At 40.5% G+C, this 126,422-nt stretch overlaps 1 protein-coding gene and 1 non-coding gene across 2 annotated transcripts; one reads left to right on the plus strand and one right to left on the minus strand.

Annotated features, from left to right (window-relative positions):
- The first annotated feature begins 12,096 nt into the window (after positions 1 to 12,096).
- LOC126456940 (uncharacterized) lies at positions 12,097 to 72,096 on the plus strand. The gene is made up of 3 exons (XM_050092878.1): positions 12,097 to 12,231; positions 56,226 to 56,350; positions 71,636 to 72,096. The coding sequence occupies exons 2-3, from the start codon at positions 56,237 to 56,239 to the stop codon at positions 71,846 to 71,848; spliced, it is 327 nt and encodes a 108-aa protein (XP_049948835.1). The 5' UTR covers positions 12,097 to 12,231; positions 56,226 to 56,236; the 3' UTR covers positions 71,849 to 72,096.
- On the minus strand, positions 53,210 to 53,283 carry Trnar-ccg (transfer RNA arginine (anticodon CCG)). Its single transcript has one exon. It is a non-coding gene; the product is annotated as a tRNA-Arg (tRNA).
- Positions 72,097 to 126,422: the final 54,326 nt, after the last annotated feature.

Genomic DNA, 126,422 nt, shown 5'->3' on the forward strand with positions numbered 1-126,422 from the left:
AGTATTTGCCTTCTGGCTGAATTTGCTGTTTTAATTAAGCCAAAAATAGCGAATATCACAAGTCCCAGAAGAGGTACCATGCAGCCACCGCAGTCGGGCTAGTCTCTAGCACAGAAGTCGTCATAATGTCTTCGGTTTACAGTCCTGACGCAATTTCTGTGTCGCATCATCAATGAAAATATGCTACAGTAAACCGACTCAGTGCATTAGATGAATGCTACTGGACTCCCAGAAGAGGGCCACTGTGCTGACGGAAGCCTGTTAGTCTCCTTGAGTGCGGTCGTTATGGAGCGTCCACTATTTAATGGCGACGGAAGTTCTGTAATGCATAATCAATGGACGGATGTAACGGTTACAGAAAAAATAATGTGTTTCATCGGATACAAACAATAGGAGTCGTAGGAGAGGTGCTATGGGGCGACTGCAATCTGGTTAGTCTCTAGGAGAGATGTCGCCATAAGGTCTGCGGTTTTAAATCCCGATGAAATTTCTGTGTCGCATCGTCAATGAGATGGTGCGAAGTTTACAGTAAATACGCTGCAGTGCATCTAGTAGTGGCTACAGGACGCCCAGTAGAGGTCCCATGAGCTGATGCAGCACTGTTAGTCTCCTCGACAGAAGTCGTCATGGAGCCTGTTGTGTTTAAACGGAATGCGAATTCTGTAACGCATCGTCAATGGGAGGGTGCGACGGTTACAGAAAACAGGCAGTGTTGAATCCGATACAGACTACTGGGAACCCAGGATAGGTGCCATGTTCCGACCGCAGCCGGAGAGAAGTCGGCAAGAGGTCTGCAGTCTTCAATAGCACCGCAATTTCTGTGTTGCATCTCCAATGGGAAGGTGAGAGGGTTACAGTAAACAGGCTGCTGTACATCAGATTCAAGCAACTGGACTCCCAGAAGAGGTTGCATGTGCCGACGGCACTCCTGTTAGTTTCCTTAAGAGAAGTCGTCATGGAGCCTGTATTATTTAATCGCGAAACAAATTCTGTAACGCATAGTCAATGGCAGGCTGCAAGTTTTAGAGTAAACAGGCTGTGGTGCATCGGATAGTGGCTACTGGACACGGAGAAGAGGTCCAATGAGCCAACAACAGTCCTGTTAGTCTCCTCGAGAGTAGTCATCATGGAGCTTTGTAGTATGTAATCACGTCCCAAATTCTGTAACGCATAGTCAACGAAGGGGTTTGAGGGGGTAAACAGACTGCAGTGCATGGGATAGTGGCTACCAGACTTCCAGAAGAGGATTCATGACCTGATTGAGCCCTGATGGTCTCCTCGAGAGAAGCCGTCACGGAGACTTTAGTATTTCATCGAAACGCAAATTCTGTAACTCATCGTGAATGTGAGGATGCGACGGTTATAGAAAACGGGCAGTGGTCCATAGGATACAAATAACTGGAGTAGCAGGAGAGGTTCCATGAGCACGCGGCTGATCTATTAGTCTATTCGGGACAAGTCGTCACAGAGCCTGTAGTATTTAACCGCGACGCAAATTCCGTAACGCAATGTCAATGGGAGCATGCGACGATTACAGAAAATAGGCAGTGGTGCATCGGATACTAACCACTGGAGTCCCAGAAGAGGTTATAAAAGCCCACGGCAGCTCTGTTAGTCTCATCGAGCGTTACGGAGCCTGTAGTATTTAACCGCAACGCAAATTCTGTAACACATCGTCAGCGGGAGGGTGTGACAGTTACAGAAAACAGGCAATGGTGCTTCGGATACAAACTACTGGAGCCCCACAAACGCGCTAGAGAAGTCGGCATGAGGCCTGTTGTTCTCAATCTCGACGCAATTTATGTGTCACCATCTATGGGACGGTGCGGGGGTTACAGAAGACAGACTACGGTGCATCGGATAGTGGTTACTGGACTCAGAAATAAGGTTCCATGCACTGACGGCAGACCTCTTAGTCTCCTCGATAGAACCCATGATGGTGCCTGTGGTATTTAAATGTGAAGCAAATTCTGTAACGGGTCGACAATGTCATGGTGTGACGTATACAGAAAAAAGGCTGTGGTGCGTCGGATAATAACTACTGGAATCGCAGAAAAGAGTCCATGAGACAACGGCAGCTCTGTTAGTCTCATCAGAAGAAATCATTACGGAACCTGTAGTTTTTAACCGTGATGCGAAATCTGTAGTGCATCGTCAATTCGAGGGTGTGACAGTTACGGAAAACAGGCAGTGGTGCATCAGATACAAACTACTCCCAGAAGTGGTTGCATGAGCCGACTCCAGCTTTCTTAGTCTCCTCGGGAGAAGTTGTGATGGAGATTTAATAGCGACCCAAATCGTATAACGCATCGGCAATGGGAGGGTGCTACGGTTACAGGAAACAGGCAGTGGTGCATCAGATACATAATACTGGAGTGTCAGGAGAGCTGCCATTCGACTACCACAGACTTGCTAGTCTCTTGGAGACAAGGCAGCATGAGGCCTCCAGATTTCAATCGCGACGAAATTTCTCTGTCACAGTTCCAATGGGAAGGAGCGAGGCAGACAGGAAACATTCCAGCTTCTGGGCTCCCAGAAGAGATTAAATGAGCCAATGGCAACTTTGTTAGTCTCCTCGAGAGAAGTAGTTATGGAGATGGTAATATTTAATAGCGACGCAAATTGTATAACGCATCGGCAATGGGAGAGTGCGACGGTACACAAAACAGGCAGTGGTGCATCGGATACAAACTACCAGACTCCCAGAAGAGCTTCCAAGCAACGACGGCTACCAGGCTGGTCTCTTCTCTAGAAGTCGGCATGATGCTTGCAGCTTTCAATCGAGACGTAATTTCTGCGTCGCATCGTCGATGGGAATGTGCATGTGTTACAGTCAACAGACTGCGGTGCATCGGATAGTGGCTACTGGACTCCCATAAGAGGTACCATCAGCTGACGGCAGACTTGTTAGTCTCCACGAGAGAAGTCGTCGTGGACACTGTACTACTTCATGCGACACAAAGACTGTAACGTATCGTCAATCGAAGGGTGTGACATTTACAGAAAACAGGCAGTGGTGCATCGGATATAAAGTACTGGACTCTCAGAAAAGGTTCCATTGGTCCACCGCAATTTGGCTAGACTCTTGCAGAGCAGTCGACCTGAGCCCTGCAGTACTCATTTGCGACATAATTTCTGTTTAACATCGTCAATGGCAGTGTGTGAGGGTTACAGTAAACAGACTGCGGTGCATCGGATATTGGGTACTGAACTCCCAGAGGAGGTTCTACGTGCCGAAGGAAGCCCTGTTTGTCTCCTCGAGGGAATTCGTTAGGGAAACTGTAGTAATTAACCGTGTCGCAAATACTGTAATGCATCGTCAATGGGAGAGTGCGACAGTTACAGAAAACATGCAGTGATGCATCGGATACAAACTTCAGTACTCCCAGGAGAGGTTTCATGCGTAGACAGCAACTGTTCTAGTCTCTTGGACAGAATTCAGTATGAGACCTGCAGTTCTCAATCACGAACAATTTCTGTGTCACACCGTCAATGGGAGCACGTGAAGGTTACAGTAAACACGTTGCAGTACACTGGATAGAAACTACTGGACTCCCACAAGAGGTTCCATGAGACGGCAGCAGCCCTGTTAGTCTCCTTGAGAGAAGTCGTCCTGGGGTCTATAGTATTCAACGGCGACACAAATTCTGTAACGCATCATTAATGGGAGGGTGCGATGGTTACAGAAAACAGGGAGTGATGCATAGATACAAACTACTGGATTCCCAGAATAGGTCCCATGAGCTGGGGTGTTGCAGTTACAGAAAAGGGTCAGTTTTGTACCAGATAAAAAGTATTGGACTCACAGAAAAGGTTCCATGCGGCGGCCGCAATCGGTCTAGTCCCTTGCAGAGAAGTCGGCATGAGGCCTGCAGTTCTCAATAGCGACGCAATTTCTGTGTCGCATCGTCAGTGGGAGTGTGTGAGGGTTACAGTAAACAGACTACGGTGCATCGGTTATTGGGTACTCGACTCCCAGAAGAGGTTCTATGTGCCGACAGAACCCCTGTTACTCTCCTCGATGGAATTCGTCAGAAAGCCTGTATTATTTAACCGCGACGCAAATTCTGTAACGCATTGTCAATGGGAGGATACGACAGTTACAGAAAACATGCAGTGGTGCGTCGGATACAACCTACTTGAGTCCCAGAAGAGGTTCCATGAGCCAATGGCAGCTCTGTTGGTCCCCTCACGAGAAGACGTCATGGAGCTTGTAGTATTTAGCCGCGAGGCGCATTCTGTAACGCATTGTCTATGGGAGAGTGCGATGGTAAATGTAAATCGCCAGTGGTGCATCACTTTCAAGCTACTGGTCTTCCAAGTGAGTATCCATGCTATGACATTAGTTGCTCGCTCCAGGCAAATGCCGGGATGGTTCCTTTGAAAGGGCACGGCCGACTTCCTTCCCCGTCCTTCCCTAATCCAATGAGACCGATGACCTCGCTGTCTGGTCTCCTTCCCCAAACAACCCAACCCCCAACATTAGTGGCGCCAATATCACAGATGAACACTAGCACAAATAATCTGACAAAAACCTCGACGCTTATGCAATAGCCCACCTCCCGCCTATTGCAGAGACAATTCTCTTGGGCAGAAGTTGAAATGGTGCCTCTACCATGCAATAGCTACGCAGTTTCTGTCTCGCATCATTAATGTGAGGCTCCAAAGGTTACAGTAAACAAGCAACCGTCCGTTGGTTATAAGCTGCTGGACTCCCAAGATATGTTTCATGCGTTGACCATAGCTGCGCCCTAATCATGGATGTACACTAGCAGAATGACTCCGACAATGTCCTCGAGCTTAAGTAACAGCCTAGCAGCACCTGCCTAACGGCGACACAACTCCTGAGGGCAGCATTAGTCTCTAGGAGAGAAGTTGGCATGGAGCCTGTAGTATGCAGTCGCAAAGGAATTTCTGTGCCGCATCGTCAATGTGAGGGTGCATTGGATAGAAGCTACTGGAATCCCATGAGAGATTGCAAGCAATGACCGTAGCCGTGTCGAATCATGTACACTAGCAGAATGACTCCGACAATGTCCTCGAGACTTATGCAATAGCCCAGCACCTGCATGATAGTGAGGAAATTTCTGAAGGCGAAATTAGTCTCTTGGAGATAAGTCAGCATGATGTTGCAGTATGCAATCTCGAAACAGTTTCTGTGTTGCATCGTCAATGGGAGGGTGCAAGAGTTACAGTAAATGGGCAGCGGCGCATCAATTACTTCCTATTGGACTCCCAGGACTGGATGCAAGCAGTGATCGTAGCCGCGCCAGTATCATAGATGTACACCGGCAAACTGACTCTGACAATGTACTCAAGGCTTATGCAATAGCCCAGCACCCGCCTAATGGGGAGACAACTCCTGAGTGTGGCATTAGTCTCTTGGAGAAAAGTCGGAATGGAGTCTGTAGTATGCAATCGCTGAGCAATTTCTGTACCTCATCGTCAATCTGAGGGTGCGAGAGTTACAGTACATGGGCAGTGTTGCATCGGATACAAGCTACTGAGCTCCCAGGATAGGTTGCGTACGGTGACCGTAGCCACGCCAGTATCATAGCTGTACACTGGCGGACTGATTCTACTAATGTCGTAGACGCTTATACAATTGCCCAGCATCCACCTAATGACGAGACAACTCCTGAGGGCGCCATAGTCTCTTGGAGAGAAGTCGGCATGGAGACTGCAGTATGCAATCGAGAGACAATATCTGTGTTGCATTGTCGATGTGAGGGTGCGGGGTTACAGTAAACTTGCAACTGTGCAGCGGTTGAAAGTTACTGGACGCCCAAGAGAGGTTCCAAGCGGTGTCTGTAGCCGTGCCAGCATCGTAGATGTACACAAGCAGAATTTCAACAATGTCCTCGTAATGTTTGGACAACATGGTAATGGATGAACAGCGATTAATATAAATTAACTTAGTATTAAGAAAACAGTCTTAATTGCGTTTTTATTTACTTAGTGCCGACCGGTTTCAGTCCATCGCAGGGACCATCTTCAGGGCGAACATACTATCAAATTACGATATATATCTTAGACAAGACTAATGATAACTATCTTAAAAGAGTGGATTACATAAAATATAACATTATATTTTACTAATGTCCTCGTGGCTTATGCAGTAGCGCAGAACCCGTCTAATGGCGAGACATTCCTGTCAGTCTCTTGGAGAAGCCGGCATGCAGTAGGCAATCACGAAACAATTTCTGTGTCGCTTCGTAAATTTGAACATGCATGGGTTACAGAAAACGGACAGCGCAGCATCGATTTAAAGCTACTGGACTCCCAGGAGAGGTTCCGTGCTGTGACCACAGCCGCACCACGATCATAGATGTACACTAGGGTAATTAATCGCACAATTTCCTCGAGACTTATGCAGTAGCCCAGCACCCGCCTAGTGGAGAGACAACTCCTGAGGGGGGCATCAGTCTCTTGGAGAGAAGTCGGCATGGAGCCTGCAGAATGCAACCACGTGTGAATTTCTGCGTCGCATCGTCAATGTGAGGGTGCGAGGGCTACTGTAAACCGGCAGCGGTGCATCGGTTAAAAGCTTCTGTACTCGCAGGACAGTTTCCATGCGGTGACAGTATCCGTGCCAGGATCATAGATGGTTATGGGGGCTTTGAAAATCGGATGTATGGCTGAATCGGTAGCATTTAGAATGAAAACTCAGCACAATTCATGGTTCGATGGTACAAATATTGTTTTGGTCTTCCTTTTTCAGTTCAGTTTGGAATACCAAAATCTTCTAAATGTAAAATTCTTCAAACATATGGTATAAACACAGATCTATTCATCATTTTAATGAGACATGCACGTCTTCTTCTTTTTAATAGCATACTGCACGCAAAATTATCATACCATTGCAATATGAACCTAACAGAGCAGAACTGATCTGGAGCTAAGTTGGGAGATATGTAGTGAGAAATAACAAATGATATTTAATCTACCAGACGTAATGGAATTAACGAACGAAGCTTTTGTCACACGTCACTGACGAACTCTGGCGGGACACAGAACGGCACATCAGAGGAAGTGGAGAAAATGTGGCACTTGGATGGCTTCGTGGATTCTCTTGGCGATCGACTCGTTATCAATGTAGCAGATGACAGTTCCATTACTGAAACGTATTTCTCAGATTTGGATACAAAACGCATCACCAGACTACTGAACCTATAAATAACATGTTTAGTAGCTTCAATATTTAACTATACGGTGAAATCCCTGAAATACGCTTTTGCGTCAGACATCACGCGAAGAAACATTACCTTGTGTATATGTTAGCAATTTCATCACTCTTTTTTTTTTTCAGTACAATACTACACTACTGGCCATTAAAACTGCTACACCACGAAGATGACGCGCTACAGACGCGAAATTTAACCGACAGGAAGAAGATGCTGTGATATGCAAATGATTAGCTTTTCACAGCATTCTCTCAAGGCTGGCGCCGGTGGCGACACCTACAACGTGCTGACATGAGGAGAGTTTCCAACCGATTTCTCATACATAAACAGCAGCTGACCGGCGTTTCCTGGTGAAACGTTGTTGTGATGCCTCGTGTAAGAGGATAAATACGTACCATCACGTTTCCGACTTTGATAAATGTCGGATTGCAGCCTATCGCGATTGCGGTTTATCGTATCGCGACATTGCTGCTCGCGTTGGTCGACATCCAATGACTGTTAGCGGAATATGGAATCGGTGGGTTCAGGAGGGTAATACGGAACGCCGTGCTGGATCCCAACGGCCTCGTATCACTAGCAGTTGAGATGACAGGCATCTTATCTGCATGGCTGTAACGGATCGTGCAGCCACGTCTCGATCCCTGAGTCAACAGATGGGGACGTTTGCAAGACAACAACCATCTGCAGGAACAGTTCGACGGCGTTTGCAGCAGCATGGACCATCAGCTCGGAGACCATGGCTGTGGTTACCCTTGACGCTGTATCACAGACAGGAGCGCCTGCGATGGTGTACTCAACGACGAACCTGGGTGGACGAATGGCAAAAGTCACATTTTCCGATGAATCCATGTTCAGTTTACAGCATCATGATGGTTGCAGTCGTGTTTGGCGACATCACAGTGAACGCACATTGGAAGCGTGTATTCGTCATCGCCATACCGGTGTATCAGCCGGCGTGATGGTATGGGTTGCCATTGGTTACACGTCTCGGTCACCTCTTGTTCGCATTGACGGCACTTTGAACAGTGGACGTTACATATCAGATGTGTTACGACCCGTGGCTCTACCCTTCATTCGATCCCAGTGAAACACTACATTTCAGCAGGATAATGGACGACCGCATGTTGCAAGTCCTGTCCGGGCCTCTCTGGATACAGAAAATGTTCGACTGCTCCCCTGCCCAGCACATTCTCCAGATCTCTCACCAATTGAAAACGTCTGGTCAATGGTGGCCGAGCAACTGGCTCGTCTCAATACGCCAGTCACTACTCTTGATAAACTGTGGTATCGTGTTAAAGCTGCATGGGCAGCTGTACCTGTACACGCCATCCAAGCTCTGTTTGACTCAATTCCCAGGCGTATCAAGGCCCTTTTACGGCCAGAGGTCGTTGTTCTGGGTACTGATTTCTCAGGATCTATGCACCCAAATTGCGGTAAAATGTAATCACATGTCAGTTGTGGTATAATATATTTGTCCAATGAATACCCATTTATCATTTGCATTTCTTCTTGGTGTAGCAATTTTAATAACCAGTAGTGTATATTAGCTGCATGTATTGTCAAAATTCAGTGACATTTGCTGTGAACCACCCATTGATACTTACAATTATTTCATTAGTTGATTTCTCAGTGAGATCATGGGTACTGTTTTTTATTCCAATACTTGTATCATCTGCAAATAAGACAAAATTTGAATTTTGTGACACTGCATATGGAAGGTCATTAATATATAATAGGAACAACAAGGGACCTAAAATAGAGCCCTGGGGCACCCCTTGTCTGATGGTTTCATATTTCGAATGACTTGGTATGTGGTAAGCCTGATACAGACACACACTGTTTTCTGTTGAAACGATAGGATGAGAACCATGGGCCTGCTACTCCTGTTATCCCATAATATTTTAACTTTTGTATGAGGATATCTGCTTAACACAATCAAAAGCTTTAGCCAGATCACAGAATATTCCAAGTGGAAATAACTTTTGATTTACTGATTCTAATATATCATCTATAAAAGTGGTATTTGACATGTGTGGCCCAAGATCCAGCCCCTATACCTTCATGAACCAGCTGTACCAATCTTCGCTTCCCAATCCTGTTTAGGTGTAGGCCATGCCCAGTGAAACTCCATCTGTTGATAGTCCCGATGGGCACCAGAGAAACATGACCAAAGTTGGCTGTCCTCAGAGCCATCCCTAACCACACACTGATTCGCCTCACAGTTCCATCAAGGTGTGGTCGATCATGATGCCAGAACAGCTCAACAAACGTTGGTGCCATGAGTCAGGAAGCTATCTTGTCCAGGTTACCACCTATGTCATATGCCCCATCCCTGTCCAAACTGTTTCGCACCCCACCCACTACCACTACATGGTCTTCTTTTGTAAAGTCCTTACATAAAGACCCTATATCACATGAATTAGCCCTGCATTTGGCTTGTAGGTACTGGTTGCCTGGTACATTGCCCCTAAACTTTCCTGTAACTGAGGGCCTACACCTCACTCATGGCTACAACCTAGCAGCAGCACTTTCTTCTACCTAACACTTTGTACATTCCTAGGCTTCTTGGCCTCGGTTGAAGTGTGCTGCACATTTCCTGCTCCTACCTGATGCTCTTCTCCACTTAACTCTGTCAGTGGTAGATACCTGTTTTTGGTGTCGATGATAAAACTGTCAGATCGCGTTCTCTTTCTTCCTATCCTCCTACCACCTGCCAGTTCCCAACCACCCTCCTCCCCCTTATCTCCCTTGATCCTTATCAGTTCCTTCCTTGCCTCCTCCAACTGTGCCTGAAGGGTACAGATTTTCCTTTCCTGTTCCCCAATCAAAATATTCCGACTGCATTCTCTGCAGTTCCAGGAGAGAGCCTCTTCTCCAAACATTCACCCCCCCCTGCATCCCCCTCCAGTGAAAATATTTCCTACAAGATTGGCAACAAATCCTTCTACTCACTAGGCTATAACAGCGCCCACATTTCCCACTCGTGGTCAGTTTCGAAAGAATAATTAAGTCTAAAGAATGTTTTAAATTTGTCAAGGACGCAAGATTGGCTGTGTGTAAACAAAAAACCGACTCAAAGGTCTTATGTGCCTTTGTTGTTGTTTTTGTGTTGATTTAGAGATACAATTACAGGAGACTCAGTTAGTAATTACTTTGCTTTTAGAGAATTTACGTTATCAAGCGTGTTTGTTCAGGTTTTTAAACATTTTATAACTCGGAAAATTTAGGCCTAGATCGCGTCTATCTAACTAGTAAACAATACGAAATGTATTAGTTAAATACGATTTAGAAACGTTTAATTAAACTTTTATTGCGACAATAGACACTGATGAAACTAGTAGCTGTCTGTTTTAAAAGAATTTTGCACTACCAAGAAAACTTGAATAGAATTTTTGTGTTTATGTCACGCAAAATTTCGGTTTATGTAGCGATTATCAGGACTTCAGACAACAGGAAGTTTTTTCAAGAACAAGCCTTGCTGGGACGCAAATATTCAGTTATGTTACAAGAACGGACACTACAACAAGTATACAAAACAAAGAAAATTTAAATTTGACACTATTAAGTCTTAAATAAGATCTTTTAGCGGACGGGGAAAATATCTGTAATCTCACCACCTTTAAGTGAAGAATCTAGGAATAAACTACAAACTCACAGGTTTAGAGTAATTAAAGCTGTCAGAGAGAAGTTCAATCAATAAGTCTTCTCGCGAGGCATAGTTCATTTGAATGGAATGAAGACTTAAGAACTGATTCATTTGGAACTGCCCTCCGTCTTGCATTTCACAGTCGTTCGCAGTGTATAATTGTAGATGTAGATCAGGTTGTAATGGAAGAAATAGCCGACACGACAAGAACATCGTATATTTCAGCCAAATCAGTCGTGCGCTCCTGAGGGATATGTATCGTTTTATTTCTTATGCTGGAATGTATTAAATACATAGTTATAACCATTTCAGCAAACTAATTTAACCACTGAAACACAAAATAATAGAAACAATCTGATTTTATCTTAAATTACAACTCTTGCATTCACAATAATTTAGGAATATTTGGTGACATAACTGAATGGAGAGACCGCTAAAATTTCGACAGGAACTGCAGAACAACGATTTCATAGCCTTCACTAGCCACTCAGCACTGACTGGAGCATGGATGTACTCCAAATCACTGTAGCTGCTAAACGACGGCTCGCAGAGGTTATGTTACGCGCGACTGTAAAAAACACACGCATAAAACGTGGCACTCTTCTCTCGCAGGTTCAGAGCGCGCTGGTTATCTCAGACCAAGTTTTCCCTTCTCCAGATACCCATCGATTCTCACGATGAGTCTTGTTTGTGTGCACTTAGTCCGCGACTGAACTTGCTGCAGAAACAGTGTGTTTAACGGCTCTCTGTAGCACTAAAAAAGACGAAACAGTCTTATTACTGCAATGTGTCAGTTTTAATTTCACATTACACGGACGTATATCTTATTTCTTTAAATAATAGTGGGAGAAAAGTAATAACTATCATAGTGTTTCCCAGGAGTTGTGAGTTAAATTATTGCATAGCTGTTGCATTTGTTAAGTGGTTGTATTTATACGGCGACAAACAAGGAAACGAGAAGCATGCAAAAAGCCCTGATGCAACAGTATACTGAGCGAACGTTTTTAGAATGCTAGAAAATGATCGAAAAAACTTTATTCTTCTAGAAAACAAAAAAAATCCATCCAACAGTTGTTGATGTCATCGCAAGTGCGTAATAAGGAAAGTTAGTGTGTCGCTGCCAGGCAATCGATAATGCATTGCAAAACATGAGCTATCGACGCCGGCGTGAGCGCGAGGAGAAGAGAAGAGAGATGACGGCGCGTCTTCCCCGCCGCAGCTCGCGCAGAAGCGACCAATGGCGCTCGCTTTCGCTGCCAAGTTGCGTCGAGGCCTTGTGCTTTTTTCCACGGAAGCGCACGTGCCATTGGCTCGTAGCTTCACTAGGCAGAGCTTATATAAAGACACGCAGAAATGTATACTGGTTCAGTCTTTATCACAGGTGTACTAGGTGAAGCTCTGGTGAGTAAGTTGCGACTTCTTCGGTAGTAAGTTACTGGCTTTAACTTGTTGGTCGCAGACGTAAGGTAGTATGTTCCAAGTGCGTAATTGCTTCACCATATTGTGAACCTACGTGACATTCCGGAGATTGTTTCTGTCATAACATAGATGACGAAGGGTATCGTTGATTCCAGCTGACTGATAATAAACGATTTTTCATCTGTGATTAATTATGGATGCCTGTGCCAGGGATCTAAAACAATTATTAAATAGTAAGACTGGTATATCTCTGAAATTCATGCTTTTTATTAACTTCAAAGTTCTCGAAATCGTTGGAATACTCTTAACTGGTGTGAAGTTATAAGCAGCAACCGCTTTTATCTCTCTCTGTTTGGGACAATATGTATCCTTCTTTCAGCACAGGTTACGATTGATCTTGTGCAATATATCTTTATCAACAGAGAAGATTACATTGTTGATTAGGTCCTTCTGACTTTCGACAAATTTACTATGAGTTTGGTAAAGACGGTCTTTAAAATAATACCAGGTGAAAACACGCTGAAGTCGTAACTTCAAGGGATATGGTAGGCCAGGAAATCAAACATCCTCCAACAATCCAAAGCTACTATACAGAATTTGTCTCTCATCGCCGAACTAATGCAGTTGCCCACTGTGTAGCTGAAAAAATTAGCTAGTTAAGATATTGGATACCGCTTCAACAACTGAGGTAATCTGCACCGTTAATCAAAATAAAGTTTCAGCTATTACATCCAGGTAGTAAATTTGGCGGTCATGCAGTACTCGATATTCTTGAGGCTTGAATCTTGACAATATGTGAAGGTGACCAGTCAGGGAAAACAAGTTTCGTTAGGAAGAGTTTATACCCTTCCAAACTTGAAATATCTCTTTGTCAAATAGCATACAGGGAAAATATCTCTGGAGTGAGCACTCCGTTCCACGCATTTCAACTGTGAATGTCACGTGACTTGAGATAACGCTATTTGTTTACACGTTCTGCAAAGTTCGAATTTCTAATATGACATGTCTTTACGTCGTTTTTACCATTTGCTTATTCGTAATAGATACAAAAAATTACTGATATTTGAGCATGTGGAACAAATAACATTTCCTTTGATGTGGCGAACACAGTATGTTTATCTTTCATGCATCCTTCGACATGTTGTGTTATTTTAGCTGTATTTTGAATAACAGTTTTAAACATGTTATTAAATGCGTAAAATGTGTATTATTGTTGACCAAGTCTTTGCCCATCTGCAACAGTCATTACTGATTGTTGATCTCAGTGTTGATACACATAATAGGCAACTGAAACCCATAGCTTAAAAATTTTCCATTCGTTTGACCCGATGAACGTCAAAGAGAATGTGTAGGAGTTAGACGTTCTTCCTTTTGATGTGTTTCTGATAGCTTAAATCTACTTCATCTGTGGTAGCGTTTATTGTTTTAAACTGGAATATACTTAACATATTTTGTTCTCTAACGTGAAGAAATAGTTCTGTGTTTTATTGTATATGGGCTCTACAATGCGTGCCTTAACAGGTATGAGCGCTTCTTCATCTTAGATACTGTGAAACAAATCTTAATCTACTGCAAGCTCTTTGCTTTCAACATTTTGCGAAGAGATAGTATCGACCAAAACAAGAAAAAATTGTCTAAAATGCATACCTTAAAGAGCTGTGAGCATCTCCTCAGTGGAAGAAACGTGTTTCACAGTAGCGAAGATGAACAGCTGCTGATAGCCCCCAACATATCCATGTTTTCTGGACATTTTTTGTTTTGTTCCGGACTAACACCTCTGAAAATGAAGTAAAGAGTTTGCAGTAGAAGAGGTTTGTTTCACAGTTTAGAAGATGAGGAAGTGCTCATAGCTGTTGAACTATCCTCTTTAGAGAACTTGTTCACTAGGCGTTTTTGCTTCGAATGATCGTCCCTGTAGTATCCTTGTCTACTGAGCATTCGTCCTGGGATACTATATTTGGGGCATATCTGGCTTTGTAGTACATTTATCAAGTTGTTTGATTCACATGTTGATTATTCTGTAATTTCGTGGGCGCTTGTACATCGACTGCTTTAAATAAATACGTCGAAGCAAAATTTCGAGCTACCCTGAAAAAAGAAGAAAAATAATAAATTGAAATAAAATAATGAGCAAGAGGGTGTTTTCTTTCGGGGCACATTAAAACGCACTGGCCTGCTATAATTTGAGTCGCATTGCAACAACGGCAAAAACGTACTAGAACAAGACGTATAAAATCTAAAAATAGTGACTGTTGCCACAGAAAGCTGAAAATTAGTACATATATGCTGTAGTACTTGTCGAAAAGAAGCTAAATGCTAGCAGTTTTTCCTCCTCAAAGCTAAGAGCTTAATCCAAGTGCGCCTGCGAAACGCCAACACCAAATCCACGGCTTATGTAAAGGCAATCTGTCTTACCACCTGTGTAATCAGATACTAAACCTACAGGGTGCTTTACAGATAAATCTTAGGCTTCCTGAAGTCATATGACTAGGGTGGCAATGTAACGTGACTACACAGAATATGTTCTGGGCATCTGAATGCACACTCCATAGATATTTCTACTCTATGGAAAATAGCTTGCATTTGGGACTACCCTGTGGTTTAACTGGTTGCTGCAACTGCATCCGATATGAGTATCGTATGATGGGTCCGTCATTCCTATAAGGCGTTTTGGACAGACTTCCTGAGTGAGAAAGGAAATACCATTCGTATGCATTCGACTGCTTCGTTGCTTGTTCTATGCTAATCGGTATGAGCCTTCATAACCGCAGTGTGTGTAGCAAATCGTACTGACTGTTCTTCTATTTCGAGTTCTGTAGCTACTTTGTACCTGTCATGGTACCCTGTGGGGCAGGTGCAAATTCACCTCTCCCCACCTTCTCCTCGCCAGTAAAACAGTCTTCGCAAAGCTAACTTCCATCCTGTATGCCAAAAAGCCAGGCGTATTAGTTCAGCGTTAAGTCTGAAAGTTGGCAGAACATGATACTGACTAGCAGCAAAAGTAGCGAGTCCATCCGGACTGTTTCGCTATTTGCCTCAAAAATAGTCTATCGATCCCCCCTATATCCCCCCCCCCTCCCCCCTCCCCCTTCTCTTCCTCCAGCCAAGATCATGGATACGCTCTTGCTACATATACGTCTGATATGACCACAGAACTTTGCCCACACATTCAAAAATTTCTTACCTAATACTGCTTGCAAAACTATATTCGTTTGGAACCTATTAAATCACCATACAAACGTGGCCACTTCATAAGACGTACCTGCTAGCTATAGCATACGTGACTCAAGTAGTATTGTTTGCCTGATATGTGTACATATTGTGCCGTTCGCTGTGTTATTCAGTGGTTTGGTATTTAACTAATTTGTAAGTGGAAATGATAATCTTATTTTATTACACTGAGTAATTACTAAATAATTTTTCTCCCGGATAAAGATTTGATCAAGTTGCTAAAGAACTCCTAGTTAACGTCGTGTTCAAGTGTTGTCTGTAAGTTGTGTAAGTGTCACTAAATCACAGTTATCTTCAGCAAAATGATCATTAAAACCACCGAATATCAGCCGCGCACAGCACTGACGTATGTTACCTCAAACAATATTCTTCGCAACACGTGCGTAATTAATTTCGGCTCCATACATCAGCTAGAAAAGTTTGTTATAACGTTCGTGCTATGAGCACTGTTTTTTAAGAACCAATCTGATTCGAATTATTTTCATTAAAATGAGTTCGGGACCACCGGTGCACATTTATTTTTACACATTTGTATCACCTTCGGCATTTATTCTGCAGAGTTACGTAATTTGAATTTGCCGCTGAGATAATTGTTAAGATGGCGGCAGACAATTGATAGAGACTTTCTATTGTTAGAGCAAATAAGTAAATATTTAAAATGGTTATTAAACGCTATAAAATCTACTTTCGTATTGTGCGCTATTTAGACTTCATCAAGCAAACATTTGATTTGTTTCTAAGGAAAACACAGACAAACACGCGATACAAATCGCTATCATCAATGGCTGCGCTCGTTGCAGCGGAAAGAAATAATTAACACAGATAATGCTTACTGAGAGAGGAATTAAAGTTACAAATCATTATTCACTCATATTTATAATAATAATGAACTCTATTTTCAAGTAATAATTAACAAATAATTACAATTTCTTAACAGACCTCAGTTTGATATGCGTCCGCAACTTAACAAAAGCCAACCAACAAAAGGTAAAAAAGAAGGAAGACAAACGCAGATCATAAAAGCAATTTACAATTATCATTGTCTTTGTATGATACACATCGATATGTCCAATTATATCATAGAATATTATATAAATAATTAATATTTATAAGTTTTCACTGTTTTTTCATACGTCGCATAGATAATGTTTATAACTGTTAGAGGCATAATTTCCTCTCGTCGCACTGTAGCCAAAAATTTATCTCGTGGATGTTACAATATTATTTTGCTGTCGGAAAACTAACGTTCAGATTATGCGAATTCTTTCTGTATTCACATTTTCAGTAGTTTTTTAAGATTATCTGGTAACGAGAGGAAGAAAAACCTGATGAATTAAATGTACAACGCTACTGGGAGCTTTGGGAATCCAGAGCCATCTGGAAATTTCAGCTGAAAGGAGAATATACGCGGACGGCGAAACGGTTTTTAAATTTCACGACAAATGACTCTGGGAACGCCTTCTGCTACTCAGTATCCATTAAATGGTGTGGCTTTTTTCGAACTCTTACTGAATTGATAACTTGGCCTGTATAGTGGGGAGGAGCGAGAGTTCGTTTTGCGAAGATCATAAGTTTTTTTTTCCCCAGAAGGGAGGGAGGGAGCGGGGGGTGGAGGTGGGACAACTGCCCACCTCTGCTGTTCATAGGGTGCGCCTATGTACACGTACACACACACACACACACACACACACACACACACACACACACTATTTTCCTGTGTTCTTGCATTGGATTGGCCACATGTCTTCTACATTTGGTTACTTATTAAGTTTAAAAACAAACACCATCCTAACAAGCCTTGAAAGCCCAACGGTACTGGGTACCGACCGGCCGCCGTGTCATCCTCAAAGTTAGGCGTCACCGGATGCGGATACGGAGCGGCATGTGGTCAGAACACCGCTCTCCCGACCGTCGTCCATTTTCGTGACTGGTGCGTACCGTGTTATTAGGTTCTAAAGTTTTCAAGCATCTTTTTTGGACACCATACATATATAGTTACATTTCTGGACGGAAGCTACTGCCGATAAAACAGAAATAGATGTTTAGATCGTTTCGGCGAGCCTGTTCCACAATGCAACAGATAATTCAAATTATCACATCAGAATCATTCAAGTAAAAAATCAACAGTATCATGTTAGTTAAAAGGTCTCTCTGTCTCCATGCGCTGTTGCGGTCCAAAGAGTGGTCGATAGGTGGAAGAGACAGTACTTACACTACAGGCCATTAAAATTGCTACACCACGAAGATGACGCGAAATTTAACCGACAGAAAGAAGATGCTGTGATATGCAAATGATTAGCTTTTCACAGCATTCACACAAGGTTGGCGCCGGTGGCGACACCTAAAACGTGCTGACATGAAAGTTTCCAACAGATTTCTCATATACAAACAGCAGTTGACAGGCGTTGCCTGGTGAAACGTTGTTGTGATGCCTCGTGTAAGAGGATAAATACGTACCATCACGTTTCCGACTTTGATAAATGTCGGATTGTAGCCTATCGCGATTGCGGTTTATCGTATCGCGACATTGCTGCTCGCGTTGGTCGAGATCCAATGACTATTGGCAGAATATGGAATCGGTGGGTTCAGGATGGTAATACGGAACGTCGTGCTGGATCCCAACGGCCTCGTATCACTAACAGTCGAGATGACAGGCATCTTATCCGCACGGCTGTAACGGATCGTGCAGCCACGTCTCGATCCCTGAGTCAACAGATGGGGACGTTTGCAAGACAACAACCATCTGCAGGAACAGTTCGACGGCGTTTGCAGCAGCATGGACCATCAGCTCGGAGACCATGGCTACGGTTACCCTTGACGCTACATCACAGACAAGAGCGCCTGTAATTGTGTACTCAACGACAAACCTGGGTGCACGAGTGGCAAAACGTCATTTTTTCGGATGATTCCACGTGCTGTGTACAGCATTATGATGGTGGCATCCATGTTTGGCGACATCGCGGTGAATGCACATTGGAAGCGTGTATTCGTCATCGCCATACTGGCGTATCACCCGGCGTGATGGTATGGGGTGCCATTGGTTACACGTCTCGGTCATCTCTTGTTCGCATTGACGGCACTTTGAACAGTGGACGTTACATTTGAAATGTGTTACGACCCGTGGCCCTACCCTTCATTCGATCCCTGCGAAACCCTACATTTCAGCAGCATAATGCACGACCGCATGTTGCAGGTTCTGTACGGGCCTTTCTGGATACAGAAAATGTTCGACTGCTGCCCTGCCCAGCACATTCTCCAGATCTCTCACCAATTGAAAACGTCTGGCCAATGGTGGCCGAGCAACTGGCTCGTCTCAATACACCAGTCACTACAGTTGATGAACTGTGGTATCATGTTGAAGCTGCATGGGCAGCTGTACCTCTACACGCCATCCAAGCTGTGTTTGACTCAATTCCCACGCGTATCAAGGCCGTCATTACGCCCAGAGGTGGTTGTTCAAAAATGGTTCAAATGGCTCTGAGCACTATGGGACTTAACTACCGAGGTCATCAGTCCCCTAGAACGTAGATCTACTTAAACCGAACTAACCTAAGGACATCACACACATCCATGCCCGAGGCAGGATTCGAACCTGCGACCGTAGCGGTCACGCGGTTCCAAACTGACGCGCTTATAACCGCACGGCCACACCGGCCGGCAGAGGTGGTTGTTCTGGGTACTGATTTGTCACGATCTATGCACACAAATTGCGTGAAAATTTAATGACATGTCAGTTCTAGTATAATATATTTGCCCAATGAATACCCGTTTATCATCTGCATTTCTTCTTGTTGTAGCAATTTTAATGGCCAGTAGTGTATTAAGGACGGCTGTAACGTGTGTATGATATATAGGCCTAAGGGAGGATTCTGTCCTGTACTTCTCCAGCAATCCTCAAAAACATTTATTTATCACATGCGAAAGAAACGTGATGTATCCTATCTGAAGGCAATCTGGCAGTAGATATAAAATAGTTCAGTGTTAAGACATCCCAGCAGCGTCGCGAGACTTGTCCTCCACTCAGATGTTGTAGCGGCCATAGTTGGGCTTTGCTCACACACGCGATCAATGAGCGTAAATTACACATTAGTCATAGCGCACACCACTTTGTGCTTGACTGTGATGCCGAACGGTACTTTTAACACATTGATGTCTTACGACCAGGAGAATGCTTAGTAAGTTACGACGTCGTAAGCTGACATTTAGTGATTAACTCCATCTGTTGTTGTTGCTAAGTGTTGCAGTTTCTACAGATCCGATGCTCGTTGCATCAGACGAGAGAAACATATTATAAAATGAAATTTTGCGCGGTTTGTGGCTGTTCTCTCTGTAAATTACTTGTTGTTCCACTGTGTATATTAACAAGTCGCATGAAAAGCTGTCGATGTTGTTAATCAATTGTAAAGTGGAAATTTCTTCATTACCCTGCATGCCCGTGTTTTTCCTCCTACCAGAAAACGGGAACTTTCGAGTCGTCCCAGTACAGCTCAGTTACTAACAGCAGTGTTTACGATAGGCTGCGTGAGGCGTTCGTTTCCAGGTGTACCTCATGTTTTTAATCTCTCAGAAAACTCCATAACTTTGAAAAGCGTGTAGGAACAACTCTTTGTGTACGAGTAAACCATGCTCCGCTATAGTTCTTGCTGATTGTGTTCCATAGCTTTCATGGATCGCGGAAATGACACAAAATACGTGAAGTCCAGTTTTTAACGATACGACCGGTTTAGGTCAGAGACCATTTTGCAGTAAAATTTTTTGTCAATAGCAGGAGTTATATACAGGGTGACAACTACTGAGCTACATGAAATAAAATTGTCATAACTTCTGAACGATTTGTTTGCATTCGGACGTTCAAACTGCACTGTTGGCCGTGGGGCATGACGGGAATTAGTATGCGCATAGCTTGGTTTAGCCCCCGTTCATTTAGATGGGGATTGGGTTCGTCAATAAGCGAAACTAGCGCAACTGGTGGACTGAGAATCCGCATTTCGCGATCGAGAATCTCTTCACCCTCAATGTGTGCAATGTCTGGTTACAGAATAATCGGTGCGATATTCCTTGATGGCACGGTGACTACCGAACGGTACGTGAAGGTTTTGAAAAGTAATTTCGTCCACAACAACACAAAACCCTGCGCTACATCGGAGGAAGGCAGCGGCAAACCACATTCGCAAGGACCTCGCCAAGAGCGGCGTTCATGAACCTGCTCCCCATCGCTCATGTCATTAGTATGGAACTACTTTGGCTTTTTATGTACGCAAAAACACTGCTTTTTCTTGTTTTCCAAATGTGTTTCGGCACCTCTGTGCTATCATCAGGATTTTGTTGATTGAAAAATGTAAGAAGTGAATATATTTTACGTTGTAACTAATCTAACAAAGTGAGAAAGTTTCTATTCGTTTTTCTTATTACCGTGATGTTACATTATACGGTTTTGTAGGACCATCTGTATGGTGCCCTGCAATCATTGCTTGTCATCTCCAAACCAAACGATGTAAATGTGATTTCTTTAGGACTCACTTTGTTAAATCAGTTACAACCTATAATATGTTCACTTTTTACAGTTTTCAGTAAACTAAACCCGCTGATGATGGCACAGATGTGACGAAACATGTTTGGGTAACAAGAAAAAACAGTGCTTTTGCATAAAAGGCGGAAGCTATATCCAATAATTAAACTGCAGACACGGAAAGAAAGACAAGAGCTGCAGATTCAAGAAGATAAAAATATATCTTTGTGAATATTTTGTAGCTTTGTTCCCCAATTCGTAGGATACATTTGTCTTAATTATATGAGTATGTAATTACACATCATTAAATCAAAACATTTACAGTTAAAGCATTTATTCACTCAACATGTTCATGGCCTATAAGTGCTCACTTCTAGACCAGCAACTTTTATTAAAAGAATTTATTACGTAAATTATTCTTATTATTATTATTTCAATGTTCTGGCACTCGACTTCTTGTCATTCGCCGCCTTTATTCCCAATACAATTTTGTCAAATCTGAATTACACTCACGTAATTTTCTACACTCTTATAAATGTTTGTTGTTCGTGATCGAACCAATCTTATGACAAAGAACAAATTCTGGAGACTGCAGTATGGAGATCATATGCAGGTGGGCTGCCAAAGAGCCGTGTCCAACAGTCAAGCAGAATATGAAACTTCCTCGCAGATCAAAACTGTGTAAAGGACCGACACTCGAACTCGGGACCTCTGCCTTTCGCGGGCAAGTGCTCTACCAACTGAGCTACCCAAGCGCGACTCACGACCCGTCCTCACAACTTTAATTCTTCTAGCAGAATATGTCTAGCCGGCTGGAGTGGCCGTGCGGTTCTGGGCGCTACAGTTTGGAGCCGAGCGACCACTACGGTCGCAGGTTCGAATCCTGCCTCGAGCATGGATGTGTGTGATGTCCTTAGGTTAGTTGGGTTTAATTAGTTCTAAGTTCTAGGCGACTAATGACCTCAGAAGTTAAGTCGCATAGTGCTCAGAACCATTTGAACCATTTTAGAATATGTCTTCAGCTTCTCTTCTCGGTCCATCAGACAGTACCGAGTCCCGTGCGTGTGAGGCATAAGAAGGTACCCTTCTTATGCTTCATTCGCACGGGATCTCGCTTGCTACTTGATAAATTTGCTGAATTTTTTACATGAATGGTACAACTCTCTCGTACGCAATCAAGGTATAATCTGATATTCACGTTTGTATGGGCCATATTAAGGCTAATTAATTTTATGAAGAATCCGTCTTAGTTTTTTTTTTTTGCTCCGGAAGATGGGATTTGAATCCTGAAACCTGGGTCTTGTGTTCGATTTTTTTGATCCAAATAAAGGATTTATCAACTGGAGCGGATTTATTCATCATGAAAAATTTAGCAACAGTTCAGAATAGCCCGCCAAAAGTTTACTACCGGCTCTCCATTAGTTTTTTTCCAGATCTTTCCCTCACGTGAAATTTTATTGGATCATTTTAATTCTTCTTGAAATATGTTGTTGGTTGGTTGGGGATAGGCAACCACACACTGAGGTCATCGGTCCCATCAGATTAGCGAAGGAAGTCGGCTGTGCCCTTTCAAGGGAACCATCTCAGCATTAAAAATGTGTTATTAATAAAGCGTTTCACTGCAAAATACGACATGTTAGTTTCCCCAATCTGTTTAATTTTTGGTCTTTTTTGGCCAGAAAATCTGAATTTTTATTACAATCTAAGTCACAGTGAAATGGTACCCACTGAACTACAGTTGTTTTGTTCTCCTGTCGTAGACGTTTAATTACTTATTGGGGCTCCTTTAACGTGAACGACTTTTTGGATCTTGTGTGCTGATAACTGCCGATATTACTGCTCCGGAATCACAAAATATAACTTCTTTGTAGACTGTGCGTACACAGCTGTTTAGCTGACTTGTTGCAGTTCTCATGGCTTCAATTTCACCTTCGAAGTGCAAACGGTACAGTCTTAAGGCTTGATAGAAAGAGAAAATTTTACTGCATATTCTTACGCTACCGTTTCCTTCTTTTTTCCGTTAATTAACCATTTGTGTAGACTGGAACCACTGAACTTCAGTGTATCTCAGATTTATTGTTTCCAGTGCTGTAACTCTCATCATTAATTTATCTGCTTCATTTTTTTTTTTTGTAATTAACCATTATGTCCAGCTGGTAATGAAACTAAATGGTTCAAATGGCTCTGAGCACTATGGGACTTAACATCTGATGTCATCAGTCCCCTAGAACTTAGAACTACTTAAACCAACTAACCTAAGGACATCACACACATCCATGCCCTAGGCAGGATTCGAACCTGCGACCATAGAGGTCGCGCGGTTCCAGACTAAAGCGCCTAGACCCGCTCGGCCACTACGGCCGGCAATTCATGAAGTGCCTAGGTCAATGAGAACTCCATTTTGCAACAGTATTCCTAACTTTTGTTGCGCAGTGTATATTTTTATTTATTTAATCTTATGGCTAGGGCCCCCCGTCGGGCAGACCACTCGCCAGGTGACGGCCTTTCAGTTTGACGCCACTTCGGCGACCTGCGCTCGATGAGGGTGATAGGATGATGATGAGGACAGCGCAACACCCAGTCCCTGGGCGGAGAAAATTCCCCGACCCAGCCGGGAATCGAACCCGGGCCCAGACGACTGACAATCCGTCACGCTGGCCATTCAGCTACCGGGGGCTGACAGCAGTGTATAATAATGACTTGCCACTCAATATTTGTGAATATGCAGAGGTGGTTCTTTTTGCTAATGATACAAGTATAGTAATCACACCCAACAAACAGGAACTAGCTGAGAAAATTGTAAATAATGTCTTTCATAAAATTATTAAGCGGTTCTCTGCAAATGGATTCTCATTAAATTTTGAGAAAACACGATATATACGGTTTTGTACAGCAAATGTCGTAATACCATTGATAACTATAAACTTTGAACAGAAGTCTGTTAGTAAGGCAGACTATTTAAAATTTCTGAGTGTGTGCACTAAACAGAAGTTGAATTGGAAGAAACACGTTGATGATCTGCTGAAACGTTTGAGTTCAGATACTTGCACTATTATGGCTATTGCAAAGTTTGGTGATACAAGTAAATTAGCCCACTATCCCAATTTTCTTTCACTTCTTTCATATGGCATCATGTTTTGGGGTAATTCATTATTAAGAGAAATAGTATTCATTGCACAAAAGCGTGTAATCATTATAATAGCTGGATTCACCTTGCACATATTGAAGCAGCTAAGAATACTCACAGTTCCTTCACAATACATATATTCACTTTTGAAATTTGTTATTAATAACCCATCCCAAATCAAAAATAATGGCAAAGTGCATAGCTGCAACACTAGAAGAAAGGATGATCTTCACTATCCTTGGTTAACTGTGACTTTGAACAGAAAATGGTGAATTATGCTGCCACAAAAGTCTTCGATCATTCATCAAATAGCGTTAAAGGTCTGACAGATAGCTAACCAGTATTTTAAAAATTATTCAGAGAATTTCTAAACGACTATTCCTTCTACTGAGTACATGAATTTTTAGATATGAAGTAGTAATTGTAAAAAACAAAATTATTATATCGTGTAAAGAAATCTTATGTTAAACTAACACGGTCCCCATCATTACGAAATGTCGTAGTCATGATCTATAGAACAAGTATTAATGTAATGTTCGTTAAAAAACTAGGACAGTAAAAAAATGCACAGTTTCAGAACACAGCAAACCTTGTACTACTTTAATGTTCGGGTGATTCCACATCTTTTTAATTTCTCCTAGATAATAACTCAATATAAAACACATATAGCCATATGTCTAAATGGTGTAATATTAATTTAATAAATGCTGGATAAAGCGGCGGTTCCAAACATTCAAATCATAGTTGACATCACAGTAAACAACTAAAGCCTTCTGTAGGTTTTCCACACAAAATATATGGCCCCTGTCAGTGCGTATTGATTTACACATCAATAGTAGTCAACGTGGTCCCTACCGCCCAGTAATGGGCGTTCTAGCTTTGATGGTGGGCGGCAGGGGTTTTAAAAACATTTTCACTAAGTTTTTCATAAGAATGTGACAAAGTATTTGGTAAGTAACTACAGTGAAGACCCAAGGAAACTGGTCCACCTCCCTAATGTACTTTTTGTCCCCTCCCCCCCCCCCCCCCCCCCGCAGAATTGCCGTAACACGACGTGGCATGGACTCGACTTATGTCTGAAGTAGTGCTAGAGGGAACTGACACCATGAATTCTGCAGAACTGTCCAAAACTCAGTAAGAGCACGAGAGGGTGGAGATCTCGTCTGCAAAGTACGTTGCAAGGCATTCCAGATATGCTCAGTAATATTCATGGACGTGTGGGGTGTCGCATTGTCCTCCTGAAATTGCCCAATGCACAATGGACATGAATGGATGCGGGTCATGAGGCAGGATGCTTACGTACTTGTCACCTCTCAGAGTCGTATGTAGATGTATGAGAGATCCTGTATCATTCCAACTACATATGCCCCACACCATTATAGAGCCTCCACCAGCATGAACAGTCCCCAGCTGACATACATGGTCCATGGATTCATGAGGATGTCTCCATACCCTACACGTCCATCCGCTCGATTCAATTTGAAACGAGACTGGTCCGACCAGGCAACATGTCTCCAGTCATCAACTGTGGAATGTCGGTGTTGACAGGCCAGGGGAGGCGTAAGGTTTTGTGTCGTGCAGTCATCAAGGGTACACAAGTGGGCCTTTGGCTCCAAAAGTCCACATCGATTGTGTTTCGCTGAATGGTTAGCATGCTAACACTTTTTGATGGCCCAGCATTGAAATGTGCATCAGTTTGCGGAAGGGTTGCACTTCTGTCACACTGAACGATGCTCTTCAGTCGTTGTTGGTCCCGTTCTTGCAGGATCTTTTTCCAGCCACATCGATGTCGGAGATTTGATGTTTTACCAGATTCCTGGTATTGACGGTACACTCGTGACATGGTCGTACGGGAAATTCCTAACTTCATCGCTACCACGGAGTTGGTGTGTCTCATCGCACTTGCGCCGACTATAACACCATGTCCAGACTCACATAAATCTTGATAACCTACCATTGCAGCAGCGGTAACCGATCTCGCTTCAGTGTATTGCTACATGCTTTCACTTCCTGTAACTCTGCTTTGTAAGTTTTATAAACTATTGTCACGGCCCTACTTATAAATCACCATTACTGTGGTAACGGTGAGCGTCTAGAAACTTTTACTAGCGACAGGTAAAAAAGATTGACTACCTGCGTTAAATATCAACAGGTGTGACAGAGGCGTACTTCACTTACGGCAAATGTTGGGCATGACTGCTGTATCCAGGGAAACTCGGTTTTCCGCTCAGTATACATGCTGGTGCACCCAAGCTCTTTTTTTGGTATTTCCTTCAACAGAACGATTCGCGCACTTAAACTAAAATCCATTTTGAACAATGAACATGTTACAGTATACGTCCATCGGTACACTAGGTACCCGTTTATTTTGGCGGGTGGGTGGCAAAAATTCGACAGTGGCCTCGCTTTCCTACAACTAGAGTACGTGTATAACAAAAGAGACAAGTGAGGTATTCTTTTACTACAGTGACGAGGCAGCTTTAACTGTCAACTTGCCTAGATGTCTCCCCCTCCTCTCCCCCCCCCCCCCTTCCATCAGGACTCAGTTCAAGGTCTACGACTTTGTCTTTGTCTTTGTCTTTGTGCAAACAGGCAATTAGCCTGGATTCTATGAGCTACAGATTTTTTTTTCCTTCCAAATATCGACTTCAGTCCACCTGCCTTCGATTCTTGAGAGCAATTCTAATCTTTTGAAAATACAAGAATTTTACGTTACAATGAAGAAATAGGTACCTTTTAGCATTTTAAAGCTAAAATAGGCGTTAACGTCGAAAAAGTCTGTTTCAGGCGTTATAAAATCAATACTTTTTTAGGTTAATTAGTTATGAAAGGGGTAAGTACATGTTTATTTGCAACAAGGAACTCAGAAAAAGAATAAGTTTTAACCTAAGGGTCCGCAATCTACTAATGAAGTACGTTCACCCCTTAGGTATCCAAATAATCTATGTTAAAAAATATTGATTTTAAATTATCAATCGTTGTGTATTTTCTGTCAGATTTAGTTCTGTGTTCAACACGGTCTCAGACTAGTGGTATCAGTTGAGCTAATTATATCGAAAATGGCAGTTTCAGAATCTTGCCTCCTGTTAGACACAACATCGTACAAGAGCTGCCACCACCTCAAGTGTTCATTTCCCGACTTTTGTTTCCTGATCTCAAAATAAGCCTCCTCCACAGTCTGTTTAATTTTGACATGATGATTTGGGAACCATGTACGTTTTCTCTCATGTTCACGTCTCACACTCTGGCTGTTATTGCTAGGTTTGTCTTACGAAGGGACTTCCGTGTATCTTGGCAGGCCAAGTACGTTTTACTGAACGCTGTACAACACTTCAAAGTGACACAGATACGTGACAGTATTCTTCAACACAGCAGAACGGTCGGAACAGCCTGCTATTTGAACGTCCTTATGGTTGGAAATCTACTTGTCCCTCTATGTTCTTTCAGCTTCCCAAAGAGGTGGAAATCGCAAGGTGTAGGATCTGGACACCCTGATCACCATCACACATGTCTGTGCGGCGATGGTCAAATTGTTGACACCATTTCACTACCGCTGGACGCGACATTGTATTTGGTCCACATATCGGTACTATCTCATTGTGAGCCTGTGTCAGTTTAGACGTTGCCCACAAGACTCGCACTGCCCCGCATACTTCAGCCTTGGGGTCCGTTACTAGCTGTCGCGCCATTTCATTCCCACAATCTGGTCCACCTGTTGTCCGTACTGCAGCACAACCACAGTCTAACATGGTCTTTTTTTCGCACTGCTGTCGGCTGTCAAGTGACACTTCTCAGTACGATTTCGGGTGAGTGCGAATGCTATGATTTATATTGATCTGTAACATAGTTTTACAATAGAGAGCGTATGAAGTGCCATAAAAATCGAAAGTAACTCAAAAACGACACTACGTTTCTCATTCTTCAGTTTCTTAAGGACCCTGGGAGGTATGAAACTGTAGATTACAGGACTGTTCCTCTACGATTCTTTTGTAACGTATGGATACTTATTGAAGAAAGTCATTCTCCTTTAATAACAAAAAATTGCCAGTAAACACTGGAAGACCCGACCTTTTACAGAAAGCAGGGAAGAACCCAGTTCCACAATTGTTGCTACATCTGAGCCACAAACGACAAGAATCTTCAACATATTCGCGTTTGAAGCAAAAGTAATCACATTTACAAAAGTATTCGTACGTCAGAAACTCGAATGAAGTCTAAGAATAAGCGAATCATTAGACTCCATATCAGAAAAAAAAAATATACATCAAGGGAAGTGCCTATCACAATAAAAAAAGAACGTACAGCAACAGAAATATATACTTCTTGTGCATTAAATATGTGTTTATATTCTCTTGCTATCAGTGAAGTAAGCTGTGGTTATTCACAAGTTCAAAGATGTTTCTTCACGAACAAGTTGTAGCCTACGTCACTGAATCACTGAAATTCGACTGTTTTTAGATTTATTTCACGATAATTCATGTCCCTTGGTAATTTAGTCGGCCACGGAACGCAAACATATAACAGTCTTTTTGTTAATTAATCATTAAAATAAGCCGCGCGGGATTAGCCGAGCAGTTAAAAGCGCTTCAGTCATGGACTGTGCGGCTGATCCCAGCGGAGGTTCGAGTCCTGCCTCGGGCATGGGTGTGTGTTTGTCCTTAGGATAATTTAGGTTAAGTAGTATGTAAGCTTAGGGACTGATGACCTCAGCTTTTAAGTCCCATAAGATTTCACACACATTTGAACATTAAAATAAATAAAATATACCTTATCCTTCGACTCATGTTACTGTCTACTTTCTCACCGCTTGGAGCGCTGGTGTTGCTCTAGCTGCCAAACGGTAATAACTTTCACACCATAGAATGTGTATTTGTTCAACTGTGGCAGAACTGTGTCTGCCGGAAACCCAGATCGTGTACACTCTTTTGACAGTTTCACTTACTTTCTACATTCCCTATGTATTAAAAGTCACGGCCCATTCCTTTGCCACGTCTCATCGACAATGAGTCTTTTTCTCTCTATCTACCAAGTGTCTGTAAAGTTGTAACCAAAGTAGAGAAAAAAGTCGCTAAGACAATCACACGGGCACAAAGAGAAGCTATTTCTGTCTCTTGGTCGATGTGAGTTTTCTGCATAACAGAATAGTTTCAACACAAGACTCTGGTTGAGCAGAATTCCAACCTACATGTGTCTGCGAAAAACTCTTAGTGCCAATTTTGCATTTGATGTCATATGGTTGACTCTTTCCACATGCGTGTGCGTGATCTAAGCCTATTCATTTGTATCTCTTAGTAAGCGGGGTCAGGTGACTTAACAATTTCGCAAAAAAGATATCTGATTTCTGTGTGGAAAAAAAAACAGAACTGCACCAATTAATATCACCTTCAACACGGACAGTTACCACTGAAGCGACACACACACACACCCACCCACACACACACACACACACACACACACACACACAGGAAAGAGAGAGAGAGGGAGAGAGAGAGAGCGAGAAAGAGAGAGAGGGAGTGAGGGAGGGAAGGATGAAGAGAGGGGGGGTAGGGGGAAGAGAGACTGAAAGACACACGCAGTGACGGAGTTATGCATACACGTGCGAGCCGAGGATGCATCATTTCAAGGGCACGAGTGTAATACGTAATTTCTGGTAGTTACTTCCGTGGCCATGAACGCCACTGTAATTAAACAGAGAAGCGCAACTAACGCTGCATCGCTAACAAACGCCATATACTGGAGTAGAAAGTGTTTCTAACTAGGATTGATAGCACACACACGTCTGAACAGGGCTCCTCAACACTAGAAGAAAATTACTGATCTGTTCCGTAATGATTGATTGCACAAGGCCGTAGGTTTTCTAATCCTGCAACTCTGTCTTGTGTATCAGTTGCTACATTCTTCCGTCGCCGTGACTAGCGAGTAATGGTTCAAATGGCTCTGAGCACTATGGGACTTTACATCTGTAGTCATCAGTCGCCTAGAACTTAGAACTACTTAAACCTAACCAAATTAAGGACATCACACACATCCATGCCCGAGGCAGGATTAGAACCTGCGACCGTAGCGGTCGCGCGGTTCCGGACTGAGCGCCTAGAACCGCTAGACCACCGCGGCCCGCACTAGCTAGTAGCACGCCTGATTGGCACACCAAGGAGCTGGGTTCAATACCAGGTGTCGCAAAGGAATTTCCGTGCAAAGGCGTCCAGGAATTGTGGTCGTTATGGAAAAATTTTTCTTGATATATTTCTTTTTCAGTAAGCGCATTTTTAACAGCCCTACAAACATCTGTGCCCTTAGTAGTTACTGTCAACGACAGTATCGGCATCAATTCTTGTTTGGTGTCATTTCCAACACAATATCGAACAACACAGCTAAACGGGCAGATTTAGTGACATCCGTACTTTCGTCGAGACAGCGAAATACAAGGAGAGCACTTCGTGACAAAGCAGTTTGACGCCAGCCACCAAACCTAAAATTTTCCCTAGTTTTTTTTCCAAAATTTCGATTTTAAAATTGCTACATTAAGCACAAAATAAACGTTATCAAAATGGTAGAAACAAATTCCTGCAACAGAACTTTATTATCCTGATCACTCAGTTTGTTGTCTTGGTTGCAATGAGCTAATCAGTTTCGTCAGAAACGATAGCAGTCAAAAGTTATTGCAACTATAAAATTTCGTACATCTGGCCACAGTGAAAATCTGATGAGGTAATAGCTGAATTCGGAAGAAAAGACCACGTCCAAATTAAAGAGTTATTTTTCCTCTTTTCAGTAAATTGTTTATATCAACTCAAACTTAATTATTTTATATTCCTCAGAACCTGCAGGATATAAAATGTAGACTGGCAATGGCAAAGAAAGCGTTTCTGAAGAATAGAAATTTGTTAACATCGAGTATAGATTTAAGTGTCAGGAAGTCGTTTCTGAAAGTATTTGTATGGAGTGTAGCCATGTATGGAAGTGAAACGTGGATGATAAATAGTTTAGATAAGAAGAGAATAGAAGCTTTCGAAATGTGGTGCTACAAAAGAATGCTGAAGATTAGACGGGTAGATCACATAACTAATGAGGAGGTATTGCACAGAATTGGGGAGAAGAGAAATTTGTGGCACAACTTGACTAGAAGGGATCGGTTGGTAGGACATAATCTGAGGCATCAAGGGATCACCAATTTAGTATTGGAGGGCAGCGTGGAGGGTAAAAATCGTAGAGGGAGACCAAGAGACGAATAAACTAACCAGATTCAGAAGGATGTAGGTTGCAGTAGCCACTGGGAGATGAAGGAGCTTGCACAGGATAGAGTAGCATGGAGAGCTGCATCAAACCAGTCTCTGGACTGAAGACCACAACAACAGAACCTGCAGGGTAATAAACATCATTTCATATACAGGGTGATTCATAAGGCATGTCACATAATTCGTGTGGTGATTCTAATGTTAAAATAAACCGAAAAAGTCCTATGGACTATGTCCGATTTCCGATCGCTACAGAACTGGAACGTGTTGAAGACTACACACATCCATGAATGATTATGAGGACAAATGTGAATATTACTTATCGAAATGCTGTGTATGCGCTGTGGTGGACAGAATAATGGTGGGGCAGATGACTGATCCATCCTGCAACAGGTGTTCAAAAAGTCCCCTGCCTAACTCAGTGCACTTGTCAAAGCATTGGAGGTTGTGTTGTGTTGGACATTGATCATCATCATGGTGGACTTTAATGCGGGCAACAGCATCGGTGATGTGAGCGATAAATCCTTCACGTGTATCCACCTTCGTAACGTACACATCCCCCTTTAACGAGCTCCATAAACATAAGACCAATCGCGTTAGGTCGGGTGATCTGGCAGGCATTTACTGGGTCCGCCACGGCCAATCCACCGTTGAGGAAATGTGTTATTCAGATACTGGGATATTTGTCTGGCACAGTAAATCGGAACCGCGCGACTGCTACGGTCGCAGGTTCGAATCCTGCCTCGGGCATGGATGTGTGTGATGTCCTTGGGTTAGTTAGGTTTAAGTAGTTCTAAGTTCTAGGGGACTGATGACCACAGATGTTAAGTCCCATAGTGCTCAGAGCCATTTTTTGAACAGTAAATCGGTGATCCATCATGTTGTAGGCACATCTGCCGTCGTTGCTCTAATGCCACATCTTCCAAAAGTGCAGGTAGGTCTCCTGTCAGGAAATGTGCATATGCTACAGCTGTCATGCAGTTTGCCGAGAACCCAGGCATACTAATGAGGAAGGCTCCTTAATTAATAGTTGCTAAATTTTACGTAGCTAAATTTTAACATACATGATGAATTCCATGGCCATAAACATGGGATTCCCACTGCATGGGTCTAAATTAGTACTTCAATAGATACTGGTCATGAGAAATAATATTCATGTAAAATATAAGGACAAAATCAACAGTCAATAAAAAATGGAACTTTCTGACCGAGAGAATTTGTGAACCAGTTCAGTAATATCTTGGAGACAGTCTTTATAAGGTCAAAAGCTCGCGCCGTTCTCAGTCAGTCTGCTTTTAGTCTTGCCCTAGTCTGTTCTAAGTCTGCTCTTAATTAAGTTTTTATCATTCTGTTCATTTCGCTCTTAGTCTTTGGCTGGTATAGCTAGCCTGTTTTTTAGCCCAGCATCCGAAATTGTTCATGCTGTCCCCAGTTCTTTTAATTCAGGCTGAGAGAACATGTTTTATAGTTATGAACAATAAATAGACAACGAAAAGTGTGTTACTATTTTTGTGACTATAGTAACAGTTCTGTGACTTTTTCTACTTGACTGTGCATGCAGCTCGTGGTCATGCGGTAGCGTTCTCGCTTCCCGCGCACGGGGTCCCGGGATCGATTCCCGGCAGGGTTAGGGATTTTTCTCTGGATCGTGATGACCGGGTGTTGTGTGTCTTTTATCATGATTTCATCCTCATTCACTCGAAAGTCGCTGTAGTGTTGTTCAAGAAATGGAGCGGCGGCCGAACCGCCCCGCCAGGGGTCTCCCGGCCACCAATGCCATACGCTATTTATTATTATTACGTAATTGTGTGTAAAGTAGCGTATGATCACCTCATCCGTACGGTGTTGTGGTCATTAATAAACTCTGTTGTCATTGCTTGTTACTGCATTTTGTTACTGTATTTTGTCCTACGCGATGTAACAGTGGATGAGACTGTGTTGTGATAATGTATCCGCACACTCTGTGACTTGCAGTAAGTGAGCACGAGCAAAAATCTGTCATCTAAAACTCCCAAGCCACTTAGGCTCCAATGCCCCATTCACGATGAACTTTCGTACTATAACTTCAAATGTAGACGAACAAATGGGTTGTTTCAATTATGTAGGCGTATCTAAATACATCATCCAACGCTGTGTCGAAAGCCCGTGGTCTAGTGGGTAGCATTACTGTCTCTCAAGAGCAGAGTCCTGGGTTCAATTCCAGGTCAGGTGGGAAATTTTCTTAGCTGAGGCACAGGCTGTTTGAGTTGTTCTAACAATTTTATCTCATCTTCATCGACGTACAAGCCGCCAAAGTGGCTTCAAATAGAAAGACTTGTAACAGTCGACACAATCCTGTGGTGTTTTGCGTACTGACAGAGTTATTCATTCGTTCTTTACACTTGAAACCAGTCATACTTTAGCTTCTCTGTCGATTGAAGCATGTAATCAATCATTCGTTCATTCAGCACTATTTACTGGTTTAAGTGACTGAGTCATCACCCAGTTATTCTTCTGAGTGAAAGCAAGCTGTAGTATTAACACTGGGCACTCGCAGGCATACATGAAGACATCTCAGTAGGTGCACCAAAGTTAAAATAAGCAATATACATTTTCGTTTAATTATGTACTGAAAGACTAGCTCTTCTTTTCACCGTTTAAAACTGATAAATAGCTTGTGCGCATTAAATAGTTTTAGGTGCAATTAATTAACACAAAATAAAGGAAGAAAGAAGCAAGCTTCACTGTGAATATGATATTGGGCAAGCTTAAAAGTTCTCTTGGGGTATGTGAACTAGAAAAGAACATTGCCAAATTTTTGTGACTGCATTCCGTTTTACTGAAACGGTGTGATCACTTCGAGTAATTAAAAAGCCAATATAATACTGCTGAGAGGGGCTTGTCCCGCTCGCTGTACGTCAGCGTCCTGCTGCTGCCAGGGCCAGGGCAACAGCCGATGCGGGGAGGTGGCACGGTGACCCATCGCTAACGCGCCACCTCCTCGCGCCGGCTGTTGCCCTGGCCCTGACAGCAGCACGAGGCGGCTAGGTGCGGCGGCGCCACGCGCCCGCCACCTTTTGCTGTCAGGGCCAGGGCAACAGCCGGCGCGAGGAGGTGGCGCGTTAGCGATGGGTCACCGTGCCACCTCCCCGCATCGGCTGTTGCCCTGGCCCTGGCAGCAGCAGGACGCTCGTATTTTTTGGTTTTTAATTACTCGAAGTGATCAATCACATCGTTTCACAAAAACGGAATGCAAACACGAAAAGTGTGTAACTATAGTAACCGTTTTGTGACTTTTCTACTTAGTTGTGTGTAAAGCAAACAAACTAACGACCTCCCTGGCAGTCTCAAACCCAGAAACTGAATGAAAACTTTGATGTAACTGATACATATCCGTGTCAGTCGGTAGTCTCACATCAACTCGAACCTAGGAGTTGAAAAAGACAGTGGTACTTACTTCACTTATATAAGTTGTAGTTTCATTGATCGATTCAACTGGAAAAAAAAACTGACTAAATGAAAAAACAGTCGACTGGCCAATCGGTTGCTGAAAACACCCAGTTGTGCCATCACTGTGACTGGAAGAGACTTAATGCAGGCTTCATAAGCATTAAGGAGCAGATCAGTGTGCTAATGACAGCTCTCCTGTTCTGTCGTCCAATGGCTCTCAATGCAGACGATGAAGGATAGTAGGAACATGTACTTGTACTGCAGCATCAAAGGCTGTTTCTTTTAGTTAAGTGTTATCTGTAATTAGAGAAATATAAGCTACTCTGTTGTTTGCTTTATGACTGTAGGTAACAGACAAACAGCTACTACATCTTTGTTATTTGCTCTGGATTGTTGGTAGTTTTCAGCTTAAGGGACAAAACGAAAGAAAGATTTGAATGGTACTGTCGGTTGGGGGGCCCTTAAGGGACTCTTCAGCCTCCTAACAGGAAAAGATTTTCATCGCCTACACTCATTGATCTCTTTCTCTGCAGTTTATAACAGTTGTTTCTTAAAGTGTGCCAGTTGAGTGTAGGCGACTGGAATGTGTGTGCGTGTAGTGTGATGTCGTGTTTGTTTTATATGATGATGAAAGAGGGTAAAGTGTAAAAACCCAGTGCAGGCAGATAATCAACTCCTCTGAAATAGCAGTCTAGATGGTTGCCAGGCTTAATGTCCCCCATCTGATGAATTACGATGAACAGTGATACAGTCCCTCACATTGTGTTTTACTTATTGGAATATAATCCATGAAACATGCAGGAAAAAAATTAGTTCCACCCTTGGCCACCTGGTACAAATCTGTCACACATGCTCATATTGTGCAGATGGTGTAAGTGGTGGTTAATAATAAAACCAATGTTACACTTTTCTCGCTTGTTTGACCTTATCTGACCGTGTCCTGTTCCTAATCCCTTACATAGGAAAACATTTTTATATGTCTTTCTTGCATTCACAGCATTAGATCTGCACCAGGTGGCCAATATTGGGACTAATTTTTTTCAGCATAAATCAGTTTGGCATTAATACATTAGAATATCTACCAAGTTTTGATTCCATACAATAATTACAGCCAACCTTGCATCTATGTGAATAGCTGTACTTCAATTATAACCACCGAGTATGCGCACATATTCAGTGCCTAAATGCACAAAGTAAGTCACAAATTGACTCAAAATGAAATGCATGAGAGACAGCATTAATCTGTGGTGGAAGTTCACATTTTAATTTAATCACACGGATACACTGAGGGTATGAGGGATGGCAAAAAACATCCTTACATGATATTATGCTTGTACCACTTGGGAGCACATTCGGAACCAATTTTTATATTCTACGGAATAATCACAGTCTCCAACTTTTCACAGAGGTATTACTTGTATGCTAATCTGGCACTAACTCTTGCAGAGATGTGTGCATGGTGACAGCTTACGAGGACTGTACTGTGTGATCTTCTACACGATGTTATGGTCACATATTGTTGTACTAGTGTGTGTGGTGAGAAGATGCTATTATGTTACGAGCAGAGGGCAAATTGAAGATTTTGGGGTGGAGTTGCTGTATCAAGATTGACATATGAACACATTGTAATTTCACAAAGTATGTAATGGTCTGAAAGATTAGTAGGTTAGCTTTTGTTAATTTGGTTGAGCTATTTGTTACAATAGCAATTTGGTTTACAGGACATGTAGTTGACTGATAAAGTGTAAAACTTCATGGAACCATTTTGTTTACCTACATTGGAAATAACCTATTTACGCATGCAGGTACCATCTTGAAATTTATCACAAATTATCCAATTTACTCAGTGTTGTCATTAATTCATAAAAAATTATGGCAACAAATGTACAGTGGTAAAAGCTGGAATTGAACACGTGCAATCGCTACATCTTCATCTACACGATTACTCTGTAGTTCACAATGAAGAGCCTGGCATCATGCCACTCTTGAATGTTGCACAGGAAAAATGAGCATTTAGATTTTTTTTGTGCAAGATCTGATTTCTCTATGTAGGTGGGTGCCAATAGAACATTTTGACAATCAGATGCAAAGGTAGGTGACCGAAATTTCATTGAAAGTTCTGCTGCAACGAAAAATGCCTTTGTTTTAATGGTTTCCCATTCAACTCACGTATCATGTCTGTGGCACTCTGTCTCCTATTTTGCGATAATACAAAATGAGCTGCCTTTTTTTTTTCTTTTCAACCTTTTCAGTGTTCTCTATCAGTCCCATCGGAGGTGGTTCCCACGCCTCACAGCAATCCTCCAGAAAAGAATGGACAAGTGTAGTTTACGCAGTCTCTTTAGTAGACCTGCTACATTTTCTAAGTGATCTGCCAAAAATCATGGTCTTTGATTTTCTTTCCCCACAACATTATCTATCTGATCATTGTAATTAAAGTTATTTGTAATTGTAATCTCTAAGTATTTAGTTGAATTTGCAGCCTTCAGATTAGTGTGATTTATTGTAGATTTCTTTTACTACTTGTGTGCATGACTTCACACTTTTAGGTATTTAGTCAATTGCCACTTTTTGTACTGTGTTTCAACAAAGTATATGTTCTAAAATCCTACTGCAAATTGACACGATATTGATATGGGTTTGTAATTTAGCAGACGGGCCTGACTGGAATACAACCTGGGCCATGTGCCTTGCCTCCCCTAAGTGGTGTAAGCTGCTTCGCTATTCCAAGGATCCACTTCTACGTAACTCATGTTGGCAGTTGTTCTTGATTTTAATTCTGGCCACAAGGGCTAACATAACAGTGAAAATAATCAATTATTGATAATATAATATAAATAGACAGATAAAAAAATCTAAGATTTAACGTTCACAAGCTTTTGGAGCCAGTGGCTCCTTCTGGGGGAAGAGTTGAAGAGGAAGGAACACGGGTGAAGGAAAAGGACTGGAGAGATTTAGGTAAAGGGGTACAGTTTAGAAAGGTCAGAAGGAAACACTTATTGTTGGGGCTGGCTGTCTGTGGGTTCTGTGTGATTTTTCTAAACTGCACCCCTTTCCCTAAACACCTCCATTTCTTTTCCTTCGCCCATCTTCTTTCCTCTTCAACTCTTCTGCCAGAAGAAGGAGCTGCTGGCTCTGAAAGCTTGTGAAAGTTAAATCCTATTTTGTGTGTGTTCCACTGCTTGATGAGTAGATTTTTTATCTGTCCATTTACATTTGACTTGAATTCTGGAATATTACCTTCATTGTCACTGATGAAGGCATTTGTTTAGTGTTTAGTCACTCTGCTTTAGTGGCACTGTCATCAGTGACACCACCAGTGTTATCACGCAGTGAAGGTACTGATTTCATCTTGCTGTCAATGTACAGTACTTTTTGTATGATCAGAATCTCTTAGGGTTTTCTGCAAGATTTCAAGACAAAGATTTATTGTGGAAACTATTGAAATCATCTTGCATTGAAGTCTGCATTAAATTTCAAACTTAAATAAAACTCCACTAATCTTGGGATTTTGCATTCTTTTTAATTTAGTAGGCCTTTTTCATTGCTTCTGTGGCAGTATTCTGACCTGTTTTGTGTACCACAGAGGTCATAACCATCATTTATTTATTTTTTTTGGTACATATCTCTTAATTGTTGTTGATATTATTTCTTTGAATTCAAACCATATTTGGTTTATTCTTACATAGCTGGATCAGAGGAAGTTGAGACTGCTCTTAAAAAGGTATCAAGCAAGTTTTTAAATGCTTTTTCAAACTGGTAATGTCCTTTAAAAGAAATAAACTTTAAGATTACACTGAACGAATGTCTGAACTGCAGGATGGATATAGGACTCAAGTTATCATGTAGCATGTTGTAACTTCAAGTGGTGTGCTTACTCTGTATTACTGCTAGCAAAAACATAATATGCATTGATTGGGCAATGTAACTCCCAATGCCGATAAAGAAATTCAGTCACTGCAAAAACACATTCAACCCCTTAGGCACTAAATCCCCTGTCCCTGTTCAAAACCATTAACTTTGGTCCCTGTGCACATAACAAATAAATTAAACTGTATTACTTCTAAAGCAGCAGTCGTGGAATGCAATATATTCTGGTCTCATAAAAAATTATAAATATGCTAACTACAGGCTCAGCAATGTGCAATGCTGGCGGTAATACTTTTAAATGCATATAAAATTCTTTTGGCTGTAAATGAGAACATTTATGAAAGATCCAACTTCTTTGATAAGATAAGATACTTTATTGTCACATAACATGTTTTTATACAATCAATCGATTGAGAACATTGGTGACATTGAAAATCATATGACCTGGACAGGCAGGCGGTACTGAGTGTTTTTTAGCAAAATTATATTACAAATTAAGTCTGGCTTTTCAAAAACAGCTAAAACTGAAGTTACATTGTGTAGAATAATATATCATATTTACCAATTGATCCACAAACAATGAGATTTGTACAGTAATTATTATCTATCATCACTAAACCAGCATAAATGCAAATCATCAAATTACATATAGATTTGCTAACAAATCACAGAAACATTACAAAAGTGAAATGCAGTTTATGTGCATTCTGGGGTTACTCAACAATTACAAATTATCAGCCAACTCATCTATACTAATCCACTGGCAAAAACAAATATCATAATTATTTAACATCTTTACCTTGCTTACATGGAGACTTCTGCTTCCATGTTCAACAATATTGACATACCTACATTAATCTAACACTTGGTGGTTTCACAGAACACACCACAAAAACTGCCTACTCCATCATCTTTCACTCACAGACAGCTACCTACCACTGTGCACCCAGCACTCTCTTACTCCAATACTACAATCTCAGACCAGAAGCAGCATCTTTGGCTCTGTGGTCATGCACAATCAGCGATCTGCATTATAAAGCCTATCAGAGACATACATCGTTTATCATATTCGGGCGCCACATACACATGTTCTAGTGTTTTCTTGATGACCAGAGACTGTGTGGTACTGGGGTGCAAGACTCACACGTCTCTTGTGGGTGATTTACATATTGTGTACAGCCAATATTCTTCTCAGAACAGATGGCTGCGTCAATCTTCACACTGATCTTCTCCAAAGATTTTGTGCTGGTTAGGGAAATGATGCTGAACTACTTCTCTACTTTTGAAATGATTCATTACTCTCAGAATACTTTTATATCAACTCTGCTATATTTTCTTCTTCACAATAATACAACTACACAAGTTTCACATGCTCTTCGAAGTCTCCTAAATCAACCTTGTCTGGAAAACATTAGTACTTAACATATACCATTACAGTCTCTTTTGGTTTTAATAACCTTTGTCAAAACAGTTCTTGCTCCTAACAAGTCAAACAACAAAGTATATGAGTCTCTAGATAAGATATATTTCATTTGTTCCCAACAGTCACTACTATTTCATTGCCAAAGAGTAGCCCTTGATTACTCCTTGAACTGGACATACAGCTTCCAAGGTGCGTGCAGCCACCACTTGTTAGCACCGATAGCCCACCACAGCTTCAGTCTTCTCGTAACACACGCCCATCCTGCACACACATAAAGTACAAAAATATTCAGAACAAGAAAGAGATGTAGCAATTTAAGTCACTTGGGGATGAAATCAGGAGGAAATGAAACGGCTATGGGAAAAATTGATGAAATCGTAAAAAAAAAAGTAGTTATTGGAAAAACAGATCTGGCAAAACGTTAAAAGCAAAGGGTCAACATTAAGAGTACAGTAGGATTTCTACAGAGGAGAGAACAGACAGGTGAAAAGAGTCCACTGATGGCCTCTAAAATGGGAAGAAGAGCCTGCTAACATGGTAAAAGAAGAAACAGTTATTGATTTGGAGGACACATGGGAAACATTATTAGAGCCAGAGTTTGACAAAGATATGCTAGAATGTTGACTAAATAAGGTAGAAGGGATTGAAAATATTCCTTCTCAATTTATTAAGCCATTGGGGGAAGAGGTAGCAAGATACAAAGTAGAGTCTAACAGCCTAGAGACACTGGCATCTCATCCGAACAAGACACAGCCAGAGCAAAAGCACCACAGGTGCAAAGACGCGAGCTGGTGCCAGAGCCATAGAGACTCGCCCCACGTGTGAATTCCACCAGGGCTTTGGCAGTGCCGAGGATGAAGATATCGATTTTGCCTTGACCAATTTCCAGCCAAATACGATCCATCAATGACTGGGTGACAACTGACAGAAGCCTAACCGGAAGATAGAACAGCAGCTCTTACCCACTTGGTTACAGATCGTAGTCCAGGGCTGACTTAGACAGCCAACGTCATTTAGTGGTCTCTTACAAGTGAACAGACAGTTGTAAGTCACATTTGTTACGTACTGTGAAGTTTATCTATGATTGTTTGCACTTAGTCATCAAGGGCCTTTTTCGTGTTATGTGTTGCAGACCTCATATTTCAACTAGTCACAAAGATAAGTAAACCTTTTTAACTCATTTGTGTGACTTTGTTACTAATTTGTTGGAGTGTCATAGAACCTTCATTCTCCTGACCGTGGGGCATAGCTGTGTAATAGTGGCAGGGAGAAAGTGTTTTAGCAGTGTACTGCACCAGAAGCTGTTTCACAAACCCACCAACTCAGCTTCAACAGCAGTTGCAACAAGGCCTTTACAAAACTGGTGACAAGGGTTTACAAAAGACATAACACCAGATGTTTGGAAGAATATCATCCACACAGTCCCAAAGACAGCCAAGTCAAATGAATGTGAGAACTATCACATAGTCAGATTGACAGCATGTGCATGATCAGAGAAATATACAGATGAATGGAAAAGAAAATTGAGTATCTGTTAGATGGCATTCAGCTTGGTTTTAGGGAAAAGTAAAGGCACTAGATAGGCAGCTCTGATAGTGTCACTGACAATAGAAGTAAGACTTCAGAAAATCAAGACGACTTCATTGAATTTTTTGATGCAGAAAAAGCATGTGACAATTTGAAGTGGTGCAACATGTTTGAATCCTCAGGAAAAAGGTAAATTCTATAGGGAGTGCTCTGACTAAAAGGGGCCTAAAGTGGGGATGTGGTGTTTCTCTTCTACTATTCAATGTATATATCAAAGAAGCAATGAAGGAAATAAAAGGAAAGCTCATGAGCAGGATTAAAATTCGGGGTAATAGATTATCTATGATAAGATTCACTGATGACTTTGCTGATCTCTGTGAAAGTGAAGAAGCAATACAGAACTTGGTGAATGCATCACACATTGGCTTTAATATGAGGAAGAAATATCTGAGAATGTATGTTTTAAGCACAGTACTGTATGAAAGTGAAGTATGGAAATGGAAAAACTGAAAAAGAATAGAATAAAGTTTTTGATATGTAGTGTTACATAATGTTGCTGAAAAGAAAGAGGATTGATATGTATTACTAAATGGCTAGGGCAGCCACCAGCCGGCCTGTGTGGCCGAGCGGTTCTAGGCACTACAGTCTGGAACCACGCGACCGCTACGGTCGCAGGTTCGAATCCTGCCTCGGGCATGGATGTGTGTGATGTCCTTAGGTCAGTAGGTTTAAGTAGTTCTAAGTTCTAGGGGACTGATGACCTCAGAAGTTAAGTCCCATAGTGCTCAGAGCCATTTTTTTGACAGCCATCAAGCCTTAGTTGCAGGTTGCCTATCCAACAGCTCCCAAAAGCAACAACAATTTGATTCTCAGTATTTCATATAATTATTGGTGTAATTTTAAATGCTTCGATGGTCTACTCTTTAGGAGAAATAATCTTATGTTAAAAGTTTAAAACAAGTAAGTCAAGTATTAACGTTGCAAACTGCATATAAGTCTTAAAAAAGTCAACTTCATGGCATGCAAATAGTCCTTGAGGTGATTATGTAGGCTTTCCCGGCATAATAAGTCTTGAAAGTCTCTTCGGGTTTGCTGCCAGATCCTAAAATCAACGTGACTCGATATTCCGGTGATCCAACTGGTCGCCATCTTCAGGAAAATACTGCTTCTGCTGATGAGTCTCACTGAGAACTGACGCCAGGTTGCAAATCGACGTCCTATATAGGCCACCGTTCAGTACATGGGGCATGTGCCGCCCATCACGGTTTTTGCCTTCCAAAACAGGTAGGTGGCGCTGCCCTTAGTGAAACACAAAAATAGTTCTTGACTTTATTCATCCAGTATTTGTGAATGAGAGTACTTTGCAAATTCTAGCAAACTTTACACATAATTTCAAACCTCTTCAAAGCAAACTGATACCTCCCCTACCCTCAGAAAATAATGAAAAGAAAAAAGAAAATTATCACTTACTACTTTTTGCTGTTCATGCAGTAAAACTTCAGCATCGGGCATGACATTTTAATTTATTTTTTCTTTACTATTAATTCTATTGACAACACATTTTGTAGAAAGTATCCATATGTACCACTGAATATATCCACAAAAGTATATCATTGTATGACATACTGGTACAGTTGAAAAGATATGACACCATAAACATTGAGATGCTTAACATCAAATATTAAATGTATTAACATACTGGGAAAGTAACCAGAAATTTGAAGCTTTTTTGCATGGGAATTTGATTACTTAAAAAACAGGGTGTGTGTGTGTGTGTGTGTGTGTGTGTGTGTGTGTGTGTGTGTGTGTGTGTGTGTGTGTCGAGGTGAGGGAGGGCTTAGTTGTAAGAAAAGGAATGAGGTTCTTCATGGAACGAGTGGAGGAATGAATGTATGGAAAACACAAGCTATAAGATGCGGTTGGATTACACAGAATGTGTTATGACATCAAGGAACTGCTTTTATGATACTAGAAGTAAAAAAACTAGAGGAAGAGATTGGCACAGAACATGAAATCTTCATTGACCACATCAACCTGCCAGAAGGCTGACGACAAAAAGGAAGCTGTAACATTGAATCACAGAGCATTTTGATGAATATTGTCTAAAAAACTGCTTTTACTTGAATTCATAATTTCTTGATGCTTACCAAATGATCATGTGATGAAAGCCATATGACATGGTAAATGTACAGAACATGAGAGATGCATATCTTTCTGTGCTATGAAGAACACATAATCATTATGAATATTACGCCATTGAGCATTGACTTCTGCGACACATTGCCAGGAGTGTTTTTAGAGGAAGAGTATAAACCTGCCTTGAGAACTATCCTGAGACATAACTCTGTTAAGAGACCTGTAATCATGACAATAACTGGTTCATAGTGCCTCTTGCATCACTCTCATTTTTCATCAACTGCCAGGCTTCAAAAGTGACGCTGGAACATGACTTAAAACTGGATTTGATTCATGTTACAATGTGCACATTCTTACAATATATAGAATTCAGTTCTGTAGTAGGAGGCATGTATCTCCACAGCTATTGATCCAAGAAGAACACCACAGAGTGTAAATTCTTCACCTTCTAGAAGAACAGACCTAAACCTATATCTAACTAGATTAAAGAGCCAACTACACTTCATAGCAGATGTTATTTCTTTCTTTGTTTCTCTACTGATCCATCATACCAAAGATAGAAAAAAAATGCAATGTGAAAGTTTTGTATGCTAAGGCACACTGCAAGTATTTTTAAAACATGTTAAAAATTACCACTATCATCGCCCACAAGGCAGCTGAAGAAACGTACACCCTTAGCAGAGCAGGAACAGCGCATACATAACACGATTGGCCTAGCTTTGGCTAGGTGGTGCCTCCATAACCAGATTATTCAACATAATTGAATTTGCAACATACTCATTATCTAGTTCCATGTGGACCTTGAAGGCAAGCTTAGATCAGTAAGTACAAAGGCATTTAAGCAGTCATTCTTCCCGCACTTAATATGTGAACAGAACAGAATGAAAATGTAAAATGTAGTACAATGGGAAGCACTCTTGGCCACGCACTTCACAGTAATTGCAGTGTATGGGTGTTGATGTATAAGTAAAGAACAATAGCTACCAGTTTCTTTTGAGGTATCGATGCTCTAACTATTAACAGTGAAGATAAAACTGAATTATATTTTCTTCACATATGTCTGCTAACGGAATCTGACTTCATGCTGGGTCCTGAGTTTCACAGTAATGTAGATCCAATTAACCTTCCAAATCTTCAAATATGAAATAGGAAGAACTCAGTGTACATCTCATTCTCCCGGTGACATACATGTGATTGTGTCATTTGCTGGGTAATTCCTACATCTGTATCACATCCACACTCTATAAAGCACTATGAGGTGCATGGCAAATCATAGGCATCTGCAGAAGTAGGGGGTTGTGGTGGGAGGGACGGTGAGGGGGCAGCATTTGCCCTCTCATCTGGTATCTGGAGTACAGAATTGTTATTCACTGCAGAATTCTTATACACTTTTAGAACTGAGGGGATACCCATCTCTTCTTTGGAATATAATTCGTGCTTTGTGTCACCAAACAAATTTAGTTCTTGTGGTATGACACATCTCAAACCTGAACAACTTATTTGTATAAAAAAAAATTTAGAGTTTTGGCCCCCCCCCCCCCCTGCCCCCAGACATATTTTTGCAGATGCCCCCATGGCAGAGGGCATTTTCCCACCGTATCAGTTATAAGGGCTTCTTGCTGTTCCATTCGTGTATGGAGCATGGGACGAATGACTGTTTAAATGCCTCTGTATGTGCTGTAATTAATCTAATCTTGCCCTCATATCCCTATGCCAGTCACACATAGAGGGTTGTAGTATATCCCTAGATTCATCATTTAAAACTGGTTCTTGAAACCTTATAAGCAGTCTTTTCTTGGAAGAGTTCGTGTCTATCTTCAAGTGTTTGCCAGTTCAGTTTCTTCAGCATCATTGTGACCATCTCCCATGGGTGAAGCAAACCTTTGACCATTCATGCTGCCCTTCTCTGTATACATCCAATGTCACCTGTTAAAACCTATTTGGTATGGGTCCCGTCAACCCCCCCCCCCCCCCCCCCCCTCCTCTGCCCATCCCACCCCAAATTTAAGCAGTATTCTAGGATGGGCCACACATGTGACTTGCAAACTATCTACTTTGTAGACTGATTGCATTTACCTAATATTCTAGCAATGAACGAAAATCTGCCACTTGCTTTACTTACAATAGGGTCTATGTAATTGTTCCATTTCATATCCCCATAAGTGTTATGTTGAGGTATTTGCATGAGTTTACCAATTCCAACTGTGACTTGTTGATACTGTAGTCACACGATACATCATTTCATTTTGTAAGGAGCACAATTTTAAATTTCCGAACATTTAAAGCGAGTTGTCAATCTTTGCACAACTTTGTAATCACATCAAGATCCAACCAAATATTTGGCAGTTTTTTTTTCAGATGGTTCTTCATTACAGATAATTGCATCATCAATGAATAGTCTGAGGTTATTATTATATTGTCTGTGATGTCATTTATATAATATGAACAAAAATGGTTCCAATACAGTTCCCTGGGGCACACATGAAGTTACTTTTACATCTGCTGATGACAATATGAACAGAAATGGTTCCAGTACAGTTCCCTGGGGGCACACATGAAGTTACTTTCGCATCTGCTGAAGACTTTCCATCCAAGATAACATGTTGTGTCCTCCCTTGCAAGAAATCCTCAATCTTTTCATAAAATTCTCTTTGTAGCTGATACAATCATACTCTTGATAATAAGAATAGATGCCATGCAGAGTCAAAAACATTTCAGACATTACAAAATACTGCATCTACCTGACTGCCTTGATCTGTGGTGTGTGAGAGTAGTGTGAGCTGAATTTCACATGACTGTTGATTTCAGAATCCATGCTGGTTGGCATGGAGGATGTCATTCTATCTAAGATATCTTCTTTAAAATGATGTTCACTTTTTTATAGTACTGGAAATTGTGGTTTGAGCAATGATAACTGAACCAATAAGAATTCGGAACATCAATACCTTTTTAGTACAATGAAACCATGTAGAGATACTTTTAGTGATGAGGAGAAGACTGTCTATTTTTAGTTAAGCAGTGTAGGGGAAGAAACACCTAAATATATTCACTATGCAAATCCAGTTATGTTTTTCAATCAGAATGCAAATTGCAAAAATAAAAGAAAGAATTACACAAAGAAAGTAATCTGTGCTTAAATGAAATTCAGAAAAATATGCAAGAGAAATGATTCGAAAGATTTAGAACTGCACTTGGAGGACAATGTACTGTTGTCAATGGAGATGTACAAGACTGGCTATTTAAACTGCATGTGAAATGGACATTTGTGATTACCAAGCTTCTTTGTGCTCATTAAGTAGATTCAAGAAATCATATAGAACAGGAAACTGAGAAGTTACAAAGTTAACTTTAAGTAAATGAGTACATGAGATTCCTTTAATCTTTAACTCTGTAGAGAAATTTGCAGCTGACATGAAGATGAAACTTGCTGTTTTACCTGCAACTGCTGACCTGTCAGCCCGAGGCTAATTAAAATCAAACATTTTTAAAAATAAAATTGATAATGTTATAATTGATGTATCAAAACCTGGAAAAATGGGAAATAATAGTTCTCAACATCTTACCAGCTGCAGGAAATAATTGATCGTTTTTATTGGACTTTTGGTCTGCTCACAACAATCCCTCCATCTTTCAGGAGAATGACACAGACATTATTGATGCAATATGGAGTCTACCAAAACAATTGCCTTGATTAGGAAATTCTTGGGATTTTTGAAAAAAAATATTTTTTTTGCCTTGAGGAGGAGAGAGGGACAACTCACTCAAAACCCAAAATGATGATATTTGAGCGGCCCACCTGTAGTGAGGGCGAGAGAAGACAAAGATGAAAGTTGGAGGAGGGGAAGTGATCAGAAAGAGTAGGAGGTCAAAAATAGCACACTGATAACCACTATACCACCTTCAGTCCAGATATTATAATAAAGTGAGCAGCAAAGTCAGATTAAGAGGAAAAGAAATGAATAGTTCAATTAAGAACAAGGGAAAAACAGTGAATGGAAAGGGGGGGGGGGGGGGGAGGATGGAGACAAAACATGGCCTATGTATTCTGTTGTCTCTGACGAAGGGCTCCTCAGAAAACTTAACAATGTGTGTGTCTCTCTTGTTTATGTGGCTATCAGCCTCTCAGGCCATAAACCATATAATGAGTTGTTGCATTAGCTCCCAGTAGTTATAAAATTACATTTCCCCTTTATCATAGTTAAAACAGAAAAAAAAACTTCAGCAGTTTACCTTCGATTTGGCCTCCCTTCCACAAACAGCATCATTCAATGAATTGTGGGTGAAGCCCAGTCAACAGGTACTTACATGCATTGAGTGAAAATAATAGTGGTATGTAATATACAAACCATATGAGTTAAGCCATTACTTGTAGTTTTTATGACATCATCTAACTATGTACTTCTTGTATTCTTAGCATTGAGAATAGCTAGCTTCTAGCTGAAATCTAGATGTGCACAATAAAATTTAAAAAGGATGACTGATTGCTGCAATCTATAATTTACAAGAAAAAAAATCTGCTGAAGGTGATTTATTTGCACTGTGCTTAGAGTAAAGTTGAGAATGTATCTTTCGCTCTGAATTAACCCCTCCCCATTGCCCATGGGCCATGCTATTGATGGGGTGGCTTAAATGCCTCAGTGACACAGGCAGCCACACTGTAGGTGCAACCAATATGGAGGAGTATCTGCTGAGAGGCCAGATAAAGATGTGGTTCCTGAAGAGGAGAAGCAGACTTTTGAGTAGTTGCAGGATCAACAGTCTGGATGACTGAGTGATCTGGCCATGTAACATCAACCAAAATGGCCTTGCTGTGCTTGTACAACAGTCAGCTAAAAGTAAAGGCTTGGTTAAATGATGATGGCATCCTCTTGGGTAAAATATTTTCAAGGTAAGATGGTCCCCTACTCAGGATAATGGCCTCATCAGGAGAAACAAAGCTGATGTCCTATGGATTGAAGTGTGAAATGTTAGATCTCTTAATTGGGCAGGTAGGTTAGAAAATTTTAAAAAAGATATGGATAGGCTGAAATTAGATATTGTTGTAACACACAACATAAAAACACATCATCACTTCTAGAACAAGTATAGCTTGTGATCACAAATATGAGGTTTAACAATGAGTACAATGTTCAGGGTGCCACATGGCTAGACAGTCACAAACAGTTTAATAACAAAGTGAATTACATGTGGAGCTATAGCAGTTAGGGTGAGTGCTAGGCGGTCATCACTCACTTATGCATGAGGCAGGTGGAACTGTATGTTCCTGTGCAATCATCATGTGCTGTTTCTCAGCCACCATGTCTTTAAGTAGCAGCCACTGTTGGAGATGCCAGTCAGTGCCCAGTGCCTAGATGATAGTCAGGTGGATTAACACAGATATAATGGGAATTGGTGAAGTCAGGTGCAAGGAGGAAGAGATCTTCTAGTCAGGTAAATACAGGGTTATAAACGAAAAATCAAACAGGGCTACTCCATGAATAGGTTTAATAATGAATAAGAAAGTAGGAATGTGGGTAACCTATTATGAACAGCATAGTAATACATTATCATAGTAAAGATAGATACTAAGCCCATACACATCACAGAAGAACAAGTTTATATGCCCACTAGCTCCCCAGATGATGAAGAGATTGAAGAAATGTATGATGAGGTTAAACAAATTATTCAGATAGTTACGGGATACAAAAATTTAACTGTGATGGGGGTCTGGAATTAAAGTAATAGGAAAAGGAAGACAAGGAAAAATAGTAGGTGAATGTGGACTGAGTGAAAAGAATGAAAGAGAAAGCCATCTCGTAGAATTTTGCACAGAGCATAATTTTATCATTGCTAACATTTGGTTTAAGAATCATGAAAGAAGGTTGTATATGTGGAAGAGACCTGGAGACGCTGGAAGCTTTAATATTGATTATATAATTGTGAGACAAAGATTTTGGAACTGGATTTTTAGACTGGAAGATATTTTCAGAGGCAGATGTGGACTCGACCACAATTTATTGGTTATGATCTGTAGACTAAAATTGTATACGTAGGAAATAAAGGTGAAAGGACCTGAATAACTTAAAAGAACAGGAGGTTGATTAGAGTTTCAGAGGGAGCATTAGGCAACATCTGACAAGAACAGAGGAAAGGCATACAGTAGAAGACAAATGCGTAGCCTTGAGAGAAGAAGAAGTGAAGGCAGCAGAGAATCAATTAGGTAAAATGACAAGACCTACTAGAAAGCCCTGGATATCACAGGAGATACTGAATTGGAATGATGAAAGGAGATAATATAAAAATGCAATAAATGAAGCAGGCAAAAGGAAATACAAACATTTAAAAAATGAGATTGGCAGGAAGTGCAAGTTCACTAGGCAAGAATGACTCAAGCATAAATGTAATGATTTAGAAGCATGTTTCACAAGGCAAAAGATAGATACCACCTACAGGAAAATTAAAAAGGTTTTTGCAGAAAATGGAAGCAGATGTATGAATATGAAGAGCTCATATGGGAAACCAGTACTAAGCAAAGAAGGAAGACCTCAAAGGTAGAAAGACTAAACATTATAGAGGGTCTATACAAGGGAGATAAACTTGAAGACAATGTTACAGAAAGGGAAGAGGTTGTAGATGAAGATGGGATAGGAGAAATGATACTATAAGAAAACTCTGAGAGAGCACTGAAAGACCCTGGAGTTGTCACCATATTGTAAAAACTGACTCTTCTAAAAGAGTCAGCCATGACAAAACTATACCATCAGTTGTGCAAGATGTTTGAAAGATACTTAATATGCTCAGACTTCAAGAAGAATGCAATAATTACAATTCCAAAGAAAGAAGGTGATGACATGTGTGAATATTACTGGACTATCAGTTTGATATGTCATGGTTGCAAAATACTAACATGAATTCTTTACAGAAGAGTGGAAAAACTGGTAGAAGCCAACCTCAGGGAAGATCAGTTTGTAATCCGAAGAAATATACAAACATATGAGGCAATACTAATCCTATACCTTCTCACAGAAGATAGGTTAAGGACAGTCAAATCTATGTTTATAGCATTTGTAGGCTTAGAGAAGGCTTTTGATAATATTAAACAGTGGAATGACGGGTTGGAATATTAACAATTATGAAAGGAGCTCTCCCTTCATCACCCAATGCCGCCCCGGATTGGAGCAACTGAACCATGTTTTACGTTAGGGTACTGATTATCTGTCGTCATGCCGAGAAAAGGAGGGATACTTTACCCATGGTCCCACCCCTCCTAAAACGGTGTTCCATCAGCCACCCAACCTCTACAACATCCTAATCCATCCCTATATCACAACCAACCCCTAGGTGCAAGACCTGCCCAATCCACCCACCTGGCACTTCCTATTCCAGTCCTGTCTCAGGCTTGTCCTGTCCCATTACAGTCCAGGTCACTTGTGAAGACAGCCATGTTATATACCAGGCTACTGCAATCATTGCACAGCTTTTTATAGTGGTATAATTACCACTCTGCTGTTCACCAAGATGAATGTCCCATGCCAAACTCTGGCCAAGGGCAAAGTGGACTAACCTGTGGCACAACATGCAGCTGGCAGGTGAGCAGATCATACTCAGTTTTAATGGCTGTTTCACAACCCAGACCATCTGGATCCTCCCCTTCACCACCAGCTTTTCTGACTTGCACAGATGGGAGTTATTCTTACAACACATTCCCCGCTCCTGACATTATCCCAGCCTGAACAGCCTCAACCAATGATAACCTACTGTCTCCAGACCCTCCACCCAACAGTTTCTGCCCCCTCTGTCCTACAACTTCCACCAAATTCGCATCCTCTCGCTCTCATTGCACTCACTCTCTGGCAGTGCACACACCAGTCTTCTCTCCTCTCTGCTCTGCTCCTCTCCTCCTTTTCCACTATCCCACCCCCTTTCCCACAGCCTCATGACACTGCCGAAGTCTTGTCCTGTCACATTCTACAGTAGTCCCTACATGCTCTGCCACAAAATGCTCTTCTTCCCCCGCCCTCCCCACATCCATCTGTACTCTGCCATCACACCTCCATTCCCACCATGCTCTCAATTGCTGCTTTTGTTGAGTGTAACAGTGGCAGTCCAGCTAAAGCCACCAGATATACCAATCCTGTGTGCCTGGGATGTACCTGTTTGTGGGAAAGTGGGTGTGCTTTCATTTCTTTTTGGAGGAAGACCTTTGCCAAAAGCTTAGTGTGTAGCAGTCTTTTCTTTATGTCCATCTGCAACTGAGGGTGTTGTCTTTCTGGTGAGTAGCAATCTATCTTTTTCATAAATTTTGATAACATTGACTGGAATACAATCATTGAAATTCTGAGGCTAGAATTGGTAAAATACAGGGGCAAAAGGCTATTTCAACTTTTACAGAAACCAGACGGTGGTTATAAGGGTAGAAGGGTGTGAAAGGGTAGCACTCATTGAGAAGGAGATGACACAGAGCTGTAGCCTATCCCCAGTGTTATACAACCTGCACATTGAACAAACAGTAAAGGAAACCAAAGAAAAATTTGGAGTGTGAATTAAAGTTCAGGGAGAAGAAAATAAAAACTTTCAAGTTTGCCAGTGACATTGCAATTCTGTCAGAGACAACAAAGGACTTGGATGAGTAGTTGAGTGGAATGGACAGTGTCTTGAAAGGAGGATAGAATCCGAATATCAACAAAAGCATAATAAGAATAATGGAATGTAGTCATATTAAATCAGGCAATGTTAATAGAATTAGATTACTTTTTCTATTTGGACAGCAAAATAACTGATGATGGCAGTTGTAGGGAGGATAGAGAATGTAGACTGGCTATGGCAAAAAAAAAAGGGTTTCTGAAGAAGAGAAATTTGTTAACATCAAATATAGATTTAAGCGTTAGGAAGTTTTCTTCTGAAGGTGTTTGTCTGGACTGGAATGTATCCATTTATGGAAGTGAAACATGAACAATAAACAGAAATAGAAGATTTTGAATTGTTGTGCTACAGATGAATGCTGAAGATTAGATGGTAGAGCATGTAATTGATGAGGTGGTACTGAATAGAACTGGAGAGAAAAGAAAACTGTGGCACAGCTTGACTAAAAGAAGGGATCTCTTTATAGGACATATTCTGAGACATCGAGGTGCACCAAATCAGTATTGGAGGGGAGTACACGTGTTAAAAAATGTTGTTGGTGACAAATAAATGAATAAAGCAAGCAAATTAAGAAGGATGTAGGTTGCAGTAGTTATTTGGAGATGAAGAGGGTTGTACGAGATAGAGATGCTTTTAGAGCTGCGTCAAACCTGTCTTTGGACTGAATACAACAACAACAATAAATAAAACATGTCTGATAATGTCAGTAACATTTAAAGAGTAGGCCATAAAGTGTACCAATGTAGTTCAGTTGATAAGAACATTTCTCATGAAAGGTGGGACTCCAGAGTTCATTCCACATCTGGCTGGCAAACAATTTTAATTTGAAACCTCCTGGCAGATTAAAACTGTGTGCTGGGCCGAGACTCGAACTCGGGACCTTTGCCTTCGGGGGCAAGTGCTCTACCAACTGAGCTACCCAACCACGACTCACACCCCATTGCAGGGGAGCTTCTGTAAAGTTTGGAAGGTAGGAGACAAGGTACTGGCAGAAGGAAGGCTGTGAGGACGGGGCGTGAGTCGTGGTTGGGTAGCTCAGTTGGTAGAGCGCTTTCCCGCGAAAGACAAAGGTCCCGCGTTCGAGTCTCGGTCTGGCACACAGTTTTAATCTGCCAGGAAGTTTCATATCAGTGCACACTCCGCTGCAGAGTGAAAATCTCATTCTGGAATCTTAATTTCTCAGAAAATTTTCTTACAGCATATATTCTGTTCTAAGTGAAAGATTCATTCTGATAACAACTCATATGCTGTGACTGGACTATTCTTCATACTATTCCTTTCCTAATTTATAATGACAAGCTACACATTAAAAATGTTTCATTTGAGTGACTTCGTGTATCATAACCAGAAGTTGTACCACTGCAGAGGATTTTTTTCAAGTAAAAGTGATGATTCAGACCGACAAAATCAAACCAAATACCTCACAAGCATAATATAGTTCATACAGTTCATACTTGGTAGAAAAATACCATGACCTGTCACAGTTGATGTACCCATGTAAATGAGTTTTCATACATTAGGTACTGGGTTCATTTACCCATGGATGATAAGTTTAGCATACAAATCTTCCTCTTTAACACAATGACTGCCACATGCACTATGATGGATGTTCCACTGCCAGGCCAGGCACATGGAATTGATGTGCAACTTATCTGTGGCTACTGCTGGGCACATGGAATCAAGTCTGCAGTTCCGCAATAGTTGGCAGTGGCCAGACAGCAGTAAATGTGTTAATGCTTGCTGTCAGATTTCCATGCTTGTGACATGTACCAAATGTCATTTATCTTTATAGGAGTGTCCATGTGTCCATTTTGCTGTCTGATTTCTTCCCATTATGTGATCATGTTACTTATATAATTCTTTTTAGCATAATTTAGTCTGAGGAATGATTGTTGAAGTAGATAAAGGAAATAAGTTCAATTCTCATTTGTTGCTGAGGAATACTGACTTAAAATCACATCCGTGCTGACTGACATGCCACCTACCTCACTGTTAATCACAGTAGTGGCTTTCCTGTGAGTCATTTATATCCTTGTTTTAGGTACTAGGAGTTACTGAACTTAGGAACCCCTATCACGTACATATTGTTTGTAATTAAAATTCTGGAATTTGCAGCAACAATCCTTGCATTTAATCAGGCATATCTGTGTCACAACTTTCTCATGTAGCAAAACATAAAGAGCAATAAATTGTGATAACCTGTGATGAGAAAAATCTGGAATGAGTCTTTAAACCTATTAATGAGTGACAGACCATTTTACTGGTCAATCATGGTGTGGTTTTTATGCAGTTCTACATTACATTTCATCCTGATTCCAAGCTGAGTCCTTATTTCAACCTCAAGCCCACAATGCACAGACAACCCCAGAGTGGAAAAAAAAGAACAGAAGTGAAATTTTGTTCTTCTGTGCCAAAAGATGTTATTCATTTAAAATATAGCACGTAAAACTTTGAGTCAAACTAGGACTCATATCCAATCATCTGTGTTTGTCAGCTAGTATTATTCTGACTGATAGCTTCATTCTCACATGCCAACCTGTTTATGGGCCACCGAGGGGAATAGTTTCCTGCCGCACAAGATCCAACACTGCTTATCTACTCATAGTTCTGGGCCCTAGACCAAGACATGCTATATCCTCAGTCCTTAATTGCCTTCATTCCTTTTCTCGCATCCCTTCACTTGGCCCACTTTATGTATCACTTTCCTGGATGTTGTCATCCATCTCTTAACAATCTCCATTCATACAAAAGGCATCCCTCCCCACTAAAAAGTCTCTCCCATAGAGTCTAACTTCCCACAGTCCTGAAAATCATACAACTACTATTCAACTACAACCTTGAATGAAGTAATATCCACCTCATCTCTCTCAAAATGGAATTTTTCTGTCTACACAATCAACTGAACATCGTAGACCATCCTTATGTTATTCCTCCAACCAATTCCTTGTGACATTCAGCATACCCTGTGCAAGACCATGATGCAAGACCTGTCCTGTCTATTTCTGTCACACACGTATTCTACCCATCTGACAGGCAGTCACCTGTGAAAGTTTTCTGTAACTTCTGCAAAACTTTTTATACGCGCATAATGAGCAATCAGCTATCCAGGTGAATGAATGACAGTTGACAACAAACATTTATTTTATACACTGTGTTTAGTCATCTGTGATTTTCCATCCCCTGTAGCATGGAAACTATCAGCCCTAGAGAAAAAATTAATAGCATTTTTGTTTTTGTATGAGATTTAATGTAGTTTAATTTTGTAATGGGAAATATTTTCATTAGAAGCCACAGTTTTTAAGTTATTCAAGAACATAAAACAGTGATCCTTAAATGCCACCCAACCCAATGCTCACACCCCACCATTCACAATTTTTAGCGCATTGTTCACGGCAGTCCCCTACCCAGTACAAAAATTTGCAACTATTCCCCTGATCAGTCTTCTTTGGTCTTCATTAACAGAGCTAATAAGCAACATCTTTTGCCTGCAACAAGATAACCTGACTCATATAGCAGTCCTATCCTATTTCATTGTTGCCTATCCATCCCATAGGCCTCAACCTACCTTCCCTTCATCTCTCCACTTATTTCCCCACTCCTTGTTCCTCTCCTTTACTCTAACTGACACATTCCCTTGTCCCAGTCAAGCAGTGGGATCGGAGCAACATTTCTGTATGTGAGTGTGTATTGTTTTGTTTTGTTTGTTAATTCTGAGAAAAGACATCGCACAAAAGCTTAGTTACAAGTTCAGTTTTGTTTATGTACCTATCTACTGCTAAATCTGTCAAATATATGGTGAGTGTAACTATGTTAAAAATAAATTATATATTTTACTGTTGAATATACACCACTGAAAATTAATTCCAGGAGGACTAGAGATGGATGCAAAGCAAGTAAATGTGATTGCACTGCTCATCAGTGGTCTCATCTTATGTGCAAGTGCTATGCCTCAAGGAGGAGCTGATGCCACTACTGAAGGCCCACCAATGCCTGTGAGTAAAATTCACTGCAAATAAATTCCTTATAGTCTCAGAACCAAATTCAACACTCAAGAGGGGAGAAGAAAATTAAATGAAACTTCATGGGTTGAAAGGGTATGTGATGTTATTGCAGTGATTACAAAACTGAGTCATATTTACAAAGAACTTTGCACCACGGGTGCACTTATTAGTATGAAGTTGCAACCTCTCTGGCCTTGATGCAGGCACTGATTCAATTGTGAAAGGTGTCATAAAGCTGTTGTCCCCGCTTTGAGGCAAGTGGCCCACAACTGTTGTAACTTATCCTTGATATCTTAAATACTGACTGTGGAGCAGAGTTGATGTCTGGCTGGTCCCACACATGTTCTGCTGGGATCAGACCGGGGACGTTGCTGGCCACAGAAGTACCTCAACATCACACAGACAGTTCATAGAGACACGAGTGGATGGCTATTGTTCTGTTGAAATATGGTACCACAATACTGTCAAGTCACAGATAACACATGAGGATCCAGGATGTCCATGACATACATTTGTGATCTAAGGTCTCACCAAATGGGTCCCCACACTATGACACCAGTGGTAACGCTACTGTGCATAGTAGGTAAGGGACCTTTACCAGTTTGCCACCATCTTCGCTAATGACTGTCATCCAGGGAAGTGCAGAACCATGATTCATTGCTGAACACAATGCAACACCATTCATCAGCAGTGCAAGCTTACAAATCATGGCATCACTCCAAAGACAGTCATTTGTGTTGTGGTGTTGGTGGCAGCCTAGGGTAAGGTAATTCCCTAGTCTGTCTGCCGGCAGTCTCTGGCACTGATGGTGCAGGATGACACAGAATGAGACCCCTTTCAAACTCAGTCAGATGCTGGTAATATCTTCATTCTGAAGACTACCACAAAAACAGTTTATCTCTTTTCTTTTTTTTAAAAAAAAAATAAATAAGAAAAAAAAAGCTAACACTTGGTTCAAGAATCATTAAAGAAGGTTGTATACATGGAAGAAGCCTGGAGGTACTGACAGGTTTCGGATAGATTATATAATGGTAAGACAGAGACTTAGGAACCAGGTTTTAAATTGTAAGACATTTCCAGGGGCAGATGTGGACTCTGACCACAATCTATTGGTTATGAACTGTAGATTAAAACTGAAGAAACTGTAAAAAGGTGGGAATTTAAGGAGATGGGACCTGGATATACTGACTAAACCAGAGGTTGTACAGAGTTTCAGGGAGAGTGCAAGGGAACAAATGGCAGGAATCGGGGAAAGAAATGCAGTAGAAGAAGAATGGGTAGCTTTGAGGGATGAAGTAGTGAAGGCAGCAGAGGATCAAGTAGGTAAAAAGACGAGGGCTAGTAGAAATCCTTGGGTAACAGAAGAAATATTGAATTTAATTGATGAAAGGAGAAAATATAAAAATGCAGTAAATGAAGCAGGCAAAATGGAATACAAACGTCTCAAAAATGAGATCAACAGGAAGTGCAAAATGCTAAGCAGCGATGGTTAGAGGACAAATGTAAGGATGTAGAGGCTTATCTCACTAGGGGTAAGATAGATGCTGCCTACAGGAACATTAAAGAGACCTTTGGAGATAAGAGAACCACATGTATGAACATCAAGAGCTCAGATGGAAACCCAGTTCTAAGCAAAGAAGGGAAAGGAGAAAGGTGGAAGGAGTATATAGAGGGTCCATACAAGGGCAATGTACTTGAGGACAATATTATGGAAATGGAAGAGGATGTAGATGAAGATGAAATGGGAGATATGATACTGTGTGAAGAGCTTGACAGAGCACTGAAAGACCTGAGTCGAAACAAGGCCCCAGGAGTACACAACATTCCATTAGAACTACTGACAGCCTCGGGAGAGCCAGTCCTGACAAAACTCTACCATCTGGTGAGCAAGATGTATGAGACAGGTGAAATACCCTCAGACTTCAAGAAGAATATAATAATTCCAATCCCAAAGAAAGCAGGTGTTGACAGATGTGAAAATTACCGAACTATCAGTTTAATAAATCATGGCTGCAAAATACTAACACGAATTATTTACAGACGAATGGAAAAACTAGTAGGAGCCGACCCTGTGGAAGATCAGTTTGGATTCCGTAGAAATATTGGACCACATGAGGCAATGCTGACCCTACAGCTTATCTTAGAAGCTAGATTAAGGAAAGGCAAACCTACGTTTCTAGCATTTGTAGACTTAGAGAAAGCTTTTGACAATGTTGACTGGAATACTCTCTTTCAAATTCTGAAGGTGGCAGGGGTAAAATATAGGGAGTGAAAGGCTATTTACAATTTGTATAGAAACCAAATGGCAGTTATAAGAGTTGAGGGGCATGAAAGGGAAGCAGTGGTTGGGAAGGGAGTGAGACAGGGTTGTAGCCTATCCCCGATGTTATTCTATCTGTATATTGAGCAAGCAATAAAGGAAACAAAAGAAAGTTCGGAGTAGATATTAAAATCCATGGAGAAGAAATAAAAAATTTGAGGTTCGTCGATGACATTGTAATTCTGTCAGAGACAGCAAAGGACTTGGAAGAGCAGTTAAAAGGAATGGACAGTGTCTTGAAAGGAGGGTATAAGATGAACATCAACAAAAGCAAAACGAGAATAATGGAATGTAGTCGAATTAAGCCGGGTGATGCTGAGGGAATTAGATTGGGAAATGAGACACTTAAAGTAGCAAAGGAGTTTTGCTATTTTGGGAGCAAAATAACTGACGATGGTCGAAGTAGAGAGGATATAAAATGTAGACTGGCAATGGCAAGGAAAGCGTTTCTGAAGAAGAGAAATTTGTTAACATCGAGTATAGGTTTAAATGTCAGGAAGTCGTTTCTGAAAGTATTTGTATGGAGTGTAGCCATGTATGGAAGTGAAACATGGATGATAAACAGTTTGGACAAGAAGAGAATAGAAGCTTTTGAAATGTGGTGCTACAGAAGAATGCTGAAGATTAGATGGGTAGATCACATAACTAATGAGGAGGGTAAAAATCATAGAGGGAGACCAAGAGATGAATACGCCAAGCAGATTCAGAAGGATGTAGGTTGCAGTAGGTACTGGGAGATGAAGAATCTTGCGCAGGATAGAGTAGCACGGAGAGCTGTGTCAAACCAGTCTCAGGACTGAAGACCACAACAACAAATCTTTTTTATCAAAAATTCAAAGCTAAAATGATAACCTGCTAGAGAACATAAAGACACTTACTTTGGCTCAGAAAAATGATGCCCAATATAGAAGAACACACATTTCCAGTAAACTGCAACCACCACAAAACATTCAGCTACCAATAAAGTAAAATTTAAGAAAAGCTTGAACAATTTATTGACTCTTAACTGCTTTGGTATCTTAGCACAAAAACCCATACATATACATTCTGTGACTTTGTAAATTAAAATTATCTTCATCTTTTTTTACTTTTCCTGCGTCTGTTAGATCTTCATAATTATGGTTCTGTGGAGTGAACATCAGATTTAAGTGTATTAATTATTATTGCAACATATATTCTGTATTATATTTTTCTGACATGTTCCACAGCCAAGAGCATATGCTCAGTATGGGTCTATGGTATGATTGCTATATCTAATTTAATCTAGAGGCTGACTCAAAGGTTGTGCTCTACCTGACTACATTATTTTGAGTACACCTGACTGTATAGAAATGACTAGGTGATTGGTTGGAAACCACTGTAATTTTCCTCCACAAACTGGAAGGGTCTCAGGAAGCTGGTAATTATAGGCCAGTCAAATAAACGTTTATTGCCAGTGAGATGACAGCGTGATTCTGTGATGATGTTACAAACCTTGAGGGTTGATGGAGAAGGGTAAAGATATCAGTTTGGGGTGAGGACCCTGATTTGGAAACAACTGAGTCAGAAGTTATCAGCAAATCTTTCTGATACCTCTGAAAGTGGAATATATGTATTGGTAGCATTGTTGCTAAAACTGTAGAGTAGGCAACTTTCAGAGGTGGCAGCATAAACCAAAATAAGAAAAAAAATATCCAATAAACAAGGGCTTTAAATGTATACATTAAAAGCTGTGGAACACATATCTTCCATTGAACAATTGTCCACAGCTCTTAAGGTAGGCATTTTAGAACCCATGTTTATTGTACATTTTTTCTTGTTTTGGGCCATACTAACACCTCTGTATGTTGTCTACCCTACAGTTTTAGCAACAACAGTACTGGTGCATGTATCCCACTGCCAGAACTACCAGGAAAATATTTGCTTATAACTTTTGACTCTGTCACTTCAGGACCAAGGTCCCTTACCCCAAATTGATACATTTACTCTTTTCCACCATTCTCAAAAATTATAACACCATCAAAGAATCACACTGTAGATTTATACTGTAAATAGTGGTTAACATTAGTTTCAGGAAGGTCTTCTAGGAGTATGATTTGAATGGTTTGTTCAGGACATAGACTTATTAGAAGAGATGGGTCAACTATCTGCATTGCTTTGGAACTATCATAATCATTTCACACAGTTCAACATTAACTCTCAATTGAAAAATGACTAACTTTAGTGAAAACAAGTGGAGGAAGAGGTTCTCTAATTTTTCACTGCTGCAGTGAGAGGGAGACAAGCTCAAAAAGAGGTGACACTAATATTTGTCTGTCCACAGGTCCATTTTTTCTGTTATGAATAAATGGCTATTGACCTTCCACACAAGATAAGTACCCACACAGACAGCTAGAGCAGCTGTGTGCATATCATTACAAAAGCCTCTGTTTGTGGATTATCAAATACAAATTGTTACCCTACTTTGTGGGCCTGGACTTTGACTTAGAGCTCCACATAATAGTACATTGCTATTTATGATGACTCTGGCTCTGTTAACTGGTACTGACTGGAGTAGAAGTTACTTGCAGTTTTAATGTGTGCCCTGTAGTGCAGTTTTGGCTATTTATTGTACTTCAGTCTTTATTTCCTTAACAGTGACCTACCAAGGCTGTGTCAGACTACAAAACAAAAGTTGTGATGAAGAGCTCAAACACTTTTGCATTAATAGTGCACCATGGACACGATTTCACTTAATTGTGCCAGAAGTAGCTGATGTTGCACAACAGCAACACCAACAGAAAATTCAAAGACATTTTAAGATACTATAGGAACTGCTAGTAGAATGAGTTGCTAAAATGCACAGCAGCACAGGAGAATCTTCCCCCAACAGCTCAAACACCAGTGATATGTACAACAGCATTATTAACACCTATGTTGCTGGCATATGATGATTCAGAGGAAATTTGGAATGGGTAACTTCAATTATTTCTGTTATTTTGCAAGGCTAGTAACATTTCTGATACTCATATTCAATCTCCTTTGCAATTATCTTCCAATGGGCACCATGGTCTAGGTGTAGTACCTTTGATCAGTAATCAGAATGTCTTGAACCTGGGTTCAGTAACAACCACTGCTTACATTTTGAATAAAAATCATCAGTGGTGGCTGAAGATTTTTGACATAAGGAATCACTCTTTTTTTCCAACAGCCTTCTCAAAGAAGATGTAGGAGCAGGCAGAGATTCATGATGTCTCATTTCTCTTGGGTAGAAAACTGCCTGTTACCATCATCACAAACAGAAGATGAAGAGGTAGAGAAAATGTATGAGAATACTGAACATATATTTCAATATGTAATGGGAAATGAAAATTTAATAATCATAGGTCATTGGGACACTTAAGCAGGGGAAGGAGTAGAAGACAGATTTACAAGAAAACATGGTCTCAGCAGTAGGAATGAAAGAAGACTAGCAGAGATCTGCAATAAATTTCTGCTAGTGGTAACAAATACATTGTTCAAAAATCACAAGGAATAGGTATACTTGGAAAACACCTGGAGACATGGGAAGATTCCAGCTGAATTACATCATGGTCAAACAGAGATAATACAATCACAAATAAGATTGTAAGGCATACACAGGAGCAGATATGGGCTCAGACCATAAATTAGTAATGATAAAGAGAATACCAGATTTTAAGAGAATTGATGAGAAGAATCACAGTGTAAAGCAACGGCATACTGAACTACTGAGGAATGATGGGGTGCATTTTAATTTCCGTAATGTCATGTATACAGCAATAATGAATACCACAATAGCAGTTTAGTTGAAGAGAAATTGACATTTCTAAAAAGGGCAATTGCAGAAGTTGGGCAGACAGACAAATATAGATATAAGAAAGGTAACTGCAGCAAAACTGTGGGTAGCAGATGAAATACTTCAGTTGATCAACAAAAGAACAAAATAAAGTTCAGGAAAAGACAGGAAGTACAGGGGAGCCAAGGGAAAATGGCTGCAGGAAAAAGTGAAGAATTTGAAAAAGAGATGGTGATCAAATGGTCTGATTCAACACACAGAAATGTCAAAACCATCTTCAGTAAAATTCAAAGCAAAGAAACCAACGTTAAGAGTGCAAGGGGAACTCCACTGTTAAATGCAGAGGGGAGAGCAGATATGTGAAAAGAGTACATTGAAGTCTTTTACAAGAGGAAGAAACAGTCTAACAGTGTAATAGAAGAGGGAATGCAAGTAAATATGGAAGACATAAGGGAGCAAGTATTAGAGTCAGAGTTCAACAGAGCTTTGGAAGATTTGCAATCAAATAAGGTATAAGGCATAGCGAACATTCTTTAACAGTTTCTAATATCACTTTATGAAGTAGCAACCAATGACTATTCTAGATGGTTTGTAGACTCTACGAATCTGGAGACATATCACCAGTCTTTCACTAAAATAGTACCCATGCAGTCCTGAAGATGGCCAGTATAGATAATTGTGAGAACTACTACACCATCCACTATCACTGCTCAGGCATCTGAACTGTTGCCAAGAATAATAGAAGAACGGAGAGGAAAACTGAGTGTCTGCTAGATGATGATCAGTTTGGCTTTAGAAAAGTCACAAGAGAGGCAGTTCTGACCTTGCACTTGATAATGGAAACAAGACTGAATAAAATGAAGTACATGTTCATAGGATTTCTCTACCGGAGGGGGGGGGGGGGGGGGGGGAGGAGGGGCATTTGGAACAGAAAATGAAGCAAGACGTTTGAAATTCTCAGGAAAATAGGTATAAGCTATAGGGAAAGATGGGTAACACAATATGTACAAGAACCAAGAGGGGAAAGTTAGAATGAAGGACCTAGAATGAAGTGCTTGGATAAGACAGATTGGAAGACAGGGATGTAGTGTACTACCTGCCTACTCCCTAACAATGGAAAGTCCAGGCTGGAATATCAACAATATTGTGAAAAGAATAGATTGCTACTCACTTTTGGACAAAGCCTTCTTCAGTAAAGATGAACACACACACACACACACACACACACACACACACACACACACACACACACACACACACACTGAGCTAGATCATTATAATATGTTGCCTTTCAGTGTTGTGAGTACATCTACAATATTTAAAAAATACTGAGAGCAGATTATGGAGAGGGCATCACAACCTGTGAACTGTTTTGATGACATTACAGTCCCTGAGTCTGAAACCTATAATGGATATTTTACAGACTTGAGAGTATTTAGGTTTAAGTGTATATTAAGTACATATAATTATTTTTTCAAACTGATCATTCAGTACCTAAGCCAGACCTGAGTAAAGGTCCTCTCAGGCCCTAATCAATATGACTGATAATCTTTCTGCATCCTAAAATTTGAAAGAACTCTTGTCATTCTTGTACAAAGCAACTTACCATGTTAAATTTATACTGAATGCTGAGCAGTCTCATACCCTCACAATCAAATTAAAAAGGGGAGACAAATTCTTGTGGTCCATCACTTGGCAGGCAGCATTCTTGAAGATATGAAAGTGTTGGAAGTCTGCTTCCTGCCTGTCCATATTTGCACTAGGAAGACATTTTGTCCTAGTGACAGATGCTCAGCAGTTCTGGATAGGCACAGTTCTGTCATATATCTCTGTTCATGACACAAAACAACTGAATGCAACATAAGAGTGCCAGACGTGAATCATAGCCAAATAGAAAAGGCAGCAGTGACTATTTTTCGCACTAAAAAGGCAATTCATTTTTTTAATGTAGGATAAAATTCCAACTGTTTGCAGACCACAAGCTGCTAATTTTGACACATTCAGTACCATGGAAAGCCTACCAGATAATAGAATGCAATGATTATAGCAGTGGGTGATTTAAGAAAAATCCATCAACTACATGCTCACCACTTCATATACCAATGCCAACACTCTGTCAAAATTGCTATCGTTTTCTAATCACAAATTTGATAAGCAAGAACCATTTTGTTCAAGAGAGATACATGGCTACTTGTTGAAGAGGCTTTCTCTAAATTACCGTATGTTGCCCAAATGTCATCAACAACTTCAGTAGCTACAATCTTTGCCATAGAGAAAGTGCCTCACATCACCACATCTGACAATGGCCCAGGAGTCTGAGTGACCCACCCTTCCTTTTAACCTTCTCCACCCCATCCCAGTCTCATCCCTAGGGAAGGAACTATTAGTTCATCTATTGACAGTACTACATGTCCATCTTGTGAAATCAGGTGCTGGACAGCAATTCTGTACCGTGATTTAGCAGGTGTCCCAACTGATTCCCTTCACTGTCAATGTGAGTAACATAGCAGTAGTCATAATTTCTTATTAGTATACTTAACACAAGTGATGTGCAGTAGATGTTTTTATTTGTGAATGTATACTGTCACTCATTCTGTTCCATAATTTATCAGGTGTCCCAACTGCCTTTAACTGTCAATGTGAGTAACATAGCAGTAGTCACATTTCTTGTTAGTATACTTTACAGAAGCAATGTGCAGTAGCTGTTTTTAGTTGTGAATGTATACCTTCACTCCATCCATGTATCAGAAGGCACTCATTCATTCTGAGATTTCTGGAGCACAATGTGTGAATAAATGAATGCATTTTCATCTGTGCATCCAGAATGGGTGTCTACATTCTTTTTAAGGCTGTAATTTTCACAGAGTATGTCAAATTGTAGAATGCTAAATTACAGTAACTGATCTATTTTGTATCTATGTAATTGGTAGTTTCTATCCCCCCACCCTGCAAACATACACACACCACACATCTATCCTTATTCTCCATAGGGCTTCATTTCATTTCAGTCTATACAAATATATGAGGGCGAGAAGAGTGGTCAGATTATTTAGTTAGTTATGCACAGTAATTTAACAACAGCAAATACAGGGATTTCATCTTTCCTTATATTCCCGTAAGTTCCTGGTGGTGCTATCTAGCAATTCATTTTGTAAAAAACCTAAAAAACATGCTGCAATGATCTACAGTTCATGGCTTAAATTCATTAGTATTATTCAAAGGACAGTCCTGCCATATGAGGGTCATTTCAAAAGTCCTGCACACTGCACATGCACAATCGTTATGGTGGCATAATAAGATTGAAAGTGATGTAAGTTGTGAGTGAGACTTCAGATGATGATATTTGGTTTGTGGGACACTCAACTGTACAGTTATCAGTGCCTGTACAAATTCCCAATCCTTAAGTGTTGCATTCACAGATGTGTTTGCTAGTTTGCATGGGTGTGTCATGAGTAATTCAGTATTAAAAAGGAAGCTGAAACTGAGTCAGGTTGGATTTCATGTAGTGCCCAGTGTTCCAATATCCAAATCGAATCCCTACATGGAAAGAACCATATGGAAATCTACAGTGCTTTGAGAGAGATATGTGGGAATTATGTAGTGGAGCATAGCAAAGTATCATGATGGTATGCATGTTTCTGTAAAGATCATATAAGCACTAAGGACAAAACAGGAAGTGGTAAGAAGTGGAAGGCCATCAGCTGCAACAGACAGCACCTATCAGGTTATTGTTAATGACATTTTGAGAGAGGATACGCAAAGAACACATGAGGAAATTGCATATGAGGCCAGAATGTCTGTCACTTCAGTTTAAAGAATATTAAGTAAAAAGTTCCAAATGAAAAAAATTACTGCCAGGTTGGTTCTGCATGATCTGAGTGAAGAGAAAAATCATGAAAGAATTCCTTCTACATCATTGAACAAAAGGAGAACAGTTTCTGAAAAGGATTGTTGCACTGATGAATCCTGGATAGGAAGTTTTGAGCCATCTACACCTACATCTACGTCCATACTCTGCGAGCCACCTGACGGTGTGTGGCAGAGGGTACCTTGGGTACCCCTATCGGTTCTCCCATTTATTCCAGTCTCATATTGTTCGCGGAAAGAAATATTGTTGGTATGCCTCTGTGTGGGCTCTGATCTCTCTGATTTTATCCTCATGGTCTCTTCAAGAGATATACGTCGGAGGGAGCAATAAACTGCTTGACTCCTTGGTGAAGGTATGTTCTCGAAACTTCAACAAAAGCCCGTACCGAGCTACTAAGCGTCTCTCTTGCAGAGTCTTCCACTGGAGTTTGTCTATAATCTCCATAATGCTTTCGTGATTACTAAATGATCCTGTAATGAAGCGTGCCACTCTCCGTTGGATCTTCTCTATCTCTTCTATCAACCCTATCGGGTACAGATTCCACACTGGTGATTGATATTCAAGCAGTGGGTGAACAAGCGTACTGTAACCTACTTCCTTTGTTTTCAGACTGCATTTCCTTAGGATTCTTCCAATGAATCTCAGTCTGGCATCTGCTTTACCGACGATCAACTTTATATGAATATTCCATTTTAAATCACTCCTAATGCGTACTCCCAGATAATTTATGGAATTAACTGCTTCCAGTTCCTGACTTGCTATATTGCAGCTAAATGATAAAGGATCTTCCTTTCTATGTATTCACAGCACATTACACATGTCTATATTGAGATTCAATTGCCATTGCCTGCACCATGCGTCAATTTGTTGCAGATCCTCCTGCATTTCAGTACAATTTTCCATTGTTACAACCTCTCTACATACTACAGCATCATCCGCAAAAAGCCTCAGTGAACTTCTGATGTTATCTACAAGGTCATTTATATATACTGTGAATAGCAACGGTCCTACGATGCTCCCCTGCGGCACACCTGAAATCACTCTTACTTCGGAAGACTTCTCTCCATTGAGAATGACATGCTGCATTCTGTTATCTAGGAACTCTTCAATCCAATCACACAATTGGTCTGATAGTCCATAAGCTCTTACTTTGTTCATTAAATGACTGTGGGAAACTGTATCAAACACCTTGTGGAAATCAAGAAATACGGCATCTACCTGGGAGCCCGAGTATAAAGCCCTCTGAGTCTCGTGGACGAATAGCGCGAGCTGGGTTTCACATGAGCGTCTTTTTCGAAACCCATGCTGATTCCTACAGAGTAGATTTCCAGTCTCCAGAAAAGTCATTATACTCGAATATAATACGTGTTCCAAAATTCTACAACTGATCGATGCTAGAGATATAGGTCTATAGGTCTGCACATCTGTTCGACGCCCCTTCTTGAAAAATGACCTGTGCCCTTTTCCAATCTTTTGGAATGCTATGCTCTTCTAGAGACCTACGGTACACCACTGCATGAAGAGGGGCAAGTTCCTTCGGGAACTCTGTGTAAAATTGAACTAGTATCTCGTCAGGACCAGCAGCCTTTCCTCTTTTGAGTGATTTTAATTGTTTTTCTATCCCTCTGTCATCTATTTCGATATCTACCATTTTGTCATCTGTGCAACAATCTAGAGAAGGAACTACAGTGCAGTCTTCCTCTGTAGAACAGCTTTTGGAAAAAGACATTTAGTATTTCGGCCTTTAGTCTGTCATCGTCTGTTTCAGTACCATTTTGGTCACAGAGTGTCTGGACATTTTGTTTTGATCCACCTACCACTTTGACATAAGGCCAAAATTTCTTAGGATTTTCTGCCAAGTCAGTACATAGACCTTTACTTTCGAATTCATTGAATGCCTCTCGCATAGCCCTCCTCACACTACATTTCGGTTTGTGTAATTTTTGTTTGTCTGCAAGGCTTTGGCTATGTTTGGGTTTGCCGTGAAGTTCCCTTTGCTTCCGTAGCAGTTTTCTAACTTGGTTGTTGTACCACAATGGCTCTTTTCCATCTCTTATGATCTTGCTTGGCACATACTCATCTAATGCATACTGTACGATGGTTATGAACTTTGTCCACTGATCTTCAACGCTATCTGTACTTGAGATAAAACTTTTGTGTTGAGCCATCAGGCACTCTGAAATCTGCTTTTTGTCAGTTTTGCTAAACAGAAAAATCTTTCTACCTTTTTTAATATTTCTATATACGGCGGAAATCATCCATGCAGTAACTGCTTTATGATCGCTGATTCCCTGTTCTGCGTTAACTGTTTCAAATAGTTCAGGCCTGTTTGTCACCAGAAGGTCTAATATGTTATCACCACGAGTCGGTTCTCAGTTTAACTGCTCAAGGTAGTTTTCAGATAAGCACTTAAAAAAATTTCACTGGATTCTTTGTCCCTGCCACCCATTATAAACATTTTAGTCTCCCAGTCTATATCTGGTAAATTAAAATCTCCACCCAGAACTATAACATGGTCGGAAAATCTACTCGAAATATTTTCCAAATTTTCCTTCAGGTGCTCTGCCACAACAGCTGCTGAGCCAGGGGGCTTACAGAGACATCCAATTACCATCTTTGAGCCTGCTTTAACCGTGACCTTCACCCAAATTATTTCACATTTTGGATCTCCGTCAATTTCCTTTGATACCATTGCACTTTTTATCGCTATAAACATGCCTCCCCTTCACTGTCCAGCCTGTCTCTGTGGTATACATTCCAATCTGAGTTTATAATTTCATTACTGTTTACATCTGGTTGCAGCCAACTTTCCGTCCCTAGTACTATGCAGGCATTGTGACCGTTTATTAATGAGAGCAGTTCTGTGACCTTTCTATAGACGCTCCTGCAGTTTACTATTACCACATTAATGTTGTTATTCCCTGTTACGTTTTGTCTACTACTACCTTATCGCATCTCAGGAGGTGTCTTGTCGGGCCTAGGGAGCGAATTCTCTAACCTAAAAAACCCACATATGCACTCCACACGTACTCTGTTACCCTTGTAGCCAGTTCTTGCATGTTGTTCACACCTTACATATTCAGGGGGACCCTACATTTTTCCATCTGATAGTGGAGGTCGAGAAATTTGCACCCCAGATCTGCGCAGAATCGTCTGTCTGCCAGAACTGAAAACTCAGTCATCACAATGGAAAAGCTCCAACTCTCCATTTCACTGCAAACAGTCGAAGGTTAAACTGATGATTTTTGCATATGACATGAATGGAGTCATAGCCACAAATAGAGTGCTCCAATGGATGTCACTAACAGACACATACTGCAAGCAGTTTCTGCAAAATGTTTTGCACCCTAAATTTGTCAAAGAAGGCCTGACATGCTAACAGCTGGTGTCCACATTTTGTGTGATAATGCAAGACTGCATATTGCTTTACCTGCGAAAGAAATGTTTGACAAACATGGATGAGAAACACCTCTCCACCCAACATACAGACTTTAATTTGTTTTCCAAATTGAAAGAACGAGTCTGTGAAAAATGTTTTGTTACAATTGGTTAAGCTTCCAGTGAGGTGGTCTGAGTAATCAGACAGCTCAACAATGAAGGTGCCCTATCCAGAATACAGGAGTTGCCAAAACATTGGGAAGCTGTCATAAGGGAGAATGGAAATTATGTTGAAGGTCTGTGAAGGTATTTTGTAAAATCCATAATTTTCTTTGGTTCTATCTAATTGTGTGCAGAGCTTTTGAGATGACCCTCATATGCTAAATCAGACATGCAGAGCATGAGGATATGTTTCAGACTATTCCATAGGGATCTTCCTTCTGTGTCAATGAATATGTATGATGTGCTGGTTAACAATGATTTCAGTAAGACCCAATGACCATAGATGAATCATTTCCATGCTATCACATACTATAATGTGTCCCAATTTCCTGTGTCTGATGGATGCAAGAGCGTTTGTAATTTCCTGTGCTCTAGTAACTATGACATTTATAACCAGGTAACTAATGTAGTAAAATGCTTGTGTATACGTGAATTTTGCAGTAGTGACATGTAACATTACACCTTCTCTTCGTCCATAAACAATAAATAAATAAATAAATAAAAATTGACAGCCCACTTCCCACTCTGTTTTTAGAACAATTTAGGTAGTTATTATATCAATGAAAGTTATTTGTTTTTTAAAACAATGTAATTGGACGATACAAAATCACTCACCAAGCAGTGATAGAAGAACATGAACATTTAAAGGTTAAAGAAACTTGCAAGCTTTCAGAGCCAGTGGCTCCTTCTTCTGGCAGAATAAAGCAGATTTTTGTACAAATTTTTCTATGTTTTTCCAATTTTCCCTTGTTTGTCTTCCTTTTTTCCTCTCCTTTTCCCCCTTCTGCTTATTTTTTGCTCTTCCCACCATCTCTAATACTTCATACCTTCCTCTCTCGGCATGATCTAAACCTCACCAGTCCTTTTTCTTTATCCCTCTTCCTTCTCTTACAAATCTTCTGTCAGAAGAAGTAGCCACTGTCTCCAAAAGCTTGCAAATTTTCTTAACATTTACAAGTGTGTATTTGCCTGCTGCCACTTGGTGAGTAGGTTTTTTATCTATTAAGTTACATTAAATTAGGTAGTTAGTTATAAATGTAACAATTACAAGATTTACATTGAAGTACTCTTTCTTCTTTGTCCATCAGACAAATTACATTGGTATACATTGTGCCATATGTTTGTAACTGCAATACAAAATTACACATTTTCTGGACAAGCATACTTATTCATATTACTGCCCCTCCTGCACCCCCTAAATGTCAATTAGGTGTGTAAGGAGAAACAAAACACCCTGTACATTGATCAAATATATTTCTGAATAAAGTAAGTAAGCCTTCATTCAACATCAGTATCACGTAAGTCTGAAGGCTTTTGTGGCCATTGCCATTCAGGGTGAAATCTTATGGGCTGTCAGGGCATGTCATGTTCTTCTCCAAATTTCTTCTTACAAAGTTAATGTTTCAAACAGTGTTCAGGTAATTCAGGACAGCAGAAGATTCCAGCTGAAGGGTTGCAACACTGATTGTGTAAGAAGAAGTTTGAAGAGGGAAATGATGTGGTGTACCAACCTAGAAGATTTTACAATGCACATCAACATTGATTTCAGTGCTCAGATGTCTTTAGTTGATAATTTTTACTGGAGTTTTTTAAAATTATTAAAAATATATGTATATATATATAATGTAAATAATGTACTGTACATTGAATTATCATGTTTCCCATATAGAAATCATACTGTGTCTGGAAATAATTCTCTTTCTTATATTTCAGTACAATTTTGAGTGGAAAGTTGAAGACCCACCTACAAACAATTACTATGGACAACAAGAAAGTGGAAATGAAGCAGGGCGAGTGGAAGGGAAATATTATGTATTGCTGCCTGACAAGAGACTGCAGACCGTCACATACTATGTAGAGGGTGATAGTGGCTTCAGGATTCAGATCTCCTATGAGCAGAATGCAAATCCTCTTGGAGTAAAATAAACAGAACACGGTTACTATGAGACAGCCCTCATCCATTCTACATAGAGTGATGTTATCACCTGGTATGCAATGCTAAAAGAGACAACAAAAATTCTCAACCCAGAAAGACATCTACCTGTGGATTAAATTAAGGCATAATGCTGTTTTTCTATTTCCTTTTTTAATAAAAACTGTATGTCCTTCACTTCAATAAAAAAATGCATGAAAATGTTGTCATACCATAATAAAGCTAATTTCCTGCAAAAACGTTGTTTACTGTGACATTGCTGAAATACAATACTAATAAATAACATTGAATTTTGTACCTCCAAAGTTACAGATCCCTTCTTCAATAACAAGAGAGGTAACATGAGTAGACAGGTTAGAAGTGACAGAGTTAAAATACCCTGTACCATTTTTGAAGTTAGAGTTCCAGTGTGTTCTTTAGACTTTCACACAAAGATTTCATACACATTTCTCCATATTCTAATTATCAACAAAGCTTTATATTTAGAAAAAAAATATGATTGCTTGTTGCAGTACAAAACTTACTGATTCCTAATATTTCAATAAACTACCAACTATAAGATTTTTGACCTTAATACTCCAATGAAATGAGTAACCAGGTAGTGGTATTCCTATACTGCTTAATGAGTATAAAATACTGGTTATTAATACAAAAAAGTACACACATAAATATGTTCTTGAGAATATCCAGGTCATTGTGAATAAATCCAAATCTTGTCCACAGTAACCTCAAGACTGTTATAATGACTGTTTAACGCCTACACTGACAATAGTTTCAGGGTATCCAAGAGATAACAACCAATGTTCAGTGTAAAGAGCTCAATATGAACTAGCTAGACTCATGAGTAGTAGACAGTGATACAGCCAACCAGTGATACAAATTCTGCAGTGTCCTGTAATCCCCTTGCCCTCAGCCTTTGCTGGTCTCTATTCTCCACCTGCCTCCATTACCTCCCTTGCTCCTACTCCAGCCTCACACATGCCTATTATCCCTCCCGTGTATTCGCCCTGTCCTTTCGCCTTATCTGATTCTCTCTCTCTCTCTCTCTCTCTCTCTCTCTCTCTCTCTCTCTCTCTCTCTGTGTGTGTGTGTGTGTGTGTGTGAGTGTGTGTGTGTGTGTGTGTGTGTGTGTGTGTGTGTGTGTAGCACAGGCTAAAATGGATTAAATTAACAATTGCTTGTCAACTCATAAAACTCTAACAATGTTAATTAAACAATCTATAAAAATATTATCTTGCCAGCCTGAAGTGAAACTTGAAAATTTATCACACTAAACAATCAGCAAATGTGTTTGTGTCACACATGTAACACATTTGAATAAGTGTCTTCTTCACCATTACTCTCAAAGACTGGCCATTGTCATCCAGTTGCTTTTCTGCATTCTTGATGATTAATCCAATGATAAACACTCTTTTAATATCCCTGTTTGTTCTCCTGATGCATTTGTGCAGCAACAGAATTCACAGAAGAATTCAAATTGGGTCTGTCTAAGAGGGACTGGATGGAAGTTGGGCTGAAATAGCACACAGAATGTAGGACTCTAGGGGTTTTGTGGCATGTCATTGGTATTTGCAGAAATTTATCAAGGAAGGTGCAAGATTCCAAAAATTGCCGTTTTTCTCTGTAAGTGACTTGGCGAATTTGAGAGCTTGTTGTGGCCTAGGAATTAAAATTGAGACTACAGGTTCTCTAAATTTACCCAAGAGAGCTTTGTGAGAAATATACCAAACACAGGCATCACAAGAAGTACTGCATAATCACAAGATGATTATTTGTGAAAAATGTGTCATCTTTCTGTCAAAGATTCACATTTTATTCACTGAGAATTTCTGTTACACTTTCGTACAGGTCACACTGAATCCATTCAATGTCTGTTGTCATGTTAACTTGATAAGGACTTCAAACAGTGGAACAGAACTGTAGAATTGGTCACACTAGTGTCTTATGTGCAAGTTGATTTTCAAGTGCATTAGATTTTCCAATAAGTCTTCCAATAAATCTTAAGTGTCCCATTCAGCCTGCCTAATGCTACCTTTATGTGATCATCCCATTTCAAGTCACCTCGTAATATTACGCTAATGTGGCGTGCTCAACATGACCACCAATAATCTTGTAATCAAACACTATCAGGTTATTTCTCTTTGTTATAACCATTATCTTCACTTATACAGATTAATGTGAGCTTCCAGTCATTACACTCAGAGGAAATATTGTCCAAGTCTTTCTGCATTTCCTTACAAAACAACCTTCAAATTGGATATTACACCATCTCTTAAAGGTCTAAAATGGTAACAAGATAGTCTGGACTGCAATTTGTAATCCTATTACTACATGTTGCACTGTGTTGTGCCACATAGGAGCTGAGAAGATAGGAACTCTTGAACAGTATATCTTTTCAACCCTAAAATTTTCTTAATATGATTAATGCATTGTCATACCTAGCTGAAGTGTAGATGAATACATTTATAATATAGCATGGCCATTTTTTTCAGAGCTGTCCTATTGTGGAAAACTGAATGTAGTCTCAGATGGTCATGGCAGATGCGCATCAAAGGACAAATGGTGAACCACTTTTGTGATTTTGTTGTGCAGCAGGTAGAGGAGGAGTCCTTGTGTGAACTGGAATCCAATGTTGAGCAGGTATATTGCAGCTGTATTTATATCATGCTTGGAATTGGCAACAGAACCTGCACACCAGGGCACTGGTGAACCCTTTTCTGTAGCTCAGTAAGTTTTGTTTGAGGATGATGCCCTGGGAAGGTTCACATTCACCTTTACTGCAGGAAAGCATCACAAGCTCAAGGGAATGGCATAATTTCATGTGAACAACCTGTCAGACAAACACAATTTCTGAAGTGATTAGTGAAGCCACAGTATTTCCTGCTGCTCTTGAGAGTGTTAAAGCTGAGAACTGAGGCTAAACAGAAACACAAATAATCAGTTCCAGAAATGAGTAAGAATTTTGTAATGAATGAAACAATAAAACATATGTATGCCAGATGCCATGAGGGAGAAAATGCCACAAGCCTGCCCCCCCCCCCCTTGCCCTTGTAGATGGAGTACATCTAAACAAATACCACTAGCTGATTACTCATTTCATTGGACAAAAACCTTATAATTGTTAGTTTCTTGAAATATTCTTCAGTGAATTCTATAGTTAATTTAAACATCCTTTATCAGATGATGTGTCTTGTACACTAAATATAACAGTGCTCCATGTTAATGTACTGTAATCAGTTGGAGCGCTGATTAGACAAGTGTGAGGATCCTTACAAAGCCTTTTAAAATATATGGGGCAATCAAAAAGTCTCTGCTCAAAGGATGTGAAACGTCCCCTTTGAAAAATTGTACAGGACTGTGCTTAACCTGACACACAATATTTTTAGCGCAACGCAATCTGACTTTCAGAAATCCCTACAAAAGAATGGCCCTGACTAACATTAACCTATGCATTTCACAAATCGCTTACCTCACAAAAATCTTGGTTACTCGAACTACTGCAATACAGCAAGTGCCACTACTGCCAGCTAAATAAAAGATTCAAACTACGGAAGGCACTAACTACTGATAGGGATAGTTAGCAAATGAAAGATATTAATAGAGAACAAACAATGTATTTACCCTAATATCATCAAAAGTCATAATATATATAGGAGTTCATAACATCCATTCTTACAAATATCAAAACTCCGATTTCTCTCTCCACATCCACCACTGCTGGCGGCTCACCTCCAACTGCGCAACGCTATGCGCTGTTCACATCCAGCTGCCGCTGACCAATACTACAATGGCAGACAACAATGCAAACCAGCCACAGACTGCACACAGCACAGCCAGTGATTTTCACACAGAGCGCTACGTGGCGTTACCAATAAAAAAAACCTAAACAGCCTACTTACAGATGGACAGTCCTGAATCAGTACGCCAATCAGGGAAAATCACCGTGAGCGTTGAGGCAATTATCCCACTGATGCACTGGATCGAAGATACCTGTTTGGTAAAAACCATGTCCTGTTGTGTGGAGAAGTCCATAATTGCCTGCTGCACATCCTCATCAGACAGGAATTGTTGACCTGACAAGACCTTTTTTAAGGGACTGACAGCACAATATCGCATGGGGAGAGATGATTATATGGTGGATGCTGAATGTCTCCCAAATGACTTGGAATAACTTCAGCACTATGACATTTATGATAGTGAGGTGTGTGTTATCATGAAGTAGCAGCACCCCTTGCAACATGGCACACCATTCCACAATGGTAGTTTTTGACAGACATGCTGTCCCATACACAGTCTACACTTTTTGGATGACTATGGGTGTTTGTCCTACGGCAGCCAATAAAAGACTAACAGCATATTATTTGCAGTTGTTTGCAGATGATGATGTCATTTATCAATCAGTAAAGTCATATGAAGATCAAAACAAATTGAAAAATGATTTAGAAAAGATATCTGTATAGAGCAAAAATTGGCAATTGACCCTAAATAACAAACAGTGTGAGGTCATCCAAATGAGTGCTAAAAGGAATCCGTTAAACTTCAGTTACATGATAAATCAGTCAAATCTAAAGACCATAAATTCAACTAAATACGTAGGAATAACATTTACTAACAATTTAAATTGGAAGGAACACAGAGAAAATGCTGTGGGGAAGGCTAACAAAAGACTGCATTTTATTGGCAGGACGCTTAGAAAATGTAACAGATCTATTAAAGAGAATGCCAAACCTATGCTTGTCCATCCTATTTGAGAATACTGCTGTGCAGTGTGAGATCCTTACCAGATAGGATCTATGGATCAATTTCAGTCTACAATGGCATATTTCAGTCTATCGAGGAAAACACCCTGCTCCAAAGAGCTATTACATATATGGCTGAGAATCCTGCTTATCTGTGGGGAACAAGCTTTAAATACCTTGCTGGAAATGCCATCAATTCCGTAAGAGCTTTTACTTTTCAATGGAATTCTTTTGGGTAAGCTAAATCATTATGGTTTGAGGGGGGCAGTGCACAAATGGTTTAATTCACACTTAAATGGAAGAATGCAGAAAGTTGAAATAAGTGGTTCATGTAATGTTAAAACAACAGCTGATTCCTCAAACTGGGGGCCTATCAAGTACGGGGTCCCACAGGGTTCGGTCTTAGGTCCTTTACTGTTCTTGATATACATTAATGACTTACCATTCCACATTGATTAAGATGCAAAGTTAGTTCTTTTTGCTGATGATACAAGTATGGTAATAACATCCAAAAACCAAGAACTAAGTGATGTAATTGTAAATGATGTTTTTCACAAAATTATTAAGTGGTTCTCAGCAAACGGACTCTCTTTAAATTTTGATAAAACACAGTATAAACAGTTCCGTACAGTAAATGGCACAACTCCAGTAATAAATATAGACTTTGAACAGAAGTCTGTAGCTAAGGTAGAATTTTCAAAATTTTTGGGTGTGTCCATTGATGAGAGGTTAAACTGGAAGCAACACATTGATGGTCTGCTGAAATGTCCGAGTTCAGCTACATATGCTATTAGGGTTATTGCAAATTTTGGTGATAAGAATCTCAGTAAATTAGCTTACTATGCCTACTTTCATTCACTGCTTTCGTATGGCAACATATTCTGGGGTAATTCATCATTGAGTAGAAAAGTATTCATTGCTCAAAAGCAAGTAATCAAAATAGTTGTTGGAGCCCACCCATGGTCATCCTGCAGACATCTATTTAAGGATCTAGGGATCCTCACAGTAACCTCACAGTATATATATTCACTTATGAAATTTGTTGTTAATAATCCAACCCAGTTCAAAAGTAATAGCAGTGTGCATAGCTATAACCCCATGAGAAAGGATGATCTTCACTATGCAGGGTTAAATCTGACTTTCGCACAGAAAGGGGTAAATTATGCTGCCACAAAAGTCTTTGGTCACCTACCAAACAGCATCAAAAGCCTGACAGATAGCCAACCAACATTTAAAAATAAATTAAAAGAATTTCTATATGACAACTCCTTCTGCTCATTGGCTGAATTTTTAAATATAAATTAAGGGAGGGGAAAAATAAACCAACTTAAACATTAGTGTCAAGCAATATTTTGTGTAATGTAATATCTTGTACAGACATCTTTTATCAACCTGACATGTTCCACATCATTATGGAGTGTCATATTCATGAGCTATGGAACAAGTATTAATCTAATCTAATCTAATCTAATCTAAATCTAATCTAATCTAATCAATAGGGAATGTTGAGAAAGTTAAGATGGGCAGCAGTTTTGTATTATTGGGAAATAGGGGAGAAAGTGTCACTGAAATGATACAGTATTTGGGGTGGACATCATTAAAACAAAGGCATTTTTCATTGCAGCAGAATCTTCTCCTGAAATTTCAATCACCAATTTTCTCCTACGAATGTAAAAATATATTGTTGACATCAACCTACAGAGGGAGAAATGGTCATCATAACAGAATAAGGGAAATCATAGCTTGCACAGAAAGATATAGGTGTTCATTTTTTCTGCGCGCTGTACGAGATTGGAACAACAGAGAATTATCGCGAAGATGGTTAGATTAACCCTCTGTCAAGCACTTAAATGTGATTTGCAGAATATCCATGGTCCAGTTTGGATGCATTTGGTAATAACATTGGCATAGTTCATGTTTCTGCATTTAACACACACACACTGAAAAGATACAAATGCCACACTAATGTCTTGCCTACATTATGTACCCATATCAGAGTTGTGGTACGCAGCATATTCATTGCAGCAACTTTCTCAAATGGAAACTTTTTGATTGCCTCTTATATCAGAGAGAGAGAGAGAGAGAATACCTCATGAATCTACATCTATACCCTTCAAACCACTAACCACTGTACGGTGCATGAGAGGTGATGCTTCTGTTTGTACTACTTATTAGGGCTTCTTGCTGTTCCATTACCAGATGCAGCATGGGAAGAAAGTCTTCAAATGCCTTTGTGCATACAAGTAGCCTAACATTGTTTTTACAATATGTATGTGATGTGTAGATCATTGTTGTACAACATATTCCTGTAGACCTCTCTTAATGCTGGTTCTTAGAAAGGAATACGAAGGTTTTTGCAGGATAGTTGACATCTATCTTCTAGCACCTGCCTCTTCTACAGCATATCCCTGATGCTGTTTCATGGATTAAACGAACATGACACCATATGCACTGTTCTTATTTCTATATGTTCAATATTCCAGGACACCTCTATTTAATGCTGATCCCCTCCCCACTTGAACAATATTCTAGGACATACAACATGAGTGTTTTGTAAGCAATCTCCATTGTAGATATTTTGTGCACTACCCTGCCAATGAATCAAAGTCTGCCACCTGTTTTACTTACAATTGAGCCTATGTAATCACTCCATTTCATAACTGCCTAAATTGGTACACCCAGGTATTTGTATGACTTTACTGATTCCAATTGTGACTCACTGGTACTTTAGTCATAGGATACTGTGTTTGTTTCTGGTGAAATGCAAGGTTTCACATTTCTGAACATTTCAAACAAAATGCCGATCTATGCATCACTTAAAAATTTTATCAAGATCTGACTGGGTATATGTGCAGATTTTCTCAAAGAGTATTTCATTACTGATAACTGCAGGCATTACTGATAACTGCAGGCGAAATACCCTCACACTTCATGAATAATATAATTATTCCAATCCCAAAGAAACCAGGTGTTGACAGATGTGAAAATTACTGAACTATCAGTTTAATAAGCCACAGCTGCAATAAACTAACATGAATTCTTTACATACGAATGGAAAAACTGGTAGAAGCCGACCTCGGGGAAGATCAGTTTGGATTCTGTAGAAATATTGGAACACGTGAGGCAATACTGACCGTACAACTTATCTTAGAAAATAGATTAAGGAAAGGCAAACCTATATTTCTAGCATTTGTAGACTTAGAGAAAGCTTTTGACAATGCTGACTGGAATACTCTCCTTCAAATTCTGAAGGTGGTAGGGGTAAAATACAGGGAGTGAAAGGCTATTTACAATTTGTACAGAAACCGGATGGCAGTTATAAGAGTCAAGGGGCGTGAAAGAGAAGCAGTGGTTGGGAAGGGAGTGAGACAGGGTGTAGCCTCTCCATAATGTTATTCAATCTGTATATTGAGCAAGCAGTAAAGGAAACAAAAGAAAAATTTGGAGTAGGTATTAAAATCCATGGAGAAGAAATAAAAACTTTAAGGTTTGCCGATGACATTGTAATTCTGTCAGAGACAGCAAAGGACTTGGAAGAGCAGTTGAACGGAATGGACCATGTCTTGAAAGGAGGATATAACATGAACATCAACAAAAGCAAAATGAGGATAATGGAATGTAGTCGAATTAACTCAGGTGATGCTGAGGGAATTAGATTAGGAAATGAGACACTTAAAGTAGTAAAGGAGTTTTGCTATTTGGGGAGCAAAATAACTGATGATGGTCAAAGTAGAGAGGATATAAAATGTAGACTGGCAATGGCAAGGAAAGCATTTCTGAAGAAGAGGAATTTGTTAATGTCAAGTATAGACTTAAGTGTCAGGAAGTCGTTTCTGAAATTATTTGTATGGAGTGTAGCCATGTATGGAAGTGAAACATGGACGATAACTAGTTTGGACAAGAAGAGAATAGAAGCTTTCGAAATGTGGTGCTACAGAATAATGCTGAAGATTAGACGGGTAGATCACATAACTAATGAGGAGGTAATGAACAGAATTGGGGAGAAGAGGAGTTTGTGGCACAACTTGACTATAAGAAGGGATTGGTTGGTAGGACATGTTCTGAGGCATCAAGGGATCGCCAATTTAGTATGGGAGGGCAGTGTGGAGGGTAAAAATCATAGAGGGAGACCAAGAGATGCAGGTTCAGAAGGATGTAGGCTGCAGTACGTACTGGGAGATGAAGCAGCTTGCACAGGATAGAGTAGCATGGAGAGCTGCATCAAACCAGTCTCAGAACTGAAGACCACAACAACAACAACAACAGCATCATTACAAAACTCTGAGGTTACTACTAATATTGTCTGCCAGATCATTAATATACAGTATTAACAGCATGGATTCAAACTATTTCCATGGAGCACTTACTAAGTTATTTCTACATCCGTCAGTGATTCTCCATCCAAGATAACATGCTGCATCCTCGCTACCGGTAAGTCCTCAGACCAGACACAAGTTTTATTTAATGCCCCATATGATCATACCTTCTGTAATAAGTGTCGGTGTGATACCAAGTAAAATGTTTTCGCAACCCAATACCACATTTACCAGGCTGCCCTGATCCATAGCTTTCAGTACTGTGTATCCTCCAAGAAAAACGCAAGCTTGGTTTTACATGATGTTTTAAGAACAAATCACTGACTGACATGGAAGAGGTCATTCTGTTCAAGGTACCCAGCCAAGAATCCAACATTGTATACAGTATATAACAAACAAGTATGGCCAAACTGTCAGAAAACATTTCTCACACACAGGGAAATAAAATGTGTTATATGGACAGGGGTCCCTAGACGTGTTGCCCCATACACAATCTTCATTCTCTTTTGGATGACTATGGGTGTTTGTTCTATGGCAGCCAAAAAAAGAATAACAGCATGTTATTTGCATTTGTTTGCAGATGATGCTGTCATTTATCAGCTAGTAAAGTCATATGAAGATCAAAACAAATTGCAATATGATTTAGAAAAGATATCTGTATTGACCCTTAATAACAAAAAGTTCAAGGTCATCCACGTGAGTGCTAAAAGGAATCTCTTAAACTTCAGTTACATGATAAATCAGTCAAATCTAAAGACCGTAAATTCAACTAAATACCTAGGAATTACAATTATGAACAATTTAAATTGGAAGGAACACATAGAAAATGTTATGAGGAAGGCCAAGCTCATTTTGCACTTTTCTTCATAATCATGTCAATCATGGGAAACACACAGAAATGGAGCACACCAGCATTACATTAGGTGTTCGAAATACCCATCTGGTTGCATTTGATTAGTTGTAATTCTTAGGTTCACTACCAGTTTGTTGTTCTTATTGAATGATGGCGATGTTGATATGTTATTTGTTTCACTCCTTGTGTTGACACTAATTCATTGCTCTACTGCCAGCAAGATGTAGCATCAACTGTTGAGTGTTTATCATGGATTATGCAAACATGTAGCATCAGCCGTTTAGTGTTTGGTTTCTGGTACAGTGCATTGGTAGTGTATGCAAGTGCTGAGTTTGCAGATGCCCATTTTCTGTATGTACTAGAAAATTGTAATGGCTTTGGTGCTCAGCATTTTCATAGGGAGATACTTCCAGAACAGGAGGCTGCTTCAAACAATAGACCATCAGCTCATGGAGAATGGAACATTTAATCCTACCAACCCTGGCTGCTGGAGGCCTAGAAAGATGGGGATCCTTAACTGGAGGAGGAACTTCTTTGCACAGTTGACGACAACTCTGGTGTTGTCATAAATCAAACAGCTGCAACAAGTAATGCTGACTACAGTACTGACTGGACAGTGCTACATGAGAACCTGCTGCATCTGTATCATGTACAGTGTGTGCAGGCACTACTAACAATTGATTTTCCTGCATGGGTACATTTCTGTAAATGATTTATTCTACAATTTGTAAACCCTCATTTTAGTCCAAAAGTTCTGTTCATGATGAGGCTTCATTTCTGTGTGATCAGACTGTAAACTTTCACAATATGCACCTGTGGGCTGTCAAGAACTCTCACAAAATTGTATAATTACATCATCAACAAAGAATTTTTATCAACATTTGAGTTGGCATTATTAGTGACTGTTTGCTAGGGCCTCACACTCTTCCACCCAGGCAAATACCTTCAGAAAAGACTTCCTAACACTTAAATGTGTATTTGATGTTAATCAATTTCTCTTATTCAGAAACACTCTTCTTGCCATTGCCAGTCTACATTTTATATCCTCTCTACTTCAGCCATCATATTATTTTGGTGCCCAAACAGCAAAACTCGTCTACTACTTTTAGTTTCTCATTTGCCAATCTAATTTCCTCAGCATCGGCTGATTTAATTTGACTTCTTTCCATTATCCTTGTTTTGCTTTTGTTAATGTTAATCTTATATTCTCCTTTCAAAATACTGTCCATTCCATTAGCCAGCTTGTTCAAATCCTTTGCTGTCTCTGACAGAATTACAATGGCACTGGCAAACCTCAAAGTTTTTAGTTCTTCTACCTGAGCATTAGTTCCTACTCAAAAAATTCTTTGGCTTCCTTTACTGCTTGCTCAATGTACAGATTGAATAACATTATGGGAAGGCAACAATGCTGTCTCATTCCCCCCTCAACCCCTAAACAAATAAACACCCCCCCCGTTTCCCCCCTCTCTCTCTCTTGTTAACAACTTTTGAGTTGTACTACTTCTAACAGCCCTAACATGTTCTCGGTATTACAATGCTGAATACTTAAAATAAAATTACTGTCTATCTGCCTAAAGAATTTAGAAGTCATTATATTAGGATCTGTTTAAATTCCAGTTATAGTTTAGCTGTTTAACAAATAGTACATGTTGAAATCAAGTGCAAATCAGTCAATTATATTCGAAAGTGATTGTTTTGTACATCAGAATTTATATATATAATAGGAAATTATTGGTAATGTATCCATACAATGGTCAGAGTGTGGTCCCATAGTTTGTGGTTGACAGGTATCAAAGTGGTCTGAATATGTTGTCCCATTCTGTCACATTACACAGGGATATTAGTGCATCAGAGATTCAGTGCAACAGTGGGTTGATGCAATTATCCCTGCTAATGGAGGGCATTTTGAACATTTCATTTAGGAAAGTAACATGTAAAATAAGGGAAAGGTAATCACTTGCCTGTAGTGGGACAGTTCATAGAGCACAGTAACACATAATCAAAAAAAGCATTCACACTAGCTTTTGAACACTCTCTCTTTTTACTGCATGGCCGCAGGAGTGTGCAGTTGAGTGTCTGTGGTGTTGCTGTGTGTGTGAATGTGTGTACTGTTGCTGGAAAAAGAGCTAATGGTTGAAGGCTAGTGTGAATGCTGTTTTCTGTTATTCATGCATCCATCCACTGTATGTGAGTGGTTGGGTCTCCCTTATTTTACTTATTGCTCCATTCAAGAGTTTCTATTACTGTTACTCATTTAGGGAAGCTTTTTATTCTGTGCTGATACATTCTATTCCTGTGTGATTTCCATGATTTATAGATTGAAGAGTTGTAGAAACTAAGCTCCAACATGGAAATAAAGTGTTTCTAGAGCGATGTCCATACAACATATTTTCTTCCTCTACATGTGAGGAATGTTTCCTGAAAGTTTGGTCATGCCTTCTCATTATTGATACCCAGTATGTTCCATTTTACTAAAAACATTTCAACTGAATTAAATTAAGATTTCTATGGTGGTTACAAATATACAACAAATATCGTGGGTCTGACTACAATAGCAACAGACAATCGTGTTTACTTTATGAGATGCCTAACAAACTTACCAACCACTAGACAGCTGCATAATCTCTGCAATGGAAATGTCAGAGTTCTGAAGCACCAATAAGATAGCAAAGGTCAACTTCTTCTTCTTCTTCTTCTTCTTCTTCTTCTTCTTCTTCTATGATATCAGGCCCAATGAATTGTGCACTGCTACAAATTTCCTCCTCCATTGTATTCTACTCATTGCTGTTATCCACATCTATTGATGCTTGATTGAAATCTTCATGGAGGCCATCCCTCCAATGCTCCTGAGTCATTCCATGTCAAATCAACACACTTTAAATAAAAATTTTACCTCACCCTCTTAGATTTTGCTGAAAGTTGGCATACTTATAGTGGTGTTGAAACTAAGAAAAATACCAAATTTTCAATTTTTTACCTCAAACCATTCCTGAAATATGGTCATTTAAACTTTTCAAAAACTGGCCAAAAATGTGTGAATGGACTTTTTTTTTAATTGCCCTAGGAGCTGCCCTAATTGAGTTAGAGAACTGGGAAAGGTGTCATTTTGCAGCATTTTTCATGCTCTCTCCAGTGATAGACAAAAAACATAGCTTCTAATTAATAACCTTTTTCAAAATGGTAATTAATATTTTGATTTAATTTTTTCACAAAAAGTACATAATTGAAAATTTTCAAAATATTTCCATAACTACTTCATACTGTTGTAAATCACATGGCAAAATATAAATGTGGGATGATGATGGGTTCATTGTAAAAAAATAAATTTCCGGACTCTTGTTTTTCAATAATGGCCCTAGTTTGACCAAACTGACCTTTAAGGTAGTACGTCAGTAGAGGACCGTATACATAGGGCTTGATGTCTGTACAATAATTCAGAGACTGGAGCCACTGTTGAGATGATGTAGTCTGCATTGTTACCTTCTAAGGCTTTGTGTGCCTACAGCATTATTGTGCACTGTGGTTTTAGTGCAAATCAGTTGTTAACTCTGTGTTGGCCAACCTGTATCTATTATATTTAATAGTTCATTTTCACGTAAATCTATACATTGAAGGACAGTTTATAAGTGGTTTTTGTATAAATATGGAACCAAGTAAAAAGTGCAGTGCTGTAAGAGTGCAGTATTGTAATCCATTGAAGAAGTCAAATCATTTTATTAGAGACAGAAAAAAACTTAGAAATGTCACAACATGGATGCCCAAATTATTTCCTCAAATACCAAGTGGTGCCAAGATTTGTGATAAATGTAGGAAAGATGTAACCAAATTGCAAAATACACCAGAGCCCATCAGTTATGAAAGTGTTGAAGAAGAATCTTCTGGATCAGAGATAATCATCCAAGACCAAGACCCTGACTTCACTCCAACTTCAGTAGCTGTTAAAACATTTAACACAACACTTTAAGAACTAGGTGAGTCCCCAATTGACAAGAGAAAACTAACATCTAGGCATTACGCCAAATCAAAAGTGAAGAAAATCTCATCAATGACATGTAAACTTTTTGTTGCTCCTGAAACATCGTCAGATACTGATACTGATGAATCCGTTCATGAAAATCTTAAAAGAAACTTTAAAAATTCTATAAGTAGAGCAAAAAAACTAATGATTCTTACAAGTTTACCTAAAAAGTGGAGTGTCAGGAAAATAATGAGGGAATTTAATGCTCCTAATTACATTGTTCGGCAGTCCAAAAAAATTTTGAAAGAGAGAGGATTCGTGGAAGGTCCAAACCCAAAACCAGGGAAGTGTTTACCAACAGAAACTGTCAAAACTGTACATTCATTTCATGAAAATTATGAAGTTAGCAGGGCAATGCCAGGTATTAAAGATTGTGTGACAGTTACAGAAACAAGTGGAAATAAAACAAAAATATCAAAAAGACTTATTTTGTGTAACCTTAAAGAAGCTTACAAACATTTTAAAGACACGTTTCCTAACATAAAAATAGGTTTCTCTAAATTTGCTGAGTTGAGACCAAAACATAGTGTATTAGCTGCCCAGAGTGGCACACACACTGTCTGTGTGTGCACAACTCACCAAAGCATAACGTTAATGATAGAGAATGCCAAACTAAATACAGTAACAAACAGCACCTTAAACAATTATAAGCAGTGCATTGCAAAAATTCTTTGCAACCCATCATCAGTTGATTGCAACATGGGAAACTGTGAATACTGCCCAGGAGAAACTGTCATACGTAAAATTTAAAAGACTCTTTTCATGAAAACTAAATTGAACAAGTTCAGTTCCGACAGTGGATGTCAGTTGACCGATGTAATCTGGAAACTGTTCAGAAAACTTCTGAAGAATTCATAGATTTATTTTGTAGTAAGATGTCAACTTTGATTCGGCATGACTTCATTGCCAAGCAACAACGAACATTCCTTAACTCCACAAGAGAAAACCTTATGGAATCTGTTGTCTTGTCCAGTGGAAACTCTGAGCTTCATCCTGTAGAACTATACTATAATTTTCTGAAAAATCACATATGACAACAAATTCAGATTACCATTCATCCTTTTGTTACATATTACAAACAGGAAGACAAAATTGAGCATATGAGCTTTGTCATTGTTTCTGATTGCCTGGAGCACAATACAACTGCGGTTTACACCTTTCAAAAGAAGCTAATTTCATATCTAACAAATACATTTCAAAAGATTCCAAAAAAGATATACTATTATTCTGATGGTTCTGCCGCTCAGTATAAAAATAAGAAAAACTTCCTGAACCTTTGCCTTCACGAGGAAGACTTCAACATAAAAGCTGAGTGGCACTTTTCAGCCACAGTACATGGGAAAGGGCCTTGTGATGGAGTAGGGGGTTCAGCATAGAGACTGGCATCTTGTGCAAGTTTGCAAAGGCCATACCAAAATCAGATCCAAACCGCACGAGATCTATTTGAGTGGGCAGTAGATAATATCACAAATGTTGATTCTGCATATTCCACTCAAGAAGACTATGCTGCTTCAGAAATATTCTTAAAAAGCTGACTTGAAGAGGCATTGACAATCAAAGGAACACAGCAATTTCACGCTTTCATTCTCAACACTACATCAAAATTAATAGTGAAATACTTCTCAGGTGATATGCAGAGTTGGGAGAGGGAAGTAACTACATCACCAGACAAACTGAAGTTACAAGATGTATCAGGCTATGTCATCACTGTATATGGCAGAAACTGGCAGCTTGGGTACATTATAGAAAAAAATGAAGAACTTCATGAAGTGAAAATAACTTTTCTTCATCCATGTGGACCAGCTAAGTCATTCTCTTATACTGCAGATGCAGATGTCTTATGGGTGTCAGTTGTGGATGTTCTCACAAAAGTGAATCCATTTAACTCCGACAGGGAGAACATACATTCTTAATGAAAGTGATGTAAACCAAACCCAGTCAGCTTTATTAACATGTAATATCTGAAGTTCGAAGACAATGTATTGGGAAACTGCTTTCAACTCAAAACTTAATTTTTGTCTCAGGTTAGTGTTAATGTATATTTTATAGAAAGTTGTTTCAAAATTATTGTTAGTACCTATCGTGTTAAATTTAGTTATGTACAGATACCTGTTACTGAAAAACAAGCATTACTCATTTAAATTGTTTAATAGTTCCATTTCAAAAATCATGGACCAGAACTATTATGTAAATACTTGTACTTATTCATACTTTATTTCAGTTTGTAGTTAAAGGCTCAATTTCTTGTTTTTGTTATATCAGTTAATATACTGTTAGTGAAGTTGTATGAAATTAAAATAAGCAATCAACTTAATTATAAAATATGCTGATTAGTTTTGGTTTAATAAGGTGATGTTTTGATATTTCTAATACTTTTTTTTTACTTACCTTTCAGTATATTTTAAAGAAATTCCTGTTTGTTAAAGGTCAATTTGGTCAAACTAGGGCTGTTAGTGAAAAACAAGAGTCCAGAATAATTTTTTTAACAATGAACCCATCATCATCCCAGATTTATATTTTGCCATGTGATTTACAATAGTAAGAAGTAGTTATGGAAATATTTTGAAAATTTTCAATTATGTACTTTTTGTAAAAAAATTAAATCAAAATATTAATTAGTATTTTGAAAAAGGTTATTAATTAGAAGCTATGTTTTGTTGTACATCCCTGGAAAGACCATGCAAAATGCTGCAAAATGACACCTTTCCCAGTTCTCTAGCTCAATTAGGGCAGCTCCTAGGACAATTTAAAAAAAGTCCGTTCACACATTTTTGGCTGGTTTTTGAAAAGTTTACATAGCCATATTTCAGGAATGGTTTGAGATAAAAAATTGAAATTTGGTCTTTTTCTTAGTCTCAGTGCCCACTATAAGTATACCAACTTTCAGCAAAATCTAAGAGGGTGAGGTAAAATAGGCGTGTTGATTTGACATGGACTGACTCTCGACTTGGGTGTCCTTGGGGGTCTCTTTCCTGTAGGTGTGAAATCCAGGAGCTTCCAAGGCCATCTGTGATCTTCCATCCAGGCTGCATGGCCAGCAGACTGCATTTGTTTGGCTTTGACAATTCCTGTTATGTTGGGCTGCTTGTATAGTTCCTAAAGCTCTTTGTTGCATCTGATCCTTCATTCCTCAGTATCAGCATCCAGAACTGGACCAAAGATCTTCCGAAACAGTTTTCTCTCAAAAATGAGGTGAGATGCCCTGCTAAACCTGCAGAACAGGACAGGTAGTTTAAGTTGTGGAAAGGGGCCAAAATAAGCGGCTGTCAGTTACACTTGAACATACAACCTTTTATTTGATCAAACATTACAAGAGCCAAGAAATTTTTTTTTTTTTAAAAAAAAAAAAGAAAACAGCTTTTAGTTTTGGAACTTAATTAGTGGCTGAATGTGCCGTGTAATCTCATGCCATAAGGGCAAGACCACTGCAGTTTAAAAAACGGCTGAAAGCCAATAACTTAAAGCTCAACCAAAATCAGGAATTTAAAAGGCAAAGCCTTATCACCTTATCTTAAAACAGTTCCTTAAATAGGCTGAAGGCCCAAGAATCTGACACTTTAAGAGTAAACAACTCAAATTCAAAATCGGCTGAAGGACCAACACTTAAGACTCAATAACATTAAATTTAAAAATGCCAAAGGCCTTACATAAAACAGCTCTTAAATTAGGCTGAAGGTCCAAACCATCTAACACCTTAAGAGCAGAACAACTTTTATTCAAAATCAGCTGAAGGCCCCAGAATCTGACATTTAAAGAGCAAAAAAAAACTTAAATTAAAAATCGGCTGAAAGCCCAACACTTAAGGCTCAATTACAATAATTTTAAAAATGCCAAAGGCTCTATGTGAAACAGTTCTTAAATTAGGCTGAAGGCCCAAACCACCTGATGCCTTAAGGGCATAACAACCTTAATCCAACAATTGGCTAGAAGCCATACAAGTACAAACAACAAGAACAAACAAGAAGAAAAGGCAGTACATCCAAGGGCACTCAGAAGTTCCGAGGGTCAGCCTGGAATTCAAACACTAACACTTGCTTAGGTGAGACAGGCAGTCAGCCCAACCATTGGTGATCCGACAACAACCCAACTGACAGACAGTCAACGGACCCACCGACAAGATAACCTCCACTTCACCTGACCAGCACACAACAGGGAGTTCAATGAAACAACATAGAAGGTATTGGCACCCACAACCCAGTATACATTGAGCTGTCAAACTACACACCATGCTGGACAGAGACAAGACGATGAGGAAAATACACTGCCTGAATTTACATCAACGGCCAGGGCATGCAACCGGAACGTTAATGGCCACAAGGCAGAAGATTCCGCTGCTGCACTACAATTCAAATAACCAAGTACAGTTAAACTCCACCAGAGGGTGGCTAAAATTTGCCAAGTTGAAAACACACCTTGTTGTTCGCAGGAATATCCCAACAGCCAACAACGAACTCCAAACAACACAATGTGAATAGCCATGACTTGCTGGTAGATTAAGTCAAAACTCAACTTTCATGTCCAGGATCAGTGAGCCACGAACCTCGTAGCAATGGGAACAGCACCACCACACTTTGTCACCGCATAAAGGCTGCCAGTGGGCCTGGCCAAACTACCCGCCACGGAGACTTCCTGGCTGCTCCACGCCAACTGACCAACTGCCTGCACATGGCTCAGCCAGCAACTATAAGCGCCAAGCCAAAGATAGTCCAAGGTGCGAATATCGATACACACCACTGCTGCCACCCATGGAAAGAGAGGACAACAGCATAATCACAATAACCACAGGAAACTAAACGCAGAATAGCAACCAAGGTTTAATCCAATGCATAGCATGAGCGAGCCACGGCCCAATCTCCCCCACCCCCCCCTCAGACTTAACACAGGGAGGGGGTGATTCAACCCCTGAGCTACCTGAACTTAACTTGGCTAAGGTGAACACAGTACTGCTTACCTGAACTGTTCTCCTTGACCAACAGATTTACTGGGCCTAAAATATGCACAATAGTGCAAGGTCCCAGAAAACGAGGGGTAAATTTACTAAGATTCCCATGGCGAATCTGCCTCCCCATGAAATTGTGGACATAAACTTGATCCCCTGGCCTGCCCTTAAAGGTTTCTCAATTACGATTATAGTGCTCAGCTTGCTTATTATGGGCTCTGAGTATATTACGCCTGGCCCAGTTACAGTTTTTGTTGACAACACAAGGACTAATATTGGCTGGAATAAGATCTTGAATTTCCCACAAGTTCGAAAGAGGGCAATTAACCGAATAGGAAAGGATCAAGGAGGTAGGCATAGCTCACTGGCGGTATTGAAGGTGAAACTAAGCCAGGGAAGACTGCAGTCCCATTTACTAGGGATTTTCTGATGATAAATAATCAATGTGGACTTAAGAATTCAGTTCACTCTCTCCGCAAAGGACCCTTGGGGATAATACGGGGTGGTCGTGATATGCCTGACACCATTCTGGAAACAGAAGGCCTTGAAAGGAGCCGAAAGGAAAGCAGGAGCATTATAGATAACAAGCTGCTTGGGTGGGCCAAAAACACTGAAGACATGACTTAAATGATAAATAGTGGTGGCAGCGGTAATATTAAGGCTCGGCAGGAGCCAAGTAAATCTGGAGAATGTATCAATAATAACTAGTACATATCAATGACCCTTCTTAGAATGAGGTAACAGTCCTAAATAATCAATATAGAGCTTGTGCATAGGACAGGACTCTCATTCAGAACTCAACAAACCCTGCTGAAGAGCATTCTTGGGTTTGGCTACATTACGTAAGCGGCATTGGGATATCATCTCTCTCACATCCTGGTCCATGGAGGGCCAAGTTAAATGCTCCTGGATTTTTTGGAGAGTCTTATAAGTACTCACATGATTCATGAAAATAACGAAAAACCGGGCACACCAAAGTTACAGGCAAATAGATCTTGCACTGCTTAGCCTCGCCCGCCCTCTTACAGAGAATACCACTCCTAAACTCCTAACAACATACTCATCTGACAGCTCTCCTGCCAACACACATTCCTTAATGGGGGCCCAAACAGGGTCCTGATCCTGATGCTGGGCCACATCCTCACACAAGAGGGGAATTTCACCCAACACCATGCAATTAAGACTGTCTCTCTCTACCTGCTGGTTTTCTGCACTAGGTGTTGTTTTGGTGAACATCCGCAAGAATATTTTCAGAGCCCCTCCCATGTTTAATTTCAAACTGCAATGCCGAAATGCATAATGCCCACCTGCAATACAGCCAGTTTTACGTGGCCTAGCCAACACCCAGCACAAAGCCTGATTGTCAGTTTCTAATTGGAAAACCCAATGTTCAAGGTAGAAGTGGTACTTCTCTAATGCAAATAAAACGGCCAAAGCATCGCTCTTGTAGATGAAGTACTTGAGTTTGGCATCTGCTAACCGATGAGATGCGTAAGCTAATGGCTGTCTCTGTTCCTCAAACTCATGGGGGAGAACAGCTGAAATACCAGCATTAGAAGCGTCAGTTTGAACAGCAAACCTTTTATTAAAATTGGGTACCCCATGAACCAGAGGGCCAGTTATTGCTGCCTTAATATGCTCAAAGGCAGCATCCTGGGCAGTTCCCTATTCAAGATGCCTGCCCTTCTGACGTAATTGATTTAAGGGTGCCACCAACTGAGTAAAATTGGGAATGAAGTGCCTAAAATAATTTTCCATGCCTATGAATTTAGCAATTCCCCACTTATCAGCAGGTGGAGGCAAAGCCTGTAAGGCTTTAGTTCGCTCTTGGTCAATGTGAATACTCTGACCCGACACTATATGACCCACGAAAGATACCTGCTGGTTGGCTACCATCATCTTACTAGGCTTAACGTTCAGCTCCCTGTAATCTCGAAAGATCTTGCTGAATATGCTCCACCAAATGATCCTCAAATGAAAGACTATAGATAACCAAGTCATCCAAATAATTATACACACAGACTAACTTCAAGTCGCCAAGGATATTATCCAACAAACGAGTAAGCACAGCCACTCCATTTGCTAGTCCAAAAGGAACTCTGTTGACCTCAAACAAGTTCCAATCAGTACAAAATGCGGTAACGTGTTTACATTCTTCAGCCAGTGGACTCTAATAATAAGCCTGATTCAAATCAAGGACCATAAACCAATTAGCGCCGGCAAACCAAGTAAAAGAATTATGCAGAACAGGTAGAGGTACGAACTCAGGGACAACCTTAGTGTTTAAAAGGCGGTAGTCAAACACAGGTCTGAAATCATGCCCCTGATCTTTAGGTACAAGAAATATTGGGGTAGCACAAGCAGATGTAGAAGGCCTAATCACTCCTTATTGGAACATCTCAGATATCTTAGCCTTGAGCATCTTCACCTTAGGGAGTGGGAGGCAGTATGGGGACTGTCTAACAGGAATATTGTTGGACAGACGGATATGATAATCAAGAACGTTAGTCACACCCAGGTTATCAGTAAGGGGCTGGGGAAAACTGTGCAACAAATCGCATAACAGAGAAGCCTGATGTGGCAAGAGATGCGCCAGATCAGACTCGTCAGCTATGGCCTCAACGGCCAATGCCCCAACAGTTTAATGAACACTAGGTTTAGCGCATTCACAATGGCCAAACTTCTCTCCAGGTGCAAATTTAAAGAAAAGGGTGTGTCCAGAATAATCCAAGACCAACCCGGTTTTATTGATGAAATCACACCCCAAAATTAGATTAACGGGCAGTTCCTTAACCAAGGCTAAAGACATAGGCCAGGAAAAATCGCCAACCAATATACTCCCACTGGACCCAACCATACAGAGGCAACACCAGGCCTTGGCCACCCGACATCTCTGCACTGGTGAAGAAACCGACCGAAGTTTCGTGAGGTGCCCAAATTCCAAAAACAACTTGAAACTTAATAATGAAAAGGAACTACCAGAATCCAAAAGAGCACAAAGCGGCTTGTCCCCTACCTGAGAACAAACGTAAGGCAAGGGGGGTGATGACCACCCGAGTATGCCAATGTCTGAAAGCTCGGACCCGAGTTCGCGGCCCAACCCGGTGCCATCTATTGGTTGTGGGAGCACGAGGTTGAACACAAGAGCGCACCAAATGACCCATACTGCCGCACCTGAAACAACGCCGGGGTTCCCTTTTAACTTCAGAGGATGTAGACAGTGCTGAATCAGTGCTGACGTCCCACCCCTTAACCTCATGATGTACATGCTTCTCAAGTGGTAATGTGGATGCTGCTACGACCAATTAAATGCGTTAACTGTGCCCACACCCTATCCAGCTGACTGTCATTAGGTTGGGTACCCTCCAAAAGACAAATAGTGTCCTCAAGGCCTTTAATGGCCTGAAACAAAAATTAAATTGCTGCTCCTGTCTCACACACCACCGTCGGCATGACGTCAACTGGCCGAAGAACAGCAGCGCGCAAATGGGTTACCAATTCTGGAACACTGCCCTCACCTGGTTGGCACCTCATTGCCAACTTGTAAACAAGGTGGTCCTTTCTCAGCAGGCCAGACCCTGGACACTGTCTGACTGCCCTGATGATAAGCACCTGAAACAAGTAAAAGCCAAAACAATATGGTGCCACAGAACACAGACAAAACAAGAGTGAAACTGACAGCAACTAGAATGGCAAGCACAAGCGCCACCACGCTCTTCTACCAGGGAGCTGCCTTGCTAAACCTTCAGGACATGACAGATAGTTTAAATTGTGGAAAGGGGCCAAAATAAGTGGCTGTCAGTTACACTCGAACATACAACCTTTTATTTGCTCAAACATATCAAGAGCCAAAAATTTTTTTTTTTAACACAGCTTTAGTTTTGGAACTGAATTAGTGGCTGAATGTGCTGTACAATCTCATGCCTTAAGGGCAAGACCACTTTAATTAAAAAAACGCCTGAAAGTCAATAACTTAAAGCTCAACCAAAATCAAAAATTTAAAAGGCAAAGCCTTATCTTAAAACAGTTCCTTAATTAGGCTGAAGGCCTAAGAATCTGACACTTTAAGAGTAAACAACTCAAATTCAAAATCGGCTGAAGGACCAACACTTAAGACTCAATAACATTAAATTTAAAAATGCCAAAGGCCTTACATAAAACAGCTCTTAAATTAGGCTGAAGGTCCAAACCATCTAACACCTTAAGAGCAGAACAACTTTTATTCAAAATCAGCTGAAGGCCCCAGAATCTGACATTTAAAGAGCAAAAAAAACTTAAATTAAAAATCGGCTGAAAGCCCAACACTTAAGGCTCAATTACAATAATTTTAAAAATGCCAAAGGCTCTATGTGAAACAGTTCTTAAATTAGGCTGAAGGCCCAAACCACCTGATGCCTTAAGGGCATAACAACCTTAATCCAACAATCGGCTAGAAGCCATACAAGTACAAACAACAAGAACAAACAAGAAGAAAAGACAGTACATCCAAGGGCACTCAGAAGTTCCGAGGGTCAGCCTGGAATTCAAACACTAACACTTGCTTAGGTGAGACAGGCAGTCAGCCCAACCATTGGTGATCCGACAACAACCCAACTGACAGACAGTCAACGGACCCACCGACAAGATAACCTCCACTTCACCTGACCAGCACACAACAGGGAGTTCAATGAAACAACATAGAAGGTATTGGCACCCACAACCCAGTATACATTGAGCTGTCAAACTACACACCATGCTGGACAGAGACAAGACGATGAGGAAAATACACTGCCTGAATTTACATCAACGGCCAGGGCATGCAACCGGAACGTTAATGGCCACAAGGCAGAAGATTCCGCTGCTGCACTACAATTCAAATAACCAAGTACAGTTAAACTCCACCAGAGGGTGGCTAAAATTTGCCAAGTTGAAAACACACCTTGTTGTTCGCAGGAATATCCCAACAGCCAACAACGAACTCCAAACAACACAATGTGAATAGCCATGACTTGCTGGTAGATTAAGTCAAAACTCAACTTTCATGTCCAGGATCAGTGAGCCACGAACCTCGTAGCAATGGGAACAGCACCACCACACTTTGTCACCGCATAAAGGCTGCCAGTGGGCCTGGCCAAACTACCCGCCACGGAGACTTCCTGGCTGCTCCACGCCAACTGACCAACTGCCTGCACATGGCTCAGCCAGCAACTATAAGCGCCAAGCCAAAGATAGTCCAAGGTGCGAATATCGATACACACCACTGCTGCCACCCATGGAAAGAGAGGACAACAGCATAATCACAATAACCACAGGAAACTAAACGCAGAATAGCAACCAAGGTTTAATCCAATGCATAGCATGAGCGAGCCACGGCCCAATCTCCCCCACCCCCCCTCAGACTTAACACAGGGAGGGGGTGATTCAACCCCTGAGCTACCTGAACTTAACTTGGCTAAGGTGAACACAGTACTGCTTACCTGAACTGTTCTCCTTGACCAACAGATTTACTGGGCCTAAAATATGCACAATAGTGCAAGGTCCCAGAAAACGAGCGGTAAATTTACTAAGATTCCCATGGCGAATCTGCCTCCCCATGAAATTGTGGACATAAACTTGATCCCCTGGCCTGCCCTTAAAGGTTTCTCAATTACGATTATAGTGCTCAGCTTGCTTATTATGGGCTCTGAGTATATTACGCCTGGCCCAGTTACAGTTTTTGTTGACAACACAAGGACTAATATTGGCTGGAATAAGATCTTGAATTTCCCACAAGTTCGAAAGAGGGCAATTAACCGAATAGGAAAGGATCAAGGAGGTAGGCATAGCTCACTGGCGGTATTGAAGGTGAAACTAAGCCAGGGAAGACTGCAGTCCCATTTACTAGGGATTTTCTGATGATAAATAATCAATGTGGACTTAAGAATTCAGTTCACTCTCTCCGCAAAGGACCCTTGGGGATAATACGGGGTGGTCGTGATATGCCTGACACCATTCTGGAAACAGAAGGCCTTGAAAGGAGCCGAAAGGAAAGCAGGAGCATTATAGATAACAAGCTGCTTGGGTGGGCCAAAAACACTGAAGACATGACTTAAATGATAAATAGTGGTGGCAGCGGTAATATTAAGGCTCGGCAGGAGCCAAGTAAATCTGGAGAATGTATCAATAATAACTAGTACATATCAATGACCCTTCTTAGAATGAGGTAACAGTCCTAAATAATCAATATAGAGCTTGTGCATAGGACAGGACTCTCATTCAGAACTCAACAAACCCTGCTGAAGAGCATTCTTGGGTTTGGCTACATTACGTAAGCGGCATTGGGATATCATCTCTCTCACATCCTGGTCCATGGAGGGCCAAGTTAAATGCTCCTGGATTTTTTGGAGAGTCTTATAAGTACTCACATGATTCATGAAAATAACGAAAAACCGGGCACACCAAAGTTACAGGCAAATAGATCTTGCACTGCTTAGCCTCGCCCGCCCTCTTACAGAGAATACCACTCCTAAACTCCTAACAACATACTCATCTGACAGCTCTCCTGCCAACACACATTCCTTAATGGGGGCCCAAACAGGGTCCTGATCCTGATGCTGGGCCACATCCTCACACAAGAGGGGAATTTCACCCAACACCATGCAATTAAGACTGTCTCTCTCTACCTGCTGGTTTTCTGCACTAGGTGTTGTTTTGGTGAACATCCGCAAGAATATTTTCAGAGCCCCTCCCATGTTTAATTTCAAACTGCAATGCCGAAATGCATAATGCCCACCTGCAATACAGCCAGTTTTACGTGGCCTAGCCAACACCCAGCACAAAGCCTGATTGTCAGTTTCTAATTGGAAAACCCAATGTTCAAGGTAGAAGTGGTACTTCTCTAATGCAAATAAAACGGCCAAAGCATCGCTCTTGTAGATGAAGTACTTGAGTTTGGCATCTGCTAACCGATGAGATGCGTAAGCTAATGGCTGTCTCTGTTCCTCAAACTCATGGGGGAGAACAGCTGAAATACCAGCATTAGAAGCGTCAGTTTGAACAGCAAACCTTTTATTAAAATTGGGTACCCCATGAACCAGAGGGCCAGTTATTGCTGCCTTAATATGCTCAAAGGCAGCATCCTGGGCAGTTCCCTATTCAAGATGCCTGCCCTTCTGACGTAATTGATTTAAGGGTGCCACCAACTGAGTAAAATTGGGAATGAAGTGCCTAAAATAATTTTCCATGCCTATGAATTTAGCAATTCCCCACTTATCAGCAGGTGGAGGCAAAGCCTGTAAGGCTTTAGTTCGCTCTTGGTCAATGTGAATACTCTGACCCGACACTATATGACCCACGAAAGATACCTGCTGGTTGGCTACCATCATCTTACTAGGCTTAACGTTCAGCTCCCTGTAATCTCGAAAGATCTTGCTGAATATGCTCCACCAAATGATCCTCAAATGAAAGACTATAGATAACCAAGTCATCCAAATAATTATACACACAGACTAACTTCAAGTCGCCAAGGATATTATCCAACAAACGAGTAAGCACAGCCACTCCATTTGCTAGTCCAAAAGGAACTCTGTTGACCTCAAACAAGTTCCAATCAGTACAAAATGCGATAACGTGTTTACATTCTTCAGCCAGTGGACTCTAATAATAAGCCTGATTCAAATCAAGGACCATAAACCAATTAGCGCCGGCAAACCAAGTAAAAGAATTATGCAGAACAGGTAGAGGTACGAACTCAGGGACAACCTTAGTGTTTAAAAGGCGGTAGTCAAACACAGGTCTGAAATCATGCCCCTGATCTTTAGGTACAAGAAATATTGGGGTAGCACAAACAGATGTAGAAGGCCTAATCACTCCTTATTGGAACATCTCAGATATCTTAGCCTTGAGCATCTTCACCTTAGGGAGTGGGAGGCAGTATGGGGACTGTCTAACAGGAATATTGTTGGACAGACGGATATGATAATCAAGAACGTTAGTCACACCCAGGTTATCAGTAAGGGGCTGGGGAAAACTGTGCAACAAATCGCATAACAGAGAAGCCTGATGTGGCAAGAGATGCGCCAGATCAGACTCGTCAGCTATGGCCTCAACGGCCAATGCCCCAACAGTTTAATGAACACTAGGTTTAGCGCATTCACAATGGCCAAACTTCTCTCCAGGTGCAAATTTAAAGAAAAGGGTGTGTCCAGAATAATCCAAGACCAACCCGGTTTTATTGATGAAATCACACCCCAAAATTAGATTAACGGGCAGTTCCTTAACCAAGGCTAAAGACATAGGCCAGGAAAAATCGCCAACCAATATACTCCCACTGGACCCAACCATACAGAGGCAACACCAGGCCTTGGCCACCCGACATCTCTGCACTGGTGAAGAAACCAACCGAAGTTTCGTGAGGTGCCCAAATTCCAAAAACAACTTGAAGCTTAATAATGAAAAGGAACTACCAGAATCCAAAAGAGCACAAAGCGGCTTGTCCCCTACCTGAGAACAAACGTAAGGCAAGGGGGGTGATGACCACCCGAGTATGCCAATGTCTGAAAGCTCGGACCCGAGTTCGCGGCCCAACCCGGTGCCATCTATTGGTTGTGGGAGCACGAGGTTGAACACAAGAGCGCACCAAATGACCCATACTGCCGCACCTGAAACAACGCCGGGGTTCCCTTTTAACTTCAGAGGATGTAGACAGTGCTGAATCAGTGCTGACGTCCCACCCCTTAACCTCATGATGTACATGCTTCTCAAGTGGTAATGTGGATGCTGCTACGACCAATTAAATGCGTTAACTGTGCCCACACCCTATCCAGCTGACTGTCATTAGGTTGGGTACCCTCCAAAAGACAAATAGTGTCCTCAAGGCCTTTAATGGCCTGAAACAAAAATTAAATTGCTGCTCCTGTCTCACACACCACCGTCGGCATGACGTCAACTGGCCGAAGAACAGCAGCGCGCAAATGGGTTACCAATTCTGGAACACTGCCCTCACCTGGTTGGCACCTCATTGCCAACTTGTAAACAAGGTGGTCCTTTCTCAGCAGGCCAGACCCTGGACACTGTCTGACTGCCCTGATGATAAGCACCTGAAACAAGTAAAAGCCAAAACAATATGGTGCCACAGAACACAGACAAAACAAGAGTGAAACTGACAGCAACTAGAATGGCAAGCACAAGCGCCACCACGCTCTTCTACCAGGGAGCTGCCTTGCTAAACCTTCAGGACATGACAGATAGTTTAAATTGTGGAAAGGGGCCAAAATAAGTGGCTGTCAGTTACACTCGAACATACAACCTTTTATTTGCTCAAACATATCAAGAGCCAAAAATTTTTTTTTTTAACACAGCTTTAGTTTTGGAACTGAATTAGTGGCTGAATGTGCTGTACAATCTCATGCCTTAAGGGCAAGACCACTTTAATTAAAAAAACGCCTGAAAGTCAATAACTTAAAGCTCAACCAAAATCAAAAATTTAAAAGGCAAAGCCTTATCTTAAAACAGTTCCTTAATTAGGCTGAAGGCCTAAGAATCTGACACTTTAAGAGTAAACAACTCAAATTCAAAATCGGCTGAAGGACCAACACTTAAGACTCAATAACATTAAATTTAAAAATGCCAAAGGCCTTACATAAAACAGCTCTTAAATTAGGCTGAAGGTCCAAACCATCTAACACCTTAAGAGCAGAACAACTTTTATTCAAAATCAGCTGAAGGCCCCAGAATCTGACATTTAAAGAGCAAAAAAAACTTAAATTAAAAATCGGCTGAAAGCCCAACACTTAAGGCTCAATTACAATAATTTTAAAAATGCCAAAGGCTCTATGTGAAACAGTTCTTAAATTAGGCTGAAGGCCCAAACCACCTGATGCCTTAAGGGCATAACAACCTTAATCCAACAATCGGCTAGAAGCCATACAAGTACAAACAACAAGAACAAACAAGAAGAAAAGACAGTACATCCAAGGGCACTCAGAAGTTCCGAGGGTCAGCCTGGAATTCAAACACTAACACTTGCTTAGGTGAGACAGGCAGTCAGCCCAACCATTGGTGATCCGACAACAACCCAACTGACAGACAGTCAACGGACCCACCGACAAGATAACCTCCACTTCACCTGACCAGCACACAACAGGGAGTTCAATGAAACAACATAGAAGGTATTGGCACCCACAACCCAGTATACATTGAGCTGTCAAACTACACACCATGCTGGACAGAGACAAGACGATGAGGAAAATACACTGCCTGAATTTACATCAACGGCCAGGGCATGCAACCGGAACGTTAATGGCCACAAGGCAGAAGATTCCGCTGCTGCACTACAATTCAAATAACCAAGTACAGTTAAACTCCACCAGAGGGTGGCTAAAATTTGCCAAGTTGAAAACACACCTTGTTGTTCGCAGGAATATCCCAACAGCCAACAACGAACTCCAAACAACACAATGTGAATAGCCATGACTTGCTGGTAGATTAAGTCAAAACTCAACTTTCATGTCCAGGATCAGTGAGCCACGAACCTCGTAGCAATGGGAACAGCACCACCACACTTTGTCACCGCATAAAGGCTGCCAGTGGGCCTGGCCAAACTACCCGCCACGGAGACTTCCTGGCTGCTCCACGCCAACTGACCAACTGCCTGCACATGGCTCAGCCAGCAACTATAAGCGCCAAGCCAAAGATAGTCCAAGGTGCGAATATCGATACACACCACTGCTGCCACCCATGGAAAGAGAGGACAACAGCATAATCACAATAACCACAGGAAACTAAACGCAGAATAGCAACCAAGGTTTAATCCAATGCATAGCATGAGCGAGCCACGGCCCAATCTCCCCCACCCCCCCTCAGACTTAACACAGGGAGGGGGTGATTCAACCCCTGAGCTACCTGAACTTAACTTGGCTAAGGTGAACACAGTACTGCTTACCTGAACTGTTCTCCTTGACCAACAGATTTACTGGGCCTAAAATATGCACAATAGTGCAAGGTCCCAGAAAACGAGGGGTAAATTTACTAAGATTCCCATGGCGAATCTGCCTCCCCATGAAATTGTGGACATAAACTTGATCCCCTGGCCTGCCCTTAAAGGTTTCTCAATTACGATTATAGTGCTCAGCTTGCTTATTATGGGCTCTGAGTATATTACGCCTGGCCCAGTTACAGTTTTTGTTGACAACACAAGGACTAATATTGGCTGGAATAAGATCTTGAATTTCCCACAAGTTCGAAAGAGGGCAATTAACCGAATAGGAAAGGATCAAGGAGGTAGGCATAGCTCACTGGCGGTATTGAAGGTGAAACTAAGCCAGGGAAGACTGCAGTCCCATTTACTAGGGATTTTCTGATGATAAATAATCAATGTGGACTTAAGAATTCAGTTCACTCTCTCCGCAAAGGACCCTTGGGGATAATACGGGGTGGTCGTGATATGCCTGACACCATTCTGGAAACAGAAGGCCTTGAAAGGAGCCGAAAGGAAAGCAGGAGCATTATAGATAACAAGCTGCTTGGGTGGGCCAAAAACACTGAAGACATGACTTAAATGATAAATAGTGGTGGCAGCGGTAATATTAAGGCTCGGCAGGAGCCAAGTAAATCTGGAGAATGTATCAATAATAACTAGTACATATCAATGACCCTTCTTAGAATGAGGTAACAGTCCTAAATAATCAATATAGAGCTTGTGCATAGGACAGGACTCTCATTCAGAACTCAACAAACCCTGCTGAAGAGCATTCTTGGGTTTGGCTACATTACGTAAGCGGCATTGGGATATCATCTCTCTCACATCCTGGTCCATGGAGGGCCAAGTTAAATGCTCCTGGATTTTTTGGAGAGTCTTATAAGTACTCACATGATTCATGAAAATAACGAAAAACCGGGCACACCAAAGTTACAGGCAAATAGATCTTGCACTGCTTAGCCTCGCCCGCCCTCTTACAGAGAATACCACTCCTAAACTCCTAACAACATACTCATCTGACAGCTCTCCTGCCAACACACATTCCTTAATGGGGGCCCAAACAGGGTCCTGATCCTGATGCTGGGCCACATCCTCACACAAGAGGGGAATTTCACCCAACACCATGCAATTAAGACTGTCTCTCTCTACCTGCTGGTTTTTTGCACTAGGTGTTGTTTTGGTGAACATCCGCAAGAATATTTTCAGAGCCCCTCCCATGTTTAATTTCAAACTGCAATGCCGAAATGCATAATGCCCACCTGCAATACAGCCAGTTTTACGTGGCCTAGCCAACACCCAGCACAAAGCCTGATTGTCAGTTTCTAATTGGAAAACCCAATGTTCAAGGTAGAAGTGGTACTTCTCTAATGCAAATAAAACGGCCAAAGCATCGCTCTTGTAGATGAAGTACTTGAGTTTGGCATCTGCTAACCGATGAGATGCGTAAGCTAATGGCTGTCTCTGTTCCTCAAACTCATGGGGGAGAACAGCTGAAATACCAGCATTAGAAGCGTCAGTTTGAACAGCAAACCTTTTATTAAAATTGGGTACCCCATGAACCAGAGGGCCAGTTATTGCTGCCTTAATATGCTCAAAGGCAGCATCCTGGGCAGTTCCCTATTCAAGATGCCTGCCCTTCTGACGTAATTGATTTAAGGGTGCCACCAACTGAGTAAAATTGGGAATGAAGCGCCTAAAATAATTTTCCATGCCTATGAATTTAGCAATTCCCCACTTATCAGCAGGTGGAGGCAAAGCCTGTAAGGCTTTAGTTCGCTCTTGGTCAATGTGAATACTCTGACCCGACACTATATGACCCACGAAAGATACCTGCTGGTTGGCTACCATCATCTTACTAGGCTTAACGTTCAGCTCCCTGTAATCTCGAAAGATCTTGCTGAATATGCTCCACCAAATGATCCTCAAATGAAAGACTATAAATAACCAAGTCATCCAAATAATTATACACACAGACTAACTTCAAGTCGCCAAGGATATTATCCAACAAACGAGTAAGCACAGCCACTCCATTTGCTAGTCCAAAAGGAACTTTGTTGACCTCAAACAAGTTCCAATCAGTACAAAATGCGGTAACGTGTTTACATTCTTCAGCCAGTGGACTCTAATAATAAGCCTGATTCAAATCAAGGACCATAAACCAATTAGCGCCGGCAAACCAAGTAAAAGAATTATGCAGAACAGGTAGAGGTACGAACTCAGGGACAACCTTAGTGTTTAAAAGGCGGTAGTCAAACACAGGTCTGAAATCATGCCCCTGATCTTTAGGTACAAGAAATATTGGGGTAGCACAAGCAGATGTAGAAGGCCTAATCACTCCTTATTGGAACATCTCAGATATCTTAGCCTTGAGCATCTTCACCTTAGGGAGTGGGAGGCAGTATGGGGATTGTCTAACAGGAATATTGTTGGACAGACGGATATGATAATCAAGAACGTTAGTCACACCCAGGTTATCAGTAAGGGGCTGGGGAAAACTGTGCAACAAATCGCATAACAGAGAAGCCTGATGTGGCAAGAGATGCGCCAGATCAGACTCGTCAGCTATGGCCTCAACGGCCAATGCCCCAACAGTTTAATGAACACTAGGTTTAGCGCATTCACAATGGCCAAACTTCTCTCCAGGTGCAAATTTAAAGAAAAGGGTGTGTCCAGAATAATCCAAGACCAACCCGGTTTTATTGATGAAATCACACCCCAAAATTAGATTAACGGGCAGGTCCTTAACCAAGGCTAAAGACATAGGCCAGGAAAAATCGCCAACCAATATACTCCCACTGGACCCAACCATACAGAGGCAACACCAGGCCTTGGCCACCCGACATCTCTGCACTGGTGAAGAAACCGACCGAAGTTTCGTGAGGTGCCCAAATTCCAAAAACAACTTGAAGCTTAATAATGAAAAGGAACTACCAGAATCCAAAAGAGCACAAAGCGGCTTGTCCCCTACCTGAGAACAAACGTAAGGCAAGGGGGGTGATGACCACCCGAGTATGCCAATGTCTGAAAGCTCGGACCCGAGTTCGCGGCCCAACCCGGTGCCATCTATTGGTTGTGGGAGCACGAGGTTGAACACAAGAGCGCACCAAATGACCCATACTGCCGCACCTGAAACAACGCCGGGGTTCCCTTTTAACTTCAGAGGATGTAGACAGTGCTGAATCAGTGCTGACGTCCCACCCCTTAACCTCATGATGTACATGCTTCTCAAGTGGTAATGTGGATGCTGCTACGACCAATTAAATGCGTTAACTGTGCCCACACCCTATCCAGCTGACTGTCATTAGGTTGGGTACCCTCCAAAAGACAAATAGTGTCCTCAAGGCCTTTAATGGCCTGAAACAAAAATTAAATTGCTGCTCCTGTCTCACACACCACCGTCGGCATGACGTCAACTGGCCGAAGAACAGCAGCGCGCAAATGGGTTACCAATTCTGGAACACTGCCCTCACCTGGTTGGCACCTCATTGCCAACTTGTAAACAAGGTGGTCCTTTCTCAGCAGGCCAGACCCTGGACACTGTCTGACTGCCCTGATGATAAGCACCTGAAACAAGTAAAAGCCAAAACAATATGGTGCCACAGAACACAGACAAAACAAGAGTGAAACTGACAGCAACTAGAATGGCAAGCACAAGCGCCACCACGCTCTTCTACCAGGGAGCTGCCTTGCTAAACCTTCAGGACATGACAGATAGTTTAAATTGTGGAAAGGGGCCAAAATAAGTGGCTGTCAGTTACACTCGAACATACAACCTTTTATTTGCTCAAACATATCAAGAGCCAAAAAAATTTTTTTTTTAACACAGCTTTAGTTTTGGAACTGAATTAGTGGCTGAATGTGCTGTACAATCTCATGCCTTAAGGGCAAGACCACTTTAATTAAAAAAACGCCTGAAAGTCAATAACTTAAAGCTCATCCAAAATCAAAAATTTAAAAGGCAAAGCCTTATCTTAAAACAGTTCCTTAATTAGGCTGAAGGCCCAAGAATCTGACACTTTAAGAGCAAACTACTTAAATTCAAAATCGGTTGAAGGCCCAACACTTAAGACTCAATAACATTAATTTTAAAAATGCCAAAGGCTTTACGTAAAATAGTTCTTAAACTAGGCTGAAGGCCCAAACCATCTGACACCTTAAGGGCAAAACAATCGGCTAGAAGCCATACAAGTACAAACAACAAGAACAAACAAGAAAAAAAGGCAGTTCACCCAAGGGCACTCAGAAGTGTGATAACAGTGGGAGACTAAACACAGAATAGCATCAAAGTTTTAATCCAATGCATAGCATGAGCCAGCCACAGCTCATGAGAACCTTATGGAAGCCCTGTTTCCAGATACTCCATGTCTCACAGCCATATAGAACAACAGCATGGATCAGGGTTTTGTATAGTCGAATCTTGAACTGTCTGGAGAGATATCTGGACCAAAGCAGTTGTGCTAAACTGTGGTAAGATCGGTTTCCTGCTTCTATTCTGGCACTGATCTTTGTTTCACATGATGAGTTCTCTGTGAAAAGTGCCCCTAGGTATTTAAATTCATACACTCACCTGCTGTGATTGTAGATGACCAGCAGTCTGACTTTAATCACGCATCATAACGAGGTGCTCTGTCTTGGCTTCATTTATGTTCAGCCTCCTTTAGTGCTCTAGTCATTTGCTCCAACTCCTCTTCAGACCTAGAGAGTAAGCAAATATCATCTGCATAGGCTAAGTGTGCCAGTCTCTTTCCTTCAATTTCAATCCCTTCGTTCTCTTGGAAGGTCTCGCATATAATCCTCTCAAGGGCAAAGTTGACCAGGATAGGGGACAAACCATCTCCAGCACAGGTCAACACATCAGCTAATTCAAGTCTTCCTTTAATAGTTTACTGCAACAGTTTCAAGTTGTTGAGCTATGTAATAAATAATTATTTAATTTTTTTAAAAAATGAGGGTGCATTCTAAATGACAAATTGACATCAGGAATTTACTTACAGAAAGGAAAGTTACATAATGAGTAAGTTGAATACTTAACTCCAGGGTTGAGCAATTGTGTAAATTTAATTTTTTGTTTAAGTTCTAGCACTAGTGTATTTCTTTTGTGTGGCTATAATTATAAAGAGGAAACATGGCCCTGTAAGTGGCAGTTAAGAAATCATGATAGTGATAAAACTAAATTCACCAGCTCTAGTAAAGTTGATGCAATAAAATAGTTGGGTTCTTCAACACTTGCAGAACCTTGCCATGTTTCATAGAGCTTCCACACTTACAGTGAAAGCTTTTCTAGAAATGTGCCTCTGAGTGTCCTGTATAACATTTTCAGCAAGTAACAACCAGGTTAATCACTGCTATTTTGTGAGTAGTACTCTGAAGTACACAAAATAAGATTCTTACAATAAAAGAACAAAAAGAGGTTATCTTAAACATACGGGCATTTGGGAAAAATAAATTCATGAATAAACTTGAGAAGGATCAGTGACGAGTCGTGGGTTGGAAATAAAAGAACATTTCTGGAAGGTCTAGAAACTATCAGTGCTTTTCTTACAGATCCTCTCTAGACTCTCATAAAGATAACCGTGATTTACACACACTTGCATGGCATGCAGAATACAAATACAAAAGCTTTATTCTACCTTTGAGCATATTTACATGTAGCTGGTGTAGTCAGTGTTAACACACTAATAATAATAATAATAATAATAATAATAGTATAAACTTGGACAAATGTCATTAACTACAATATAATAATCCCAGATGGGTACAATACATATCTATGAAAATGTCAATAACAGCAAAAGGTTTCCTAACACATCAATTACAACGTAAATGAACTACATATTTCAGTGAATGACAAATAAATAATAAACAGATAATTAACAATAAGTACATGAAACAGTAATAAAATAGTTGCAGAGTGTGGTCTATATATAGTTTGCAGTTAATTTGTTGTTCATTCTCATAAGGACAGTGGGTCATTTGTCACATACTCAAGGAACTCTTGAGCAGAGTAAATTACCTTACTTTTCATCCACCTTGAAAGACTAGTTTTATATTTATTTACTGGCACTGTGTAGGACTTTTCAGGTAATTTGTTGGAGTAGACAGGACCAAGATACATGTAACTGTCATGTGTCTTTGCAAGCCTAGCATATGGCATATTAACTGTATGTCCACTTCTTATGTTATGGTCATGAACTGTCCTTCTTAAGTCAAATTTACTCACATTCTCTTTAATGAAGACAAGGCAGTTGTACATATACAGGCCAGGCACTGACTTTGTATTTAGTTTCTTAAAATAATCTCGACATGATGCATATGGGCCAGGTCACACTATCCATCTTATGGCTTTCTTTTGCCTTTTAAACAGTAATTTTGAGCCATAATAGTATTCCATAACTCAGATGGGAATGGAAGAATGCAAAATACGTATATAACAGAAGTTCTTTACTGACACTGCTCCTCAGCTCATACAGCAGATAGCTGACAGATGCCAATTTGCCACATAGCCTCCTGTATGGGTATCTCAGCTGAACTTTTGATGTACATGAAATCCTAATAATTTGACTTTTTTTTTTATCATGACTGGTACCATTCAGAGTGAATACAACAACTTCAGTTTTACTATCATTCTTCTGCAGTACATTTGCCTCAAACCAAGTAGTGCATCTCTCCATTGCCACTGCCATGCTGTGTTGTGTTCCACATTTTCCAGGTTGGCATCACACGTGATGAGTGTTGTGTCATCAGCATATAGGAATGCATCACATGGTACAACTGCAGGTAAATCATTTACATAAATAATGAAAGGGAAAGTTTCAAGAACAGATCCCTTTACAAATGGGAGACATTCTGACATTTGATTATTTACCTTAACTAACTGTTTTCTATTGTCCAAGTAAGATTGGATTAAGCATAGAGCATTCTACGTATTAGTAGAGCTTTTTTGTGAGAATATTGTGGGAGACCATATCAAAAGCTTTCCCGAGGTCCAACAGTGCTGCACATATAGTATCTTTATTTTCAAAACAATTGTATGTTTTTGCTACCATACTCTCAACTGCTTTGACTATAGAAAGGCTGGATCTGAAATCATACTGCGAGGAGGTAAGTACATCATCATGCCCAAAACATTGACTCATCTGTTTATGCTTGCAGTATTCTATTATTTTTTACATCATGGGTATAAGCGATATTGGTTGATAGTTATCTGGAGATGCTGCATCTCCTTTCTTATGTACTGGTTTAATTACAGCTACTTTCAAACAGTCTGTATAATTAGCTTAATTTAAAATTTTGTTGATTAATTTAGTCAATGGCGTTGCAATTTGATGTCTGACATACTGAAAGCTATCGATCAATGCAGTCAGGTACATGGAGTATTACTTGATTTCCAAAACGAGTTTGACTCAGTCCCACTCTTATGATTATTATCAAATGTATGATTGTATGGGGTATCAAACAAAAATTTTGACTGGATTGAGAATTTTTTATTAGGAAGGATGGAGAAAGTTATCTGGGATGGAGAATGACTGATAGATGTAGACTTCGGATGTGCTCCAGGTATGTGTGTTAAATTCCTTGCTGTTCATGTTGTATATTAATGACCTTGCAGAAAATGTTAATAGTAACCTCAAACTTTTTGCAGATGGTACAGTTATCTATACAGAAATACGGTCCAAAAGATGCTATACAAGTGTTCGGTCAAATCTTAAGATTTCAAAGCGGTGCAAAGAGTTATAGCTAGTTTTAAATGTTCAGAAGTGTAAAACTGCGCTCTTCATAAAATAAACAAAAGATAAGAAAAACATAGTATGTGACTATAATAGCAGAGAGCAACACTTGGAACTGGTCAACTCATACAAATATCTGGATGTAACACAGTCTAGGGACACAAAATGGAATGATTATTAGGCTCAGTCATGAGAAAAGCAAGCAGCAGACTTTACTTTACTGGAAGAATACAAGGGAAACGCAATCATTCTATAAACAAGATTGCTTCCAAATCACTTGTCTGAGAGAAAAAAAGAGAGGCACACACCCTTCACATACACAAGCAAACAACGAACTCATGACTCCCAATTCCAGCATCTTGGGCTAGAATGCAGTTATCACATGGGATGCAAGCAGAAATCTGGAGGCATGGGGAAGGGGAAGGGACTTGTGTACAGGTGGGGAGGGAGACGAATGCTTTCAGGTTGAGTGTGCAGGGACTAGACTGCCAACTAGCACAGCGTCAGGAGATTGTGGGGCATGGAGGTGGGGGGAAAAAAAGAGCAAAAAAGGAGAGGAGTGGGGAAAGAGGGGTGTAGTGTTGGCAGAGGGCTGCAAATAAACAGGGTGGGAGATGAGAATCAGGAAGAGATCATAAGACAGAGGGGATGGAAACTGTTGGGTGGAGGGTGGGGACAGAATGTTACTGCAGGCTGAGGTCAGCATAACCACAGGAGTGGAGAATGTTTTGTAAGGATAACTCCCATCTGCATAGTTCAGAAAAGCTGGTGGTGGAGGGAAGGATCCAGATGGCTCGGGTAGTGCAGCAGCCATTGAAATCAAATGTGTTATGTTCAGCTGCATGTTATGCCACAGGGTGGTCTACTTTGCTATTGGCCACAGTTTGGTGGTGGCCATTCATCCTGGTGGACAGGTACTTGGTAGTCACACAATATAAAAAGTTTTACAATAATTTCTGCAGAGATGATAAATAACATGGTTGCTTTCACAGGTGGCCCAGCCCCTAATGGGGTAGGATAAACCTGTGACAGGACTGGATTAGGAAGTGCAGCGTGCGTGGAATTGGCAGGTTTTGCACCTGGGTCTTCCACAGGGATATGATCCCTGGACTAGGATGTTGTGGAGCTTGGTTGGGAGATGGATCACCACTTTAGGAGGGGTGGGAAGTATCTAGGGTAGGATGTCCCCAATTTCAGGGCACGATAATAGGTAATCAAAGCCCTGGTGAAGGATGCGGTTCAGTTGTTCCAGTTCAGGATGGTGCTGGGTGATGAAGGGGATATGCATTTGCGGCTGGTTCTTGAGGTTGGTGGGGGGTTGGAGATGTGAGGGGAAATGATACGGGAGATGTTTGCAGACTAGGTCTGGGGAATAGTGCCTGTCTGTGAAGGCCTTGGTGAGACCCTCAGCATACTGAGCAAGGAGGCTTTTGTCACTGCAGATACGCTGTCCCTAGATGACCAGGCTGTAAGGGATGGCAAGGAAGGCAGTTGTCAAAATGCAGGTACTGTTGTTTGTTCATGGGTTTAATGTGGACAGAGGTGCAGATGGAGTCATCAGAGAGGAGAAGGTCAACACCTAAGAAGGTGGCACGCTGGGTTGAGGAAGACCATGTGAAGTGGATGGGAGAGAAGGTGTTGAGGTTGTGAAGGAACGAAGATAGGGTGTCTTGGTCCTGAGTCCCGATCACGAAGATATCATCAATGAACCTAAACCACACTAGGGGTTTGGTGTTTTGGGAGGCAAGGAAGGTCTCCTATAGATGGCCCATAAAAAGTTTGGCATATGAGGGTGTCATGTGGGTGCCCTTGGCTGTGCTGTGGATTTGTTTATATACCTTCCCTTCAAATGAGAAGCAGTTGTAGGTTATGATACAGTCAGTAAGGTATATGAAGAATGAGTTAGTGGGTCTGGAGTGTGAAAGACATTTGGAAAGGTAGTGCTCAATGGCAGTAAAACTATGGCCATGAGGGATGTTGGTATATAGGGAGATTGTGTCAACAGTGAAGAGTAGGCAGCCAGGAGGTAAAGGGATGTGGTAATGGAGAGTCGATAAAGGAAGTGGTTGGTGTCTTTGGCGTGGGAAGCTAGATTACAGGCAGTTGATTGGAGGTGTTGGTCAGTGAGGACCGAAATTCTTTCAGTTGGGGCCACAATAACCAGCCAGATTGGGGCATCCATGATTGCTTGGTTTGTGGATTTTGGGGAGCATCTAGAAGATGGGTGTGCCAAATGTCACAGGGGTGAGGAGGGAAATGGATTCAGGGGAGATGTTCTGGAAAGGGTCTAAGGCTTTAAGCAGGGATTGGAGTTTGGAGTTTGCGTTGAACTTCTGGGATGGGATCACTCCTGCAGAGTTTATAAGTGGAGGACTCACATAATTGGTGAAGGCCTTCTGCCAGGTTGTCACTGTGATTCATAACAAGAGAGATGGAACTTTTGCCTGCAGATTGGTGGCCTGAGGAAGGGACCTGGGGAAGGATGGTGAGGCTAAGTTGGAGATAAGGTGTTCCTGAAAGGTGAGCAGTAGTTGGTTCATTATTGGGAGGGGAGAGTATTTTGGTTGGATGGTGGTATGAACTGGAAGAGGCAGGGTATAATATTGGAATTAGGGTGGTTTTGGTTGGAGGGATTATAGCACTGGGGAGAAGGAGCTTAGGTCTTCAGCAAGTCCAACATGGTTAAAATTTGGGTGTAGGGCTAAGGGTGAGGCCTTTGGATAGGACTGAAACTTCTGTGGAGCTGACAGTTCTGGTGGAAATGTTAACAACAGTGTTACGGAAATGTTTTACCTCTAGATTTGATGGAGAGTTGGAAGGGAGTTTGGGGGGGATATGGTAAGTTGAAAAGGTCAGCTAGGCAGGGGTTAGCTGCTGTGAGCAGTGGACGAGGAGGCACAATGTGGGTGTGATAGGGGTTGGATAGTGGTACCCCAAGATGGCAGTAGGATGTCAGCAGGTTGGATAACTTATGAAGGTGGTGTCTGGAATGACCCTCGATGTGCTAGGGAGCAAGGGATTCAGTTTCAGAGACATGATGTATGGAGTAGGGATTGCAGAGTAGTAGTATCCTGCAGAGGAAGCAGAGCTGGTTCTGGGGTGCCTGTGCTATGGTAGGCCAGGTTTGAGAGGGCCAGGGATTGGCGGAATCTGAAAAGGTGTAGGTCACTGTAAAAGGATAGTTTGATCCAGAGAATAGAATCTTTACAGTAAGGCCATTTGGGGGGATTCCATGGTTTGGGCAGCAATTGAGAAACAGGATGTGGGATGGGGCTTTAGCCAGGAAAAGGGGTATTTTCCTGAACTGGTGGAGAATTATGGAGCAAGGGTCCATTGTGGCAGGAATCCCTCACATACAGTCTCGCCACCTGGGGGCAGTGTATCTGCAGTGACAAAAACTCCCTTGCTCAGTATGCTGAGGATTTCACCATGGCCTTCACAGACAGGCCCCACACCTGACCTAGTCTGCAAACAGATCTCCTGTGGCATTTCCCCTCACACCCCCAATCCTCCCATGAACCTCGAGAACTGGCCACAAAGGAGTATCCCCTTCACACCCAGAAATGGAACAACTGAACCACATTCTTCATCAGGGCTCTGATTGCCTATCATCATGACCTGAAATGAGGTATTTTCCACCCCTCCTAAATTGGTGTTCCTTCGGCCACTCAAGCTCCACAATATCTCTATGCCACTCCCAATCCCAACCCCTTGCCACAAGGATCATATCCCTGTGAAAGATCCAGGTGCAAAACCTGTCCAGTATACCCACCCAGTACTTCCCCTCCAGTCCTGTCACCCCATCAGAGGTTGGACCACCTGTGAAAGCAACCACGTCATCTACCAGCTCTGCTGCAATTATTGCAAGATTTTTTATATTGGTATGACCAACCACATGTCCACCAGGATGAACGACCACTGCCAAACTGTGGCCAAGAGCTAAGTAGACCACCTGATGGCTCAACATGCAGCTGAACATAACACACTTGATTTCAATGGCTACTGCCCTACCTGACTCATGTGGATCCTTCCCTCCACCAACAGCATTTCTGAATTGCGCAGGTAGGCGTAATCCTTACAACACATTCTCTGCTCCTGTAATTATCCTGGTCTCAACTTACAGTAACACCCTCCACCCAACAGTTTCCATCCCCTCTGACCTATCATCTCTTCCCCATTCTCATTTCCGACCCAGTTTATTTGCAGCTCTCTGCCAACACTCCACCCTTCTTTCCCCACTCCTCTCACTTTTTTTCCATCTCCCTGCCCAACAACCTCCTGTTTGGAGACCAATCCTTGCACACTTCCCCAGACAGCGTTTGTTTCTCTCCCGACTGGTACACAGGATGTATACGACCCGGGACAACTGGGAGATCCGGGAAAAGCCCGGGAATTTTTCAGTTAATTTTTGTGATTCTGACTGGTAAGAACTCTAACAAAGTATAGACTATGCAGTGCTTCCTAACAACAAATTGCGTCCGATGAATGTGACATGACAGCTTTTTGCACGAGATTCATTTGACCAGTTGCGGGCGGGCTCTTGTGCATGCGCAGTTGAGTCGCGTACGAGTAGTACCTTCTCCCGCTTCTGGCTACACATGTGTGGCTCGGCGCCACTATCTAGTATTGCCCCGGTTTGGAAATATCGGAGATCCGAGGCTGATCCACAGAGCAGTCAGAGTTGTAGTGGGGAGGTGGTAGTCTCCACATGACCCATGTTTAGTTTAGTGATTTTGCTGTTTCCTCTTCATTAATTGCTCTCACAATAAATGAAAACAAAACAGATTTCTGTGGCCAGGAGCTATCAATTGAATTAAAATGCATTCGCATAATTACGGAAGGCTAAAATATGTTATTAGTTTCAAGTTTTATTTCCACCTTTCTGACAGTCAATCATTAATCACCTTGCAGAACAATGAAGTTATTTTTGTCGGTTTGCTAAAGAGATTTGGCTTTTATTAATCTTTTGCGCTGAGGCAGTCAATTTATTTGAAACGAAGTGTTTAATTTCACACTGTTGGCTAGTTTCAACTGTTCACTGCATTTCAAGTGCACGTTTTCCATCTTCTAGCTCATATGGCATTATACCATAATAAAGAACCTAACATGAGATAATACAGTACTGGTACTCAAGAAAATGTGCATATGATTCTGGATGCACTTTAAGCCGAATTATGCATTTTAGTATGGTTCACAAAATTCTGATGCTCTTGAAGTATCCTCTGATGCCTTCTTTCTTTTATGATATAATGCAAGATCTTTTAATGTTTTACACATACGAACATGCAGGCTTCATGTGTCATCGTAGCTGCGCAATCGGAGTGACATCGGTTACCTGCCGCTCTCTGGCAACTGCCGAAACGAGCCAATTTCTAACAGATCATGGGAAAACATTGCGAATGGTGGTTTGAAAAGCTTTACTTTCAGAGTAAATTTCCTTTTACGGAAGATAAACTATGAGCGAGAACGTATGATGAAATTCCTAAATCACAGAGCATTTAACTCTCATTTAAAAATCAACTCTTTGAGGACGACCATCTAGAAGAATTTCGAGCCCAGAAGATCAGACATTTACATCGTTCTTAAAAATTTTACTGGCACATTTATGTGATGTATCTTAAAGTGTAACAAATGCAAAAAAGATCAACATTACGTGTGGAAACTTAGCTTCTCTTGCAGCTCATTAATCTTAGAGACCAATATTATATGTGAAAGCTTTGTTTTTCTTGTAGCAACACTTTGTATATTAATTTAAACCATTAACTTTTCTTATTTGTGTTTTGGCGCTACGTAAGAGTGATCTTACTGTTGGCTGACTACATCATGTGTCCTATGCTGTCATCAGCTGGCGAGATCATGTGACATTGGCTATGACTGGCTTACAAAAGCACGTAGTGATCTCTATTTCTGGGCTTCGGGAACTAACATGTTGTGTCTGGTGGAATTCGAATTTATACCTTCGTAACACAAAAAAAGGCAGCGTACATGTTGCTGCACATCAAAGATCTTTCCAAAATGTGTTTTTTTTCCCTCTGAGTTTCGTTTTCTAAAGTGCCGGGAAATTCTACATTGGTGTATAAAACCTAAACATTCAAAGGATTGATAAGTTTTACAGTGCTGAGGAAAAATATACTGACACTTAATACAGAAAAAGTGTATTTTCACCCGGGAAAACCCCAGGAATTTTTTTCCCTGTCCATGTATACACCCTGGTACACTACTATCCCTTGCCCTTTCCTACCCCTCCAGATTGCTGCTTGCATCCCGCATAGTTGCATTGCAGTCTGAGGTGCTGGAGTTAGCAGTCATGTGTGCATGAGGTGTGCTTGCTTGCTTTTGTGTGTGTGTGTGTTTTTTTTTGTTTTTTACTGTTGAAAGCTGTGACCGAAAGCTTTATATAAGTGCCTTTCAACTGTGCCTGTCTGCAACTTGAAGTGTCTTCTTTACAGTAAGTAGCAATCCGTCTTTTCCTACACTGTTGATATTCCTACCTGGAGGTCCACTGTTTGCCTGTCTCCTTGTATTTTCGTTTTTTCTTTCTTTTTCTTGAGCTGAAAGCACAGGATTCCATATTCATAATATTCTCTTGTGATCAGAAACATTTATTAAAATTAATCTCAGGTAAGTTACTTTTGATTTGTTGATCCATTCACCGTCATTAATAATGCCTCTGATTTTCTTTTTTTTTTTTTTTTTTTCCAAGTAGAAACAGAAAATTAAAGCACAGATGAACATTTATTTCAACCACCAGAATTTCCAATAGTATTTTGCTGCAGATACTTGTCTTATTAAAAAGAATCATGAGAACAACAGTGAAGAGTTCCAAAGTGCCATGTCAGAACCATCTCATATCAATGGGCTGAGGGCACATTGCCATCACTTTGTGGTGTAATGTGGTGATTATAAGGAATAACATGTTCCACTTATAACCACAAAAGTTGTTCGTGGATATCAAAAACATGGTTAACATAGTTGTTAAGTGTGGGACAACTCACTGTGCACACTCTGGTTTGCTATATGTGCAGGTTTATGTAAAAAATCGCATCTCAGTACAGCTAGGTGTGATGGTGAGTGGTGTCTCCATCAGCTGTGTGGCCTGCCTATGCCTTGGCGTCATGGCTTGGTGGATCCTTGGAAGTCACAGAGCAAAGGATGAGGGTGACAATGTCAACACCTCAACAGAAGACAATAAATGAGAACTGTCAGCCTGTCTGTTCTGAAATGTCAAATCGGCATAGCAACACATGTTCCAGCCTGTCTGTTCTGAAATGTCAAATCGGCACAGCAACACATTTTGTTATCTAGTTTGAGCTACATATTGTGAGATATTTGTTCACCCACAGTTGTAAAGGCTTTTATAATACAAAACAGTTGTCGCAAAAGTGACTACATCACTTAGTAGCTTGAATAGCTTTCAGCACTTGCCTCACAGCAAAAGATGAAAAAGTCTCACATCTTGGTCTAGTGGCACTGCATAGCTGGTCCACTATGGAAAGCACCTTCAAGAACAGTGACTGTAAGACAATTACGAGGTAAAAGTTGGGATGTGTATTAACTGGGTACCAGATCATCCACGGAACGCAACACAGTATGACTGGAACCATAAACCTGTAATGCTACAAATTTTATCAAACCAGCCACCATATGTAACTCTCTCCATTTTCTATCCAATACATCATCATCACATTTATCCTAAGAAATCACCTGCACAGTTTGTGGCAAAAATCTTGACCTCTAGCCTGTTGCTGCACTGACTAACTGGAACCAATAATCTGTCCTCACTGTAGATAGCAGCAGTATATAACACACACTACCATCTGAACAGTATATTGCTGTATGTGACACCAGTCTGGTAATAAATGGCAAGCAGTGTTAGATGCATGTGGTCTCTGAGACCACTGACACTAATATTTTCACTGCGCATTTTATATATATTTGCTGAAAGTATAGGTCTAATTGAACCATAGTAGTAGTTTATTTCACTTTCAGATACACTGTCAATAGCAGTTCCACCCAAAAATTCTGTCCAAAAATATTTCCTCAACAGAGACCTTGGGTAGCTTTTGACTTTTGAACATCTTATGCTCCAGTGCTTCTGGGATAACCATCAACATTCACATTGCCTTCCCATCATGTCTAATCTTCAGTGCTTATTCTTGCTCACTGCTTCAACAAGTATGAAGTACTTGGTTATTGTGCAATTTTTTTATGAAAAATGTTTACTATGAGCATAGTAAATATTGTGCAAAGCACACATTCAATAAAAATTCATGTACACTATTCACTTTGAAGATGATGGGATCGATTCATGAAGAACTTAAGCTGACAAAGGAATACAAAGGTACTACAGTATAAGTTACCCAGAATAGTTTATTTTAGAACAACCTAGTGTGGAAGTCCACTAGAACTTGGTAATGCTAATATCATTCACATCTTTCACAGTGTGAGCTGTTTGCCTTAACACTTAGAACAAAGACATAGTATTTGCAACACCAGTGTCCTGTTAGTCTACAGGTACAGTGTTGGAATCCTAGTGTGAAGGCTACCATAACAGGCAGTTCACTTGCTGCAGAACAAATAAATTTAAGTATATCTTTCTTATTGGACTTGCAAATGGCTAGAATGAGATTTGGTAACAAAATAAGACAACCTCTGCATTGCTACTGCTGCTGCATAAACTTGACATCACCTTTTAATAACTGCCAACCTTCTGATAAACTCAAACAAAATTCATCATTATTAGGAAGCATATTTTTGTCGTTGTTTTGTGAAAATATCAGAACCATCCCACATTGGTGGGTTGCTGAAAATAATTATCTAAGTTAGTGTCAGTTTTAACATGCATGTCATCAGAAGTGACACTCTTCACTTTATAGCAAAACTGACCATTTCCTTTAGAGTGGGAAACTGACTGCAAAACATTATGTACAATGTATGTGTTTCATGTGGTATAGTGTAAGGTATCAAGAGAGTGAAACATCCAGCCAGAAGAAGTGAAAAACATCAGGAAACAAAGCTGCTTCAAGTGTGATCTTCTGCACATTCTGGGATTTATTCAGCAGCTGAGGCTAATAACAGTTGCTATGCAGTGTATTCTACACACAGTAACGTTTTGTGTTTGTTAAGTATAGATCTAGCATACTGACTGGCAGGACCATTATTGCATAATATTTCCTCTTCAGAATGGCTTCACATAGACTGAAAAACTGAAATATTACATTTCATTGTGAGTGCTATACATGACTTTAGCCTCTGAGTTCCAAAGGCCCCTTTTTGTGCCATTAAGTACACATAACAAGGTGTCAATCTTATATTTGAAATGTAGTCAGTGAGAATCAACATTACCCAATACAAAGTGGAAGGGACATTAGCAGCAGATCAGATGGTGCCTATACAGACATAGTGAGGTTATAGCATCTCTCTGAGCCCCTCCAGCTATTCGCACAGTACAGTTCAGAATCAAAATGATGACCCCTGCACAAAATCTCTATACCTCTATCGTATGTTGTGTCACTACCATGGGACTGCCTGGTACAAGGGTTGTATGGTGCTGGACTGGTAGCATAGCTTACCCTTAATATTCCAGCCGGGACAGACATTTTATCAGTAGACCCTAATTGCTGCATTACTTCCTTTTCTGAATCTCAGTGTATTTTACTAATTTATGTTAAAAAACGAAAATTTAAAAAAACTGAAGTAGTGTTGATAAACCTAGTGATGCAACACACACTCTTTTCCTCCCCTCCGAGGCTTGGACATCTGTCATTAATTTTCTCTTTTTTGTTATTATTCATTATGTTCCTCTGATGAATGATTTCTTAAAAAAATTCACGTGTTCACAATACAAATAATGGTTGCAAGCCTTCTGCACAGCTTTATTTCACAACTTAAGCCCTCCTGTTTTGGTTGTCTCACAGTTAAGTTTATCACCAATCTCATTTCTTCTCCTACTCGTTACTTTTCTCTTTCATTAGTTAACTCTCAATCCACAGTATGTGCTCCATGGACTGTTCATTCCATTCAACACGTCCTGCACATCTTTCTAACCTCCACTGAGGATAGGAATGTAATGAGTGAGTCTTATAACTGATATCCTTTCATCCTGAATTAACCTCTCCTGAGCCTTTTTTTTCCTCCATCATCACTTCTTCAATGTACATACATGTTATCGTGAAAGACCAAGATTGGAGAATGTCGAGATTTACATAATCACTTGTGGAAAATGTCATGATTCACAGTTGCCTGGTGGATGTCCAAAATATTTGCCAAATATCCTTACGTCTTACTTACACTAGCAAATGTCAGCATTCGCTATGCACTGATTGTACATGACGAATAAAAATATTTTTATGTTTTTAAATCATACTTCATCCCTAAAATATATTGTGGTACATGATAAAATGGGAGAAATATTAATAAACAGCACATGTAAATAATCTGTTGAACTTAAAAGGAGCAGTACACTCTAAATGAGAAAAGAAAATACTAAATTTATTTAACTATGTTATTGATATTATAGTCACATTTTTTGCAACAACTTAAACTGCTAAGACATTTTTAATTGCAGAATCCATTGCTTTTACAACTGCATTTAATTGTGGAATACTTTTTGCAATGAGAGTACGTACTGCACTGCCCTCCAGTTCTTGAATTAGCAGCAGCTGCTCCTCTCAGCAGCAGTTCTTGAGAAGAAATATCATCTATGGGAAATAGCTTTTCTTTACAAATTATGAACTAATTGCAGGTATAAAGTTGCTCAAGGGCACCTTTTTATTCGTTAATTTTTGCAAAAGTTGGTGTCTTCTATTACTCTTTTAGAAATAAACTCATGTTCAACCAGGGCTTGATATGAAGACATGGTGAGTTGCAGTTCTGTTTCAATATTTTCCTTTTGAATATGGTTTCTGGTATAGCCACTGCTGAACTTTTCTTCATAAGTATTAAGTTTCTCCAGGCTGTGTGTGTGTGTGTTTTCTTTTTCTTTTTTCTCCATTTGTTAGCCAGGCAACCATGATGATGCTATGCCTCTTTTCGGGTTAACACCAAACATGGCGGTCCAAAGTGGAAATTGAAGGATTCCAGGAGCAGAAAAAAGGTCCAAACAAACCACTCATGTGAAAGGAATTCAGAAGAGACATTTTTGGACTCAAAGTGATGGGCGAACTCACTGCACGCACTTTAAAGAGCAAAGAAGAAGAAATTTCATTCATTCAGCCAACACCTCAGAAACAACAGGACAATATTCAGATTCATAACTCACAATGTTTTGAAGATTGTAAGTGCTCCAGTTCCTATTGGTTCAACAGAAAGGCATCACTCTATACCAAAGGAAGATACTGAAGCAGTGGAACACATTTTTAGTTTATTGATTGGCTAATTTCAGTACAAAACAGAGTGCATAGAAGTTGTATAAATTGAAACCTTTAGGTCTCTGGACCTTTCACATACATTTTGGAACCATTTAAAATGCTTGAAAAATGAGTCTCTTACTCATTTCTCAGAACTAAAATTATGTTAAATAAGACTAGGTTTTGATTTTTATGAGCCTGTTGTGTGATAATGTGGTACTAAAACAGGTTGTGTGTGTGTGTGGCAAAAATTTCAATTATTCATAAAACCTGTTCAAGCTAAAAGTGTAAGCCCTCCTTTTCAGGGAATGTTAAACTACATGGTACTAATCAACAGGAAAAAAAAAGGAATCAAAATTTAGTGGATTGGCATTTTTGAAAAAAAAAAAAATATTTTTCCATAAATCATAAAAAAGTTCAGAACTTTGGCAGATAAGTCCAAATGGAGGATTTCTTTGTAATCACAAAGCAATTATCTTTCAAATAAAAAAAACAACAAAATATCTAGAACTGTTCCAGAGATACAGCATTTTAATTTTTTTCCCAAAATTCACATCTTCAAAATTGTATGCACAATGTCTTCTTTGGAGGGCGGTATCCCTGAGCAGAAATTTTTTTGGAGAAAACAAAAAAAATTGTGTTCCTTACTTAGCCCTTCATTTTAACATATGCTAAATTCATTAACATCTGGGACTATGAAGGTATGATTTATTCCTAGCCTACCTGAATTGATATGGACTATGCACGATTTACTATATTGAAAGAGATCCACTCTGCAATGTTAGCATTTGGCTCTTCACGTGTCGGATACTTACTTGAGGAAAAAAAAGGCTTATATTTCAAGACGAATTGCATGTTCCTTGGCGGCAGGGCGTGGGGGGTGGGGGGGGGATAAAATAAAAAGAGAGAGAGTATTGTGACTGTCCTCGCAAGAAGGCACCTTTTGTTTCCAGCATCGCTAATTTAGAAGACTCTACTACTTCTCCCTAATTCTCATAACTGATCATTTACTGATCTGTAGAGCAGCAACAGTTCAGTTCACCAGTTCATCCCAGATATTTCTGCAAGGAACACATGAATTCATGCAACTGAATGTGTATAATTATGCCATGTCTGACATCTGAACGTTTCCTAGGGGCGTGCATCCTTGGTTTGCCACTCTTTTGACTAATTTCATCACACATCTTAAGGCACCTGACTACAATGACACACTGAGAAATGACTGGCACCATGCTTTTCACAGTGCAATGCACTTGATGTGACAACACAGTGGGAACTGGCAGTGCCAGGCTTCCAATGGTGTATCGGTGACGAGAGGAGCCCAGCTCGTTATCTGTCAACTGAAACACTTTAAATAAGGCTATATAGGGTAGTTAACATTAAAAAGCTAAAACCTCATTCATGAGAGTGAAATATGATGGATACATCTCCAATGGAGTCTACGGTAGCAGTATTACCATGCTAAATATTGATCTATAACAGTTTACAAATTCTGATAAAAAGGTGCAAGAAAGTACTAGTGTTTTTAGGCTTTCATAAACAATATCCCATTCACATTTACAGCCTGGGAACCATGAAATGTATCAGTTCTGCCAAAAGCTTCCAACACAAATAAATCCAGTTCTCATATCATATGCTACAATACAACAGTGCAAAAATACTTTTAAAAAATGCTCTCTGTGAAAAGTTATAAACACAATGTATGAACTAAACTACAACCATGAATCCTCAAATGTGGATATACAAAAAGTTTGGACACAAATGCATTTACATATATCAAAGCTATTCCTCAGTTAAAATAAAAACTAGAAAATCAGGAGATAAAATAATAATCCTCACAAGACAAAATTCTTAATACTGCTGCTAGACAAATATAAGTACACAAACTATCCTACTTTTCAGAATCATTACTTGCTTCCCCAGGAAGGACAGAGGGATACGTTAAAAAAGGTTAAAAAGCAAGGGCAGGTCCTATGACCCCAGTGTAATGGTACTTTGACTTCCGCGCCTCCGCCAATACAAAGATATAATTTACGATCGCGCACGCAGAAGAGCGCTGCGCCAGCGACCGATTTTATAAATAATTTTGTTCGTCCTTTTACTTTTGTGTAGGTTTTTGTTTTTGTTTTTGTTTTTTAAGAACTAATTGATGACTCTCTCTCTTGTCTTGATACGAAAGACGTGTATTTTTCCGTGCTGTGTTGAATGTGCCTTTGGGTGAAAATTAAAATTACATTACAAAGCGAGGTTGTTTCAATAGCTAATGAGGAGAAGATAATATAGGGAACACTACAATTGGCATCCTGGTGACAGGACTTGCAATCTTCGGATTTGATACAAGTGCAGTTTGGATTTGATACAAGTGCAGTTTGGATTTGATATAAGTGCAGTTATTATAAATTTTGGACATTTTATCTAATTTTAACCACTTAATAGCATCAGAAAATGAATTTGGACTAAGTCTCATTCATTTCAATTGTAATGTTACGTGCATGAAATTTACAACAATATTGTTTTCCCTGTTATTAACTCGTGTTAATTTTCATGTTGAGGAAATTAATTTTGTAAGAAAAAAAGGGGGGGGGAGGATAACGTTCCATAAAATAATTTGCACGGACGCGAAAGAAAAATTTTGGATTGAAAACTGTATATTTGACGCTACATTTGCAACATAAGACTGGGGGAAAAAAAAAAAAAAAAAAAAAAAAAAAAAAAAAAAAAAAAAAAAAAAAAATGGTGAGTACAGAAATTTACATTTTTTCCAGTTTCAAGCAGCCATCTGTACTTCCTTTATTCCGATCCATTTATTTCGAAATTATTTTTTCAAATTGTAGTTAAAATTGATTCACTACTATTATTGCAAATGACAAGTGAAGAGCATATTCACAGTCATTTATTTGTGAGAGGGAAATTTCAGTACCAGTTTAATAATTCAATTTCTAATTAGAAATCATATAGAAATATCCATTTCCATAAGAGAAATTTTAGATTTCAACATATCACATTTAATTTTTTTTTTTTTTTTTACCATTGGAAAGTTTTATTTGCAATTAATTACGAAAATCGCAAGATGGACGCTAGACGCGTAGAAATTGTTTCCGCGGACGAGCTTAGTGAAAGTGACACATTGCAAAACATGTCCGACAGTCAAATGAATATTGAACTTAATTGTGAGAATGTTCAAGACATAATTTTACCGGATCGATTAAGACAACAACCCCTATATTTAAACAATATAATGGAAGGAAACATTCCACGTGGGAAAAATTATATATAAAAACAAAGATGAGGTGACTTACCGAACAAAAGCGCTGGCAGGTCGATAGACACACAAACAAACACAAACATACACACAAAATTCAAGCTTTCGCAACAAACTGTTGCCTCATCAGGAAAGAGGGAAGGAGAGGGGAAGACGAAAGGAAGTGGGTTTTAAAGGAGAGGGTAAGGAGTCATTCCAATCCAATCCAATCCAATCCAATCCAATCCCGGAAGCGGAAAGACTTACCTTAGGGGGAAAAAAGGACAGGTATACACTCGCACACACGCACATATCCATCCACACATATATTTAAACAGATATACAGGCGAATGGAGAGTGAGTACTATGCGACGAAACGTGACATTGACAATGTCAACTTCAGAATCAGACACGAAAAAATGTCGAAACTAAGCCACGGGACTCTGACATGCTCAACCAGATTCTGAAGTTACTTGGTGACCAAAACAGAAAATTTGACACTTTAGACAAAAGATTTGACGCTTTACACGACAATTTAAAACGTGACATTGGGAAATTTGATACTAAATTCGATGAACTGACACGGGACATAAAACAAAATTTTGAAAAACAATCGAAACAAATTGCCGACTTGACAGAAACCACCAGTAGTCTTGGAAGGAAATTTACTGACTTATCAGACAAGGTTACGAGACAAGAAAAGGTATTTGTGGAATTCAGTGACGAGACAAAAACTGACTTACAACGATGTAATGAGAAATTGTTAACAGTAGTTTTTGAACAACAGAAAACCAGTACCCAAGTTGACGAATTACGACAGTCACACAATTCCGTAAAAACAAACGACGAACACTTAGACCTGACGATTACAGACCTTTCAGACAGATTAAATGATGTAACATTGGAGCAGAAATCCTTACAGGAAAAGTTAGAAAAGCTTGAAGACAGAGCAGATGTAGCATCTTTAAAGAATGACACAACTCTAGCAGAGAAACTTGTACATGAATGCAAATTATGTGATGATTATTTAGATGAGAAGTTTGAGACAATGACACAGATCATTTTAGATAAGACAAAGGAACAAGTAAAGGGAGAAACAGATAATATTCAGAAAGAGGTATGTAGACTTAAAGAGAATGTAATACCAAGTTTGTCAGTGATACCAAAACCCATAACAAGCAACCAAAACACAAATGAGAATCCGAATAATGCTAGACCCAGCACACAGCAGAAAATAGAATTACCAATGAGTGATACAAATCCCAATGAACCATTTTCAATGATACCACAAGATCAAAATTATTATCAGACATCACCACATACTATGCACAGTTTGACACAAAATGCAGGACCCATAATACCATCGGGAGTAGCTGATGAAACATTAGTACGACATGGATACTTTCAGACATTTTCATGTGATGAGAAAGACAAAGTGCATCCGATTGTTTTCATCCGCTCTTTTGATGGTATTTTCCCGAGACATTGGTTAGAAGCCGATAAAATTCGATATGTTACAAATTTGTTACGTGGAAGAGCAGCTAAGTGGGGAGCAGCAATGAAAAGACGATGTTTAACATTTGAACAGTTTGAACAAGCATTTCTTGAGGAATTCTGGTCGATCACAGAACAGCAAAGTTTAAAACGAGAAGTATACAATCCAGAAATTTACAACCCAAAGAAAGAGACTTTACATCAATACTTTGAACGCTACCTAGACAAAACATTATATTGGACAAAACCAGCAGATTTACCAGACGTAATTAGAACACTTAAAAGCCACTTACCATTTCCTTACCGTGATAAATTAATAGGAGTGTCCGAGGACAACATAAAGAATTTTTATAGTTATGTTGATGAGATAGATGTTGTTTACAGAGATGAGATCAGGAATTTCAATCAATTGTATCCCATCCATCCAAGCAATTCGCGTACGCACAACAACAGAAATGACAGAGGCTATTGGAATCCGCCTCCGACACCACAACAAAACACTCAAAGAAACAATTCGCACTACACTGGGACAAATCCATTAAATATTAGGAGAAACAACTCGCAGCATTGGCAAGGAAACAGTAATTATTACTATAATGGTTATCCGAACAGTAATTACAATCAGAACAATAACAGTTATATTCAAAATAACACCAACAGAAGAAGGAACCGAAATCATAGAGATCAAAGAAGAGAGGATAACAGGTACCATCCAGGATATTTTCAGAGAAACAACATCCAACAACATCCAAACACGTATTGCAGGAATAACAGTAATGACAATACCAGTTACAGTCATGGGCGAAATAATGTATGGGGAAATCACAATGGACCACCGCCACGACACATGCAATACAGTAACCCTCAATTCCTACCTAACGGAACTCCCAATGTGATGCAAGGTAATGTCAACAACCAAACAGCTGATACTTGGGTGACGCGCAACAGAAATGTAA

This window comes from Schistocerca serialis, chromosome 1 (assembly GCF_023864345.2).
Source record: "Schistocerca serialis cubense isolate TAMUIC-IGC-003099 chromosome 1, iqSchSeri2.2, whole genome shotgun sequence".
NCBI lineage: Eukaryota > Metazoa > Arthropoda > Insecta > Orthoptera > Acrididae > Schistocerca > Schistocerca serialis.

Coding starts and splice junctions, on each gene's coding strand:
- LOC126456940 (XM_050092878.1), top strand. CDS start 56,237: ATGGATGCAAAGCAAGTAAATGTGATTGCACTGCTCATCAGTGGTCTC. Junction 56,351..71,635: donor CTGAAGGCCCACCAATGCCT/GTGAGTAAAATT, acceptor CTTATATTTCAG/TACAATTTTGAGTGGAAAGT.